This window comes from Taudactylus pleione, unplaced genomic scaffold, assembly GCF_031769625.1.
Source record: "Taudactylus pleione unplaced genomic scaffold, aTauple2 ptg000903l, whole genome shotgun sequence".
Taxonomy (NCBI): Eukaryota; Metazoa; Chordata; class Amphibia; order Anura; family Myobatrachidae; genus Taudactylus; species Taudactylus pleione.
Genome location: NW_028285304.1, coordinates 1,516,362 through 1,660,540, shown reverse-complemented (window position 1 = coordinate 1,660,540; position 144,179 = coordinate 1,516,362). Strand labels below are relative to the sequence as shown.

General features: G+C 46.1%; 2 protein-coding genes and 1 pseudogene across 3 annotated transcripts; 1 reads left to right on the top strand and 2 right to left on the bottom strand.

Moving 5' to 3' along the window:
* Nucleotides 1-1,285: 1,285 nt before the first annotated feature.
* LOC148473975 (E3 ubiquitin/ISG15 ligase TRIM25-like) lies at nt 1,286-2,364 on the bottom strand (annotated as a pseudogene).
* Nucleotides 2,365-75,786: 73,422 nt separating this feature from the next.
* PRDM4 (PR/SET domain 4) lies at nt 75,787-107,332 on the top strand. 2 transcript variants are annotated; one of them, XM_088459278.1, is made up of 11 exons: nt 75,787-75,875; nt 84,126-84,259; nt 84,461-84,646; nt 85,649-86,413; nt 91,354-91,503; nt 93,024-93,142; nt 94,210-94,295; nt 94,618-94,745; nt 96,852-97,175; nt 98,226-98,394; nt 105,018-107,332. In XM_088459278.1, the coding sequence occupies exons 2-11, from the start codon at nt 84,127-84,129 to the stop codon at nt 105,304-105,306; spliced, it is 2,349 nt and encodes a 782-aa protein (XP_088315404.1). In that variant the 5' UTR covers nt 75,787-75,875; nt 84,126; the 3' UTR covers nt 105,307-107,332. The 2 variants fall into 2 exon arrangements, with proteins under 2 accessions (XP_088315404.1, XP_088315403.1); XM_088459277.1 differs by having other exon boundaries at nt 75,806-75,891.
* A 2,677-nt stretch (nt 107,333-110,009) lies between these two features.
* AKR1B1 (aldo-keto reductase family 1 member B) lies at nt 110,010-141,241 on the bottom strand. The gene is made up of 10 exons (XM_088459293.1): nt 141,089-141,241; nt 126,291-126,458; nt 125,559-125,675; nt 121,669-121,746; nt 121,307-121,429; nt 120,645-120,751; nt 112,793-112,874; nt 111,962-112,045; nt 111,527-111,609; nt 110,010-110,480 (listed from the first exon to the last, which is right to left on the bottom strand). The coding sequence occupies exons 1-10, from the start codon at nt 141,158-141,160 to the stop codon at nt 110,438-110,440; spliced, it is 957 nt and encodes a 318-aa protein (XP_088315419.1). The 5' UTR covers nt 141,161-141,241; the 3' UTR covers nt 110,010-110,437.
* Nucleotides 141,242-144,179: the final 2,938 nt, after the last annotated feature.

Genomic DNA, 144,179 nt, shown 5'->3' with positions numbered 1-144,179 from the left:
ATGGCGACTGTTTGAGCCCTTTAGTCGCAGATGAAGCAATGTCTCAGAATGAGAAGATTGAACTTTCTGAGGATGACCTAAGTCTTTCCTGAATGAAGGAACCATTTCTGGAGGACTGTTCCCCAATGTCACATGTGTTGCGCTCAGGCTGCTATCAATGTTTGGGTCCTACTTATCTTTGTGGGTCTTTTTATTTTAACTCTGAAACAAGTGAAATCAAAACATTGATCTGGTCTAACAGGCACACACGTGCGGGAATTACTGAGAGGGGCCTCAGCCACATACAGGCCATAATGTAAAAAAAAAAATTAAAACAAGGAATATCTAAGGTGCCACTGATAAAGTATTACAGCAAACAAAGTAAACGGGTTAAAAAATTTTAATATTGGAAAGATTTTGTAAATGATGTACATAGTCCTATTTTCCATGCATGCAGGACTTGTAATTATATCCTGTGTATGACTGATCTTCTCTCCTGTCTATACTGACTACAGTGATAGGGTGCACGCCGGGTGATAGGCAGATATTGCAGCCAATCACAGATGTCAGTGAGTCAAAGGCTCAGAAATCCCACAGAGATGTATATTTATATATTAATAATGACATCATCTAACACATTAACACTAATACATTGACATGGGAACACATCCAATCACACTGGTTATACAGGTGGATGGGGCTCAGCTGTAGCTCCACCCACTGCTTAATTCTACTGGCAGAATATTCCCCCAGTCAGATTCCCCCTCCTGTGATGTCACCAGTCTCTGGGCAGATTTCTTATGGTAATTTCTCCCAGCTCCTGACTCCCCCAGATATAGTTATAGAACCTTCCCCTAAACATAATGCAGCATGAAGGGGCTCAGTGAAGGTGGCAGTGACTGTGTGTAAGTGTCTGATGGGGTCGCACAGAGAATAAAAGGACAGCTGTCCTGCCTCATAATCCAGGTATATCCTCACTCTGTCACAGGGGATATTGTTAGGTAACTGGATCTCGGTATTGTCATGTAGCACTGAGTACTGATTATTATCCCACCTCCACACACACCAGGATTTGTTATTATATCCAATGTATGACTGATCTCCACTCCTGTCTATACTGGGATAACACATCCCCACCCTCCAGTATTCTGATTTACTGACATCCACTTCCCAGTAATGTCGCCCTGAGGATAATCCCCTGGTACTTATTACCTGAGGATACTGAAATCTCTCTGGTGTTACTGGGTGATTCTGGTTTATCTGTGACCATGATGCAGTTTTCCTGTCACCAGATATCTGTATATTATTACCAGTTGTGGTTACATCCAGTAATAGGTCTGTAGGTTCCTGCACATAGATCCCTGTATTTATACCTGTTACTATATCAGATAATGTGTGTAATGTCCCTGAGATGAGACCCACATCCAGATCTCCTGCACCATGGACCTGGTTATCATGTCTCTCTGTGTCCTCAGTATCACACAAGTCACCTGTGTCTGGTTCCTGTAAGACAGTCACTGGTTCAGACATGTTACACAGCTCCTCAATGTGACGCATCTTCCTGGACAGCTCGTCCTTCTTTATTTCCAGCTGCTGGATCAGATCAGAGACTGAGAGTGAAATGCGCTGTTCCTGCCTGGAGATCTCACTCAGGACTCTCTTCTCCAGGTCTTCCAGCTGTCTCCTGATGTCTCTAAACAGGGCAGTGACTGTCTCTGTTACACCAGCTGCTTTTCCCTGATCTTCTCTCCTGCGCTCCTGCAGACTCTGGACTCTTTTCTCAGTCTCCTCTCTCTTTGTGGTCAGTTTCTGCAGAACATTTCTCAGCTTTTTCTTTTTCTTCTCAGAGGCCTCATCCAGTGACTCCATCTGATGTCCTCTGTGTTCCCCAATCAGACAGCAAGACACACAGATACAGGCAGCATCCTCAGTGCAGTAATACTCCAGGATCTTCTTATGGACAGAGCACTTTCTGTTCCCCAGGGAAGTGGTGGGATCAGATAAGACGTGTTCTGCTGACTTGCTGTGTACTCTCAGGTGATTATCACACAGAGAAGCCTCACAATGCAGACAGGATTTAGCTGCAGATACAGGAGAGTGAATACAGTAAGTGCAGAAGATCCCAGTCTCCTCTTGCTCTGGCCGAGTAGACAGGAAACTCCCCACTATGTTACACAGAATTATGTTCTGCATCAGTGCAGGACGCTCCTGACACTCTGCTCTGCATTCAGGGCAGGTATAAACTCCAGACCCCTCCTGTGTATAGAGCACATGATCAATACAGACCCGGCAGAAGTTGTGGCCACATCTCAGGGTTACAGGATCTGTATAAATGCTCAGGCAGATGGAACAGTCAAGTTCCTGTCTCAGATCAGCAGACGCCATCACTGGCAGCAGGAGAGAGAAAGGCTGAGTTAGAGTAAAGCTGGATACACACCTAGGAGATATATCTGCAGATGATGGTTGTTCATACACACTGAACAACCATCATATTCGCTCAGTTAGCCAGTTCCGCTGGCCGGGGGTTGCGCAGTATCCCCCTCCCTGTGGCTGTAAGTGTACGAGCAGTTTGGCTGATTGCCCGTACACACAGCACGATGGACAGATATGTCTGCAGATATATTTGCCATAAGCTCTGCAGCACAGCCGACATGATATATCTGTGAACAACATCGTTCACAGACATATCGTTGGTACACACTGGCCGATGGGCATACGATATATTGCCGATCAATTGATAGCCCAATATTTCTGCAAGTGTGTACCCAGCATTAGGGCCATAGGATATACTTATGATAATACTGTTACTTTCAAAATTATATTTATTGTGTCACTACTGATATGTAGCAGTTTTTCCCACACTAGAGATCTAAATTTTCTGGACATTAAATATTATTTGAGGGTGGTCCCTATAATCTAGTGAAAATCTTACCTAGTAAATGTTCCTTATGTCAAAAAAAGGTGGTGGAACATGGAGCTACTAGAGTCAGTACAACAGGCTAAATTGTAGGAAACAGGCAAAAAAAAAGACAGCTTACTCTTGTCACTGCACTCTAACCTTCTAATATAAATACAATACATTTTATTTACACCTGTTACTAACTCCTCCCACTACAAAGTGGGCAGGTACTTTGCTGCCACTGGAACCGCTTATTTCTGGGTATGTGTGGGTGCTGCTGCAGGGGCATTTCAACAAAGGAGGGGGCCCGTGTGCACTCTCTGTCTGGGACCCCTCCTCTCTCAGCACTTGTAAACTCTGGGCACTAGAATGTACCCGGAGTCTACAGCGCATGCGCAGGTTGCACTAGGGCTATTTCCCTAGTGCGTATGCACAGAACACTGGAAAAATGGCTGCGGCCCACCTCCTACAGGCTCTCCTCCTAGCACTGGAGCCCGCACGATCACTACACTCTATTCATCTTGGTCCCTCAAATTAATCTCACTTCCACGCTACAGCAACCCTGATAATCTCATTCACATCTCTCCCACACTTTATCCCTTTATCCTGTGCCCTCTGGAATGCCACATGAGTCTGTAATAAACTGGCCCCCACCCATGACCTTTTCATCTCCAACTCCATGTATCTCCTAGCCATTACTAAAACCTGGATTTCCTCCTCTGACACCACTTGCAGCTCTCTCCTCTGGGGGTCTCACCTCCCCCGCCCCCGCACTCCCATCCTTCTATCCCCCGGTTACTCATACCAACTCATACCCTTAGAACCATCCCTTACATTCTCTACATTTGAAGTTCTTGCTATACGCCTCTTCCAACCAGTACACCTCTGAGTAGCTGTCATTTACCGTCCCCCTGGCCCTTCCGCCAAGTTCCTTGACAACTTTGCTTCCTGGCTCTCTTACTTTCTCTCCTCAGACCTTCCCTCCATTATCCTAGGTGACTTCAATATTCCAATTGATATCCCCACAGAATCCTCTGCCTCCAAACTTCTCACCCTCACATCTTCATATGGCCTCTCCCAATGGACTTGCTCACCCTCCCATGCAGGGCCGGTGCAACGTTTCTCTGCACCCCTGCACCCTAGGCAAAACTTCTGCCTACTCCCTCCCCCCCCCCCCCCCACACACACACACACACACACATTTGAGCCCTTCAGGTGAAAGTGTGGAGGTGGCGTAGTAAACAAAGCCGCTATGTTAAATGGAGAAACACCCCCTCCTAAAAAAAATATTTTAAAAAACATTATGCGCGACATTTGCAGGTACACCCAGTCTCTAGTGTAGTCAGTGGACACAGGCAGGAAGGATAGATGGATAGATGACACATTTAAAACACTGGGCGTCCGCGCATGCACTGTGCATATGTTCTAGTGGTTGCCACCAGGGAACACAGATAAGACTTGCATGGCGATTTATGCAACTCTCATAGTCATTCCTGGGGGGTGATTGGGGGAGTGACTGTCATCGGTGGGCATGTTGGTGTCAGGGACAGCATTGACAGGCGCTGTTCCACTGACACCGGTGGCCATATACCATCGGACATTCTGAGCAACCATAGGGTCACTCTAATGTCAAATGGTGCGGCCAAAAACCTGCTCGAAAGTGCGAATTGTATGGCGGCAGGGCAAGATTAAGCCTTCCGGGGGCCCAGGGCACTTAAGATGGGGGGCTTTTCTGGCTGTGTTCTCTGTGTGTACGACTCTTCCCCCCCACATCAATGAGGCAGCACTGCAGGTTCTACCAGCACTGCAGGCGCATATTATATATATGGAGGGATTGTGATAATGAACAGGACTGATTATGTTAAAGAGGCTGTACGGCTCTTATCTGATCAAAAATCCTATAAACCTCTCCCATCCGACCCTAAAGAAAGCTTTGTAAATTCATTAAGAGAAACACTAGTAAAAGGTTTCCACAAGGGGATTTTAAGCAAGGATGAATACCAGTACATTTTGTTATCTAACCCAGTGATTCCCATATTCTACAACCTCCCTAAAGTTCATAAGGATTCAAGAAATCCACCAGCTAGACCCATTGTTGCGGGTATTGACTCTGTGACTTCACATGCATCAGAATACATTGAAGTTTTTTTTAAAAAATATGTAGTACAGCTGCAGTCTTATTTAAAAGATACTACAAGTGTCTTAAACTATATCCAAACATTATAATGGGAAAGTGATTTTTTTATGGGTCACTATTGATGTCAAATCACTTTACACATGCATAGAACATAATAAAGGCATAAGAGCTTGTAGAGATTTTTTAGAACAAGACCCAGAGATGTCCATACAACATAAAGACTTTATTTGTGATCTGATCTTATTTGTTTTAACGCACAATTATTTAAAATTTTTAGATCAATTTTATTTACAAACCTGTGGGACTGCTATGGGCACAGTTTTCATGCCCAGCTATGTGAATTTACTTATGGGTAACTGGCAGACAGATTGCATTTATGCTAACAATCCTTTTAAAGAGAACATCCATTTTTATAAACGTTATATTGACGATATTATCACTGTTTGGGAGGGAGATGAGAAGGTTTTAAAATAATTTTTTAATTATATTAATGTCAATGATTTTAATCTCACATTTACTTCCAATACACAGAAAAAGGAGATTGAATTTTTAGACATAGTTTTAGAAGGTAAAGGGAACAAAATTGAGACTAAGACATTTATTAAATCTGTCTATACTAACAGTTACCTTCATTATAAAAGTGGCCATGTCAAAAGATGGAAGGATAATATTCCCTACTCTCAGTTTCACCATATAAAGAGGAATTGTTCTGAAGCAGGAGTTTGTTCACAACAATTGGATATATATTCTGAGAGATTTCGGGAATTAAGTTATCCTGACAATCTAATCTCCGAAGCTAGAAATAAAACTGAGACACTCCAAAGAAAGGACCTCATGCAATATAAAGTAAAGGAAGAGAGAGGAGAAATGATTCCCTTTGTAACACATTACAACACTGATGATAAGAGAATCAAACAGGTGATGAATAAACACTGGGGGATTTTGAAACTGGATTCAGTTTTAAAGGATATTTTGCCAGAGAAACCTACAATCATATTTAAAAAAGCAAAAAATCTGAAAGATATCTTAGCCCCCAGTCTATTAAAAGAGAAGGACTGACAAAGTAACACTTTGATCAGGTGTGTGGGTTCGTTTAAATGTGGGAAATGCAACATGTGTAAATATGTCCACCCCAATAGGAAGACGTTCTCAAATTATAATGGTTCCAACACCTTTTCAATCAAACATTTTATGAATTGTAACACTTGCGCCGTGATTTATTTATTAGAGTGTACATGTGGTTTAAAATATGTTGGCAAGACGAAAAGAAATTTGAAACTTCGTATTCAAGAGCATGTGAGGAATATTAAGAATAAGGTTGAAAGTCATCTCAATCCAGAATTCCTCACATTCAAAGGAATTGAACTTGTCAGCTTAGGACTTAGGGGAGGTGATTTAGCCATTAAATTATCACAGAGAGAAATGTTTTGGATATTTGAGCTTAATACTATGTTGCCTAATGGCTTAAATGATTATTATGAAATAGCTCCATTTCTATAATGTGATTTTGATTCCTCACCCCCCCCTTTTTTAACCTTCTTAAACCTGTTTTAAAACCTGTTTTAATTGATTCCACTTTTATGTATTTTTTATAGTTTATTGCATCCCGTCATGTTTTTTATCTGTCCTATCCTTGCTAGATTCTTTTTAATTATGGGTTTCTTATTATTTATAGAGGTTTTTTAAAAGGTTTTTTTTTAATATATTTATTATTCTCTATACCTGTGGAAATTTGTTCTTATGTGATATATATCATTGTGTTTGTTGAGACCAAAAAGATGGTTGCCGGGTATATTTAGGTGTCATACCTGAAATGGAGGACGATGGTATTTGGTCGCCGACATGGGGCCGCTATACCAATAAAATGGCTGCCACAGGCACCACTCCGTGAAAAATGGCTGCCGCTATATGTTTTGTATGGCAGGGATGTTTCCACCTCACACAAGATGGCCACGTCTTTAGTAAGCATTAAGCCTCCACCAGTATGGCACCAGACCCGGAAGTGCGTAGTCGCACTTCTGGTATACAGAGTTTGTTTAAGCACACACTGTTCTCCACCAAGATGGCGCCGAACGCGGAAGTGAGTTGCCGCACTTCCGGTACACGGAGCGCTTTTAAGTGTAAAAAATCCAGTACTTAGAGCAAAAGGTGCATGCCGATTTGAGGTAGTGTGGTTTTCACACCACGTGTTCACTGTGCGAGTGTCAGTATAATGTGGACAATCTGATTCCTTAGTTGATGACACGGGTATATGACACCATTAAAATGGCCACCACGCAAAGAGCATGCGCAAACTGCGTTTTCAGCATTTTCAAAGGAAATTTTGGCACACCCCTATTAAGGGGTATATAAGGAGGCACTCCAAATTCTGGGCATCGCCCCTGAGGAAGTCCAAATAGGACGAAACGTGTTGGATCTGGTTCTCCTGTATCTCCAACAAAGTGGACTCTTTTCTGCTTAACTTTACCTAAGATAAGCAATTTTATTTAATCTTATTTATTTTATTCCTGTTATCAGTTTGTCTGTCCGTGTACATGTTTGTGGTTAATAAAACATTATTTATGGAGATCACTCTCCTTTTTATGGTTTGAGGCCTGGTATACCTGGTTTATGAAGTTGAGAGTGATCCTTTGAAACACGTGATACAGGAAGGAGTGATACCTCTATATGCACTTTATATTGCATTGTCTGGTACGCAGAATTATTTAAGTTTTTTAATCCACTATAATTACATAAGGAAATACTACACCATATTGTGTTTATGGGCTTGGTTGGAGCCCTCTCTTTCAAGGTCCATTTAAGAGGGTACCTTTCCTTGGATTGATATCCGTAATTTATTGGCACTGCTTGCTTCCCGACCATAGGAGTGTGACAAGATAAGATAAGCTTTTTGAAATTTATTTTTTGGTACGCACATTACTTAATTTGAGCACAGATTGCTTTACTTTAAATACTGCACTATTAGGCGCACGTCTTTTATTTTTCAACACATATACATATATATATATATATATGCAGTCAGGTGCATTTTGGCTTTGAAATTAAACAAACAAGATGTGCTTTAACTGCAGACTTTCAGATTTAATTTGAGGGTAATTACATCCAAATCAGGTGAACGCTGTAGGAATTACAACGGTTTCTACATGTGCCTCCCACTTTTTAAGGGGCCAAAAGTAATGGGACAAACTAAACAATCCTAAATCTACTTTGTTGCAAATCCTTTGCAGGCAATTTCAGCCTGAAGTTTGGAACGCATAGACATCACCAGATGCTGGGTTTCATCCCTGGTGATGCTCTGCCAGGCCTCTACTGCAAATGTCTTCAGTTCCTGCTTGTTCTTGGGGCATTTTCCCTTCAGTTTTGTCTTCATCAAGTGAAATGCATGCTCAATCGCATTCAGGTCAGGGGATTGACTTGGCCATTGCATAACATTCCACTTTTTAGCCTTACAAAACTCTTTGGTTGTTTTTGCAGTATGCTTCGGGTCATTGTCCATCTGCACTGTGAAGCGCCGTCCAATGAGTTCTGAAGCATTTGACTGAATATGAGCATATAATATTGCCTGAAACACTTCAGAATTTATTCTGCTGCTTTTGACAGCAGTCACATCATCAATAAATACAAGGGAACCAGTTCCATTGGCATCCATACATACCCATGCCATGACACTACCACCACCATGCTTCACTGATGTTTTGGATCATGAGCAGTTCCTTTCCTTCTCCATACTCTTCTCTTCCCATCACTCTGGTACAAGTTAATCTTTGTCTCATCTGTCCATAGGATGTTGTTCCAGAACTGTAATGGCTTTTTTAGATGTTGTTTGGCAAACTCTAATCTGGTCTTCCTGTTTTTAAAGCTCACCAATGGTTTACATCTTGTAGTGAACCCTCTATATTCACTCTTGTGAAGTCTTCTCTTGATTGTTGACTTTGACACATATACACCTACCTCCTGGAGAGTGTTCTTGATTTGGCCAACTGTTGTGAAGGGGTTTTTCTTCACCAGGGAAATAATTCTTGGTGTTGCTGAGCTCTCCAGTGCATTCTTTCTTTTCAAGAATGTTCCAAACAGTTGATTTGGCCACACCTAATGTTTTTGCTATCTCTCTGATGGGTTTGTTTTGATTTTTCAGCCTAATGATGGCTTGCTTCACTGATAGTGACAGCTCTTTGGATCTCATATTGAGAGTCGACAGCAACTGATTCCAAATGCAAATGTCACACCTAGAATCAACTCCAGACCTTTTATCTGCTTAATTGATAATGAAATAACGAGGGAATAGCCCACACCTGTCCATGAAATAGCTTTTGAGTTGATAGTCCCATTACTTTTGGTCCCTTAAAAAGTGGGAGGCACATATAGAAACCGTTGTAATTCCTACACCGTTCACCTGATTTTGATGTAATTACCCTCAAATTAAATCTGAAAGTCTGCAGTTAAAGCACATCTTGTTTGTTTCATTTCAAAGCCATTGTGGTGGTGAATAGAGGCCAAAATATGAACATTCTGTCAATGTCCCAATATTTATGCACCTGACTTCATATATATATATATATATATATATATATATATATATATATATATATATATATATATATATATATATAGATCAGGCAAATAGGCGGCACTCCAATTCTTGAAATAATAGAATAAGTTGTGTCTTTATTGCATCGACGTTTCGGGGACTGCTAACCCGTCATCTGAGCAGAGATTAGAAGCCACACAACAGTAGTCAAGGGCAACAGTAGATAAACTGTGACCATGTACAAGAACAATCGAGTGAATCATAGCCAACATATAAGCGTGACCATTGTGTGAACTCATTGTGCTGCTTACTCTCTTTAATGGCCCACTCCTTATACAATATATTTAATGATCTTCTCACCCCAATCAACTATGTATTAAATGAACCCCTTAACTCCCAGCCCTTAAATATTTAATGATCCCCCTTACCCATTATATATTTAATGACCCTCATCACCCCCAGCCATTTATATTGAATGATCCCCCTCACCCATTATATATTTAATGATCCCCCCTCACCCCAGCCATTTATATTTAATGATCCCATCACCCCCAGCCATTTATATTTTTAATGAACCCCCCTCACTCTCAGCCATTTTAAGATATATTTAATTATTCCCCCCTCCCATTTCCTACCAGTTTTTGCACTTACCTCAGTCCCAGGCTCCCAGCTGTCCGGCTGCAACAGAGTACACGGTCCTGCTCTGCAGCTCCTCATTGCCTTCATGATGCTTCATGATCTGTCATCCCCTGTAGCCCAGGTACTGCTCCGACTCGTCGTCACTGCCGGGGGAGAAAGCAAGGGAAGACCGAGTTACAGGTCGGGTGACAGCACTGCCAGAGACACCGCACTGGCCGGGGAGGGAACGTCTCCAGCCGGCAGCAGAGTGACGTCACCGTAACCAGACTAGGTGCTGCGAGCTACAGCTTTTCCTGTGGCTCTTGATCTAGCTGCATGAAGGGGGGAAGCTGTTAACTGGTGCCCACCGCTGGGTAAGCACTGCAGCCATCACCAGGTGTACTCAAATGGCTTCCGGCAGGGAGAGACAAGACCATGCCCACTGTAGAAGGCAGCCTCCGTGGGCCGCCCATCAGAGCCCGGTGCCCTTAGAAAGCTGCCTAAAGCTGCCTAATGGAAGTGCCAGCCCTGCTCCCATGTCAGTGGTATTCGCTTGACCTGGTCTTCACTCACCATTATGATATTTCTGATTACTCCAATCCCCATTCCCCCTCTCTGACCATCACCTTCTCTCTTTTAACCTATCCCTCTTTCCTTCCCCTCCTTTACCTCCTAAGGCCACCATCACTAAGCGTAACACTGAGGTTATCTTTTCTTACCTGCTTGACTCACTTCCTATCCTCTCTTTCATCTGCCCTGGACAAGCTTCTTCCCTATACAATACCTCCCTTACTTCTGCTCTTGACTCTGTTGCTCCGGCGATCACTACTCACCCTCGCAGATCTACACCTCAACCCTGCCATTCCAAATGCACTAGATATCTACAAAAGTGTTCCCTGCTCCTGACTTTGCTACCTAATTTACATCTGAAATTGATTCCATAGGTCAGGACATCATATCCAACCAGTCCCTCAGCTCTCCTCCTTATCCTGATCACCCCTCCCCATCCATTTTACCGACTCTGACATCCTTCTCCCCTGTATCTGGAGAGGAAGTCATGGCCCTTATCCGGTCCTCCCCCCCTTCCACCTCCCCATTTGACCCTATCCCCTCCCGCCTGCTCCCATCTTGGCCACCTCCTTAATCTCTCCCTCTCATTAGGCACTGTCCCTTCTGCATTCAAACATGCCCTTGTCCCCATTCTTATAAAAACCTACCCTTGATACTAACATTCTCTCTAACATTCTCTCCTCCCTTTTGCCTCCAAACTCCTTGAGTGTATTGTTTACAACCGCCTTACCACCTTTCTTTCCTCACACTCCTTCCTTGACCCTCTTCAGTCTGGCTTCCATTCTCTCTACTCCACAGAAACTGCCCTCACTAAATTCAGCAACGACCTCCTTGCTGCCAAATCCAAGGGCCACTATCTGCTCATTCTCCTTGACCTCTCTGCTGCTTTTGACACTGATATGTGACATGAAGAGAGCTCCTGCGTTAAATAATACATATATTTTAACCTTTTTAAATGCATAACACTCCGTGCCTAGTGTTCAGCACAAGGCCTAGCATTCCCAGGCACTGCAGCACGGTTGCAGTGCCCTACAACACAATATATTTTAAAACATTTTAATACAGTTTAGTTTATATTTTTACAGTTATTACACTATTCCCAGTGTCCAGCGCAGGGAATTTCACCCTTTCAGTGCTGACAGTACTGGGACCTACTTTCCCGGTCCCCAGCACTCTGCAGCACATACAGTGTCCAGCGATCAGTGCTGGGCTTTGTTACCACAGCCCTAAAGAGCTGGGGCACCAGGAACTAGGCTCCCAGTCTCTAGCATGGGGCACCCTATGTCCTGGCTGCAGCAGCTGTTTATTGACACTCCCCCAGTGCAGTACAGCCTCTTCTCGTCACTCTGGGAACATTCCTTTCCATTCCATAAGCACCTTAATGCCCCCAGTAGTAGTGTCCATTTTGCAGTGCCCGCTGTAGTAGTGCCCCTTATGCAATGTTCCCAGTAGCAGTGCCCAACGTAGTAGTGTCCCTTATATAGTGCCCCCAGTAGTGCATCCTTATTAGAGATGAGCGAGTTCAGATCTCAGAGATCCGAACCCACCCGAATTTCGGGGTTCCGGGGCGATCTGAGCAACCCTCGGATCTCCCTGACTGCCCCTGATCCCTCACCTGAGGAAAAACCTTACGACCCCACTATCGGGTCGTGAGGTTTGGTTTTGAGCTGCCTTAACGCTGATTGGCTGAGAGAGCTGTTTGTCACGGTTCTCAGCCAATCAGCATTAAGCCCATTGAAAATGCACAGAGAGAGAGAAAAAGAAGATTGCGCCCAACATCCCCCGCCGCCTGACACCGCCGGCACCCCCACTGCCGACACCGCCGGCACCCCTACTGGCAGCATCCCCCGTTGCCAACACCACAGATGCCGACACTCCTGCACTGCTGCCCCATGTACTGAGGACATCGTCAGCAACCCCCACACTGCCGACACTCCCACACTGATGACACCACCTGCACCCCTGCACTGCCGACACAGTCAGCAAACCTGCACTGAGGACACCACTGGCAACCCCGCTCTGCCGACACAGCCAGCAAACCTGCACTAAAGACACTGCTGACGCCCCCGCACTGCCATTCCATGTACTGAGGATACCGCCAGCAACCCCTGCACTGCCGACACAGCCAGCAAACCTGCACTAAAGACACCATTGGCACCTCCACACTGCCGACATCACTGGTACCCTTCACTGAGGACACTGCCAGCAACACAGCACTGCCATTACATGTACTGAGGACGCCGTCAGCAACCCCGCTCTGCCGACACTGCTGTCACAGTAAGTGTGCTATTGGTGTATCCAACCCACACTGTATAACGCACCGTATACATGTTGGAAATTAGAAGCTGAACTGCCACGTTAGTGCTGCCCACTGTGTCACTTAGCTTTGCCAGCAAACTAGCTGTATGAAACCTTTTGGCCTTAACTAGATGAAGCAAATAATATTGTGAGGTGGTCAAAATTGATTGGAAATGACTGGAAATAAATGTTATTGAGGTTAATTATGCTGTAGGAACAAAAACAGGCCCGTTTTATGTAATTTTAGCTGTTTTTATGGTTTTGTAAGAAAAAAATTCAGATCCAAAACCAAAACACGAAAACAAAACATGGAGGTGAGGTTTTGCAAAACCAATCCAGATCCAAAACCAGGGGGGATCCAGATCCAAAACACGAGGGTCGGCGCACATCTCTAATCCTTATACAGCGCCCCCAGTAGGGCCCCTTATACAGAGCCCACAGTAGTGGTCCCCCCTATGCAGTGCTCCCAGTAGTGCCCCTTATACAGTGCCCCCAGTAGTGGCCAAACGCCCGCCGCACAGTACACCGCGCCCAACGCCTGACCGGCGCTGGGAGCAGGTACTCTGTCCCAGCGCCGGCTACCCGCCGCTTCTTGGCTGCCGGGCGCCAAGCTCCGCTGAGCTTGCGCCCAGAGCCAAGCTTCTCCCGGCGCCAGAGTACCGCCGGCACTGGTGAAAGGGACCAGGCGGTCCCTTCACCAGGTGCCCGCGGTATCTGCACCGACGCTAGGGACATTACTGTCCCAGCGCCGGCAACGGATGTGTCCCGCAGAGGACACATCCCCCCTGCCTGCCCCTGCACCTCGGCTGATTCTGGGATCAAACACGTGATCCCAGCACAGCCTTCCACACCCCCAGTAGTGGTCCTCATTATGTAGTGCCCCTTATACAGTGCCCCCAGTAGTGGTCCTCATTATGTAGTGCCCCTTATACAGTGCCCCCAGTAGTGGTCCTCATTATGTAGTGCCCCTTATACAGTGCCCCCAGTAGTGGTCCTCATTATGTAGTGCCCCTTATACAGTGCCCCCAGTAGTGGTCCTCATTATGTAGTGCCCCTTATACAGTGCCCCCAGTAGTGGTCCTCATTATGTAGTGCCCCTTATACAGTGCCCCCAGTAGTGGTCCTCATTATGTAGTGCCCCTTATACAGTGCCCCCAGTAGTGGGCCTCATTATGTAGTGCCCCTTATACAGTGCCCCCAGTAGTGGTCCTCATTATGTAGTAACCCTTATACAGTGCCCCCAGTAGTGGGCCTCATTATGTAGTGCCCCTTATACAGTGCCCCCAGTAGTGGGCCTCATTATGTAGTGCCCCCAGTAGTGGTCCTCATTATGTAGTGCCCCTTATACAGTGCCCCCAGTAGTGGTCCTCATTATGTAGTGCCCCTTATACAGTGCCCCCAGTAGTGGTCCTCATTATGTAGTGCCCCTTATACAGTGCCCCCAGTAGTGGTCCTCATTATGTAGTGACCCTTATACAGTGCCCCCAGTAGTGGTCCTCATTATGTAGTGCCCCTTATACAGTGCCCCCAGTAGTGGTCCTCATTATGTAGTGCCCCTTATACAGTGCCCCCAGTAGTGGTCCTCATTATGTAGTGCCCCTTATACAGTGCCCCCAGTAGTGGTCCTCATTATGTAGTGCCCCTTATACAGTGCCCTCAGTAGTGGTCCTCATTATGTAGTGCCCCTTATACAGTGCCCCCAGTAGTGGTCCTCATTATGTAGTGCCCCTTATACAGTGCCCCCATTAGTGGTCCTCATTATGTAGTGCCCCTTATACAGTGCCCCCAGTAGTGGTCCTCATTATGTAGTAACCCTTATACAGTGCCCCCAGTAGTGGGCCTCATTATGTAGTGCCCCTTATACAGTGCCCCCAGTAGTGATCCTCATTATGTAGTAACCACTATACAGTGCCCCCAGTAGTGGTCCTCATTATGTAGTGCCCCTTATACAGTGCCCCCAGTAGTGGGCCTCATTATGTAGTGACCCTTATACAGTGCCCCCAGTAGTGGTCCTCATTATGTAGTGACCCTTATAGTGGTTCTCATTATGTAGTGCCCCTTATACAGTGCCCCCAGTAGTGGTCCTCATTATGTAGTGCCCCTTATACAGTGCCTTCAGTAGTGGTCCTCATTATGTAGTAACCCTTATACAGTGCCCCCAGTAGTGGGCCTCATTATGTAATGCCCCTTATACAGTGCCCCCAGTAGTGGGCCTCATTATGTAGTGCCCCTTATACAGTGCCCCCAGTAGTGGTCCTCATTATGTAGTGCCCCCAGTAGTGGTCCTCATTATGTAGTAACCCTTATACAGTGCCCCCAGTAGTGGGCCTCATTATGTAGTGCCCCTTATACAGTGCCCCCAGTAGTGGGCCTCATTATGTAGTGCCCCTTATACAGTGCCCCCAGTAGTGGGCCTCATTATGTAGTGCCCCTTATACAGTGCCCCCAGTAGTGGGCCTCATTATGTAGTGCCCCTTATACAGTGCCCCCAGTAGTGGGCCTCATTATGTAGTGCCCCTTATACAGTGCCCCCAGTAGTGGGCCTCATTATGTAGTGCCCCTTATACAGTGCCCCCAGTAGTGGTCCTCATTATGTAGTGCCCCTTATACAGTGCCCCCAGTAGTGGTCCTCATTATGTAGTGCCCCTTATACAGTGCCCCCAGTAGTGGTCCTCATTATGTAGTGCCCCTTATACAGTGCCCCCAGTAGTGGTCCTCATTATGTAGTGACCCTTATACAGTGCCCCCAGTAGTGGGCCTCATTATGTAGTGACCCTTATACAGTGCCCCCAGTAGTGGGCCTCATTATGTAGTGACCCTTATACAGTGCCCCCAGTAGTGGGCCTCATTATGTAGTGACCCTTATACAGTGCCCCCAGTAGTGGTCCTCATTATGTAGTGCCCCTTATGCAGTGCCCCCAGTAGTGGTCCTCATTATGTAGTGCCCCTTATGCAGTGCCCCCAGTAGTGGTCCTCATTATGTAGTGCCCCTTATGCAGTGCCCCCAGTAGTGGTCCTCATTATGTAGTGCCCCTTATACAGTGCCCCCAGTAGTGGTCCTCATTATGTAGTGCCCCTTATACAGTGCCCCCAGTAGTGGTCCTCATTATGTAGTGCCCCTTATACAGTGCCCCCAGTAGTGGGCCTCATTATGTAGTGACCCTTATACAGTGCCCCCAGTAGTGGTCCTCATTATGTAGTGACCCTTATAGTGGTTCTCATTATGTAGTGCCCCTTATACAGTGCCCCCAGTAGTGGTCCTCATTATGTAGTGCCCCTTATACAGTGCCTTCAGTAGTGGTCCTCATTATGTAGTAACCCTTATACAGTGCCCCCAGTAGTGGGCCTCATTATGTAATGCCCCTTATACAGTGCCCCCAGTAGTGGGCCTCATTATGTAGTGCCCCTTATACAGTGCCCCCAGTAGTGGTCCTCATTATGTAGTGCCCCCAGTAGTGGTCCTCATTATGTAGTAACCCTTATACAGTGCCCCCAGTAGTGGGCCTCATTATGTAGTGCCCCTTATACAGTGCCCCCAGTAGTGGGCCTCATTATGTAGTGCCCCTTATACAGTGCCCCCAGTAGTGGGCCTCATTATGTAGTGCCCCTTATACAGTGCCCCCAGTAGTGGGCCTCATTATGTAGTGCCCCTTATACAGTGCCCCCAGTAGTGGGCCTCATTATGTAGTGCCCCTTATACAGTGCCCCCAGTAGTGGGCCTCATTATGTAGTGCCCCTTATACAGTGCCCCCAGTAGTGGTCCTCATTATGTAGTGCCCCTTATACAGTGCCCCCAGTAGTGGTCCTCATTATGTAGTGCCCCTTATACAGTGCCCCCAGTAGTGGTCCTCATTATGTAGTGCCCCTTATACAGTGCCCCCAGTAGTGGTCCTCATTATGTAGTGACCCTTATACAGTGCCCCCAGTAGTGGGCCTCATTATGTAGTGACCCTTATACAGTGCCCCCAGTAGTGGGCCTCATTATGTAGTGACCCTTATACAGTGCCCCCAGTAGTGGGCCTCATTATGTAGTGACCCTTATACAGTGCCCCCAGTAGTGGTCCTCATTATGTAGTGCCCCTTATACAGTGCCCCCAGTAGTGGTCCTCATTATGTAGTGACCCTTATACAGTGCCCCCAGTAGTGGTCCTCATTATGTAGTGACCCTTATAGTGGTTCTCATTATGTTGTGCCCCTTATACAGTGCCCCCAGTAGTGGTCCTCATTATGTAGTGCTCCTTATACAGTGCCCCCAGTAGTGGTCCTCATTATGTAGTGCCCCTCATACAGTGCCCTCAGTAGTGGTCCTCATTATGTAGTGCCCCTTATACAGTGCCCCCAGTAGTGGTCCTCATTATGTAGTGCCCCTTATACAGTGCCCCCAGTAGTGGTCTTCATTATGTAGTGCCCCTTATACAGTGCCCCCAGTAGTGGGCCTCATTATGTAGTGCCCCTTATACAGTGCCCCCAGTAGTGGGCCTCATTATGTAGTGCCCCTTATACAGTGCCCCCAGTAGTGGGCCTCATTATGTAGTAACCCTTATACAGTGCCCCCAGTAGTGGGCCTCATTATGTAGTGCCCCTTATACAGTGCCCCCAGTAGTGGTCCTCATTATGTAGTGCCCCTTATACAGTGCCCCCAGTAGTGGTCCTCATTATGTAGTGCCCCTTATACAGTGCCCCCAGTAGTGGTCCTCATTATGTAGTGCCCCTTATACAGTGCCCCCAGTAGTGGTCCTCATTATGTAGTGACCCTTATACAGTGCCCCCAGTAGTGGTCCTCATTATGTAGTGCCCCTTATACAGTGCCCCCAGTAGTGGTCCTCATTATGTAGTGCCCCTTATACAGCGCCTCTAGTAGCGCCCCTTATACAGTGGCCCCAGTAGTGGTCCTCATTATGTAGTGCCCCTTACATATACACAGTCACAAACAACAACAAAAAAAGTGAATAAATAACACTTAGCTGAATCCCCGCACCTGCCGCCATCCGCTCCTCCTTCTCGGCACTATGGGAGAGGTGTCATGACGTCTCTCCCATCACCCACTGTGGGAGCCGGAAGGCAGAGCTCATTTGTGAGCTCCACAGTGGGTGCAGCAGCCAATGAGAGTCTGTCTGCCTCTCATTGGCTGCTAAAACAAACACACCGCCGGCAGTGTGTTTGTTTTAAAGTCACCTAGTATAACAAATGAACCTGAACCGCAGCTGGTGCCCCCCCCCCCCCCGGCAGTCCGATGGCACCCAGGGCACGGGACTAGGCCGACCCCCCCTAGTTACACCACTGGCTGGGAGCTCCGGATCGTCGTCCTCACTAAGGGGTACATTTGCTAAGAATCGTGTTTGGTCAAGATTGCAATCTCGGGTGTGTTTAGCTATTTATTACAACTCGCAAACTTACTAAAGGCAAACTCGGGTGAGAAATCATGAAACTCTCTGCAAAACGCAGATGAGAACACAAATAGAAAAAAATACACCATAGGCCAAACTCTCATGTACCTTCCATAGGAAACAATACAACACACAAATTTATCAAGAATCGAGTTGTGAAACTAGCATGAGAAATGACCAAATGCTCACCAAAATAGACTTGTCTAATAGACTACCTCCTGAGGTGAGTGTGTGCATGTGTTTGCTTTGCATGTGTTTCAAGTTGCAATTAGTGTGAACACAAAGATGATGCCTATTAAAGGGGATAAATGGGCTGCATTGTTTTGTGTGAAGCAAAAACTGCAGAACATACTACCAGTGCTATTCACTGTATGTGGCTGGGATTTCTGAGGCTCTACCACCAGGCTGGAAGGACCCTTAAGCAAGAAACTGAGCAAAAAATTATGTAATGCGTGTACCACAAAGGCTACACAGGCCACGTTTTTTCTAGGAGGCGTTTGAACCTGAACGCATGGGCCGATGGCGAGGTCATACAGATGTTCCAACTGAACCGTAACAACATATTCCATCTGTATGACCAAATAAAACTGGACCTAGACCCTGACACAGCACATTCCCGCTCTGTCTCAGGCCAGCATAAGCTTCTGGCTGTGCTGCACTTTCTGGCTACTTGTCATTTTCAGTTTGTGACCGGTAGAGTTTTCGGGATATCCCAGTCAACATTCTCATGGTACCTAATGGCGGCATTTCAGCCACTAATGGATATCTGCATCTGCTTCCCTAGCCAGGAGTCACAGTGGCATGAAGTCAGGGCAGATATTTTTAGAATTGCGGACATGCCGAATGTCCTGGCAGCCTTTCGTCCAAACAGCATGTGGTGGAATTTGATGACCTCCTTCACAAGGACCACGTTCTCCTCCACAGAAAATTCCGCACTGCACCTCATCACTGCTGCCTGTACTGCTCAATAGGGCTTCCAGAGTGGCAACCTCCTCTACCTCACTCTCTCCCTGTCTCTCCTGGACATATTCCTGTCCCCCTCCCTACACAAACACAAAACACACACAAAAAGACAAACCACACACACCTACACACACATGCACCTACACACACGACAAAAGAAAAAAACACAAAGATACAAAAATGAGACAAAAAGACAAGAAAATAAATAACCACAAAACTATTTCCAAATACCAAGCAGCAATCAATTCCAGTAGCCAAAAACTCTCCTACACCACTAAACACCCTCCTCACTGTCCCTCTGCAACATCCAACCAACAAAACCCTCAAAGATTGGGCTGTTTGAGGCATTTTTATATGCTTCAGCAGTGTGTATATGACGTGAATGGATCAATCAGAACATGTGTCTAGGGTGATGCATGCATTCTCCTGTGTGTTTTATAAACTTCCATTCTCACCCGTGTTTTGCCAAAAACTGGCACAAGAAAACTTGTTTGCCTTCACCATCGAAAAAAACACGATTTTGCTAAATTTACTTCTTGGTAAATTGCGAGTTTGGTCTGGGAACACTCACATGTTTGTGGAAACCTGTTCGAGTTTAATCTCGCCCAAACATGATTCTTAGTAAATGTACCCCTAAAGCTGCATACACACACAACGATTTTGTTACCAACGATTTTATGAACGATTTTCTGTCAGATTATCTGTCAGATTTTTTAAAGTGTAATGAACGATTTTTTGAACTACAAACGATTTTTGCATATTCCCTTAATGAAAATTGTTGAGTTGGTCAGTCTGACTAAACTACAAACTACAAACGTGAATGCGCATGAACGATAATCGTTCATCGTTTTAACTCAGAAAGTGAACGATTTTTTTCAACATTTGAACGATAAACGATATCATTAACGATAATCGTTCCAAAAATCGTTGTGTGTGTGTGTATGCAGCTTTAGTCTCAGAGTCCTAACTGCGGATGATGAGAGACGCCCAGTTTGGTGCACTTGTCACGCCGTCAGCCCCGTTCTGGCACCAGCCCCACCACTATGCAATGATGCAGTAATGCTAAGGACGTCGAGGTGTCAGACCCTTTTTACTACATACAGGAACCCCAGCACCCCTGATGCTGGCTCCGTCTACAACCCCACCCTATCCTTAACTCCCTAGGCAGTGGGCCTACCGCCAGCTACTGTACCTCTCCACTTCCAAATTACGCTGCGGCTACCACCCGCTCTCCCCGCATACCGCTGTATACCCACACTTCAGAGATGACACTAGAAGACTGGACGGTCCTGAGCGGAGACAGAGCACAGTGAGTCGGAGAACACCTGGGGGGTGTGATGTCCAGCAGTGACACTCTGGTGGGTTCGGTTAGTACATTGCCCTCACTGGCGGTGCCCCCCTCTGCTGGAACTGCCTTGGTTCGCAGGGCATATGCCCCCTGGTTACACCTCTGAGTGGATCACACTGGGCAGTAAGCGATGGTGACGCAGTGCCTTATCAGTATACCCAGCAGTGTCTGGCACAAGCTCCTCTTGGGAGACACTCATGGGCACGTTCTTACTATCTGGATGATGATAGATGAAGATGCCCTGTAATGGTGTGCATGTGCAGTAGCGCATTTGGGTCCAGTAGCGCACCTACATTACTATGGGGATGTGGCAGATACAAGGAGACTCACTGATCCATTCCACCCCATCCCCGCTTTATAGTTACCCCAGCCAGTTCCCAGCACAGAGTGGTCCTCCATCCTCACCGGCTGGTCTGTCCAGTTGCGGCATTGGAAGCCATTGATTGGCACATGGTGGAGACGGGTCAGACCATAGACCATTATCATATAGATGGTTACATAGAAAGTATGGATGTACCTTTTATATTGTTTCTGTCTCATTAGTGAATATGGATAACAGCTCCTAAACCAAAAGGAATATTATTTGATGGATTAGAATTGGCCAGGGATATTATACCTTGTCTCACACAGTGACGTATATGATCATCTGTATCTGATGTCTGACTGTTGTGTTATACATCTTAGTGGTCTATTTATCAAGCAGTGAAAAGTGTGAGGAAGTGGACCAGTGGAAAAGTTGCCCATAGCAACCAATCAGCTCCTACCTATTATTTTATAGACTCTACTTGATAAATGTTACTTGGAAGCTGATTGGTTGCTACGGGCAACTTCTCCACTGGTCCACTTCCCCACACTTTTCACTGCTTGATAAATAGACCCCTGAGTGTAATAAGAGATTAGAGCAGAGGTTTCCAAACGAGGTCCTCAAGGCACACTAACAGTCCAGGTTTTAAAGATACCCATGCTTGATCATAGGTGACTTAATTAGGACTTCAGTCAATTTGATTTAACCATCTGTGCTCAACCATGGATTTCTCTAAAACCTGCACTTTTGTGGAGCCTTGAGGCCCGCTTTTGGAAATTTCTGGATTAGAGTGTGAGATGCTGCTGGGCTTTGCTAGCAGTGACCACAAGAGGTCAGCAGAGTACATGCAGGAACAAAGCTGCTGCTATACACAGGGCATTAGATAACATTTGTTAATAGTAATATGGGGCCCTATTTACAACAATCCACATTTAAAATGCAGTTGTAGTGTGATATGCGACCCTTCCCCCTCACTTTCACTTACCTTGATCGGTGCTCCGGTGATGTCCTCTTGGTCTCTGGTCAACTGGTCTCCCAGCTCCTGCACTGTGACCCCAGTCAGCTGTTCTATGCAGCAGCTGATCAGGGTCTCAGTGCAGGAGCCAGGAGACCAGCTGATCAGAGTCCCAGAGGACATCACCAGAGCACCGATCACCGGTCCCTGGAATCAGGTGGGTTTTTTTACTTTTTTTTTTTTTTTTGCAGTGATCAGCTTGTGGTCTATTTAGAGTAAATCTGAGCAAATCACGTTTCCCATTACAATTACGGGAAATTAAATCTGCTTACTAATAATTAGGGGTGTGCACCGGCCACTTTTCGTGTTTTGTGTTTTGTGTTTTGGATCTGGATCTTTCTTCGTGTTTTGGATCTGGATTGGTGTTGCCAAAACCACCCTTCTGTGTTTTGGGTTCTAGGTTTTGTGTTTTGGATCTGTATTTTTTCTTAAAAAAGCATGAAAACAGCTAAAATCACAGAATTTATGGGTTTTTATGCTCCTATGCTATTATTAACCTCAATAACCTTCATTTGCACTCATTTCCAGTCTATTCTGAACACCTCACAATATTGTTTTTATGGCCAAAAGGTTGCACCAAGGTAGCTGGATGACTATGCTAAGCGACACGAGTGGGCGGCACAAACACGTGGCCCATCTAGGAGTGACACTGCAGTGGCAGACAGGATGGCAGTTAGAAAAACTAGGCCCCAAACTGTACATACTGCAAAGAAAAAAAAGAGGTGCAAGATGGAATTGTCCTTGGGCCCTCCCACCCACCCTTATGTTGTATAAATAGGACATGCACACTTTAGCAAACCAATCATTTTAGCGCCAGGGTCTGCCACATGACTGTGGCTGAAATGATTGGTTCGTTTGGGCCCCCACAAAACAAGCTGGCAATTAATGTGTCCCTGCACAAACTGGCTCTACGGAGGCAAGATGTCATCCGCATCCTCCTCATCCACCGATTCCTTGGATAAAACAGGAAAAAGGGATTTAGGTGTCCCTGGACTGCTTACGGTCTTACCCAAAGTTTCTGAAATTGACAGTAACTTTTTGTGAACGCGCTGCAGGTGACATATAAGGGAGGATGTTCCTAGGTGGTTAACGTCCCTACCCCTACTTAGTTCACCTTTACATATGGTACATATGCAAGACAGTTGTTGTCCGGATTTGGATAGAAATATTGCCAGACCAAAGAGGTGGAATGTTTGGTCTTCTGCCCAGGCATGACCGTGATGGGCTTTTTCATCCCACGGACAACAACTGTCTCCCCCGGAGCCTGATTTAAACAAACCACATCACCATCAGAATCCTCCTCGCCAACTTCCTCCTCAGCGCCAGCTACACCAGTATCCTCATCCTGTTGTACTTCAACAGTGACATCTTCAATGTGCATATCAGCAAGTGGACTGTGGGTGCTCCTTTCAGCACTTTAAGAGGGCGTGCATATGGTGGAAAGAGCCACCTCTTCCCGTCCAGTGCTGGGAAGGTCAGGCATCGCAACCGCCACCACACTTGGACTCTCCTTGGGGATTTGTGATATCTTCTTAGAACGCACAGTTCTTCGCTGTGCTTTTGCCAGCTTAACTCGTTTGATTTTCTTAGCAGGAGGAGGGCTTCCATCGTCATGTGAAGCTGAACCACTAGTCATGAACATAGGGAAAGACCTTAGCCGTTCCTTGCCACTCCGTGTCGTAAATGGCTTATTGGCAAGTTTACGTTTCTCTTCAGATGATTTAAATGTTTTTTTTAAGGTAATTTTCCTGAACTTTGTCATTTGGGATTGTATGTGCCCTCTACTATGACATTGGGCATCAGCCTTGGCAGACGACGTTGATGGCATGTTATCATCTATGTCATGACTAGTGGCAGCAGCTTCAGCACTAGGAGGAAGTGGTTCTTGATCTTTCCCTATTTTACTTTTATCGGAGAAAGTTTGGTCCTCCATTTATGTTATATTGATTTGATATATACGTGCGGCTAAGGCGCACACAAACACAGAAAATATTTTTTTATTTTTGCTGGAGAGTAGTGCACTTTGTGGGTTACAACACCCTTTAAGAAATGAGCCAGCCGGCTCTTTACTTATAGGACACAGGCGCACGCTTGGCACTACTTTGTTGATGCACGTGCAGCTACAGCACCCAAACACAACTCACAAACACAGAAAATATTTTTTTATTTTTTGTTTGGAGTGCCCTTTGGGGGTTACAGCACCCTTTAGCGGTCAATCCAGCCGGCTCTTTACTTATAGGACACAGGCGCACGCTTGGCACTACTTTGTTGATGAGTGAGTGGGGACTCACGATTTGGGCATTTATTACACGATCTGTCGTTCCGATGCATCAGAATTGGCCAGATCGTGTAAAAAATCGGTAAGTGTGTAGGCACTAGGGGTGTGCATCGGCCACTTTTCGTGTTTTGATTTTGGATCTGGATCTTTCTTCGTGTTTTGGATCTGGATTGGTTTTGCCAAAACCACCCTTCCGTGTTTTGGGTTCTGGGTTTTGTGTTTTGGATCTGTATTTTTTTGAAAAAAAGCATAAAAACAGCTAAAATCACAGAATTTGTAGGTTTTTCTGCTCCTATGCTATTATTAACCTCAATAACCTTAATTTCCACTCATTTCCAGTCTATTCTGAACACCTCACACCTCACAATAGTGTTTTTATGTCCAAAAGGTTGCACCGAGGTAGCTGGATGACTATGCTAAGCGACACGAGTGGGCGGCACAAACACGTGACCCATCTAGGCGTGATACTGCAGTGGCAGACAGGATGGCAGTTTGAAAAACTAGGCCCCAAACTGTACATAATGGAAAGAAAAAAAAGAGGTGCAAGATGGAATTGTCCTTGGGCCCTCCCACCCACCCTTATGTTGTATAAACAGGACATGCACACTTTAACAAACCAATCATTTCAGCGCCAGGGTCTGCCACACAACTGTGGCTGAAATGATTGGTTCGTTTGGGCCCCCACAAAACAAGCTGGCAATTAATCTGTCCCTGCACAAACTGGCTCTACGGAGGCAAGATGTCATCCTCATCCTCCTCATCCACCAATTCCTCACCCTCTTCAGTGTGTACATCCTCATCCTCACAGAGTATTAATTCGTCCCCGCTGGAATCCACAACCACAGGTCCCTCTGTACGTTCTGGAGGCTGGTCTCCCTGGAAGAGTTGATAATTCATTTTATGAACATCATCTTCTCCACATTTTGTGGAAGCAACCTCCTACACCTTTCGCTGACAAGGTTCCCGGCTGCACTAAACACTCTTTCGGAGTACACACTGGAGGGGGGCAACTCAGGTAAAATAGAGCCAGTTTGTACAGGGACCTCCAAATTGCTTCTTTTTCCTGCCAGTACAGGTACGGATTGTCTGACATGCCTGCTTGGATGCTGTCACCGATGTAATCCTTTAACAGACAGACCCACGCTTGTCGCTGCTGCTTTGAGGATGCAAGTGCAGCTACAGCCCACACAATTCACAAAGACAGAAAAAAAAAGAATATTTTTATTGTTTGTGTAGCACACTTTGAGGGTGTCACCACCCTTTAACAGACAGACACACGCTTGTCGCTGCTGCTTTGAAGATGCAAGTGCGGCTACATCGCACACAAGTCACAAACACATTAAAAAATAGTTTTTATTTTTTGGAGCACTTTGAGAGTTACACCACCCTTTAACAGACAGACGCACACTTGTCGCTGCTGCTTTGAGGATGCAAGTGCGGCTACAGCCCACACAATTCACAAAGACAGAGAAAAGAAGAAGAATATTTTTATTGTTTGTGTAGCACACTTTGAGGGTGTCACCACCCTTTAACAGACAGACACACGCTTGTCGCTGCTGCTTTGAGGATGCAAGTGCAGCTACAGCCCACACAATTCACAAAGACAGAAAAAAAAGAAGAATATTTTTATTGTTTGTGTAGCACACTTTGAGGGTGTCACCACCCTTTAACAGACAGATGCACGCTTGTCGCTGCTGCTTTAAGGGTGCAGGTGCGGCTACAGCCCACACATTTCACAAAGACCGGAAAAAAAAGAACAATATTTTTATTGTTTGTGTAGCACACTTTGAGGGTGTCACCACCCTTTAACAGACAGACGCACGCTTGTCGCTGCTGCTTTAAGGATGCAGGTGCGGCTACAGCCCACACATTTCACAAAGACCGGAAAAAAAAGAACAATATTTTTATTGTTTGTGTAGCACACTTTGAGGGTGTCACCACCCTTTAACAGACAGACGCACGCTTGTCGCTGCTGCTTTGAGGATGCAGGTGGAATCTAGACGGGATTTGGAACCGAGGACACACTACCTCCATCAATTGTCTAAATCCCACTGCACTAATGGCGGATACCGGATGCACGTCTAACACCAACATAGCAGTCAAGGCCTCAGTTATACGTTTTGCTTCAGGATGACTGCTGTCGTACTTCATCCTCATCGCTAGGGACTGTTGGAGGGTCAATTGTTTAGTAAAAGTAGTGATGTTCCTACTTCCTCTCTGGGATGATGAACAACTCCCAGCAGCAGCAACAGCACTAGGAGGAAGTGGTTCTTGATCTTTTCCTATTTTATTTTTATCGGAGAAAGTTTGGTCCTCCATTTATGTTATATTGATATATACGTGCGGCTAAAGCGCACACAAACACAGAAAATATTTTTTTATTTTTGCTGGAGAGTAGTGCACTTTGTGGGTTACACCACCCTTTAAGAAATGAGCCAGCCGGCTCTTTACTTATGGGACACAGGCGCACGCTTGGCACTACTTTGTTGATGCACGTGCGGCTACTGCGCACACAATTCACAAACACAGAAAATATATATTTTTTTGGTTTGGACTGGAGTGTACTTTGGGGGTTACAGCACCCTTTAACGGTCAAGCCAGCCGGCCCTTTACTTATGACACAGGCGCACGCTTGGCACTACTTTGTTGATGCACGTGCGGCTACTGCGCACACAATTCACAAACACAGAAAATATTTTTTTTTTTGGTTTGGACTGGAGTGTACTTTGGGGGTTACAGCACCCTTTAACGGTCAAGCCAGCCGGCCCTTTACTTATGACACAGGCGCACGCTTGGCACTACTTTGTTGATGCACGTGCGGCTACTGCGCACACAATTCACAAACACACAAAAAATATTATTTTTTTAGCACTTGGGGGGAGCACCCCTGATGGACAGAGCACCCCCTGGACAACACTACAGCACCCCTTTAGGACTGGGACACTGCACAGGACTTTGGAGTGGACACAGCCCCTATGGAGAACTGACTGCACAACACAGTCCAGCCAGCCCCTATGGACTTTGAAGTAGTGGACACAGCCCCTATTAACAACAGCAGCACAGCACAACACAGCCAGCCCCTATGGACTTTGAAGTAGTGGACAACAGCAGCACAGCGCAGCACAGCACAGCACAGCACAACACTACTCTGCACTACACTACACTACACTACACAGCCCAGCCAGCCCTAACTCCCACCCTCCCTCTTCACTGTCCACAGCCGAGTGAGAAAATGGCGCCAACGCGGGTACCTTATATAGGTTCCAAAACCTGCGAGACTCGGAAGGCGGGATGATGACGTTTTGCCTCGATTTCAGATCCGAGTCAGGCGGGAAAAGTCGAGCCTGACTTGGATCGGCCTCGGATCGGGGGGGTTCGGATTTCAGAAATCCCAACCCACTCACCCCTAGTAGGCACCTTTAGAGATGAAGATTGGATGGCCCTGGCTGAGAGTTAAGACATCCGCTATTCAATTTTTATTTATAATATCTTCCAAAAGCAAAATAGAAGAATCAAATCTATGCACATACAGCCACATGCACATAAAACTGTAACTGTCCTCCCCACCGCCAAAACTCGCTTTTTCTCTTTCCTTACACAAGAGATTTTTAAATAATGGCACACTGAGGATGCTAAAATTATAATCAACACTGTTTTTATTGTCCCCGATACATATTATGTCACATCGTAGTATCCCTGATACACATTGTGCCACATCATAGTTCCCCCTATACACATTATGCCTCATAGTTCCTCCTATACACATTATGCCACATCATAGTGCCTCCGATACACATCATGCCGCATCGTAGTGCCTCCGATACACATTATTCCACATCATAGTGCCTCCGATACACATTGTTCCACATCATAGTGCCTCTGTTACACATTGTTCCACATCATCATGCCTCCGATACACATTATGCTACATCATGGTCTCGCAGATACACATTATTCCACAACATAGTGCCCCCAATTCACTTTATATCACAATGCAGTACCCCTAATACACATTATATACACATTATACACAAAAATATACTGGTAGGTTAATTGGCTGCCAACACAAATTAACCCTAGTGTGTATGTGTGTGTGTGAGCATGTGGTAGGGAATATAGAGTGTAAGCTCCACTGGGGCAGGGACTGCTGTGAATGGTAAGATTCTCTCTGTAAATATGTGTGCGCTATATAAATAACTGGTACTAATAATAATAAATTATGCCAGATCATGGTGTGAGAGATACACATTATGCCACATTGAAAAAAAGAAGTCACTTTATCAGGGGATTTGCTGTATCAGTCCAAGTTAGAACCCTCATCAACACACATAGCTGTTGTGGAAATGCATATCACAACAGTTGTTCAGGGCATCAGTTGGAATGCCAGCATGTGGCACACATCAGCCACTGACATGCGGAGAGTGGGTTGTGGAGGATACAAGTTTAAAGTTTACTGAAGTATGTGCACCTGAGGGTACTGCACTCCTCACACTTTAAGTCCATGACAGATTTGAAATGTCCCCCATGTCCTTGAAGTTGCTTTTTTACTGAGGTGAGCCGGGTGATGCTGCTTCTCCGCACCGGCGACAGTGAAACAGGCAGAGCGCCCAAAAACATTCACCACTGGGGAGCAAATGAGAAGTACAAAGGGGAATGACAAAGCAGGCTTGCCAGGGCTGCTTTACAGAGTCTGGGGGGCAAGCTGGGGGAATTCAATAGTCTCCCATTCCCACTGAATATGGCAAGGGGCAGCAATTATTGGTCCAACAGGCTTGCCCCCGCTCTGTGTTAGTGGGACCTATTGGGGGTCATCCTGGCAGCACAGCACCATTCCTCACCAGTGACCTGCTGTCGCAACAGGAGACGGCTGAACCAAAGTGGGGCAACTCATCTGCATCTGGATACCTGCCGAAACTGTGTAAATTACATGATATTGCGCATAACTGTGAAAAAATAATATATATATATATATATATATATACACACACACTCGTCTGCTAAACTAGCACCCCGCTGTGTGATGTGCTCGGCCACAAATATATTATATTTTTTCGTAAGGAGGTCTGACCACACCTCCCTGAGCTGGCCATGCCCCCACCCAGTACTGAGCCCTGGCAGAGCTGTTGATGGACCTGGTGGGTGGACATAATGAAATGATCACTCCATCATGCCCCCACTGTCCACTTCTGCCACCCCACGACACCTGCCTTGCACTGACCTGTGAGAAGGATCTTTGCATTTCCCCTGCTGCAGGCAGCTCGGCCTAGTCTGCATCTCTACAGGAAGAGCTCTCTCACTTTGCAAAGTTGCTGAGGGTCAATGGGCGGAGCTTCGGGCATCTGTGGGCGGAGCTTCGGGTGGCTGGGGGCGGAGCTACGTGCACTCGGCGTGACAGGGACATTGATGAGCAGGGGGAATAGGTGTGCTTCTGGTGGGTGGGGGAAAATTTGCGCACCAATGAGCAGGCAAAGCTAATGTGCAGGGCTTCTGTTAGAGCAGCTCAAGTAAATGTTCGTTGTTTTGGGCACCCGTCGGGATGGGCGGAGCTTGTGAATTGTCCAGGGCTGAATAGGCTGGTGATCTCCTGATGTCCGCACTCCGCTGGTTTTGACAGAAAAAAAATATTTTCACTCAGCACTTTCTGCTTTGGAATGGATGCTGTGGGCCTATTTTGATTGGGGGCCTGGAGCTGTAGCTCCATCAGCCCCATTGTTAATCCGGTCCTGTAAACCCCTAAGGCTTAGTACCTAGACCCCAAGATGGTATAACTGGTTTTATGTTTAATAAATATTTTAAAATGATTAATGATGGCCTTTCGGCGTATTATGTCTGGGTGATTTCCTGGTGTGAAGGTGTATTCCAGTACGATCCCAAGGAAGGATTGGTGATTCAGAGAGTTACATTATTGCTATCCGTCCATTATTGGTAGCCATCCATCCATTGAAAAATTCCAAGGAAAACTCCAGGAAAGTTTTCACATTCACTTCTATCATCCATCCGGGACTGATCCATTATCAGAAAAGTGTTTACTCTAAGGACTGAATAATCATTTATTGTGTATTCTTTGTATTACCTACATACAGTGTGAGTGTGTACATATATATATATATATATATATATATATTTATTGTCGAAGCTGGATAATTGGCCGAGACAAGATCAGTATAAAATTGAATCGCAGCGATGCCATCTTGCGACTGGCCGCAAGACGCCATCTTGGAAATGAGATCGCAAGGCGCCATTTTGCGAATGGCCGCCCAAGCACCATTTTAGATAAACTCACACATAAGTACATATGGCGATATTACTATTAACACCATGCGATTGCATCTTTCACCATTTCTCATATACACATTAATACGCACAATTGCGCTGTTAACTAGTCGCATATTAGCGAATGCATCTGTTTAATAGCTAAATGCGCACGCCTCTGTCCCAAGCTAACTAGCGTCTTTATATCAAACCCCACATACTCACAATTACATACTCACATAAAAGGTTTAATAAGCTCTAAGGTATAAGATTTAAGTTTGTTCATTTAGTGTAAATGCTATGAAATAAAGATTATTTGGTAACTAAGGTTTTATACATGCTAAGTAAGCCGTGTTTGGTATTGTACTGATGCTTACTCTTTCAACAGAATTCCGGTATTATCGGTGTGGAGATCGCATCATGCATTCTCAACTTATGGACCGCAGAGACTTCAAGCAACAAAATGTATATTATATGAACAACTGTTAGGATGTTGCATGGGGAGGGAAGCCAGAGACCCTCAGTTGTTGGAGGCTGAGTTGTGTTTATTTGAATCAGCCTGTTAAAAGCTCTGTAACAGATGCATCCTCCATGGGAACCAATGGCATCAGCAACAAACTTCTCTGTTGTTCTGTCTATTCCTGGGGGGTATAAACATGTGTGCTCAAACACTGGGATTTTAGTCTTCGTGCTGAATGCTGATTGACGAGGGGTTTCTTGCTGATACCTAACATCTGGTCCGGAAGCGCTGCGTATGTATACTGTACTTGGGTCTGTATAATTCCTTTGCGCCGAATTGTGTCTGGATCAATAGCGTGTAACAGACTGTACTTTTACTTGAATAATACTTTGTGCTTTGGAACCACATGTTCTAAGTCTGGAGTCTCTATTTCGTGTATGACTGCGTACGCAAATTAGCGTCATCTTTAGAGGTTTATAGGTAGGATATTAGAAGGTATAGGCAGGGGTATATAGAGGTTCAATTCAGTATCATTAATATATATATATATGTATATATATACAATTACACGTACTGTATATACACTCAAACATTGATACACATATGTACACACTAACACATTCATATACATATACACACACTAACATATACATACACAAATACACACACTAACACATACATACACACTAATAGATTCATACACATATACACACACTAACACATACACACTAACACATTCATACACACACTAACACATACACATATATACACACACTAACACATACATACATATACACACACTAACATATACATACACAAATACACACACTAACACATACATACACACTAATAGATTCATACACATATACACACACTAACACATACATACACACTAACACATTCATACACACACTAACACATACACATATATACATAATATTCACATATCCTCATTCTTATTTAAATGAAATGATCTTCTGACCGATGACCTCGGTCTTACGTCACCACTCCAAGGATTCCTGGTCACCATCAGTAACCACCTGTTACTAACTCCTCCCACTGCATAGTGGGCGGGTACTTTGCTGCCACTGGAACTGCTTACTCCTGTGTGCTGCTGCAACACTTCCTGGGTAGTGATGGCTAATTCTTACAGGTCACTTACTCTGCACCAGTCTGCAGGGGTAGCTGGCAGAGGACTTGAGTGGTCACTCCTCTGTGCCTGAGCCCACCTGGACAGATAACCGCATACTTGCCGACAATCTGGCTGCCCCTTCCGGGAGGGAGCAGCTGGATCGGCATGACTGGGGGGGCGGGCCAGCAAACAGGGGCGGGGCCAGCCAGTCGATGAGTGTTTGAGGGTGGGGCGGGGGGCGGAGCCAAGCAATCACGTCATTTTGGCACCGCCCCCGCTACACACTGCCGGTATTACAGGCAGTGTGAAGCAGGGGGCGGGGCCAAAATGACGCGATTCCACGTGAATCACGTCACCGCCGTCCCCCACTGCGGGGGCTTTACATGTAAGTGCTGGGGGATAGGAGGGGTCGCCGGCAGCCGGGAGGATTGCCTGCCTTCCCGGGAGGTCGGGAGCGGCACCCGATTTTCGGGAGGCTCCTGACCAAATCGGGAGGGTAGGCAAGTATGGATAACCGACGCCCAAGTGACAGCACGTCTGGAGTTGGGGGATAATACCATTCAAAACTTAAGGTGGGTACACATTAGACGATTAGCAAACGATCCGATATCGTTAACGATTTCCTTTGAACCTCCCGGAACTTCTGTACCCATGATATAGTGCATACACACTGCCCAATTTTTCCCAACGATCAAACGATATATCGTTCGTTGTGAATGATTTCCAAATCATCAGATCACTAACGATATACTGTATATCGTTTGATGTCCCCAGACATGATGAACATCTTTAAGATTTCTTAAAATGTAAATAATAGGCTGTACTAACTGCAGGGTATAAAAAGCAGGCGCCATTTTAGCTCTGTGACTAATGAGGCTTGCTGTATACCTGCTCAGCGCTGTACATTGCTATTGTGCTCGGCTTTGTTTTGCCTGGCTTAACAAAGGTTGTCTATGCTGCATTCTGTAGTGATGGATATTATAGCGTGATGGTAGCGTGTGCTGAGGTTGTGGTGATAGCCGAAGAGGAGAGGGCCCAGCGGAGAAGGAGGCTGAGATCATGCTGGACGAAGGAGTGGCTGCTGCAGAGGGATCCTCGCTCTCACATGCCGCTGTTGACCATCGAAACTTCCTGCACATGGATGGCGCCACCTTCCAGGAGTTGCTGCATCTGGTGACTCCCTACATCCAGAGGTGGAATAGGAAGTTGTGGAGGGCCATCTCTGCTGAGGAGAGGCTGGTGGCTACCCTGACGTTCCTGGCTACAGGAAGATCGCTTGCTGACCTAAAGTTTGGCTCCCTCATCTCCCCTCAAGCCTTGGGCCTCATCATACCGGAGACCTGCAAAGCGATTGTTACCGTGCTGAAGTACCAATACTGTAAGGTAAGAAAAATCCACACAATTTTTATGTCTTGTGCAAAAAAATATTTTTTTATGAATAAAGTACGAACTTTTCACCCTAAGCATGGCGGCATTTTATTTTTTTATGTAACAAAATGTATAAAACTATATATATTAAATAAAATACAGCTTTAAACTCTTAAATATTATCTTTCAAACTATGATCCCATTAAAAAAAATGGGCCTAAAAATGTATAACCATTTTAAACAACTTTTAACAAGTTTATCAATAGAGATGAGCGGGTCCAGTTCCCTGAGAACCGGACCCACCCGAACTTCGGGGATCCGGGGCTATCCGAGGCGCCCCTTGGATCTCTGTTACTGCCCCGGATCCCTAATCTGTCGGATCTCTAGGTTTTGCCTCGAGCGGCCATTTTTAAAAATGTCTTTGCCTTCAATGGGCAAAGCACTGATTGGCTGACAGAGCCGTCTGTCATGGCTCTCAGCCAATCAGCGTTAAGTCCATTGAATGCAGGGAAAAAATAAGATGGTGCTGGTTCCTGCAGCCCGGCACCCCCCGCTGCCGACACACCTGCTACCGGCACCCCTTGCTGCCAGCACACCAGCTGTTGGCACCCCCACTGCTGACACCGCCGGCAGCCCCGCTGCTGACACTACTGGCTCCCCCGTGCTGCCGACACTGCCGGCACCCTGCATTGAGAACACCCCTGCACTGCCGACACAGTCAGCAAACCTGCACTGAGGACACGGCTGGCACCCCGCTCTGCCGACACCACTGGTACCCTGCACTGACGACACTGCCAGCACTCCCACACTGCCATTCCATGTACTGAGGATACCGTCAGCAACTCCTGCACTACCAACACAACCAGCAAACCTGCACTGAAGACACAGCTGGTACCCATGCTCTGCTGACACCGCCGGTACCCTGCACTGAGGACACTGCCAGCACCGCAGCACTGCCATTCCATGTACTGAGAACACCGTCCGCAACCCCCGCACTGCCGACACAGCCAGCAAACCTGCACTGAAGACACCACTGGCACTGCCGACACCACCGGTACCCTGCATTGAGGACACTGCCAATATCGCAGCACTGCCATTCCATGTACTGAGGACACCGTCAGCAACCCCGCTCTGCCTACACAGTAAGTGCACTATTGGTGTATCCAACCCACACTGTATAACACACTGTATCCATGTTGGAAATTGGAAGCTGAACTGCCACATGTTAGTGCCACCCACTGTGTCGCTTAGCTTAGTCAGCCAGCTAGCTGGATGCAACCTTTTGGCCTTAACAAGATGAAAAAAATTATATTGTGAGGTGGTCAAAATTGATTGAAAATGACTGAAAATAAATGTTATTGAGGTTAATAATACTGTAGGAACAAAAACAGGCCCATTTTATGTGATTTTAGCTGTTTTTATGATATTTTAAGAAAAAATCCAGATCCAAAACCGAAAAACAAAACACCAAGGAAAAAAATCCAAAACCAGATCAGATCCAAAACACAGGGGAGATCCAGATCCAAAACCAAAACATGAGGGTCGGCGCACATCTCTATTTATCAACAAGTTTTATCAGTCCCAATAACTACAGTATAATGCTCTCTGATATATGGTGCTGGTCACGCAGATTGAAATAGTTTGTACATTTCGGGCTCACTTCTTGCAGCATCAGTTAATTGACTTAGGCCCTCATTCAGAGCCGTACGCTCTGAGCAGAGCGCACGCTCTGAATGAGGGCCGCCCTCCATAAAAATGGAGCGTCCTCCTGGACGCTCGTATAGCTGTGGGTCACCACCCACAGCCTATACGAGCGTGCAGTTTGATGGCCGCGATGGTCTTGACCATCGCGACCATCGAAACTGCGAGCCAGAGCCTGCGGTTGAAGTTTTCAACCGCAAGCCCCGGAGTAATTTTGGCTCTATCAGAGCCAAAATCACTCCCACTGACATCACTAGTGATGTCAGTGGGCCGGCTTCTGACGGGAGGCTTTCCCGTGGGAACGCCCCCGTCAGGGAGGCACGCCCCCGGCACGCCCACCAAAGGGGGCGTGCTGTCAATCAACATTGACAGCACGCCCCCTTTGATCAGACACAACGAGCGAAGGACTTTCCTTCGCTCGTCGCGTCTGGCGCATGCGCACGACGGAGCTCCCTCCGTCGTGCGCATGCTCAGTGCAGAACATCGACCCACTTGCGAGCGGACAGCCGCTCGCGAGTGGATCTGAATCAGGGCCTTAGTTCAATCTGTTGAGGAAGCCCCATATATTATACAGTAGCTATTGGGAATGATAAAACTTTTTGATAATAATTGGGTTTCAAAAAATTATTTTTTTTTAAATTTTTTACATATAAAAAAAAACAAGGAGGATACTCCTCTGCCTCCAAAAAGGCACTATAAATGCCAGTAGTAGAAGTGGATGTATAGGAGGCTGGGGGAGGATGGTTTGATGGGGTAGGGGCCATAATTCTAGCGGGAGGGGCTGGTGCTGGGTGCTGAGTCTTGTAATGCTACTTTCCTCTGTAAGTTTGTCAGTTTGCCTAAAATCAAGCTCATACATCAGCCTTTCACAATGGATTCGTTGTTCCAGTTTCATTATACGTATTGAGCTTCCTATATTTGAGGCCAGTGTATCGATGTGGTCTGGTGGTTTCTGCAAAACAGTTTCTGAATTTTTCAGAAACTGTTTTGCTGCACTACTCTGGGACTGTGGTTTTGCAATCCTGCGCTGTCTTTTGGGGGTAGTGGATTAGAGGATTTCCCCTTGCTCTCTAAAATGGCACTCAGATCTTGGGCGGGATCCATTTCCAGGTCTTGGGTGGGAGTCTGTTGAATAAGTGATTAACATAAAGATCATGTTTTAACCAATTTCTTTTTGTTTTTAGTTCCCAACAATCGTGGATGAATGGAAAACCATTGCTGATGAATTTGAACAGCGGTGGAACTTCCATTTGCCAACACTGGATCCTATTAATATAATAGGTTCTTCAGTATAGTCCTCATGGCATTTATTTTTATGGATGTTGGCAAGAATGGCCGTGCTTCGGATGGACAGCATTCTACGTGAGGCTCAACTCCAAATCCATTAACTTGTCATCTGTGGAGGAAACCAAGCACGGCATACATTTTGTGTTTGTGGCAGACGAGGCCTTCACACTACACAAGCAAATTATGAAGCCATATGCGCAAATGGGTCCAACAAAGGAAAAGCGGACATACAATTGCAGGAAAATGCCTTTGGCATCCTGAGTAATCGATTCCACATCATCCACATGGCCATCAATTTACGAGTGGACAAGATCGACTGGGTTGTCTTGACATGCTGTGTCATACATAATTTTCTAAAGCGGAAAACCACCCATCAAAGAACAACAGGCACAGCTATGCGAGATGAGCCAGAACAGTCAGAGGACATGCTTCGATGGTCGTATGTTGCAGCATCACGGGTTCCTGAAACCAGCACCGCACGCGTAAAACAGGTCAGGGAGCAATACCTGGCCTATATTAATGGAGTGGGGGCAATGCCATGGCAGGAAGACTGTATCAAATAAAGTAGAGTGGACAATTGGGGCTTTTGAGGACTTTTAACACATATCCATGCTTGATGTTTCCCCCAAATTTTCAAGTTCCTCAATGGGCTCGTGCTCCACTATCAAGCACTAGGATGGTCATGGAGGTTCCTTGTCCAAGATGAAGAGGTTATACTACCATTGGTTTGGGTGGCACAGATATGCTTGAAAGTTTGTGAACTCTTCAGAATTTTCTATATTTCTGCTGAAATTTGGCCTAAATCTACCTCAGATTTTCTTACAAGTCCTAAAAGTAGATAAAGAGAACCAAATCAAACAAATGAGACAAAAACTGAGAAAAATTATCCAATATCACATATCTGTGAGTGGCAAAAGTATGTGAACCTTTGCTTTCAGTATCTGTTATGACTGCCTTGTGCAACAATAACTGCTTCTAAACATTTCTGGTAATTGTTGATTAGTCCTGAACATCGGCTTGGGGGAATTTTACCCCATTCCTCCATACAAAACAGCTTCAACTCTGTTCTGTTGGTGGGTTTCCTCCCACGAACTGCTCGTTTCAGGTCCTTCCACAACATTTTGATTGGATTAATTGTAATTGTAATTGTTGATTAGTCCTGAACATCGGCTTGGGGAATTTTACCCCATTCCTCCATACAAAACAGCTTCAACTCTGTTCTGTTGGTGGGTTTCCTCCCACGAACTGCTCGCTTCAGGTCCTTCCACAACATTTTGATTGGATTAATTGTAATTGTAATTGTTGATTAGTCCTGAACATCGGCTTGGGGGAATTTTACCCCATTCCTCCATACAAAACAGCTTCAACTCTGTTCTGTTGGTGGGTTTCCTCCCATGAACTGCTCGCTTCAGGTCCTTCCACAACATTTTGATTGGATTAAAGTCAGGACTTTGACTTGGCCATTCCAAAACGTAAAATGTATTCTTTTTTAACCAGTCTTTGGTCGAATTACTTGTGTGCTTTGGGTTGTTATCTTGCTGCATGACCCACAACCTCTCGAGATGCAGCTAATGGACAGATGTCTTGATATTTTCCTTTAGAATATTCTGGTATAATTCAGAATTCATTGTCCCATTAATGATGGCAAGTCGTCTTGGGTCAGATGCAAGCAATGCTACCACCACCACCATGTTTCATAGATGGTATGAGGTTTTTATGCTGGAATGCAGTGTTTTCCTTTCTCCAAACATAACTCTTCTCATTTAAACCAAAAAGCTCTATTTTCGACTCATCTGTCCACAAAACATTGTTCCAATAGTCTTCTGGCTTGTACAGGTGATCTTTAGCAAACTGCAGACGGGCAGCAATGTTCTTTTTGGAGAGCAGTGGCTTTATCCTTGCAATCCTCCCATGCACACCATTGCTGTTCAGTGTCCTCCTGATGGTGGACTCATGAACATTAACATTAGCTAATGTGAGAAAGGCCTTCAGTTACTTAGAGGTTACCTTGGGTTCCTTTGTGACCTTGCAAACTATTAGATGCCTTGGTCTTGGCGTGATCTTTGTTGGTTGACCACTACTGGGGAGGGTAATAATGGTCTGGAATTTCCTCTATTTTTAGACAATCTGTCTGACTGTTGATTGGTGGAGTCCAAACTCTTTAGAGATGGTTTTGTAACCTTTTCCAACCTGATGAGCATCAACAACTCTTCTTCTGAGGTCCTCAGAAATCTCCTTTGTTCGTGGTATGATACACTTCCACAAACGTGTTGTGAACATCAGACTTTGATTGATCCCTGTTCTTTTAAAAAGAGAGGTTGTCCACTCACACCTGATTGTCATCCCATAGATTGAAAATACCTGACTCTAATTTCACCTTCAAAATATGTGCTAAGCCTAAAGGTTCACATACTTTTGCCATTCACAGATATGTGATATTAGATAATTTTCCTCAAAAAAAAAATGAACATGTCTAATTTATTTTGTCTCATTTGTTTGATTTTGTTCTCTTTATCTACTTAAGACTACAGATGTGCGGATTCAGTATTAGTCGGATTTACTCAGATATTTACTCGGATAAGTTCTGTCGAAGCCGGATAATTGGCTAAGACAGGATCGGTTTAAAATTAAATCTGCACAACGCCATTTTGCGAATGGCAATGAGACGCCATTTTACGACTGTACGTCCAGCGCCATTTTAGTGAATCTCGCCCATTATAAGTACATACGGCAATGCTATTATTTAGCGTTGTGTGATTCCCACACAATAGGTAGAAGTTAAAAGTCCTCACCACATAAATACAGACAGTCACTAAAACATAGAAAATGATCAACCCTGCAAAACACGTATCATGGTGCACTCCACAATCACATAGTCGCACAGCGCTAACTAGCGTCTTTTCACAATTCCCCAACACTGACACACTGCACACTTACATGAAAGGTTCCCTAGTATTAAAGTGTAATATCCAAGGTTTTATTCAGTATTATTAATGTTGTGAAATAAATGTAATATGATATCTAAGGTTTAGTACATGGTAAGCAGGCCGTGTTTGGTGTTGTACTGATCCACTCTGTCTTTGCAGATTTCCGGTACCATCGGTGAGAAGATCGCAACATGTGTCTACAAACTGTGAACTATAGAGAGTTAAACATTAAAATGTACTCTGTAATGTAGCCAACTTAGATTTATTATGCAGCGGGAAAAGGACACAAAGAGCTGTTGGAGGCTGGATTGTGTCCATATGAATTGACCTATGAACTGTACTGTAACAGAAGAAGAAGGAAGAAGAACCAATGGAATCATGCCAAACTATTCTATTGTATTGCCTATCTCTGTAAGAGTATATATGTGGGCTCTCTAAACCTGGATGCTCAGTCTGCTGCTTTGCTGTTTGACAGAGGTTTCTATTTGATGCCGGTATCTGGTCCAGAGCGCGTGCGTATGTAACAACTGTACCTTGGGTCTCTATGATTTATTTGCGCTAATTGTACTTAGATCACAGCGTTTAACCATCTGTATTTTATATTGAATAATAACTTTTGTGCTTTGGAACCACGCTCAGAGTCTGAAAGTATTTATTTCTTGTGCAACTCATAACGCTAAATAGCGACAATTTTAGAAGGTATAGGCGGGATTGTATAGAGGTTTTAAATAGATATCGATAGTTCGGATCAGAAAAACTGCATTTTATTGGATATCGGCTATCACGTGTTTTGGATAGCCAATAAAATGAATCCAAAATAATCCGAACTTGCGATAATTTTGATGAAAAGAACCGAGTAAAACCGAACCCGCACATCTCTACTTAAGACTTGTGTGGAAATCTGAGGTAATTTAAGGCCAAATTTCAGCAGAAATATAGAAAATTCTGAAGAGTTCACAAATTTACAAGCACCACTGTATGTCTTCTGCCCCCACTCCGGAAGACTTGGATTCCTGGCTTTTCTTGTGCTCCTTGACAAACACTGTCCGCAGATTGTGAATCTTCTTGTGAACCCAGGGAATGGAGGCTTCTGTATGGTGGTTTTGCTACAGTCCACAAGTTCCTGAAGGGCTGTGTTTTTCTTTTTTTTTCCAAAGTAATTTTTTACTGAAACACTGCACATATTCACAATCAAAAATGTCAAAAACAACAGTACATTCAGTATGATGACATTCGGTTCATAATACATATATATGGTATTTTCGATGTAATCATAAAATATTGAGATCACATTCATCAGTTAACTGCATTATTCAATTAAATGCTTCGTAATGATAATTAGTACAATGTGTTGGGCTGTGTTTTTCTTTTCTTTATTGTGATAATCCTTGCATTGGACCTTCCACAAACATTCTTTTTCTCTGAAGATTTCAATGAATCCTGTTAGGAACTCACGTTCTCTTTCCATTTTTATATCTATCACAAAAGAATACAATAAATTTTAATATTTACAGAAACTCATTACAAAAATGAAGTGACTTAAATAAAACTCGGACTACAAACAGCTAGTTAAGGGGTAGCCAGTTCATTGGACACTTCGTGTAGCCCACAATCAATGGTCGCCCTTTTATTGTTATTCATTTTTTTAAATTTTAATGCTGTAGCTATGTATTTTTAAAGGTGTTTAGGTAATGTTTTTTTTTTTCTTTTTACTAAAGTTTAAAATTGTTGACCTGTGTGTCCACATTTTTAATAGGGTTAAATAGCATTTTAATGAGTTGGTAATTTAATTATTTTAATAGAGCCAAAATATTTGTTATAAAAAAAAAAAAACCACAGTGACCATTGTGTGAATGAAACGTATTACTCTATTTTACACAAGGTTCAGTAGGGCGTAATAAATACTTATGCATATGTTTACATAAAACATTGGTGGTCTGCACTTTTTTACCCAAAGTAAATTAGGGGTACAAGTGTGTAAATTACATACCAGAGACAAAGGGGTAAATTTAATAAAGAGAGAGTTTTTAGAAGTGGAGATATTGCCCATAGCAACCAATCAGATTTGTCGTAGCTGGATAATTGGCTGAGACAAGATCAGCTTAAAATGAGATCGCAAGACGCCATTTTGCGAATGGCCGCCCAAGCGCCATTTTAGGTAAACTCACACTTAAGTACATATGGCGATATTACTACTAGCATCATGCGATTGCATCTTTCACCATTTCTCATACACACATTAATACGCACAATTGCGCTGTTAACTAGTCGCATATTAGCGAATCCATAAGATCCTGTATGAAAACGCTGTTTATTAGCTTCATGCGCACACATCTGTCCCAGGTTAACTAGCGTCTTTATATCACACCCCGCATACCGCATACTCACACATTACATATTCATATAAAAGGTTTAATAAGCTTTAAGGTATAAGATTTAAGTATGTTCATTTATTATAATTGCTGTGAAATAAAGATTATTTGGTAACTAAGGTTTTATATGTGATAAGTAAGTCATGTTTGGTATTGTACTGATGCGTTCTCTTTCAACAGTATTCCGGTATCATCGGTGTGGAGATCGCATCATGCATTCTCAACTTATGGACCGCAGAGACTTCAAGCAACAAAATGTACATATTATGAACAACTGTTAGGATGTTGTATGAGGCGGGAAACTAGAGCCCACCAGTTGTTAGAGGCTGGTTTGTGTCTATTTTGAATCAACCTGTTAAATGCTCTGTAACAGATGCATCCCCCTTGGGAACCAATGGCATCAGCAACAAACTTCTCTATTGTGTTGTCTATTTCTGGGGGGTATAAATATGTGTGCTGCAACCCTGGGTCTTAGTCTTCTTGCTGAATTCTGATTGACGAGGGGTTTCTTGCTGATGCCTACATCTGGTCCAGAAGCGCTGCGTATGTATAACTGTACTTGGGTCTGAATAATTCCTTTGCGCTGAATTGTATTTGGATCAATAGCGTGTAACTGACTGTACTTTTACTTGAATAATTCTTTGTGCTTTGGAACCACAAGTTCTAGATCTGAAGTCTTTATTTACTGTATGACTGCGTACGCAAATTAGCGTCATCCTTAGAAGGTATAGGCAGGATATTAGAAGGTATAGGAAGGAGTGTATAGAGATTCAAATTCAGTATCGTTAGACTCTACTTAACATTTATCTAGCACCTTCTAGAAGATAATAGCTAGAATCTGATTGGGTGCTATGGGCAACATCTCCACTTCTAAAAATTCTCACTTTAGTAAATTTACCCCATAAATGTATTTGATAGTTGAGATTCAACTGGTGGGCCGGAAAGCCAGATAAGAACTGCAAAATTGTAAAGAATAATGGGTGTGTTACAATACATTAACAACACAGGGTAAAAAAGGTATTAAGTCAGTTTATTGATGGTAAAATATGTTATTTTTAATTTACAATATCCATTTATTGTTCAGTGGGAAATTATATGCATTGTTGGTGTATAGTTTTTAAAATAAAAGTATATAAGGGTGTATAAGTGGACATAACATACCTGTGACATGGTATCTTTGATTCTGAATAGAGACAGATGCATATACAGCTCCATTCATGGATCTGTGTGTGAAAAAAAAGCTTTGTAGGGGATAAAATTTTGCACAACCAGCACTGGGCTCAGCTAAGCCAGTCCTTCTTGTGAAAATACGGGGGACAAAAGACGTAGGGTTCCCCCATATTTTGCACAACCAGCACTGGACTCAATGAGCCGGGCCTGGTTTGCGAAATACGGGGGACAAAATGGGAAGGGGGTCTCCCGTATTTCACATAACTAGTACCGAACTCTTTCTAGCTTGCGGGTAATGCCACAGCCAGGGAAACTCTTTCACCAGGTCCCCTGGCCAAAGCATTACCACTAGTCAGCCCATGCTGGGGAGGTGGGGAACCACTCTCCGGGGCACCCCAGGCCTGGGCTGATAGCCCGGGGCTATCCCCGGCACCCCAGGGAGCCAAGTGGATTTTGTATAGTGCAGTGCAAAGATAGTTGAGATAATATTGTCTTTTGCAGGTGTACTACAGCAGGCATCCCCTGCATGTGCATGCTGGTACTTGTAGAACCACAAGTACCAGCATGCAGGGCATTACGGGCCCAGTAGTACCTGTAGTTCAGCTGCAAAGTAAATATTCAAAGAAAGACAGGACACACAGACCATGACAGTAAAGTTTTATTATACACATACATATACACTCACATTCACACTCGCACTGACATTCACACATACCTAGTTTACCTGTAGCCAATCATGTCCCCTTCTCCAGTAGAAATCCACGACACCTGTAAAAAAAAATTCCATACTCTCCCATACCTTGCGTTGATCACGTCGACTTCTCCAGGTAGGCATCCAACGTCTTCGTAAAAAAAAAACCTGACAAATGACCCACGGACATAAGTACCATCCTCAAGGACAGCACTCCCCGAATGACATCTCTCCACGCAGGGGCGTATCTATAATAGGTGCAGGTTGTGCGGTGTACATGGGCCCCAGGTCGGGGAGGGCCCACAACGCACACCCTGCACCCAAATTTTCTAATACATACTTCTCAGAGATCCCGCATTGGGTGTTTTAGCCCTGCACAAAATGCCCGAAAATGTCCACTGCCGCCATTTTCCCAGCATTTTGCATATGCGCAGTGAGGAAACCACCAGGATAGTGGCGGCCGCGCCATCTTCCCGGCAACCTAGTGCCCAGAGTCTACTACTGCTGTGGTCAGCCATCAGTCTGCCGCCGACCGTCGGGGAGAGACTAGGCGGCCCTGGACGGGGAAAGCACACGGCCCCCTCCTCTCTTAATATGCCCCTGTCTCAATGATATTTCTCTATAGAAATGCCAGGCTGAACGTTCATTGGCTCTTTCAGCCAATGTGCGGTTTCCACCATTTACTTCAATGGTGGGAACCGCTCATTTCCTGAGAGAGAGGCGGTGGCTCAACCCTGGCATTTCTATAGAGAGATGTCATTTGAGGAGTACTTAAATACTTGAGGATGGTACTTATGTCCGTAGGTCGAGATTTGTTGTTTTTTTATTAAGAAGACATTGGATGCCTACATGGAGAAGTGATCAACACTAGGTATAGGCGAGTATGGAATTTTGTTTTACAGGTATCCGTGGATTTCTACATGGACAAGTGGAAGTGATTGGCTACAGGGATACTAGGTGAGTATGTGTGATTGTGTGTGAGTGTGCATGTATGTGTGTAATAAAAACTTTACTGTCACGGTGTGTGTCTTGTGTTTATTTTAATATTTATTTTGGGTGAACTACTGGTAGCAGCAGGCCCGTAATGCCCCGCATGATGGTACTTGTGGTTCTCCAAGTACCAGCATGTGGGGGTGGCTTGCTGGGACCTGTAGCCTCCTGCAACAGACAATGTTACTTCATCTAATTTTACACCACACATCACACTATCAACTTGGCCCCTACCGCCCCCTGGGGTGCCGGGGATAGGCCCGGACTATCAGCCCAGGCCTGGTTCATTTTACCCTACTGGTGAGGAGTTATCGCCATTGTAATCCCACTTCCCCAGGGATCCCCGGCTTGGGCTGACTAGCATTCAGGGGTAGTGGCATTACCCCCCCTCTTGCTAGAAAGAGTTCGGTGCTGGTTATGGAAAAGACAGGGGACCCCTACGAATTCCCCCCCCCCGTATTTCCAAAACCAGGACCGGCTCACAGAACCCAGTGCTGGTTGTGCAAAATACGGGGTTACCCTATGTCTTTTGTCCCACATATTTCCACAACCAGGACTGGCTCAGTTGAGTCCAGTGCTGGTTGTGCAAAATACAGGTGACCCCTATGTCTTTTGTCCCCCGTGTTTTCACAACCAGCACTGGCTCACTGAAAAGTCTGGTGCTGGTTGAGCTTTGAGTGGGGGGCCCCACATCATTTAAAAAAAAAAACTTTTTTACAAATATAACAGGTTAGCTTAATACACATTGGGGGATCAGCAATGACTGGATTATTTAATATTTACCTCTATTATAAGATTAAATCTGATTCGGGATGTTGCTGCTGCAATGCTGCTCGATCCTTCGCGATGCTGGAATACCAAGTAGGGGAGTGTCCTTGGAATGCCAGTCAAGAGACGCCCTATCATTCGTCGTTCGGTAGTGCGTACACACTGCATGAAAATCCATGAATTATTAACGAGATTGACAAATGTAGGGAAGATCAGAAGATACGACCAACGACTGGCGGGAGCACGCATCGTCATCTCAAGTGCACACACTGGATGATATGAGCGATTTGTTGCTCCGATGCATCGGAAAATGTCAAAATCGCTCCCGATATCATCTAGTGTGTAAGGGTCTTTACTTCCAGGATTCTGCTAAGGGACCTTGCATCCCTCTCTGGCTGAATTTGACCTGCAGGGACAAGCAGACAAGATCCCAAGGCAGAAGACTCCTGGCCACCGATTGGGAACTCTTGAGCTGGTTGTGCTGGCCAACTATCAATGCATCTGCTCATAACACTTTGCTGTAGGAGTCTGCATGCGAGGACATTCTGTTACCAATGAAGAGGGTTCCTGATCCCCTGGATCTCCAGGAAAACAGGTAAGTGCATTTTATTACTTTAAATAATACAAACATTTTACCTTTTTAACACTAAGGGGTCTATTCAGTATCACTTCGTTTCTACAAAAGTGCTGGGGCGCCAGGAACTAGGCTCCCGGTCCCCAGCATGGGGCTCTCTATGTCCTGGCTGCAGCAGCTGTTTATTTATACTCCCCCAGTGCAGTGTCGCCGCAGCTACCAGACATGGTCCGTGCTGTGGCATACCTGGCCCACTCTCTGCACTGGCTCCCTGTCCCCAATTGCCCCTCCTTGCAGCGGCTTCCTGACACCCTGTAGTGCTCGGGCCCCAGTGGGTCCGCACTTCTTGCTTTTTTATTTTAAGAAGACCGTGGATGCCTACAGGAAACGACCATGGGGTAGGTGAGTATGTTTTTTTTTTTTTTTACAGGTACCGATCTGGATTCTACTGGAGAAAGGGACAGACCGGCGTTAGGGACAGGGTAAGTATGTAGTGTGAGTGCAGGTAAGCGTGATTTAGTGAGTATGTGTAATAATATATGACAACATTTGGTGTGTGTCTTGTCTGTTTTTTTAATATTCCTTTTGCAGGTGAACTAGAGGTACCAGCGGGCCCTTAATGCCCCGAATGCTGGTACTTGTGGTTCTCCAAGTAACAGCATGCAGGGAAGGCTTGCTGGGACCTTTAGTTCTCCTGTAAAAGACAATATTATTTTAACTATTTTTTACACTATAAACTCGGCACCCACCACCCAGAGGTGCCGGGGATTGCCCAGGGCTATCAGCCCCAGTCTGGGGTGCCCCGGAGAGGGGGTCCCCAACTCGCCTGGCTTTGCTGACTAGCGTGGGGTGATGAATGCTTTGGCTGGGGGACCCCGTGAAGCGGCATTACACCCCAGCTAGAAAGTGCCTGGTGCTGGTTGTGGATAATACGGGGGACCTCTACTAATTTTGTTAACGTATTGCCACAACCAGCACCGGCGCACTGAGTCTGGTTGTTGAAAATACGGGGGACCCCTACATCTTTTTTCCCCTGTGTTTTCACAACCAGGACTGGCTCGCACAGCCCGGTGCTGGTTGTGCTTTTAGGGGTGGACCCCACATTGCTTTTTTTTAATTTGAACACTTTTATAGCTTTTACACACAGAATCCAGCACTATACTCTACTGTATTGGCTGTGCTGTATCCAGAGTCACAAGTGGGTGACTGTGCTGTTACTGTGCTGTGTATAAGGGGCACACTCAGGGGCGCCAAGAGGGTGGGGGAGCGAGTACTATTTACCCGGGCTTCCTGAGGGGCCTGGCGGGGGCCTGGCTCCGGTGCCGCCCCCCTCCCTTCTCTCTCCCTCACAGCAGCCCAGCACACAGCGTGTGCTGAGCTGCAGTGGTACTGTGGGAGACACAGTCTCCTATGCCTGTTGGGGGGAGCGATCACACTGATCGTGCCCCCCCCCTGTCTTTGCACCAGGCTGAGGGGCTCACAGCGCCCCCCTCCCCAGCAGCACTGCTAAAGTGTTTTTTTTTCTCAAGGGGGGTGGCCACGCCTCCCGTGATTAGGACACGCCCCCTCTGTACCTGGGCCCGGCAGGGCTCTCTACGACCCTGGGCACACTGTACGCTGATGTATGCTGCGCTATACTCTGCTGATTAAAGTGCCTGTGTCGACTCACAAGTGGCTCTGCTGTTAAAGTGACTGTGTATATAGGGCACACTACACGCTGATGTATGCTACGCTATACTCTGCACACTACACGCTGATGTATGCTACGCTATACTCTGCACACTACACGCTGATGTATGCTACGCTATACTCTGCACACTACACGCTGATGTATGCTACGCTATACTCTGCACACTACACGCTGATGTATGCTACGCTATACTCTGCACACTACACGCTGATGTATGCTACACTATACTCTGCTAATTAAAGTGTTTGTGTGTACATGGCATGCTGATGTACACTATTCTGAGCTGTACTCAACCCATCTGGTCTTGTGTAAAAAAAAAGTTAAACAATATATTTTTTTGGAGATGTACCCCACTGTGTATACAAGCACTGTGACTACTTGGTCCGTAGCCCATACTTGCCGTTGTTAAATTTGTAAATAAACCTTTTAATACATTCCTGCCTATAAACCTCTAAGATTCACCTGCCTAGAACCTCTAAGACAAAACCTGCCTATAAACCTCTAAGATTCACCTGCCTAGAACCTCTAAGACAAAACCTGCCTATAAACCTCTAAACACAATGCTAATTGCGTACGCAGTATGACCGCAAATAAAGACAGGAGTGGAATCTGTGGTTCCAACGCACAAGTATTATTCAGGTAAAAGTACAGTCAGTTACACGCAATCTATACATACATAATTTAGGCGTAAAAGGAAATAATACAGACCAAGTACGGTTATACATACGCTGCGCCTCTGGACCCAGAGATAGACTTCTGACTAGATATCCTCAGTTCACCCAAAATTCAGCATGAACTGCCAAACCAGTGTTTGGACACATGTATTTATTCCCCCCCAGACTGAAACAGGACAAAGGGGAAACTTCCTGCTGATCTCATTGGTTCCCAGAGGAGGAGCATATGTAACGACACATTTAACAGGTTGTTTCAAATAGACTTTTCCTGCCTCTAACAGCCGGAGTCTTTCTGGTAACGCCTCCTGTAACATTCCATCAACTAAAACATTTTGTTGCTTATAAGTTCTGCGATCTGTAACTTGAGTTTGCATGATGCGATCTCTCCACCGATAACACCGGGATTCTGTAAAAAGCGTACGCATCATAACGAGACCAAACATACCTTGCTTATCATGTATAATACCTTAGATATCAAAAACCTCTATTTCTTAGCATGTAAACTAACTTAACCAACTTGAATCATACAATTTGATGCTAATGGAACTTTATGTGCGAATATGTAGTGTGTGGGTATTCGGGGTTTGGTAAGGACGCTAGTTATTAATGGGTGAGATTTAAGTGCATAATCTCTCATACACGAAGTGAACATCCAGCAGTGTGGATGGCTGAGAGTTGTAATTCTACATGCCCTCTGTCAGCAGGCCCCCACCTGCTGTGTTCAAAGGAAAACAAAACCTCTTTTGTTCTCACAGACTCTTGTGTGAAGTGCAAATGTATTATCACCTCAAACTTTTTGGGATTTGGAGCCATCTTGTCTAGGATTCAGGCAAATCCAATTGTGTAGATATTATATTACAATTGCCACAACTATACTTTATCTGCATCCAGGGATTCCCAATTTGTATGTAAAAATACCCATTGTCTCTTCTTATTTACTTCTACTCAGACAGCTGGTTTTTCCCGTTGCCCTTGGTAGGTAAACAAAAACATTGCCATCTGTTCTTAGCTCCTGGGTTATAACTTGAATTAATGCTGACCACACAAAATGGTGTCTTGCGATCTCATTTCCAACATGGAGTCTTGCGGCCATTCGCAAGATGGCGTCGCTGCGATTAAATTTTAAACTGAACTTGTCTCACTCAATTATTCAGCTTCGACACCGACAATCAGCTCCCTCCTTCCGGGAGGGAGCTGATTGGCGGCTAACAGCGGGGGGCGTGTCTGGACAGTTATGACACGTTGGGGGCGGAGCCGGGGGGCCGCGCGATCGCGTCATCGTGGCCCCATCCCTTTTTCACAATTCAGTTATTTGCAGGGGCGGGGCCACGATGACGCGATTCAGCGGGGATTTCTAGTTTATTCTGGGGGCATGTCAGGAGGGTTGGTGGATGCCGGGAAGCTTGCCTGCCTTTCCGGGGGGCCGGGAGCGGCAGCCGATATTCAGGAGGCTCCCGGCCAAATCGGGAGGGTAGGCAAGTCTGCCATAGCCCACTGTGTATACAATCACTGTGACTCTGTCGGCTGTACCCCACTGTGTATACAAGCACTGTGACTCCTTGGGCCATACCCCACTGTGTATACAAGCACTGTGACTCCTTGGGCTGTACCCCACTGTGTATACAAGCACTGTGACTCCTTGGGCCATACCCCACTGTGTATACAAGCACTGTGACTCCTTGGGCCGTACCCCACTGTGTATACAAGCACTGTGACTCCTTGGGCCATATCCCACTGTATACAAGCACTGTAACTCCTTGGGCCATACTCCACTGTGTATACAAGCACTGTGACTCTGCTGGCCGTACCCCACTGTGTATACAAGCACTGTGACTCCTTGGGCCATACCCCACTGTGTATACAAGTACTGTGACTCCTTGGGCCATACTCGACTGTGTATACAAGCACTGTGACTCCTTGGGCCGTACCCCTCTGTGTATACAAGCACTGTGACTCCTTGGGCCATACCCCTCTGTGTATACAAGCACTGTGACTCTGCTGGCCATACTCCACTGTGTGTACAAGCACTGTGACTCTGCTGGCCATACCCCATTGTGTATACAAGTACTGTGACTCTGCTGGCAGTACCCCAATGCGTGGATGGGAGGGCCCAAGGACAATTCAATCTCACACTACCTTTCATTTCTGCCACTGCTGTGTGGCAATGTTTCATAGGTGTACTTTAAACTGCGGTGTCTGTGCCGCTGCTCTGTCACTTAGAAGTCTAGTTACTAAGGGGAGAAAAGAGGGAAAAATGCTAAGGACAGAGAAAACCCCTGTACATACCGATTCTCCGTATGTACTAAAGGGATTTTCTCTGCCAGCAGCCTGCCAGTGCTAAGTGCAGGCTACAATATCACACTGCACCTGGGGCACTTAGCGCTGCCATAAACACCTATGGCAGCGCTAAGTGTCCCAGGTATTACTAAGAGGAGATGTCACTTACCGACCGCTGACTTCTCCAGCGCTGATATCGCCTCCTGCAGCTGCCGGTATCTGCTTCTCCTCACTGGAGAAGCAGGACTTGAGCTGTGTCAGGTTGGCCGTTTTTTCATAAAGTTTGTTGGAAAAAAAAAAGTCGCTGCTGGTGCTGCCGCCGGCCGGAGACTGTAGATGGTGGGTAACACAGGGCTGTAGGGGAAGGGAGCCGCAGCTGTTACCGCCGAGGGGGTGACTTAATGTTCACCCTCCTCGGCTGGTCTATTTTTAGTAACTGCTGCGTTAGCCAGCTCCTGCTTCACAGCGGTAGCAGGCGAAGCTGGAGTGGCATTAACGCAGAGTATTAGTAAATAGATCCCATAGTAACCAGCCAGCTCACTGCAGCCTTTGGCCAATAATGGTGAAAACAATATTATAAGCTGTGAGGTGGTCTAAATTGACTGGAAATGACTGGTCATTAATGTTATTGAGGTTAATAATATTCAAGGAACAAAAAAAGCCCAAATTATGTGATTTTAGCTTTTTTTTGTAAATTTTTGTAAAAAATCCAAATCCAAAACCAAAACCAGTCACGGCGGTTTGACAAAACCAAATCCAAAGCCAGACGACGAATCAGAGCCAAATCCAAATCCAGCAAAAATGGTTCGGCGCACATTTCTACCTATTACATCTGCGAGTTGCGGGACAAATTTGCACCTTCAAAATGTGCGAGAAGGTGCGAGTTTGTACTCGCGCATTAACTCCCACCCTATTACATTCCACCCATTGTGTTTGAGTTATATATATATATGTACAGGGGTTAAAGTGGGCAGGAACGAGGCGGAACTGCGTTCCGTCACTTATTTTAGGAGACGGAACCAGTTCCGCCTCCTCCGACCCACCTAACCTCGGCGCCGCAGGGAGACTGAATTTGCCGGGCGCCCGCTGAGATTTTCTTACCAGCGGGCACCCGGCTCTCTCCTCGCAGCGCCAGCAGCCACTGGAGGCTGGAGCTCACTCATGAGCTCCAGCTTCCTGTTCACGCTGAGTGCAGTGCACTATGGGAGAGACATCATAACGTCTCTCCCATAGTTCAGAGGAGCAGCTCAGCGGACCAGGCGACTGCAGTGGATGCGGGAGCGGGACTTAAGGTAAGTATTAGGTTTTATTTCTTTTTTTTTTTTTTTATCGGCTTCACAATATGGGGCTGGGGGGCATTACTCAGGGGGCACAACTACAGGGGACATTACTCTCAGGGGGCACAACTACAGGGGGCATTACTTAGGGTGGCACAACTACAGGGGGCATTACTTAGGGGGCACAACTACAGGGGGCATTACTTAGGGGGCACAACTACAGGGGGCATTACTCAGGGGGCATTACTTAGGGGGCACAACTACAGGGGGCATTACTCAGGGGGCACAACTTCAGGGGGCACTACTACTGGGGTCATTACTAAGGGGGCACAACTACAGGGGGCATTAGGGTACACAACTACAGGGGGCATTACTTAGGGGGCACTACTACTGGGGGCACATTACTCAGGGGCACAATTACAGGGGCACTACTATTGGGGGCATTACTATGGGGGCATTACTACAAGGGGCACCACTCCTGGGGGCACTGCATAAGGGGCACCACTCCTGGGGGCACTGAACAAGGGGCACTACCACTACTGTGGGCTCTGCATAAAGGGCACCACTACTGGAGGCACTGAATAAGGAGCACTGCATAAGGAGCACCACTACTAGGGGCACTGTATAAGGGGCACCACTACTGAGGGCACTGTATAAGGGACACTATCACTATGGGCACTGCATAAAGGGCACTACCACTACTGGGGGCACTGCATAAGGGGCACTACCACTACTGGGACCACTGCCAGTGGCAAACGCAGGATTTCTAGGGGGGGGTTTCCAAATGCTTGATTTTAGAGTGAGTGTGGTCAGTCCATGAAGAGGGTAGAATTAGCACTTAACCAGCTTTAATATGCATCATACAAAGTATATTGTGTGTCATAATTCCAGCATATATAGGACCAGCGATCACTGTAAGCCATTAAATGCGGCAGTAGGCCCATCCTGCCTGAGCTGAATGTATTTATGTTAGATGTGGGCACCATTCCAGGGCATGGGAGCAAGTCCGGGAGTCTGGAAGCAGCAGCAGAACCTAGCACTGCCCTGGATGTATATGTACATATTGGGCTCTATAGCAGCACATCCCTAACAGTGAATGTTTTTCAGATCTCCTAGTTGGTGCACAGGTTATTTATTACTGACTGATACATGTTAAAAGATCCACAAGGTGGTGCTAATTATTTCATTTGTGGTACTGAGAAGAAAATGCAGCACTAGTAAAATTCTATTACATTACTATTTCTATTGTGGTCATGGTGTGGGCTGGGGAGGGGGGTTTCCAGGCAGACGGAAACCCCCCCTGCATTTGCCTATGACTGCAAAAGGGGCACTACCACTACTGGGGGCACTGCATAAGGGGCACCACTACTGTGGGCACTACATAATGGGCACCACTACTGGGGGGACTGCATCAGGGGCACCACTACAATGGGCATTGCATTTGTATAAGGGGCACTACTGCTGTGGGCATTGTATAAAGGGCACTACTACTGTGGGCATTGTGTATAAGGGGCACAAATGTGGGCATTGTGTAAAAAGGGCACTGCTGTGTGTCATACATGAATAAGGGCCACTACTATGTGGTGTCATGTGAATCGGGTGAATCAAGATTGTACTACTGAGTGGTGTAATTTGAATTGGGAATACAATTGTGTGACCACGCACATTTATTTTGTGGCCACGCCCCTTTCTTTTGGTAGCCACACCCGTTTTTTCGCCGCGCGCCTACGGCACGCATTGTCATTTTTTGGGAGAGAAGGAGGGTGAGTTTCCCCAATTCTCAAGGACCACTTTAAGCACTGTATATATATATATACTATATAATACTGTAAGCATTCCGGTCACATATTAATACTTTCGGGGTAAATTTATTAATCAGCAGCTTTTGCAGATTTAAAGCGGCAATCATGTTAAAAGCAAAACATACTGTTTTTCATCTTGGTATTTTGTTTAAAATGGCCCATCTATAGAAAACACAGGTCCTGGAAATTACACCATCAATGAACAATTGTCAACAACATTACACAGACCACACTGACATTTTTAATTAATATTTTATATAATTATTGTTATTTTTAATTCTCTACGCTGCTCCAAAGGATCCTTTTTTAACGTGACATTGCGCGCCCTTCTCCAAATGATCTTATCTGCGCCCTGGGATCCTACTTCCCACCGCTCTTATATATCTGGAAATTGGTACAGTTTAGTGGGTCTCAGTTAAATGTTATCCGCAAAGAGGGTGTGGGGGACTGTCACAGAGTCCCGGGGTTCCGCATTCCCTCCTCGGAGGGGATGTACCATGTGTAATAGTATCTGAAATGGAACCAGTATGTTCCAGCGGAGATGCTAGGGCCTCCAGGTCGAGTAACCCCTGCAGTCGCTTGATGTATCCAATAGCTGCCCGGAGAGTCTCCACTTTGCTCAGGCGCTTCTCAGCCAGGTCCTGGGGAAGGTGCTGCCTGAGCCGGGCATAGCCCTCGTTGACAAACCTCACTCGTTGCCTCTCCCTTTCATTCCTCTTACGGATAAATGACGGCTCCGAAGAATAGTCGCAAAGACCCAGGTGGCCTTGGAGAGGCAAGCATGAGAAATGGGCAGAGTACCTGGTGTCATAGCACGACGCAGACTCTAAGTGGAACGAGACCCCATATGGGTCGCTCAATGGCGCTTCATGGTGGTTTAAACAAAGACCCCATGGTATGGTCAATGAATGCAATGATGTCCTATTAAAATACATATCTTGTTTACCGCTGTTCATCATTTTCTAAATGACCAACAAATGAGTCCAACGTAATTGGCCAACGTCTTTATTCACAATCGGCCTTCTTGTCTCCCCCCAAACAAGGGGTTTGACCGGTCATGCGGAAGGGGGAAGCTGCAGATGGACATAGAAGAGGACCTAGGGATGGGTGAGGAGATCCACCACCGACTTTTCTACCACGTCTTATCGGATGCCACCCAGCTTGTGTACGAAATCCCTAGACATCTTCGTTATCCCAGGGCTTCTTGGCAGCCCTGTTAATCCTCTGTGATGTTTTCATTCACAGCGATGAAGAGGGAGAGATTGGGAGAGGAGAGCATGGAGAAGGGAGGGAGATTGCTCTTCTTAGATGGTTCCTGTAACTCCTCACGCTGAAAAGAAAAACATAAACAGATTGAGAATTCCTCGTAGTCTGCAGCTGTGTTTGATGTAGGTCCCACTGAAAGATTGGCAGATTGCACCGTTAGTGTGTCATATCAAGGTGAGAACACGGCACCTTCAAAGGCATCAAAGATCTCCCTCCTTTAACCCATCACTGCCGGAGTAACTGCAAAGAGTACGTGGTGTGCACAGGCAAAGCTCCCACCTGGTCCCCCCATCATTGTCACTTATAGTAACCTCGTATTCCTATTTATACTATTCTATTTTGTCATTAAGGATCGCAACTGCAACAGCGCTCGCAGTTGGACGATTGTTGCGTACTACGCATTGCGTATGCATTGCAGTGCGCATGCCTGAAGACACCACGGCGATCGCGGAGGTCACTGATTGACCGGCATTGAGCGTTTGGGGGTGGGGACAGGGGGGGGTGGTCGGAGAAATGCAGGCGTGCCTGTCCGTTTGAACGCCGTTGCATGGGCGTGCATAAATTAGTTACTGCAACGGCATACGCAGCTTGTGTACTACTTACTGCGTACTAAGAGGTTAGTAATTTCTAAGTGAGGTCAGGGCTGCTGTCATTCTGCGTGAAGGGCCGATAGTACTCGATGTTACCGATGTTTATGGAGGTTTGCAAGGTGTTACTGATGTGAGATAGTGGTAGTGGGAGGCAGTGGGCGTCTCTATGCTGGCGTGCACCGGCAGTGCAATAGCAATCATTGGTATATTTTTGCAGCAGTCCTGCGTGCGATTACGGAGCTGCGATCGCAATAGCGATCCTTACTGAATCAGACCCAATGTCTACTTTGTGGAGCTAAAGCAATACATGCATGCTTGCAAAACGGATAAAAATAAAAATGATGTATTAAATTGAATATAAAACTCCTCTGCTATTTTTTTTACTTGTGTATTCCACATTCAGATGCCTTGTATGTGCCCTCCTGCATTTTTTATCTAGACTTGGCTGCATTGGTCTATCTTCTGTGCCTTACAGCCATGTCTTTATATCAGGCAGAGCTGGTTATTTTTACTTCCCTGGGAAACACAGCTCTCTTTGGATATGGTTGTATCTAATGCAGAGAGCACTGGAGAGCTAGGTCGTATCCCAGTGCAATGAAGATGAACCAACCTGCCTGATGATTTATAACTGTGACTGAAATGCACAGAAGGAAGCCAGAAAACCACACAATATATTTAATAAAAGTCTCATTTACAGTGCAAAATGAAGGAAGGCAGTACTTTTAATCCATTTTATCTACAAATGATTCTTGTGCTAGGCTCCCATGTTTCTTAGAGGGGTTGTAGTCTTATCAGAGCAAACAAGACTGGGTGACCTCACCCAGGAACAACACTTATTAGGCACGATCAGAAGATCTCACCTTAATCTCCAATCCCATCTTTATTATTTTCTAGCAGATCTAAGAACTGATAAAATGACATGCCTGCGCGGGTCATGTATTGTTTACGTCTACGCTGAGATGATAATTAATTTGGATAATGTGCTCAGTTCGCACTCACTGGCGCTGGTAAGATTAGGGCATCTGTTGGGTTCTCGATGCCAGGTGATGAGAGATGAAAGAAACATCAAAGTGATGTCCCTGTTACATTTGTGCATAACGTGTACAAGTCAGCAGCTATTTTGTGTGGACATTTTGTACAAAAATTCCAATTCATCCTGATTGTGTCACAGCTCAGCCCTAATGTCCTGTCAGTCTTCACTGAGCTACAGGAAGTAGATACTGTTGAGGGGAAATCTATCAAACCTTCCAAATAGGAAACGTTGGGGGTGTTTCCCATAGCATCCAATCAGATTGTAGCAGTCATTTAGTACAGTCTACAAAATGACAGCAAAATGATAGCTAGAATCTGATTGGTTGTTCGGGCAACACTCATAGGGCTGTAGTGTAACATGAGCGATCGGAAGGGATGAGGGGCAAAATTTACTAAGCGGCGGGTTCTAAACCCCGGCAGTTTGGCGGTGAGTTCTTTTCTGTTCTAAATCCCAGGGGTTTGGTGGCGGTTTTGCAACGGTTTCTAAATGACCGCCTTGTTCTATTCTATTCTAAAATGTGTTTTGGCTGCGGTTTGGTGGCAGTTTTGCTATCTGCATATTTACTAAGGCCAAAACCGCTGCAAAACTGCCGTCAAAACACATTTTAGAATAGAATAGAACAGGGCTGTCATTTAGAAACCACTGCAAAACCACCACCAAACCCCCGGGGTCTAGAACAGAATAGAACCCGCCATCAAACTGCCGGGTTTAGAACCCGCCGCTTAGTAAATGTTGCCTGAGATATCATAGAGTGAGATTGAGCGGCTGTGTTAGATTCTTGTAAAATGGTGAGAACGGTGCTAAGATGACAATTAATTGTTTTCTAGCATTCGCAACAGTATTGTATCCTATGTTTGAAAATATAAAATATAATAAAATCTTTTTTTTTCATGATGGTGCGCCTTTTTTTTTCATGATGGTGCGCCTTTTTTAGTGGAATAACTACCCCCCACCCTAAAAAAAAAGAATAAAATAATGAAAACTCTCATTTCAAAACTTCACATGACAGGCAAGGCAGCTATCTGATAAATTGTATATGTTACAATGATGGGCTTATTAGCGTTCCCGCTAGGCTGTTTTAGCGGGGCGCCGCACCCTGCCCTATTTCTGAAGGGCAGAGAGCACCCTGCCCTCCAGCGCGGCGCCCCACTGAGACAGCCTGCAGGTTCTGTCTCCACCCGCGGGTTACAGTGTCCCGCGGGTGGTCAAAACGGCGACGCAGCATCCATTCACTGTGACCGCAGCGCTTGGGGGCTGCCAGGCATGTCCGTAATTGCCGGGCACGCCTGCAGGAGTGACGAAAAGGGGACGCGTCATAAAGACACCCCCCCTTTTCTTTGGCCATGCCCCCTATTCGGGCACGCGCGTGCAGAAGTGCCCTAGCTCTGGGTCCGGCGCCCTGCCTGCTGCCGGACCTAGAGTGAACACTTGGCTAATAGTATAATATTTTGCATGTACTACTTACAAATGTGTCCTGCTACATCTTTGCTGTGTACGCAGCAAATCGCGCAATGCATGGCGCCAGGCGTGCGCCTGTGAGTGGATACGCGCACTGCGATCGCACTCGCGCCTCCATAGTGTAGCATGGTGCAATTGCAATGTGCGCCATGGTGTAACGTAGCCTATGCTGATGTGGGTAATAGCATGGCGCGATGCGTGCGCACATTTGTAGCGCGTTCGGCAAAGAGGACACATCTGTACACTGCACAGGGCTGCGGGAGATGTGGGCACGTTGTAGATGAATAATAATAGTGGAAATAAATGAACGACGTGATCTCAGCTTTCGTAGATGGAATTACTGTATGTCAAAGGCACAATATAGGTACGTCCTACGAATATATAGACTGTGTAGTGCAGCTTTGGTTCATTTTGGGGGCGTGGGTCCCCCTGGATTGCTTTGGTTGATCTGCTTCAGGGCACCGCATTATAACACATTTTTCTTTTATAACACATTTTAACCCTTCATTGTTTATTATATATGTACTTCACTTTTTTACTTTCATTCTATTTCTATTACCTTTACACTTCACTTTTCTTATTAGAGCGGTGCCCTGGGGTGGCTAGGCTGAGCTGATTTGGGGGTGTCCTGCGCTCTGGATTTGAACCCTAGTATGTTAGGGACCTACCCTACAGAGGTTACCCGGATGTGGTGGGTAGGCCCATAACCTTGGCCATGATTATGCTAAAAACCTCTATTTACTGCAAAATTTATTTATTTATATATAATCAGCTAATTTGGAGTTGTGCACTTGTATTTCTTCTTTTTGTGTATATGTGTGTATGGTCTCTACAGGTAGCACCTCCTATTATATATATATATGTTTAGGGTTTGTAGTCTGAGTCCCATTTTTCATGTATGTGGAGGTGTAACTGATGTGGGACAGGTATGTGGAGGTGTAAATGATGTGGGACAGGTATGTGGAGGTGTAAATGATGTAGGACAGGTATGTGGAGGTGTAAATGATGCGGGACATATATGTAGAGAGGTGTAAATGATGTGGGACATGTATGTGGAGGTGTAAATGATGTGGGACAGGTATGTGGAGGTGTAAATGATGTGGGACAGGTATGTGGAGGTGTAAATGATGTGGGACAGGTATGTGGAGGTGTAAATGATGTGGGACAGGTATGTGGAGGTGTAAATGATGGGGGACAGGTAGGTGGAGGTGTAAATGATGGGGGACAGGTATGTGGAGGTGTAAATGATGGGGGACAGGTAGGTGGAGGTGTAAATGATGGGGGACAGGTATGTGGAGGTGTAAATGATGGGGGACAGGTAGGTGGAGGTGTAAATGATATTGGACAGGTATGTGGAGGTGTAAATGATATTGGACAGGTATGTGGAGGTGTAAATGATGTGGCACAGGTATGTGGAGGTGTAAATGATGAGGTACAGTATGCGGAGGTGTAAATGATGAGGGACAGGTATGTGGAGGTGTAAATGATGAGGTACAGTATGCGGAGGTGTAAATGATGAGGGACAGGTATGTGGAGGTGTAAATGATGAGGGACAGGTATGTGGAAGTGTAAATGATGTAGGACAGGTATGTGGAGATGTAAATGATGTGGGACATGTATGTGGAGGTGTAAATTATATGGGAATGTATGTGGAGGTGTAAATGATGTAGGACATGTATGTGGAGGTGTAAATGATGAGGGACAGGTATGTGGAAGTGTAAATGATGAGGGACAGGTATGTGGAGGTGTAAATGATGAGGGACAGGTATGTGGAGGTGTAAATTATATGGGAAAGTATGTGGAGGTGTAAATGATGTGGGACAGGTATATGGAGGTGTAAATTATATGGGAAAGTATGTGGAGGTGTTGGAAAGGGGGTTCTGAACTTGCAGAAATGTTTTTTTTTCCCAACATTGAATGTATAGACTTAAAAATCACTGTGGAGACATTTCAATGTCTTCCAAATTAATCACATCACTTGTATTTGCTGATATACACCTGCTGGCTGTCATTTTACCATCAATTATACAAGTTATAAAAATCAACCATTTGACACCATTTATCTCCAATACTTTGCTTATGGCCACTAACAGCCTCCTACACTGTCCTCCTGTCCTAATTCCCATCATTTGGGGTTTGGGATGACTTCCCCACTCTTTCATGCCCATCACATTTGTCGCACACTGCAGAATTAAAGTACGACATTGCCGCAATGCCTGTGATTTGCTGCTTCTAATTGAATGGGGCAGGTATCGGGAGTACGGACTACGCGTGACGAAATGAAAATATTCTGCAAAGCGAGCATTAATGTAATGTAGTTCTCCACACTACAGAACTCGCTGCTAATGGATATCGCCCTACGTGGAGGATAGTTACAATAATGGAGTAATTATGATGATTTATATATATATCGCTGTACAGGTAGTGTCACATATTTCACTATGACCCATTCCAGCACCAAGCCACCCACAGGCTCCTATATTTAAACCAACATTATAGAGAAACATTAGTTATTTTAAAAACAATTACGGTTATTTGCTAACAATGTGCAGTAACCCATAGTAACCATCTCTCATTTAGCTTTTATTGGTTAAGGTCCAGTAACGGTCACAGCCCACGGACTGATCCTGCCACTCAGAGTCCAGTCTGCCCACCCTCGGACCAAGCAAATGGATCATTCCAACATCACCGGCCAATCAGGCTCATCTTCCGGCCGCAGGGAACAACAACGCCAGATGTTTATTACTAATATTATTAATATAGGGCATCATAGTTGTCTTCAGACCACACATTTGTAATCACAGACCTTTCACATCCTTCTGCTCAGTGGTCATTAGGAAAGCTTATGTACTATAAGGTTTAATGCACCCTTACTGTATAGATTATTAGAAGCCACCTTGGATTTTCAAGACCTATTGGAATGCACTTGGCCTTTATACGGTGAAAATAACGACTTGGTCGCTTTTAATGTCCACAGGTGTCCATGATATAGGGGTCTATTTACTAAGCAGTGTTAGGAGACAGAGTGGAAAGTGATAAGAAAGTGATAAGGTGCCAGCCAATCAGCTCCCAACTGTCATCTCACAGGCTGTTTGAAAATTGACAGTTGGGAGCTGATTGGCTGGCACCTTATCACTTTTCACTCTGTCTCCTAACACTGCTTAGTAAATAGATACCTAACTATTGTACAAAGTTCTCTACTTGTCTTACGCTGAATAAAGGTAACGCATATTACATTAGTATAAGACGTGGGCTTACCTCAGAGGACTCACTGGAGTTTTGTCCCAGTCTACCGGCCGCTCTCTACACTGTGAATATCCCCTCCTGCGTGTTCGGGACATGTAGAATGAGATGGTGACAGCCTCGGTGTTGTGTTTTATAGCCTCGGGCAATCTTTCAGTGTGTGAGAAACCAGCGGCATGTGGGTATTTTGGTCTGGGAATAACTACTGTACATCAAAAGCTTATTCCTGAATCCTGGAGATGCCTTTCCCCAGCGCTCATGGTGCCCGCCCCACCAGACAGAGGTGTTTTCAGACCATTCTCTTTTTAGCTGCTGAAATCTCTCTCTTAATGGTGGGCCATCTCAAATTACAGGACAAGGTGTCTGAGAGATATTTTTAATGCATTAAAGGATTACACACATCCGCTTTATGTTAAATATCTTTATCCCGACTGGCGTGTGTATGGTTGAAAACTCAAAGGAAATTTATAAAGGAACAAAGCCGTGTGTTACTCAGTGGCGTGATATGATGTGGGATTTATGTAATGAACAGATTAGACAATTTTGGAAATAAGGTTTTGCAGATTTCTGCCGAGTCAGACAAGTTAATTTCGATTCCTTGTTCCAAATGTGTTTGTTGATAAAAGCAAGGAGCATATTTATTGATCAAATTTTGCAGGAAATCCCCTGAAAACCGACGTTTTCGCAGACACCTGCAAATTGTTAGCATCACGAGTATTACAGGGGATTCCGCAACAGATACTGGGGCTGCTATATTGTAAAAACTAACTTTGCATTTCTTGAGCTTGGTCCAGGTAGCTAACACTCCCACGCAATAGCCCCTCGTGCATGCATGGTATGACATCAGGGGTCCCGCAGGACATAGTGATCGTCAGCGATTGCTTTAATTTACACATCGCAGATACAGGTTCTTATCGGAGCCCCTGTCTCTGGATGTGATTCATAATACACCCGGGCGTTACCGAATTTATTATTGCTGCGATTAGCGGAGATAAGAAATTCTAATTATGGGGTCTTAAACCCAATGATTCATAAATGGGTCCCCAAGTGTTTTAACATATTCCATGATGGGTTAGTTACTATGTAGCATAAAAAGGAGTACATGTCCGAGGCGAGGGAGACGAACCTGAAAAAATAAGGTGACACTCAGTAGAGGTCATTTATAACGTGTAAAACACCTGCGCCTCAGTCACATAGGCACTTGGGCTAATGAAGCGAGATCAGCCACAGTTTGCATAGACAGGCGGAAGGATATGGGTGAGTGAAAGCGTTCCCGGCAAAGTGACAGTAAAGTGCACCGGCGGTCTCCATATTGGGGACACGTTACAGAAATTAGATTTCCTATCATGGAGCAAGATCATTATATTCACAATACAAACACGCAGTATTACCACAAAATAAATAATATAGTCCCAGTATCTCTTCACTCTCTTTAATTAGGACATAAATTAGACCAGTGGTTCTCAAACTCTGTCCTCAGGTCCTCACACAGTTCACTTTTTGCAGGTCACCCAGCAGGTGCACAGGTGTGTTCATTACTCACTGACACATTTTAAAAGATCCACAGGTGGAGTTAACTTGTTCACTAGTAATTCTGTGAGGAGACCTGGAAAACATGCACTGTTTGGGGTCCTGAGGACCGAGTTTGAGAACCTGTGAATTAGACAAAACTGAGCAGTAGTTTAGGAGATGATCAGAAAGGTTGGGACAGTTGCACTTGGGCATGTCAGGGGAGTTGATGTCCTCTCTGTATAACTAGCCACTCTTCTAGGCTGCGGAGACATCTGCAGACACTGCGAGGGTAGGCGTCCTGAGCTGTTCTATAAGTGATGTTGGTGACTGTCATTAAACATTATCCTTAGACTACCTCCTCTTAATACAATTACCTATACAAAGTAGGGGTGAGCGGGTTCGGATTTCTGAAATCCGAACCCCCCCGAGCCCCCCCGATCCGAGTCCGATCCGAGTCAGGCTCGACTTTTCCCGCCTGACTCGGATCTGAAATCGAGGCAAAACGTCATCATCCCGCCTTCCGAGTCTCGCGGGTTTTGGATCCTATATAAGGTACCCGCGTCGGCGCCATTTTCTCACTCGGCTGTGGACAGTGAAGAGGGAGGGTGGGAGTTAGGGCTGTGTAGTGTAGTGTAGTGTAGTGTAGTGTAGTGTAGTGTAGTGCTGCTGTTGTCCACTACTTCAAAGTCCATAGGGGCTGGCTGTGTTGTGCTGTGCTGCTGTTGTTAATAGGGGCTGTGTCCACTACTTCAAAGTCCATAGGGGCTGGCTGGACTGTGTTGTGCAGTCAGTTCTCCATAGGGGCTGTGTCCACTCCAAAGTCCTGTGCAGTGTCCCAGTCCTAAAGGAGTGCTGTAGTGTTGTCCAGGGGGTGCTCTGTCCATCAGGGGTGCTCCCCCCAAGTGCTAAAAAAATTATATATTTTCTGTGTTTGTGAATTGTGTGTGCAGTAGCCGCACGTGCATCAACAAAGTAGTGCCAAGCGTGCGCCTGTGTCATAAGTAAAGGGCCGGCTGGCTTGACCGTTAAAGGGTGCTGTAACCCCCGAAAGTACACTCCAGTCCAAACCAAAAAAAAATTATTTTCTGTGTTTGTGAATTGTGTGCGCAGTAGCCGCACGTGCATCAACAAAGTAGTGCCAAGCGTGCACCTGTGTCATAAGTAAAGGGCCGGCTGGCTTGACCGTTAAGGGTGCTGTAACCCCCGAAAGTACACTCCAGTCCAAACCAAGAAAAAAATTATTTTCTGTGTTTGTGAATTGTGTGCGCAGTAGCCGCACGTGCATCAACAAAGTAGTGCCAAGCGTGCGCCTGTGTCATAAGTAAAGGGCCGGCTGGCTTGACCGTTAAAGGGTGCTGTAACCCCCAAAGTACACTCCAGTCCAAACCAAAAAAAAATTATTTTCTGTGTTTGTGAATTGTGTGCGCAGTAGCCGCACGTGCATCAACAAAGTAGTGCCAAGCGTGCGCCTGTGTCATAAGTAAAGGGCCGGCTGGCTTGACCGTTAAAGGGTGCTGTAACCCCCGAAAGTACACTCCAGTCCAAACCAAAAAAAAATTATTTTCTGTGTTTGTGAATTGTGTGCGCAGTAGCCGCACGTGCATCAACAAAGTAGTGCCAAGCGTGCGCCTGTGTCATAAGTAAAGGGCCGGCTGGCTTGACCGTTAAGGGTGCTGTAACCCCCGAGAGTACACTCCAGTCCAAACCAAAAAAAAAATTATTTTCTGTGTTTGTGAATTGTGTGCGCAGTAGCCGCACGTGCATCAACAAAGTAGTGCCAAGCGTGCGCCTGTGTCATAAGTAAAGGGCCGGCTGGCTTGACCGTTAAGGGTGCTGTAACCCCCGAAAGTACACTCCAGTCCAAACCAAAAAAAAAATTATTTTCTGTGTTTGTGAATTGTGTGCGCAGTAGCCGCACGTGCATCAACAAAGTAGTGCCAAGCGTGCGCCTGTGTCATAAGTAAAGGGCCGGCTGGCTTGACCGTTAAAGGGTGCTGTAACCCCCAAAGTACACTCCAGTCCAAACCAAAAAAAAAATTATTTTCTGTGTTTGTGAATTGTGTGCGCAGTAGCCGCACGTGCATCAACAAAGTAGTGCCAAGCGTGCGCCTGTGTCATAAGTAAAGGGCCGGCTGGCTTGACCGTTAAAGGGTGCTGTAACCCCCGAAAGTACACTCCAGTCCAAACCAAAAAAAAAATTTTTTCTGTGTTTGTGAATTGTGTGCGCAGTAGCCGCACGTGCATCAACAAAGTAGTGCCAAGCATGCGCCTGTGTCATAAGTAAAGGGCCGGCTGGCTTGACCGTTAAGGGTGCTGTAACCCCCGAAAGTACACTCCAGTCCAAACCAAAAAATTTTTTTTTTCTGTGTTTGTGAATTGTGTGCGCAGTAGCCGCACGTGCATCAACAAAGTAGTGCCAAGCGTGCGCCTGTGTCATAAGTAAAGGGCCGGCTGGCTTGACCGTTAAAGGGTGCTGTAACCCCCGAAAGTACACTCCAGTCCAAACCAAAAAAAAATTATTTTCTGTGTTTGTGAATTGTGTGCGCAGTAGCCGCACGTGCATCAACAAAGTAGTGCCAAGCGTGCGCCTGTGTCATAAGTAAAGGGCCGGCTGGCTTGACCGTTAAGGGTGCTGTAACCCCCGAGAGTACACTCCAGTCCAAACCCAAAAAAAAATTATTTTCTGTGTTTGTGAATTGTGTGCGCAGTAGCCGCACGTGCATCAACAAAGTAGTGCCAAGCGTGCGCCTGTGTCATAAGTAAAGGGCCGGCTGGCTTGACCGTTAAGGGTGCTGTAACCCCCGAAAGTACACTCCAGTCCAAACCAAAAAAAAAATTATTTTCTGTGTTTGTGAATTGTGTGCGCAGTAGCCGCATGTGCATCAACAAAGTAGTGCCAAGCGTGCGCCTGTGTCATAAGTAAAGGGCCGGCTGGCTTGACCGTTAAAGGGTGCTGTAACCCCCGAAAGTACACTCCAGTCCAAACCAAAAAAAAAATTATTTTCTGTGTTTGTGAATTGTGTACGCAGTAGCCGCACGTGCATCAACAAAGTAGTGCCAAGCGTGCGCCTGTGTCATAAGTAAAGGGCCGGCTGGCTTGACCGTTAAGGGTGCTGTAACCCCCGAAAGTACACTCCAGTCCAAACCAAAAAAAAATTATTTTCTGTGTTTGTGAATTGTGTGCGCAGTAGCCGCACGTGCATCAACAAAGTAGTGCCAAGCGTGCGCCTGTGTCATAAGTAAAGGGCCGGCTGGCTTGACCGTTAAAGGGTGCTGTAACCCCCAAAGTACACTCTAGTCCAAACCAAAAAAAAAATTATTTTCTGTGTTTGTGAATTGTGTGCGCAGTAGCCGCACGTGCATCAACAAAGTAGTGCCAAGCGTGCGCCTGTGTCATAAGTAAAGGGCCGGCTGGCTTGACCGTTAAAGGGTGCTGTAATCCCCGAAAGTACACTCCAGTCCAAACCAAAAAAAAATTATTTTCTGTGTTTGTGAATTGTGTGCGCAGTAGCTGCACGTGCATCAACAAAGTAGTGCCAAGCGTGCGCCTGTGTCATAAGTAAAGGGCCGGCTGGCTTGACCGTTAAGGGTGCTGTAACCCCCGAGAGTACACTCCAGTCCAAACCAAAAAAAAAATTATTTTCTGTGTTTGTGAATTGTGTGCGCAGTAGCCACACGTGCATCAACAAAGTAGTGCCAAGAGTGCGCCTGTGTCATAAGTAAAGGGCCGGCTGGCTTGACCGTTAAAGGGTGCTGTAACCCCCAAAGTACACTCCAGTCCAAACCAAAAAAAAAATTATTTTCTGTGTTTAGCCGCACGTATATATCAAATCGATATAACATAAATGGAGGACCAAACTTTCTCCGATAAAAATAAAATAGAGAAAGATCAAGAACCACTTCCTCCTAGTGCTGAAGCTGCTGCCACTAGTCATGACATAGACGATAACATGCCATCAACGTCGTCTGCCAAGGCCGATGCCCAATGTCATAGTAGAGGGCACATACAATCCCAAATGGCAAAGTTCAGGAAAATGACCTTGAAAAAGACATTTAAATCAGCTGAAGAGAAACGTAAACTTGCCAATATGCCATTTACGACACGGAGTGGCAAGGAACGGCTAAGGTCGATCCCTAGTATGTTCATGACTAGTGGTTCAGCTTCACATGACGATGGAAGCCCTCCTCCCACTAAAAAAATCAAAAGAGTTAAGCTGGCAAAAGCACAGCGAAGAACTGTGCTTTCTAAGAAGATATCACAAATCCCCAAGGAGAGTCCAAGTGTGGTGGTGGTTGCGATGCCTGACCTTCCCAGCACTGAACGGGAAGAGGTGGCTCTTTCCACCATTTGCACGCCCCCTGCAAGTGCTGAAAGGAGCACCCACAGTCCACTTGCTGATATGCAAATTGAAGATGTCACTGTTGAAGTACAACAGGATGAGGATACTGGTGTAGCTGGCGCTGAGGAGGAAGTTGGCGAGGAGGATTCTGATGGTGATGTGGTTTGTTTAAATCAGGCTCCGGGGGAGACAGTTGTTGTCCGTGGGATGAAAAAGCCCATCACGGTCATGCCTGGGCAGAAGACCAAACATTCCACCTCTTTGGTCTGGCAATATTTCTATCCAAATCCGGACAACAACTGTCTTGCCATATGTACCATATGTAAAGGTGAAATAAGTAGGGGTAGGGACGTCAACCACCTAGGAACATCCTCCCTTATACGGCACCTGCAGCGCGTTCATAAAAAGTTACTGTCAAGTTCAGAAACTTTGGCTAAGACCGTAAGCAGTCCAGGGACACCTAAATCCCGTTGTCCTGTTGTATCCAAGCGCCTGCAAACCACACCGTCAACTCCCTCCTCGTCAATTTCCTCCTTAGTCAGGATCGGAAGTAGTCCTGCAGGCCATGTCACTGGCATGACTGACTCTCCTATCTGGGATTCCTCTGGAGGATCCTGCATTGCTACGCCTACTGCTGCCGCTGCTGCTGTTGCTGCTGCTGGGAGTCGTTCATCATCCCAGAGAGGAAGTAGGAACACCACTACTTTTACTAAACAATTGACCCTCCAACAGTCCTTAGCGAGGAGGATGAAGTACGACAGCAGTCATCCTGAAGCAAAACGTATAACTGAGGCCTTGACTGCTATGTTGGTGTTAGACGTGCGTCCGGTATCCGCCATTAGTGCAGTGGGATTTAGACAATTGATGGAGGTAGTGTGTCCCCGGTTCCAAATCCCGTCTAGATTCCACTTCACTAGGCAGGCGATACCGAGACTGTACAGAAACGTCAGAAAAAGTGTCCTCAGTGTCCTGAAAAATGCCGTTGTACACAATGTCCACTTAACCACGGACATGTGGACAAGTGGAACAGGGCAGACTAAGGACTATATGACTGTGACAGCCCACTGGGTAGATGTATCACCTTACGCAGCAACAGCAGCAGCGTCACCAGTAGCAGCATCTCAGAAACGCCAGCTCGTTACAAGGCAGGCTACGCTGTGTATCACCGGTTTCAGTAAGAGGCACACCGCCGACAACCTCTTAGAGAAACTGAGGGAAATCATCGCCCAGTGGCTTACCCCACTTAGACTCTCCTGGGGATTTGTGATATCTGACAACGCCACCAATATTGTGCGGGCATTACATCTGGGCAAATTCCAGCACGTCCCATGTTTTGCTCACACAATAAACTTGGTGGTGCAGAATTTTCTGAAAAGCGACAGGGGCGTGCAGGAGACGCTTTGGGTGGCCCGAAAAATTTCTGGCCACTTTCGCCATTCAGCGACTGCGTGCCGAAGACTGGAGCGCCAGCAAACACTCTTGAACCTGCCCCGCCATCACCTGAAGCAAGAGGTTGTGACGCGGTGGAACTCAACCCTCTATATGCTTCAGAGGATGGAGGAGCAGCAAAAGGCCATACAAGCCTATACATCCACCTATGACATAGGCAAAGGAGGGGGTATGCACCTGACTCAAGCGCAGTGGAGAATGATTTCCGTGTTGTGCAAGGTTCTCCAGCCCTTCGAACTTGCCACACGTGAAGTCAGTTCAGACACAGCCAGCTTGAGTCAGGTCATTCCCCTCATCAGGCTTTTGCAGAAGCAGCTGGAGAAAGTGAAGGAGGAGCTAAGACGGAGCGATTCCGCTCGGCATGTGGGACTTGTGGATGAAGCCCTTCATTCGCTTTGCCAGGATTCCAGGGTGGTCAATCTGTTGAAATCAGACCACTACATTTTGGCCACCGTGCTTGATCCTAGGTTTAAAGCCTATGTGGTGTCTCTCTTTCCGGCCGACACAAGCCTGCAGAGGTGCAAAGACCTGCTGGTGAACACACTGTCAGCTGAAGCGGAACGTGACACGTCAACGGCTCCTTCTTCATTTTCTCCCGCAACTGGGGCTGCCAGGAAAAAACTTAGGTATCCTAAGCAACCCGCTGGCGGTGATGCAGGGCAGGCAGGACCAAGTTTGGACATCTGGTCCAGACTGAAGGACCTGGCAACAATTTCTGACATGTCTACTGTCACTGCATATGATACTGTCACCATTGACAGAATGGTGGAGGATTACATCGGTGACAGCATCCAAGTAGGCATGTCAGACAGTCCATACCTGTACTGGCAGGAAAAAGAGGCAATTTGGAGGCCCCTGTACAAGCTGGATCTATTTTACCTGAGTTGCCCCCCCTCCAGTGTGTACTCCGAAAGAGTGTTTAGTGCAGCCGGGAACCTTGTCAGCGAAAGGCGTAGGAGGTTGCTTCCACAGAATGTGGAGAAGATGATGTTCATCAAAATGAATTATCAGCTCTTCCAGGGAGACCAGCCTCCAGAAGGTACAGAGGGACCTGTGGTGGTGGATTCAAGTGGGGACGAGTTAATACTTTGTGAGGATGAGGATGTACACACTGAAGAGGGTGAGGAATCGGTGGATGAGGAGGATGAGGATGACATCTTGCCTCCGTAGAGCCAGTTTGTGCAGGGACACATTAATTGCCAGCTTGTTTTGTGGGGGCCCAAACGAACCAATCATTTCAGCCACAGTTGTGTGGCAGACCCTGGCGCTGAAATGATTGATTTGTTAAAGTGTGCATGTCCTGTTTATACAACATAAGGGTGGGTGGGAGGGCCCAAGGACAATTCCATCTTGCACTTCTTTTTTTTCTTTGCATTATGTACAGTTTGGGGCCTAGTTTTTCTAACTGCCATCCTGTCTGCCACTGCAGTGTCACTCCTAGATGGGTCACGTGTTTGTGCCGCCCACTCGTGTCGCTTAGCATAGTCATCCAGCTACCTCGGTGCAACCTTTTGGACATGAAAACACTATTGTGAGGTGTGAGGTGTTCAGAATAGACTGGAAATGAGTGGAAATTAAGGTTATTGAGGTTAATAATAGCATAGGAGCAGAGAAACCAACAAATTCTGTGATTTTAGCTGTTTTTATGCTTTTTAAAAAAAAAATACAGATCCAAAACGCAAAACCCAGAACCCAAAACACGGAAGGGTGGTTTTGGCAAAACCAATCCAGATCCAAAACACGAAGAAAGATCCAGATCCAAAACCAAAACACAAAACACGAAAAGTGGCCGGTGCACACCCCTAATACAAAGCCACTGACACCACAGCATATTGTGTTAGCTCTACGCGTTTTGAAAACTGATGCGTGGCATGCTGTATTTATAATGATATAGCTGTAGAGCTGTATGGGGGTACTTATCAATGGAGCAATCCATTATTGTTCCGGTGCGGGGCAGCTGCTCCGACAAGCAGCTGTCTCCGCGATTAGCAGCGCAGCTTCAAAAGTAAAAACGTTACTTACCTGTCCCCATCGCCGGCTTCTGTGTATGTATGACCTGAGGTCACGCATTGGCAAAGCCGCCAGGGAGTCAGCGAGGAGACGGCAGTAGGAACCACTCGGATCCCTGTGCGCATCCCCGGCACACTGAAGATGGCGTTTGTTCTCACAGGCAAACTCAGTTTTCGGAGTTTGCTGAATATCAAGTGATCCTATCAGACCCCTGATAATGAATAGCACGTTATCTTAAATATGAGGAAAAGCTAGGTTAACGGGCCATTTAAGTTGTGATGAATAGGCCCCTAAGAAAGAAAGTAGAATACCTAAGGCGATATCACATACGAGTTAAAGCTGGGTTGCCCAATTAAGGCTTTTCTGACAACCTTAATAATCTCTATTGTAGTGGATAAATATTTTTTAAAGTATTCAGCCAGCGAGATATAGTTTTGACATAAATCCGCCGCTCCTCACATAGATATATTTAAACAAGTTAGAAAAGGGACCAAGAGAAAGTCTGACACGAGGAGCATGGAAGCACTCTAATGTGACTGCTGTCTATAGGAATCAGTGAGAGTCCCAATATGTGTGAGAATCAGCTCTTCAGCTTATAGCTCTTTTCCACCAAAAACCCGGGTCCGACCTGGGTGTTCAGACATGGTTCCAACCCAGGTCAGACCCTGTTTACACAGCACCATCGATCTGGGTTATTCTCATGTCAGCAGGGCCGACGAGAGCCGGGCCCAGGTGACAGGGGGCGTGACCTAATTGTGGGAGGCGTGGCCACGTCCCCTTAGAAAAAAATTATCGCTGCGCGCTGGGGAGGGGAGCGCTGTGTGCCCTTCAGCCCGATGCACAGCCAATGGGGGGGGGGGCGAGTGATTGCTCCCCCCATAGGCATAGGAGACTGCTCCGGCTGCTGCTTTAGCAGCCACGAGCACTCTCCCAGTGCAGCCCAGCACATGGCAGCGTGTGCTGGGCTGCTTTGACTTAAGAGGGAGGGGAGTGGTGCCACCGACCCTGGCCCCGCCGGGCACCTGCAGCAAGCTCGGGTAATTTGTACCCACTATCCTCCCCCCCCCGCTCTCGGCGCCCCTGCAGGTCAGCCCCGTTCACACTGAACCGGGGTCTGCCCTGCTAGACTTACAAGTTCATAAAAAGTGGGAGGTGACTGCTCCACAACCACCAATCAGCTCATTTAGGCATGACCCAGGTCGGATAACCAGGGTTGCGCTGTTTACACTGGACCATTACCCAGGTCCATCCCTGGTAGCGACCCAAATTATTTTTCAGGGACCCTTTTATACCTATATTCCGAGTCGGACATGGAGGTTCCAATCCAGGTCAGACCCAGGATATTCCCGAGTCGGTGACGTTCACACCGGAACCGGGTCTGAGGTGACCCGGCTCTTCCAGCGTTGAAGTGGACGCTTGGAGATGACATCATCTCCAAGCACCACTGAAGCCAGCCAATTGGCCAGCAAGGGGCGCGATCCATGTCATCCCCGAATTAAACCCTGCAAGTTACCTGGGTTGGATTGCCGGGTCACTTGACCCGGGAATCCAACCCTGTCCCCTTTTACACCAAGGAGCTTCCCGGGTTACCTCTGCAATAACACGGGTTTTAGCTCTGGTGTAAAAGGGGTATAACACTGGCCTGCGACCCGCGTAGACCCAGCAATAACTCAGGTTTTTGCTTTGGTGCAAAACGGGTAAAAGTGTAAGAATAAATTCTGTGGTGAAAACTGCTTGTCAGAGAGCTTACAATCTAGAGTAATGAGTTGACAAACAATTTAGTGCAACAAAATGGTTTGTACTGGGGAAGAGAAGGGTCAGAAAGCTGGAAATAAAATCAGTTTTCCTCATTTTATCTAAATAAGATGACCTGGCACCCATCCACCTAATCAGAGGTAACTGTGCGTAACTGCACCTGCAACACATCTTAACTAGCTCTGTCTCAAGATGACGATAATGGATTAAAAACCATAAAAAAATACTGTAGTCATTGAATAAAGCATTTTATTTTCATTTAAACTTGTTTTTTTTTTTACTTTAAAAGACTAAAAAATAGCTGTATTAACATTCCAAGCCCTATCACTTATTAAAACAAAATAAATGTAATATTATACGATTTTTTCTTTTGCACGTTAACAGTAGCAGTTTGGTGATAGGAAGAGCTTCAATGAGGAATCCGTGTCCAGCAGTGTTTTAAAACCCCATTAGCACGTACACTAACGGGGTATTTCCCATAATGTAACACAATTATACTATTAGCCAATATTATTAAAGTGTTAGGTTCCGTTATGTCGCGTTGGATACAGGAGGAATAGAGACAAATTATACAAGTGGATGGGGGCAGAGGGGGGGGGGGTCCGAGGGGCAAACATAAGAAAACAGAGTGGGTGGGGGGTTGGGGGAACTGAGTTACACATAGGGAGACAGAAACAAAGGGGGCACACGCACACATGGGAAGACAGACACGGGGTAGGGGCTGCAGAGGCACACTTGGGGAGACAGAGACACGGTGTAGGGGGCAAAAGGACACATGGGGAGAGAGTAAGGGGAGCAGAGGCACACATGGGGAGAGAGTAAGGGGGGCAGAGGCACACATGGGGAGAGAGAGACATGGGGTGGAGGCTGCAGAGGCACACTTTGGAAGATAGAGACATGGGGGGCAGAGGCACACACGGAGAGAGTAAGCAGGGCAGAGGCACACATGGGGAGAGAGAGAGACATGGGGGGAAGAGGCATACATGGGGTGAGAGATACATGGGGTGGGAGGTCAGAGGCACACACATGGGGAGTGAGTAAGCAGGGCAGAGGCACACATGGGGAGAGAGAGACATAGGGGGGAAGATGCATACATGGGGAGAGAGACATGGGGTGGGAGGTCAGAGGCACACACATGGGGAGAGAGGAACAAGGGGGGGCAGAGACACACATGGGTAGAGACACATGGGGAGAGACATGGGGTGGGAGGTCAGAGGCACACACATGGGGAGAGAGAAACAAGGGGGGCAGAGACACACATGGGTAGAGACATGGGGTGGGAGGGCAGAGGCACACATGGGGAGAGAGACATGGGGTGGGAGGTCAGAGGCACACACATGGGGAGAGAGAAACAAGGGGGGCAGAGGCACACATGGGGAGAGAGACATGGGGTGGGAGGGCAGAGGCACACATGGGGAGAGAGACATGGGGTGGAAGGCCAGAGGCACACACATGGGGAGAGAGAAACAAGGGGGACAGAGACACATATGGGTAGAGACATGGGGTGGGAGGGCAGGGGCACACATGGGGAGAGAGACATGGGGTGGGAGGGCGGAGGCACACACATGGGGAGAGAGAAACAAGGGGGACAGAGACACACATGGGTAGAAACACATGGGGAGAGAGACATGGGGTGGGAGGTCAGAGGCACACACATGGGGAGGGAGAAACAAGGGGGGCAGAGACACACATGGGTAGAGACATGGGGTGGGAGGGCAGAGGCACACATGGGGAGAGAGACATGGGGTGGGAGGTCAGAGGCACACACATGGGGAGAGAGAAACAAGGGGGGCAGAGGCACACATGGGGAGAGAGACATGGGGTGGGAGGGCAGAGGCACACATGGGGAGAGAGACATGGGGTGGAAGGCCAGAGGCACACACATGGGGAGAGAGAAACAAGGGGGACAGAGACACATATGGGTAGAGACATGGGGTGGGAGGGCAGAGGCACACATGGGGAGAGAGACATGGGGTGGGAGGGCGGAGGCACACACATGGGGAGAGAGAAACAAGGGGGACAGAGACACACATGGGTAGAAACACATGGGGAGAGAGACATGGGGTGGGAGGGCTGAGGCACACATGGGGAAAGAGAAACAAGGGGGGCATAGACACACATGGGTAGAGACATGGGGTGGGAGGGCAGAGGCACACATGGGGAGAGAGACATGGGGTGGGAGGTCAGAGGCACACACATGGGGAGAGAGAAACAAGGGGGACAGAGGCACAGATGGGGAGAGAGAAACAAGGGGGACAGAGGCACACAAATGAGTCAGAAGGGAAGGCATAGCAGAAGCAAACATGAGAATACAGGGGGGCTGTAGACTAGAGGCACATTTGAGCAGACAGAGACACAGGGGAGGGGGGGATGAGGTACACCTGGGGAGAAGGAGGTACACATGGGGTATGAGACTCAGGGAGAGGGATAGGTGGAGGTACCCCGTATGCGCATAAGAAAAAGGCTACAGGTGCACCATCGGCCCCCCCGACGGGTAAGGGGATGGGAGGAGCTACAGAATAAGGGCGGGACCCGTCACCCGAGGACCGATAATAAGTGAGAGCAGCAGCCTCCAGTCACCATGGTAACGCCAGGGATGCCAGTGACCCTGACCTGCTGGCCGAGACGCGATTGGTCCCGTTCCCCCGGCGTGACGTCGCTTCCGTGTGCGCCATCTTGGGAGTGGAGGCGGAGAGAGAGAGAAGACTGGAGAGAGCGCCGGCCCTGCGGGAGAGGGGTGTGAGTGAGAGAGTCCGTTCCTGCAGCCATGGCTCTCCTCCTCCTCCCGTGTGTCCGCCTCACTCCGGGTACATGGGCGGTGGGTGCGGCGCCACGGCTCTTCTAGAACTACAAGTCCCAGCATGCCTAGCCGGCCAGAGGCGGGGAGAAAGTGGCCTGTGGCAGACCAGTGACAGGTAGGTAAGTGGCTGTATAGAGGACTGTTGTGTGTCCATGCTTTGAATGTGAGGGTTACAGCTATACCCAGGACTGGCAATGTGAGTACTCTGACACTGGGGGTCCCTTCTATTGCTGTCAGTGGATGATCAGCACCTCTGGTCCCTACACATTATATATACTGTCTTTATTCCATCCTCCCCATCAGTACAATACGTGTTTGTCTGACAGGGGATGTATCCATGTTCTGTGTGTGAGGGATAGAGCTATACCCAGGACTGGCAATGTGAGTACTCTTGACACTGGGGGTCCCTTCTATTGCTGTCAGTGGATGATCAGCTCCTCTGGTCCCTACACATTATATATACTGCCTTATGTATTGCGCCCGCCTGTACAAGACGTGTATGTCTGACAGGTGATACGTCCATGTTCTGTATGTGAGTGATGTTTATCTTGCAGCAGCTGCGCTGTCGCCAATTTCTTCCACAACAAATAAAATGGAGGCTCGTCGTCCGCGGCGTCTGCCTGTCCACCCAGGAGCAAGATCTATCTAAGAATGTAACCGGCAGCAACGACAAACTGACGCAGGTACCTTTCAGCTTATGTACGTAAATAAATGCCCCCAAAGGTGAGTGCATTGCCTACGTTACCGGACCTAAACCTGCATCCTCCCCAGCCCAGAATTGCTACTTAGGTCTTTATGTCATTACTTTTTAAAATATATAAAGATGCGAGTCCCAAGATTCTAGTAAAGTAGCCACCTATAATATAACAAGGGACACGAATAGTATACCCCCCAAATGGTCACCTCCGGTCAGCCATGGAGTGCGTCTCATACATTGGTGATGATTACGTTTTCAAACTGACGTCATCTGGTTAAAGCCCGTCTCTCAGTTCCAGATCTTGTAAATTGTAATTATATTTGTTTAAGCGTGATCATGTGACCTCTGATTTGTATGATCTCCTCTGTGTCATTCATATATTAGAAGCTTGGTATTGCTGTTTGGGTGCAGCTATTATGAATTTGGGGTAAGGGTATCCTGGCGTTGGTCCTTTTGTTTCCTCTCTGAGTGGGGGTGAGCACAGCGAGATGCTTTGGGAGATGTGGGCGCTGTATTATTCAGTCTGCCGCTGATCTCTATTTTACCAGCTTTCTCAGTGCATACTGAGCACAGGGCACACAGAGAATAAGAGAAGTGACGTGTATGGTGTAGTCAGTGCATACTGAGCACAGGGCACACAGAGAATAAGAGAAGTGACGTGTATGGTGCAGTCAGTGCATACTGAGCACAGGGCACACAGAGAATAAAAGAAGTGACGTGTATGGTGCAGTCAGTGCATACTGAGCACAGGGCACACAGAGAATAAGAGTAGCGACGTGTATGGTGCAGTCAGTACATACTGAGCACAGGGCACACAGAGAATAAGAGAAGTGACATGTATGGTGCATACTGAGCACAGGGCACACAGAGAATAAGAGAAGTGACGTGTATGGTGCAGTCAGTGCATATTGAGCACAGGGCACACAGAGAATAAGAGAAGTGACGTGTATGGTGCAGTCAGTACATACTGAGCACAGGGCACACAGAGAATAAGAGAAGCGACGTGTATCGTGCAGTCAGTGCATACTGAGCACAGGGCACACAGAATAAGAGAAGCGACGTGTATGGTGCATACTGAGCACAGGGCACACAGAAAATAAGAGAAGTGACGTGTATGGTGCATACTGAGCACAGGGCACAGAGAATAAGAGAAGCGACGTGTATGGTGCAGTCAGTGCATACTGAGCACAGGGCACACAGCGAATAAGAGAAGCGGCGTGTATGGTGCAGTCAGTGCATACTGAGCACAGGGTACACAGAGAATAAGAGAAGCGACGTGTATGGTGCATACTGAGCACAGGGCACACAGAGAATAAGAGAAGTGACGTGTATGGTGCAGTCAGTGCATACTGAGCACAGGGCACACAGAATAAGAGAAGCGACGTGTATGGTGCAGTCAGTACATACTGAGCACAGGGCACACAGAGAATAAGAGAAGCGACGTGTATGGGGCAGTCAGTGCATACTGAGCACAGGGCACACAGAGAATAAGAGAAGCGACGTGTATGGTGCATACTGAGCACAGGGCACACAGAGAATAAGAGAAGTGACGTGTATGGTGCAGTCAGTGCATACTGAGCACAGGGCACACAGAGAATAAGAGAAGCGACATGTATGGTGCAGTCAGTGCATACTGAGCACAGGGCACACAGAGAATAAGAGAAGCGACATGTATGGTGCAGTCAGTACATACTGAGCACAGGGCACACAGAGAATAAGAGAAGCGGCATGTATGGTGCAGTCAGTGCATACTGAGCACAGGGCACACAGAGAATAAGAGAAGCGGCATGTATGGTGCATACTGAGCACGGCACACAGAGAATAAGAGAAGCGACATGTATGGTGCATACTGAGCACAGGGCACACAGAGAATAAGAGAAGCGGCATGTATGGTGCAGTCAGTGCATACTGAGCACAGGGCACACAGAGAATAAGAGAAGTGACGTGTATGGTGCAGTCAGTGCATACTGAGCACAGGGCACACAGAGAATAAGAGAAGTGACATGTATGGTGCAGTCAGTGCATACTGCGCACAGGGCACACAGAGAATAAGAGAAGTGACGTGTATGGTGCAGTCAGTGCATACTGAGCACAGGGCACACAGAGAATAAGAGAAGTGACATGTATGGTGCAGTCAGTGCATACTGAGCACAGGGCACACAGAGAATAAGAGAAGTGACGTGTATGGTGCAGTCAGTGCATACTGAGCACAGGGCACACAGAGAATAAGAGAAGTGACGTGTATGGTGCAGTCAGTGCATACTGAGCACAGGGCACACAGAGAATAAGAGAAGTGACATGTATGGTGCAGTCAGTGCATACTGAGCACAGGGCACACAGAGAATAAGAGAAGTGACGTGTATGGTGCAGTCAGTGCATACTGAGCACAGGGCACACAGAGAATAAGAGAAGCGACGAGTATGGTGCAGTCAGTGCATACTGAGCACAGGGCACACAGAGAATAAGTGAAGTGACGTGTATGGTGCATACTGAGCACAGGGCACACAGAATAAGAGAAGTGACGTGTATGGTGCATACTGAGCACAGGGCACACAGAATAAGTGAAGTGACGTGTATGGTGCATACTGAGCACAGGGCACACAGAATAAGAGAAGTGACGTGTATGGTGCAGTCAGTACATACTGCGCACAGGGCACACAGAGAATAAGAGAAGTGACGTGTATGGTGCAGTCAGTGCATACTGAGCACAGGGCACACAGAGAATAAGAGAAGCGACATGTATGGTGCATACTGAGCACAGGGCACACAGAGAATAAGAGAAGCGACGTGTATGGTGCAGTCAGTGCATACTGAGCACAGGGCACACAGAGAATAAGAGAAGTACCGTGTATGGTGCAGTCAATGCATACTGAGCACAGGGCACACAGAGAATAAGAGAAGTGACGTGTATGGTGCAGTCAGTGCATACTGAGCACAGGGCACACAGAGAATAAGAGAAGTGACATGTATGGTGCAGTCAGTGCATACTGAGCACAGGGCACACAGAGAATTAGAGAAGTGACATGTATGGTGCATACTGAGCACAGGGCACACAGAGAATAAGAGAAGTGATATGTATGGTGCAGTCTGTACATACTGAGCACAGGGCACACAGAATAAGATAAGTGACGTGTATGGTGCATACTGAGCACAGGGCACACAGAATAAGAGAAGTGACGTGTATGGTGCATACTGAGCACAGGGCACACAGAATAAGAGAAGTGACGTGTATGGTGCATACTGAGCACAGGGCACACAGAATAAGAGAAGTGACGTGTATGGTGCATACTGAGCACAGGGCACACGGAGAATAAGAGAAGTGACGTGTATGGTGCATACTGAACACAGGGCACACAGAATAAGAGAAGTGACGTGTATGGTGCATACTGAGCACAGGGCACACAGAGAATAAGAGAAGTGACGTGTATGGTGCAGTCAGTACATACTGAGCACAGGGCACACAGAGAATAAGAGAAGCGACGTGTATGGTGCAGTCAGTACATACTGAGCACAGGGCACACAGAGAATAAGAGAAGCGACGTGTATGGTGCAGTCAGTGCATACTGAGCACAGGGCACACAGAGAATAAGAGAAGCGACATGTATGGTACATACTGAGCACGGGGCACACAGAGAATAAGTGAAGTGACGTGTATGGTGCATATTGAGCACAGGGCACACAGAGAATAAGAGAAGCGACATGTATGGTGCATACTGAGCACAGGGCACACAGAGAATAAGAGAAGTGACGTGTATGGTGCAGTCAGTACATACTGAGCACAGGGCACACAGAGAATAAGAGATGCGACATGTATGGTGCAGTCAGTACATACTGAGCACAGGGCACACAGAGCATAAGAGAAGTGACGTGTATGGTGCAGTCAGTGCATACTGAGCACAGGGCACACAGAGAATAAGAGAAGCGACGTGTATGGTGCAGTCAGTGCATACTGAGCACAGGGCACACAGAGAATAAGAGAAGCGACATGTATGGTGCATATTGAGCACAGGGCACACAGAGAATAAGAGAAGTGACGTGTATGGTGCAGTCAGTGCATACTGAGCACAGGGCACACAGAGAATAAGAGAAGTGACATGTATGGTGCAGTCAGTACATACTGAGCACAGGGCACACAGAGAATAAGATAAGCGACATGTATGGTGCAGTCAGTGAATACTGAGCACAGGGCACACAGAGAATAAGAGAAGTGACGTGTATGGTGCAGTCAGTGAATACTGAGCACAGGGCACACAGAGAATAAGAGAAGTGACGTGTATGGTGCATACTGAGCACAGGGCACACAGAATAAGAGAAGTGACGTGTATGGTGCAGTCAGTACATACTGAGCACAGGGCACACAGAGAATAAGAGAAGCGACATGTATGGTGCATACTGAGCACAGGGCACACAGAGAATAAGTGAAGTGACGTGTATGGTGCATATTGAGCACAGGGCACACAGAGAATAAGAGAAGCGACGTGTATGGTGCAGTCAGTACATACTGAGCACAGGGCACACAGAGAATAAGAGATGCGACATGTATGGTGCATACTGAGCACAGGGCACACACAGAGAATAAGAGAAGCGACATGTATGGTGCAGTCAGTGCATACTGAGCACAGGGCACACAGAGCATAAGAGAAGTGACGTGTATGGTGCATACTGAGCACAGGGCACACAGAGAATAAGAGAAGCGACGTGTATGGTGCAGTCAGTACATACTGAGCACAGTGCACACAGAATAAGAGAAGCGACATGTATGGTGCAGTCAGTACATACTGAGCACAGGGCACACAGAATAAGAGAAGTGACGTGTATGGTGCAGTCAGTACATACTGAGCACAGGGCACACAGAGAATAAGAGAAGCGACATGTATGGTGCATACTGAGCACAGGGCACACAGAGAATAAGTGAAGTGACGTGTATGGTGCATATTGAGCACAGGGCACACAGAGAATAAGAGAAGCGACGTGTATGGTGCAGTCAGTACATACTGAGCACAGGGCACACAGAGAATAAGAGATGCGACATGTATGGTGCACACTGAGCACAGGGCACACACAGAGAATAAGAGAAGCGACATGTATGGTGCATCAGTGCATACTGAGCACAGGGCACACAGAGCATAAGAGAAGTGACGTGTATGGTGCATACTGAGCACAGGGCACACAGAGAATAAGAGAAGCGACGTGTATGGTGCAGTCAGTACATACTGAGCACAGTGCACACAGAATAAGAGAAGCGACATGTATGGTGCAGTCAGTACATACTGAGCACAGGGCACACAGAGAATAAGAGAAGTGACATGTATGGTGCAGTCAGTGCATACTGAGCACAGGGCACACACAGAGAATAAGAGAAGTGACATGTATGGTGCAGTCAGTGCATACTGAGCACAGGGCACACAGAGAATAAGAGAAGCGACATGTATGGTGCATATTGAGCACAGGGCACACAGAGAATAAGAGAAGTGACGTGTATGGTGCAGTCAGTGCATATTGAGCACAGGGCACACAGAGAATAAGAGAAGTGACGTGTATGGTGCATACTGAGCACAGGGCACACAGAGAATAAGAGAAGTGACGTGTATGGTGCTATCAGTGCATACTGAGCACAGGGCACACAGAGAATAAGAGAAGTGACGTGTATGGTGCAGTCAGTACATACTGAGCACAGGGCACACAGAATAAGAGAAGTGACGTGTATGGTGCAGTCAGTGCATACTGAGCACAGGGCACACAGAGAATAAGAGAAGTGACGTGTATGGTGCAGTCAGTACATACTGAGCACAGGGCACACAGAGAATAAGAGAAGTGATATGTATGGTGCAGTCAGTACATACTGAGCACAGGGCACACAGAGAATAAGAGAAGCGACGTGTATGGTGCAGTCAGTACATACTGAGCACAGGGCACACAGAGAATAAGAGAAGTGACATGTATGGTGCATACTGAGCACAGGGCACACACAGAGAATAAGAGAAGTGACATGTATGGTGCAGTCAGTGCATACTGAGCACAGGGCACACAGAGAATAAGATAAGCGACGTGTATGGTGCATACTGAGCACAGGGCACACAGAGAATAAGATAAGCGACGTGTATGGTGCAGTCAGTGCATACTGAGCACAGGGCACACAGAGAATAAGAGAAGCGACGTGTATGGTGCATACTGAGCACAGGGCACACAGAGAATAAGATAAGCGACGTGTATGGTGCAGTCAGTGCATACTGAGCACAGGGCACACAGAGAATAAGAGAAGCGACGTGTATGGTGCATACTGAGCACAGGGCACACAGAGAATAAGAGAAGCGACTTGTATGGTGCAGTCAGTGCATACTGAGCACAGGGCACACAGAGAATAAGAGAAGCGACATGTATGGTGCAGTCAGTGCATACTGAGCACAGGGCACACAGAGAATAAGAGAAGCGACGTGTATGGTGCATACTGAGCACAGGGCACACAGAGAATAAGAGAAGCGACGTGTATGGTGCATACTGAGCACAGGGCACACAGAGAATAAGAGAAGCGACGTGTATGGTGCATACTGAGCACAGGGCACACATAGAATAAGAGAAGTGACGTGTATGGTCCATACTGAGCACAGGGCACACAGAGAATAAGAGAAGTGACGTGTATGGTGCATACTGAGCACAGGGCACACATAGAATAAGAGAAGTGACGTGTATGGTGCAGTCAGTGCATACTGAGCACAGGGCACACAGAGAATAAGAGAAGTGACGTGTATGGTGCAGTCAGTACATACTGAGCACAGAGAATAAGAGAAGCGACGTGTATGGTGCATACTGAGCACAGGGCACACAGAGAATAAGAGAAGCGACATGTATGGTGCATACTGAGCACAGGGCACACAGAGAATAAGAGAAGCGACATGTATGGTGCAGTCAGTGCTGGAGAAAATGTTCCATCATGTACTGACCTCGTGTTTACTGGAGAGATCAGAGGTCTTTATGATTATAATGCTGATGTATACAGGGATATGCAACCATAGTACAACCAAAGCACATGTGCCACGGTATGTAAGGCATATATATTTTCGGTAATACGGGTGTATTTTATTTACTCCAGCAGCTACAACGCTATACAAAGCAGCAGTTCCATGAACATTTTTGTTTTTATATGTTTCTCCTATATAAATCACTGTGATAGGCTATAAAGAGAATACTGGTAATTTACTTTTTTTTTTTTTTTCAGGCTGCTCTTCATTTTTAATTCTGCGCTATGTCATGTTACAAGCATAGAAACTGCAGCCACATTATGATGTATTGTGCAGAAAGGCTTTGGAACGCCCCTCTAAGCTTTATCTGCTTCCCATCCCAGTCTGCCATTGAAAGACATACTGGGGGCAGGAAGACTGTCTTTGTGTCACTGGTAGCCTATATTGTAGCCCTCCCCCCCGAGAGATTTTGAAAAGGAGATAATGAAAATGGATAGCTATGGAATGACTTTTGGATGCATTCTAAACACACTAATACCCCTTTTACACCTAAATTTTGGGTTTGACCTGGAGTTGGAACAGGGTTAAAATCTGGATCAGACCTGGAATTAAGCCGGTGCCGACCCAGGATATTCCCGAGTCGGCGCCGTTCACACCAGAGCCAGGTCTGCATAGACCCGGCTTTTTCGGCGTTGAAGTGGACGCTTGGAGATGACGTCATCTCCAAGCACCACCGAAGCCGGACCAATCGGCTGGCATGCGGCACGCTCCAGGTCATCGTGACCTGGAGCGCGCCGTTCACACTGCAGGGTTTCACGAGTTACTCCCGTGTTCAACCCTGCAAGTTATCTGGGTTGGATTGCCGGGTCACCAACCCTCTCCCCTTTTACACCAAGGAGCTGCCTGGGTTACCCCTGCAATAACTCGGGTTTTAGCTCCGGTGTAAAAGGGGTATTTAGTTTGCTCATTAAAGGAAAAATAAAATCCCAGGTGGGATTGACTGCTTAAATATAGGACCATTGATCTGTATGACAAACTGTTTTCTGAGATGCTATACTAAACTGCTGGACACTGTATATCTCTCTGTAACAAGAGTAGTCAATAAAATCACATGAAAGTAAGATGTGTAACTATTTAAAAACATGGAGGAAATATTCACAGTAATTCAAATATGAATAGCTGAGATGCCATTGGTAATTAGAGCCCCCTTCCTGTCTAGTTGTGTGTGCGAGCTGGCAGTTGGGTACAGTAATATTGTGTTTATTTCCGTGTTGCAGGATGAATGAGTTGAATCTTAGCGTTGTGGGTATGGACCAGCTGACTGCTTCCTCCGTTGCCAACGCTCTGCCGGTCTCGGCGAGTCACCTTGGTCTCACGGCCTCTCCTCCCCACAATTCCCTCACCGCGCCAGGTAAGCATTGCCTAGTGAGTATATGTAGATTTTGGAAAGTAAGATATACACAAGTCTGCCCTGTTCAAACTTGCCTGCGCTGATGAAGGGGAACTGGATAAGCCGGAATAATCACCATTATAGAAGGGAATTCGGCATAAAGCTTTGTCATTCAATCTGATGTACTATTTTATTTTGTCTCTTTCCCCTGTGTGTACATAGGTCTACCTGTGGCTATTCCTAACCTCGGGCCATCTCTGAGTTCGCTTCCTTCTGCCCTCTCCGTCATGCTTCCAATGGGACTTGGGGATCGGGGTGTAATGTGCGGCCTGCCGGAGAGGAATTACACGCTGCCGCCGCCGCCGTACCCGCACCTGGAAAGTAGCTACTTCCGGCACATACTGCCTGGTACTGTCCGCTTATTAAGGGCCTCTGTCATTATTTACGTTCAGGTTCTGACTTGAGTTACAACTTGCAGCAAGTTAGTTAGATACTGAATGGTTGGCTCCCGGGCAGGTTAGTAGTAGCTGTATCTTGGCTTTTAGTCCCTCGCCTGACGTGCTCTACATTATAATGTCCAGCAGCTTACACTGTGTCCTGTGCTCAACAAAGAATGTACCTTGTGGCTGGCAAGTGGTTTGTAATATTTGCTTTTTTAGCATCTTGATGTTATTTGCTACTATCCATTTCTTCTATTCCTTTTTTTTGTTCCTTTTTGCTCTTAATGGCTACTTTCTACCTGTGGCGATTCAGTTCAGTGCGATGTTGAATAGCGCCGGGAATGAGCTATGCAATTGACTGCGCTGTTAACCCCCGACTAGAGGATTTCTGCGCGCAGACTCCTGAGGTGCTTGCAGAAATCCGACTAATATGGTGCCGCAGTGCTGTTTATGGGCTTAGCGCGTGCGCTAACAGCATTGCGGCCGGCACTTAAGTTGCAGAATGCAGGTTATCGCGACTAAACACCCGGCTTAAGGCGCCCTAACCTGCTTCTCCCGCCTTAAGTGCAGTGCGCAATGGGGGCAATTAAATAGCTCCAGGAACTCATTCCCAGCGCTATTCAACATCGTATTTTAATTGAATCGCCCCCATTGTGTCCTACTATGGGCCTTGTACGTGGGAATTGATATCCTGCAAAGTGGTTCAACCCGCAGAATAGTATAGACTTGCTAAGTGGTGCTGTTACCCATAGCAACCAATCAGATTCTTGCTATCAAATCTCTGTTGCATCCTTGAAAAATGATAGGCAGAACCTGATTGGTTATTATGGGCAACAGCCCCAATTTTAATTTTTAAAAGCTTTTAGTAAATCTACCCCAATGTCTAATTTCGCGACAGTTTAATAGGCTTCAGCGTAGTCTTTGGTACTCTGCAGTGACTGAATATATTCTATTTCTCACTTTGTTCCAGGAATCTTATCCTATCTAGCAGACCGGCCGCCCCCTCAGTACATACACCCCAGTTCATTGAATGTAGACGGTAATGGTGGTCTTCCTGTTCCCAGCAATACTTCTCCTCTGGACCATTACCAGTCGGGGGGCTCAGTGGGACTGGAGACTGGAATAGTGTCCCTGGACTCTGGGTCAGTTGGAGGACATGCTGGCCAGCGTTTACATCCCAGCGATGGCCATGAGGTGGTGCTGGACGCAGGGATCAGCATGGATAATGTTTCCCGGGTGAACAGTCCTATAACAACTGACCGCATCACGGAGGAGCTGACCATAGAAGGGGTGACCGGGGAGCACGCCCAGATCTCCAGTGTGTCACGGTCCCACGAGTCTCTGACGGTGGACGCCAACCTACCTCCCGACGCCGTGGGCCTCCCCCTGCACAGCGGATCACTGGAGCTTCCCGTCGTCATGGAGACGGAACATCACATGGACGCTCGGTCCGGCATCTCGGAAAGCTCTCTCAGCGACGCCATCCACACGGTGGCTTTGAGCAGTAACTCCGTTAGCGTGGCGCTCTCTACCTCCCACCAGCTCTCGTCGCTCACCTCAGTATCTCTGCACGGGGCTGGGATCAGCTTGGAGCCTGTCACGGTGTCTTCTATAACGCAGGAGGTGTCGCTGGCAGGCGGGCATGTCGTTGACGGGAATCTGACGTTCGTCCCATCCTCGCTGCAGATAGACTCCAATTCCGATAAGGAAAATATGGCCACTCTGTTTACAATCTGTGAGTGGCTTTCCCGTGTAACATGCTGACCTTAATGATGGGTTTGTTGGGCTGAGTTGCTGACCGAGCAGGGAAAAAAGCGGTCTATGTGCTAAGCCTTGGGGAGAGAGAAAGTACCAACCAATCAGATTCTAACTGTTATGTTACAGGCTGTGTTTGTACTATGACAGCTAGGAGCTGATTGGTTGGTACTTTATCACTCTCCAATCTTTGATACATGTCCCCCTATGCCTGATTCTGAGACCCATGCAATCCGCCTGCAGTGCAGATGATCCCGTAGTTGAGCATTTGTTTTTGCAACTGTTCATGTGCAAAAATGTTTTAATAGTCTTATGGCGCATGCGTTACACAGTGTACACAGAACTGCGCTGTAGCGATCGGGACAGAATGTATCAGAAAAGTGATGGACGGTGACTGTGCGGTGGCTGTTTTGCACACAAAAATGGTCCGTTCCGTGGGCATGGGTGTGCTATGGGTGTGTCAGTGTAAGTGGGTGCATTCCAAGGTGCACAGCTGCAGGCATAGGAGGCCGTGGGCAGAGAGAGAAACTGCCATAGGGTTTGTGGAAGTTCCGATGGTGGCATATTAGGGACGCTCTAATCTGTATTACTGCGTGTATGGGCGATAAAAGTGGGCATCTCAGTCCTTGCACACTTGGACATACGGCAAGGTAAGAAGTTTGTAGTTACATTGGCAGATGGGGCACCGTTAATAACAGCTGCTGCCTGCGCTTCTGTATGCAACTCGGAATAAGGCCCAATGGCGTGTATACGATGATCACATTGCAGAGTCTGTCAGTGTCTTTTTTTATTTATTTTTTTTACATTTAAAATTCTAGCAGTACAAGCACCGTGGTATTATTTATGGTGGCACCGGGGAAGGTATTTGGATGGTAGATAGACAGAACATAGAGAGTCAATAGGTGGACACCAGATGCTCCGCAGGCAATGAGTTGACAGGGACAAAAGGTCAACCGTTAAATGGTCGACAGGTTCATACATTCGACACATGGTTTTCCATGATTTTTAGCTTTAAGGTTTGAGTTAGGCACTTGGTAAGGATTTGGCTGCGGATGGGGGCGGTTAGGGTTAGGCTGGTGATGGGGGCAGTTAGGATTAGGCTGGTGATGGGGGCAGTTAGGGTTAGGCTGGTGATGGGGGTGGTTAGGGTTAGGCTGGTGATGGGGGCAGTTAGGATTAGGCTGGTGATGGGGGCAGTTAGGGTTAGGCTGGTGATGGGGGCGGTTAGGATTAGGCCGGTGATGGGGGCAGTTAGGGTTAGGCTGGTGATGAGGGTGGTTAGGGTTAGGCTGCGGGAAGAGGACGGTTAGGGTTAGGCTGCGGGAAGAGGACGTTAAGGTGCATACACACGTAACGATTTTTGTAACCAACTATTTTTTGAAGTGTAATAAACTATTTTTTTAAACGATTTTAACAATGAAGAACTCCTTTCCTTAATGAAAATCGTCATGTAGGACAGTCAGAAGGGGCGATGAACGAAAACTACCAATTACAAACGGGAGCGCGCATTGGTAGTTTTCGTTCACAGTTATAACTCTCGAACTGGACGATTTTTTGAACGACTTAACGACAAATCATTTACAAAATCGTTGTGTGTACGCACCTTGAGGGTTAGGCTGCGGATGGGAAGGGTTAGGGTTAGGCTGCGGATGGGGAGGGTTAGGGTTAGGCTGCGGAAGGGGCGGTTAGGGTGCGGATGGGGAGGGTTAGGCTGCGAATGGGGTAGGAGAGGGTTAGGCTGCGGATGGGGAGGGTTAGGCTGCGGATGGGGAGGGTTAGGCTGCAGAAGGGGCAGTTAGGGTTAGGCTGCGGAAGGGGCGGTTAGGGTGCGGATGGGGAGGGTTAGGCTGCGAATGGGGTAGGAGAGGGTTAGGCTGCGGATGGGGAGGGTTAGGCTGCGGATGGGGAGGGTTAGGCTGCGGAAGGGGCGGTTAGGGTTAGGCTGCAGAAGGGGCAGTTAGGGTTAGGCTGCGGATGGGGAGGGTTAGGCTGCGGAAGGGGTGGTTAAGGTTAGGCTGCGGATGGGGAGGGTTAGGCTGCGGATGGGGAGGGTTAGGCTGCGGATGGGGAGGGTTAGGCTGCGGATGGGGAGGGTTAGGCTGCGGATGGGGAGGGTTAGGCTGCGGATGGGGTGGGTTAGGCTGCGGAAAGGGTGGTTAAGGTTAGGCTGCGGATGGGGAGGGTTAGGCTGCGGATGGGGAGGGTTAGGCTGCGGATGGGGAGGGTTAGGCTGGGGATGGGGAGGGTTAGGCTGCGGAAGGGGTGGTTAGGGTTAGGCACCAGGGGGAGGGTTAGGGTTAAAATAACTTTTAAAAAATTGCCAACTTTTTTGTGTAGACCATGTACGTGTTGACCTTTTGACTCTGTCGACCTAAGCCCTTGTCGACCATTTAACTGTCAAAATTTTGACCCTGTCAACCTATTTACTGTCTACCTTCTGGTGTCTATCAATCCACACCCGTTTGGAAAAGGATAAAGGGCCGTATTCAATTAGACGCGAAAAACAGAGATCCGCAAAAAAAGTATAACCGATTGTGACCTTTCGCCAGTTGGAAACTTATCTCCGTATTCAATTTCAAATGCTTTTTGCGTACGCGGAAAGTCAATGCACTGTAATAGGCGGAAAAGATTTGTCTCTGAATAGCAGGAGAAAAGTGCGTTTTTATTATTTTGGGGTGTAAAGGTGGGGAAACCTCTCAGAACCCTTAGGACAGACCCCCAAAGGATAAACTACGTAAAAATAACCCCCCCCCAAAAAAGTACATTTATTTTGGGGGCGAAAAAGTACAAAGTGGGGGGTACAATCATAAAAACTAGTGTAATAGACTTTTAGGGGGTCTGCAGGTATGGGGTGAGGTGTTTTATCGATTGCAGGAGAGTTTTTTACGTTTTTGAAAACTTCACTTTAGCAACTTTAAAATCTGCTTGCCCCATATTCAGGTACCCCAAATGTGCCAGGACTACTTATTTTCACCCAAAAAGTACTGCTTTATGCCATTCTTCACCACTAGTGCAAAGACGCTAATTAGAGGCAATTGTACCAACCTAAGTACCCCAAACAGTTAAATTAGGGCTAATCTGGCACTACTACATTGATCCCCAATGTTTCTGCATCTTTTTGGGGGGTTCAGGCTGATTTCCCCGATTCTGACACCACTTTCCGTTTGTTCTGACTTCATGTCGTCGTCTTTGCGTCTTTTGGAAGAACTGCGTATAGCGGGGACGCGCACGATCAGTTTCCGCGGCCAAAAGATGCGATGTAGGCGAAAAGTCCGGCAGGTGGAACTTTATCGCGGGTCCGAAACTAATTTGAATACCGCCCATAGTCGTGAAAGAGAGGAAGTGGATGCCTACAATTAGTGAAACCGTGTAGTGGGGCTGGTACATCCTGGATGACTGTCCTGCAGAATGAATGCCGTTATAAACAAATTCCTCCTTCTATAGCACATTACTAATGGGTGTTTTAGGTCTATTTAAACCAGGGACGTTAGGCTGGTGTTTGGAGGCTGCATGTAGCCCTCTCCTTTTTTAGTTTTTATATTGAAGATCTAAAACGAGAGAAACAATTACCTGGCGCCAATTAAACTTTCAGTGTAACCTCCTGTTTGCCTGCTGCTTCCAATAATAATGGAGGCCCCCTACCCCCACATAAAAAATGTATATACCAATAAAGACATAAGGAAGCGCTGGCAAACAGTAAAATATATGTATTTATTTCCTTTTAAAAATCACTTAATGAATTACTACCAAGACATCAGCTGGCAACCTCCACCAATCACAAAACCATAAAAATATAATTTATTGTAACAATGAAAGTGCTTCTATACTTTGTTTTACATCTTAAAAGCTATAAATGGTATAAAAACGTGTGTAATAAGGGGGTGTCCAGTAAGTTTACGTAAAGACATAATTTAACATACGGCTCTATTTGAACACCCGAATGGCCTAATTTTAATTTATTTTCATTGTTACAATAAATTATATTTTTATTGTTTTGTGATTGGTGTAGTTTGCCAGCTGATGTCTTGGTAGTACAGGTTGAGTCTCCCATATCCAAATATTCCGAAATACGGAATATTTTTAGCATGACTGAGAAAGTGAAACCTTTGCTTTCTGATGGTTCAGTGTACACAAACTTTGTTTAAAGCACAACATTATTAAAATACAGTATAAAATAAGCTTCAGGCTCTGTGTATAAATTGTATATGAAACCTAAATGAATTTCATGTATATACACAAACTTTTTTTTATGCACAAAATTATTAAAAATATTGTATCAAATGACCTGCAGGCTGTGTGTATAAGGTGTATATAATACATAAATGCATTCTGTGTGTATAGTTGGGTCCCATTCTCAAGATATCTCATGATACGCAATTATTACAAAATACGGAATATTCCAATATCCAAAATACCCCTGGTCCCAAGCATTTTGGATATGGGAGACTCAACCTGTAATTCTTTAAGTGATTTTTAAATGGAAATAAATACATATATTTTACTGTTTGCCAGCACTTCCTTATTTCTTTATAGTTTTCTATTGGTTTATATTAGTTCTACAGTCCTGGCCTTTGCTGACCATAAGCTGCCATGATGATTTCTGTCAGAGTGGACGGCATTCTGCATTAGCATTTATTACTTCTCACCACTGAGCCTGTGTAGTGCTCCTACTGTAGATATGGACGGGAGATGTAGCTTGGGCTTTTACAGAAATATGGCAATGTTCAGCGAGCACCTGCGTGAGCAACTTTTAAGGCTGATAATATACAAGTGAGTGTAGCACACCTCAATCTAAAATAGGACAATAATTATTAATTAAACTGGTCGGAATTATTTCTCTGCACAGAAGGATCAATCCTTGTGGACTGTGAAGAGTCTCCAGTATCTGTCTATGTAATATTGTCACCTCCTTGCTTGCAGGGTGTACGCTGTGTAACCAGGCGTATCCGTCTGACTGCCCCGAGCACGGGCCCGTTACCTTCATCCCAGACAGCCCCATCGAGAGCAGGGCCCGCCTGTCCCTTCCCAAGCAGCTGGTCCTGCGGCAGTCTGTGACCGGAGCCGATGTGGGTAAGATGTACCAGGGCATCAGATTTTACTTCTCCAGACGTTTCTTGGTGACATATAAAAATGTCCAGTTCTGGCTAATTGTTAGAGTAGCAGTCTGTAATGTGTGGTGTTGATTATATAGCAAAATACGTCCATTTTAGTGGCTTGGCTAATAATAATTAGGAGGGATGTGAGCAGAAACAAAAGTGCTTTTTCGGGGCCCAGCAAGCAGGGAGGCAGGTGGTGGTCGGGGAGCAGTGAGGAGGGAGGCAGGTGGTGGTCGGGGAGGAGGGAGGCAGGTGGTGGTCGGGGAGCAGTGAGGAGGGAGGCAGGTGGTGGTCGGGGAGGAGGGAGGCAGGTGGTGGTCGGGGAGGAGGGAGGCAGGTGGTGGTCGGGGAGGAGGGAGGCAGGTGGTGGTCGAGGGGGCAGCGAGGAGGGAGGCAGGTGGTGGTCGGGGAGGAGGGAGGCAGGTGGTGGTCGAGGGGGCAGCGAGGAGGGAGGCAGGTGGTGGTCGGGGAGGAGGGAGCAGGTGGTGGGGGGGGGAGCAGGGAGGCAGGTGGTCGGGGAGCATGGAGGCAGGTGGTGGTCGGGGAGGAGGGAGGCAGGTGGTGGTCGGGGAGCGGGGAGGAGGGAGGCAGGTGGTGGTCGGGGAGGAGGGAGGCAGGTGGTGGTCGAGGGGGCAGCGAGGAGGGAGGCAGGTGGTGGTCGGGGAGGAGGGAGCAGGTGGTGGGGGGGGGGGAGCAGGGAGGCAGGTGGTCGGGGAGCATGGAGGCAGGTGGTGGTCGGGGAGCAGCGAGGAGGGAGGCAGGTGGTGGTCGGGGAGCAGCGAGGAGGGAGGCAGGTGGTGGTCGGGGAGCAGCGAGGAGGGAGGCAGGTGGTGGTCGGGGAGCAGCGAGGAGGGAGGCAGGTGGTGGTCGGGGAGCAGCGAGGAGGGAGGCAGGTGGTGGTCGGGGAGCAGCGAGGAGGGAGGCAGGTGGTGGTCGGGGAGCAGCGAGGAGGGAGGCAGGTGGTGGTCGGGGAGCAGCGAGGAGGGAGGCAGGTGGTGGTCGGGGAGCAGCGAGGAGGGAGGCAGGTGGTGGTTGGGGAGGAGGGAGGCAGGTGGTGGTCGGGGAGCAGCGAGGAGGGAGGCAGGTGGTGGTCGGGGAGCAGCGAGGAGGGAGGCAGGTGGTGGTGGGGGGGAGCAGCGAGGAGGGAGGCAGGTGGTGGTGGGGGGGAGCAGCGAGGAGGGAGGCAGGTGGTGGTTGGGGAGGAGGGAGGCAGGTGGTGGTCGGGGAGCAGCGAGGAGGGAGGCAGGTGGTGGTCGGGGAGCAGTCGTGTACAATCACTGATAGATCTTACTGCTCCAGGTCACGGGTTATATTTTTCGTTGGCTAGATACACTCGGAGAGCTTAGGTAACCATACCTGAATGGGAAGAGTCTACTCTGTACAGTCAGTGTATATGTACAGCCAATTAAAAATATCCTTTTAAGTCCATGAGGGGTAGTAATAGAATGTGCTTGGTAAGTTACCCACAGTCCCACCCGGGTGTCATTATTTCAGGTGTGTGTGCACAGGAGGATATCTCCGTTAGAACCTGCTTTGGACCATTAATAGGACAAGAGAGTCAGACCCTGGAAGTTGCCGGCTGGACAGATAAATCTGCCAACCACATCTGGAAGGTGCGTCCTGCTGATCAGCGCTGCGCGTACCCGTTGTTGTTAGGGAGGGGCCTTCTCTGCGCTGTGGGGTTCTTTTTGCTAAATAATTGCAGCCTGAATCTCTTATTGGTGCTACTATGCTGTCCCACTCTTTATAGATACAAGAATGATGCCGTTTTTTAATCTGCATTAATATAGGACAAGAACGTCAATTCTCATTGTCCTTTAATGAAGAATGTGAGATGTTATTCTGTACAGTACATGATATTCTCTGCTCTAGAGCAGCCAGTTAGCTCTCCCATTGGGAGACAAGTGACGGCTTCACATACTGACACCTACAGGTCACCTTGTTACCTGCAGACCACTGAAGACCGCTCACATAGAATGTTACAGTCCCTCGTCACTCTCACATTCCTGCCTCTCTAAGTCAGTGGTGTCAAACTCTGGCCCTCCAGCTGCTGTATATCCCAGCATGCCCTGCCACAATTTTAGCATGCCCTAATAGCAAAACTCTGGCAGTGCATTCTGGGATGTGTAGTTCCACTGCAGTTGAAGAGCCCGAGTTTGACACCACTGCTCTAAGTTATGGAGATACCTTTATTGCACAAAACCATTTGGCCAGTAAATTAGTAAAACCTGTTTTTTTTGTTTTTTTTTTTCCTTTTTTATATTCAACCATATGATCTAAATGGCCGAGCTTGGACCAACTCTCATCCAAATGTCCCCGACAATCTTTCTACTTTAAATGCATTACTTAATTTCTCCGTTCAAATTGGAGAACAACAATGTAATTCCCGTCAGTAACCCCTGGTTAGATCTCCGGAAATGTGAGGTACCCCCGATCTCTGTCCCTGTTGCTTCTAATGACGTGGACGTTGCGCCTCCTTATTTAGATGTCGTACCAATGATGCATATTAAGAAGAGGTCTATATGTAAACTGTTGCAATAAAAGCAAACTTAAGAGTTAACCAAAGCTCCCATAACGATGTGAGAGTTTAGTGACTTGGTTACAAGTTGTAGTTTGCTGTATTGGATACAGAGGGTTTAAATAAGTTTTTTTTTTTTTTTTTTTTTGTGATTTATCTCAGATTTACAGCAACAACGTGATGGAATTCTGCATTATAACCACAGACGAGAACGAATGTAACTGGATGATGTTCGTCCGTAAGGCCAGGTAGGTAGATATTACGGGGAGCAAAATGATTTATTAGACCTTTTTTGTTTGGTTTTGACTTCCAAGTATTGAAGAGGGTCGTCCACGTTTGGGGGGAGTCACTATCCCGGGACCCTTGCCGTTGTATTAATGGGAAATAAACGTCTCCTACATGACAATTATGAATTGTTGCTGATGGCAACCAATAACAATGTAAAATCAGACATTGGTTGCTATGGGCAACACCACCTTGTCACCGGTTTTTATAGCCCTCTCCCTGTGTTGGCGGTTTGCCTCTAACCTTATGCACGTCCCATCCAGTGACCCTTTGTACGTGTTTTAGGAACCCGGAGGAGCAGAATTTGGTGGCTTACCCTCACGATGGGAAGATCTATTTCTACACCACACAGGACATCCCGGCACAGGAGGAGCTGCTGTTCTATTACAGCCGGGACTATGCTGTGCAGATGGGTAATAACCTCCTATATCTGTGTTTGTGTGTACACGCGTGTGCTGGGGACCTTTCACGGTGCCGGTGTTAAGCCTGTGCAAAACCTGATGCACATACAGGATATTTCAGTAACCAGGTGCAATGAGCCTAAATGCGTTGTAGCCTACAGCAATCGCTCTGATGATTTTATTGCGAAGAGAAAATAAAGTTATAATCTGGTTGCTATGGGTTAGTGCATGTTAACTATTAAATAAATCCAGTGACGTCGGGGATTGCTCTTCTTGGGGTATTGCAGCTTTATTTTATAGTGCTAAGAGCCCCCTGAGACAGATCGTGGTTATAGGCCAAATTACGTTACTAACAAGACTGATCAGAGTCCGATCGGTCCTATGAGATTTGGGAAGTGGCCGCTGATGTTGCGATGTGGGTTGATCAACTCCACGATGGGATCATACTTCATCAGGTATGCCGGCACTCTGGGTTGAAAATTATTTATTTATATAGCGTCATTTTTACGTTTCTCTTTATCACATTCCCCTCCATTACCAATGTGTGGACAGGGCAGGACGGTTTGACACACAAATGCAGACACTAGTACGAGGCATTGTCATGGATGGGTCGGCCTGGCCTGCACAGCCAGATTGATTGATCTTGGATAGACATGTGTTGTCCAGCAGTCACTGCAGCCTGTATATAGCGATCTCTCCCATATCCCATCAGCTACACCAGTGATTACAGGGAACATGTTATCATGGCCAGCAGTCACTGCAGCCTGTACTGTATATAGCGATCTCTCCCATATCCCATCAGCTACACCAGTGATTACAGGGAACATGTTATCATGGCCAGCAGTCACTGCAGCCTGTATATAGCGATCTCTCCCATATCCCATCAGCTACACCAGTGATTACAGGGAACATGTTATCATGGCCAGCAGTCACTGCAGCCTGTATATAGCGATATCTCCCATATCCCATCAGCTACACCAGTGATTACAGGGAACATGTTATCATGGCCAGCAGTCACTGCAGCCTGTACTGTATATAGCGATCTCTCCCATATCCCATCAGCTACACCAGTGATTACAGGGAACATGTTATCATGGCCAGCAGTCACTGCAGCCTGTATATAGCGATCTCTCCCATATCCCATCAGCTACACCAGTGATTACAGGGAACATGTTATCATGGCCAGCAGTCACTGCAGCCTGTATATAGCGATCTCTCCCATATCCCATCAGCTACACCAGTGATTACAGGGAACATGATATCATGGCCAGCAATCGTGCTGCAAATCTGTAATGAAAGTGCCATTGGCTGGATGATTTAACAAGTAATTGTAATTAAACCACATCTAATGACTGGAATCACGTTACCGGCTCTGAAGATGTGTTTGCATACAGGGACTGACTGTATAACTGCCTTTCTTAGCCCCTGTTGTCTCAGAGAGAGGACACAAATATACTGTTTGCTTACAGCCACTTCCCATTACAAATGATGCCACACAGCAGACTTTAGACACCTGGGATGGGGAGGACTGTAAAGCATCTGTTGATGATGTACAGCTCACTGTCCACATGTATATCTTTCTGATATGCTTCAGGTGTGGACACAAGTCAGACTGCCACATCTTAGAGCCAGCAGGATCACTGATCACTTAGGGACCGTACTTAATGGCTTTTTTAAATGTGGTCTTTGTCTGTTTTAACCTGATGATAAAATGCGTGGAAGCAGGGAACGAGTTTACTCGCACTGTTTTTCTTGGGTAGCGTTTTATAGAACTCTTTTCAGAACTCTTATTGTTCCAGTTTTTGCATTTGCCACATTGACATGCATCATCCTACCATGATCTCTAAGACACTAGTGATAACGCACATGAAACGCGTTAGCACTAGAGTTAAATGTAAGCAAAACACTCCTGAGGTCTGTTCCTTAGAGGAGGCAAGAAAGATGAGTACATTTTGGTATAAATCTAAATGAGTACCGATAAGGGAGATGGTATATAATATCTCCTGGGCTTTGATATATAATCCCTCTCCATATAGGACAGGATGACACGGAGGTTATATTATAATGTAGCCGGCAACTTTTCTTCTCATAAACGCCGAGTCGTTTGGTTGTCCGTAGGGTTACCTGAGCAGCCCGAGGTGCTGCTGTGTCACTGTGGGAAGGAATGCTCGTCCTACATCGAGTTCAAGTCTCACCTGAGCAGCCACGTGAACAGCCACCTCCCCAGCGAGTCCCTGAGCAGCGAGGACACCGGCCCAGGCCTGACCCCCAGCAAAGAACGCAAGTGGAAGTGTACCGTGTGCGCTCGCTGCTTCTCCTCCTTCTCTAAACTCAATGTACATTACATGGGACATATGGGCATGAAGCCCCACAAGTGTGAGTTCTGCAGCAAAGCATTCAGCGACCCGAGCAACCTGCGCACGCACCTCCGGATACACACAGGTAAGCCCCGCCTACTGCGCTTTCAGTGCACCTGCTATTTATAGATTGGATCCAGTACTCCTAACCGCCTCTTGTACAATCCTCCAGATTAAAGGTGCCCACACACATACCGATCTGCCCACGATCAGCCGATGTGTACGATTTGTGTACGATTTCCCTTGAAACTCTCGACGGCAGCTCAGCACACGATCTGCACACGATTTGGTGTCCAATCTTCAAACGATCTCTCCTGCATCCAGACTGTCACAGTGCATCGCCTCCTAGATTGTCAAATCTGCCCTACTGCACGGCAGATCTGAAGATGCGATGTGCGACCAGCGGGGACGCGTATCGCATCGTGATCGTGAGTGGGGACTCACGATTTCCTCACGATTTGGCATATTTTACACGATCTGTCGTTCCATTGCGTCGGAATCGGCCAGATCGTGTAAAATATCGCTATGTGTGTGGGCACCTTGATTGAGCGTAAAAGAGCCTAATGACTTTGTTTTAAAGTACGAAGTAAACCAGATTATTCCTGTCTTTTGAGAGGGCTAGCCTCCAAGGCGAGGAAGCATTGGACTATTTTATTTTTTTTGTGGAATTGGGTCTATTAGAGACACTATTCAATTATAGATTAATTGTAATATTTAATGGGAAAGTCCTATCTTCAACGCCATTGCATCCAGACCCCTCCCCCACCCCAACACACTGGACCATGCAGCTTGCCCACTGCAGGAGCTGTCTGTCACCCACAGATGCTGACCTCTGTAGACCAGCTGCAGTAAGAAGAGATTACCTGGAACACTGGCTGCCTGTCCAGCCTCTTGAATGCAAAACCTGTACATACTAAATACTATCCCCTCCCACTTCTTTTTCTGCTCAGTGTCTGAGGTCTCCAAATCATTGCTGCAAATTATTTCTGCTGTCAGTTTTGCTATCTTCAAAGAAAGGGGGAGGGTGGGGTGGGGGTCAGATGTATGATACCCCAGGTAGTGATTGATACATTCAGAGGCTACAAATGCCAAATTGTCCTTTTAATGCTTCTTATGTGACCTCCCCCCAACACAGGGCAGAAGAATCACCGCTGCGGACTCTGCGATAAATCCTTCACACAGAAAGCGCACTTGGCCTCCCACATGGTGGTCCACACGGGCGAGAAGAATTTAAAATGTGACTTCTGTGAGAAGATGTTCATGAGGAGGCAGGATCTGAAGCAGCACATACTCACTCACACGCGGTGAGTAACCGGTCACACGTGTGGTCTAATGCTGGTCCCGAGGGCTTCCGTGGCGATGAGCACATAGATTAATGTCTGACTTATTGCGCATAGCTCTTCCCAGCTAACGTTACTGTGTTTGCATTTATTACTTTCAGGGAAAAGTTGGTATTTCCCCCCAAAATTTAAAAAAGTAATATTGAATGAATGAATTTTGCCTGGATGATGTCACACGAGCAGTTCTAATGGCATTTGAAACCTTTTATTAAAAGATTTAATGGGACTAATTGCATATAATATGGCCTTTTTAAAGTATAAAAATAATTGCTAATCAATAACCAATGCATGTCTACAGCCGTCATCAGAGAGGTGATAGAGGTGACATTTGGAAACTTGCAGGTGGAGTTTTGGGCCAGCTGTACAACAGCTCAAGCTTCGCAGGGAAAAGTACTTCAAATATGTCTTCATTTTTCCTGTACCTGACACTCGCGATTCAATAGCTGCCGAAGAACAGTTACTTATTAGAACTTTTTTTTTTTGTAAATATCGATGAATTTTTCTGGTTATTTGAGAAACCAGCTTGTGTGACACCAACCTCACCTGTCAGTTTTGTAATTGTTCGGATAGCTACAGGCCCATGTAGCAGAGGTACATCTTGGCTAGGTCTAGCCACACGTATTGTCATCGGTTTATTGTGCCAAATCGCCACTGACTTGTTATTACTCCAACCACGTCACTGGGCTCCGGCTTGTGCTGTACTTAGCAAAACATAATCATGCCGCACCATTACCCACTCCCAGCGTCCCTACAGGCGTGTGTCATCCCTACTACAGAATACCGATAAGGCATCAACTAATATACATGGCTGGTATCGATGCCTGCATACCTGTAGTCTGGACACAGCAAAGACAGACCGTTAGCGAGGTTGAAGATAGCTGAAGCATTTCCTGTGCAATTGCAGTTAATAGCTGTCACCAGAAGAGGGCAGCACTGCAACTACAGCCCCGCGGAATGTTGACCTAACGGTTGCGGAAGTCGTGTATCAAACCCGTCAACAATGACCATAGTGCTTTTTATATAGGTCAGTTAACCCTGAGATGACCTCTATTATCTGATAATAGGATAGAATGTAACGTTATAATTTCACCGTAGGCGATACATTATGCCTTTTGTAAGACCTAGGGGGGGCGGTTCAGGACAGAACAACGTGCAGCTAAACATCACCGCACATTACGGTAGCTCAACATCGCAGCCATTGCATTTGCTGGAATCTCCCCCTGTTTGCTGTGTGACAAAGAAATTAGTAAGAAAAAATGAAAGTTATGGTAAGAACTTACCTTTTGTTAACTCTTTCTTCAAAGTCCATAGGGTCCACAGGGAGACCTTGGGGGGTATATCTGGATCCCGGGCACTACGCAGTTAAAAGCTTTGCTCCCAGGATGCACTGGTCCATCCTCCCTGTACCCAGCCCCCGAGGCACTTCAGTTGTTAAGTAGCCAAAGACTGGAGGAGGAAAAAGAGAGAGAAGGAAGACTGGAGCACTCAAGAATCACACTCACAGAGAAGGAGACGGGAAACCGGTGACCAGTAACACAGCCCATATGAAGCCAGGTGCGTCAGGACGGGTGCCCTGTGGACTTCGAAGAAAGAGTTAGCAAAGGTAAGCTCTTACCATAACTCATTTTCTTCTTCAAGGTCCATAGGCTCCACAGGGAAACCTTGGTGATGTCCCAAAGCAGTCCTTTTAAGGGGGGGGACGCTCCTGCGAGGAGAGGAGAATCCGGTGCCCAAAGGAAGCATCCTGAGAGGCGAAGGTATCAAATGCATAGACCCTTAGAAAGGTCTGAATGGAAGACCACGTGGCCACCTTACAAAGCTGAACAGCCAAGGCTCCGCTGCGAGCTGCCCACGAGGGGCCCACAGACCGAGTAGTAACAGAAGCTGGAACCGCCAAGTCTGCCTGTGTGTAAGCCTCTGATATAGTCATACGAAGCCATCTGGCCAATGTTTGTTTATTGGCTAGCCATCCTTTCTTGTGAAATCCATAGAGCACAAATAAGCAGCCCGATTTCCGAAAGGAACTGGTCTGGTCCACATAAATCCGGACCGCACAGACCACATCCAATAAGGCCTCACCTGCCGAGAGGTCAGGTGACTGTAAGGCCAGTACAATAATTTCCTGATTAATATGGAAATTAGAAACCACTTTAGAAAGAAACTTGGGGCGAGTGCGAAGCACAGCCCTGTCCAAGTGAAATATCAGAAAGGGGGGGACGACAGGAGAGTACCCCCAATTCTGACACCCTCCTGGCAGAAGCAATAGCCAGGAGAAAGAGAGTCTTAGCTGTTTACCACTTGAGAGCCACCAAATCTAGTGGTTCAAATGGAGGGCCATAAGAACAACCGCCAAATCCCAAGGAGCCACTGGGTGGACAAAAGGGAGATGAATCTGGAGAACACCTTGTAGAAAGGTGTGGATATCCGGGAGTGGAGCTATCCTTTGTTGGAACCACACTAACAGGGCGGAGGCATGTACTTTCAACGAGGCCAGGCGAAGGCCCAGGTCCAATCCCACTTGAAGGAATGACAGAATCCTGGAAATACGAAACACCTGAGGGTCGTAATCCTGAAAGCGACACCACTGGAAATATGTATGCCACACCCTGTGGTATATCCTGGCCGAAGCAGGTTTACGCGCTCGGAGCATCGCGCCAATGACTGAGCTAGAGAATCCCTTGGACCTTTAGGATGGATGTCTCGAGAGCCATGCCGTCAAAGACAGCCGATCCAGGTCCAGGTAAAGGCAAGGACCCTGAGGCAACAGGTCCGGTCGTTGAGGCAACATGAATGGAGTGTCGATGGAGAGACTCCGAAGATCTGAGTACCAATGACATTTGGGCCAGGCTGGAGCCACCAGCAGGACTGTGGAAAGAGGTACGCAAACTGGAAGGTCCACCTTACAGACAGAGCGTCCACCAAGCTTGCTTCGGCATCCCTTGTTCTGGACCCGTACACTGGTAAGCATCCTGAATGTCCAGGGATACCATGTAATCCCAGGTTCCATAGCCAGTATGATGGAGCGTAAAGTTTCCATCCTGAACTTGGGCACCCTGAGGAACTTGTTCAGAGATTTGAGGTTAGGCCAATGAGACCCATTTGGCTTCTGAACTAGAAACAGAGTAGAATAATAACCAGTCCCTCTTTGAGATAGTGGAACTGGTACAATTACCCCTGCTTTCAGCAAGGACTCTATGGCTTCCTGGATCTGTAAGGCCCTGTTTCTTGTCGGAAGAAGGGCTTGCACAGAAAAACTGGTGGGGACGTCTTCGCTGGAATGAGAGAGCGTACCTATGAGAGACCACTTCTTTTACCCAAGCATCCTTGGTGGTTTGACACCGCCACTGGGTGAACTGAAGAAGTTTGCCTCCCACTCTGGGATCCCCCAGAGGGAGGCCCGTCCCATCAGGCTGAGGGTTTATCCTCTTGACTTGGAAGCGGGCCTGTTTCTTAGGCTTGGTGGTTGTTTTGGTTGCTGATTGTCTAGGGAAAGACTGTCTTTTGGATTTTTCTTGAGGACGAAAGGAAGAGGTTCTAGCCTTGGAAGGTGCAGATGCTGATTTAGATTTTGCCAGTGTGTCTACAATTTTGTCCAGGTCCGGGCCAACCAATATGTTGCCATTGCAGGGCAAAGCCTCCAGACCGTTTTTAGAGTCAGCATCTGACCTCCAGGAGCGCAGCCACAGGGAGCGGTGAGCCGACACTGCCGCGGCCCAGACTCTGGAGGTCAGTAGACTGGCATCCAAAGCAGCCGCATCTCTAATGTGGCCCACCAAAGACCTCAGAGTCTCAGGAGTCTCCTTGGGGAAAGTGTCCTCCAGAACATTTGTCCAACCTTCTATTGCCTTAGCCACCCATGAGATGGCCATGAACGGATGGGCAACCGCTCCTGAGAGAGAGTAAATCGATTTTAGGCATGTCTCCACCTTTCTATCTGTAGAATACTTCAAGGAAGAAATGGAAGGCATGGGTAGCGTGGTACTTTTTATTAAGCGAGTAACGGGAGAATCCACCGCAGGAGGCGATTCCCACTTCTTACAGTGCCCCTCAGGGAATGGATAACATAAGGCCAAACACTTTTGCGGCTGATACCTCTCACCAGGCCTCTGCCATTTGGTCTACCAGCTGGTCAGAGAGAGGAAAAACTGCCGAAGTCACCTTTACCTGTTTAAAGTGAGGGTATTTGGATTTAGGGGAAGGTTCGTCATCTTCTTCTATATCTAGTATGGCTCGGACCACCCGCACCAAAGCTGGAATATTAATACTTTATTTAGGCTCCAGTGTAGAGGAAATCGGAATCAGATGCATCATCCAACGAAACCTCTGTATTTGATAGTTGTGTAGACTGGGATGACAATACAGGGCGTTTAGATGCCGTCTTAGGTCTTTTATTCTGTAACATGGTCTGAAAGGCCATAGAGGAAGCTGCCAAACTCTGAACTGAACTAGATAAAACATCCACCCAGGGTGGCTGCACAGCTTGAGGAAGTCCCTGGAAGGGAACAACAGACTGTTGTGATACCGAAGGGGATGGCATATATGCAGTAATCCCTGGTAGGGAGTTACAGACTGTGGTACAGGAGTAGACTGCAAACAATGCGGGATACCCTAAGAGGGAAGGATGGTTTGTTGAGGTAACCCCATATGAAGCAAAACAGCCGGGACTGCCAGGTGCCCAAGGGGGATAGGGTCCCATTGTTGGGGGGGGGGGGGTTTGAGGGGCCAGGCAACTGATAGCACATTACCCATTCTGAGATAAATCCTCCTTACTCACCCCTGCAGCACACAGCCTGCAGGATAGCAGTGTGGGTGCAGCATTGTGCTCAACCTCCTGGATGGAGATTTATATATATGGATATATATTTATATATATATATATATATATATATATATATATATATATATATATATATATATATAAATAATGTGTGTGTGTGTGTCAGGTGCAGAAATATTGGGACATTGACAGAATTTTCATATTTTGGCCTCTATTCACCACCACAATGGCTTTGAAATGAAACAAACAAGATGTGCTTTAACTGCAGACTTTCAGATTTAATTTGAGGGTAATTACATCCAAATCAGGTGAACGGTGTAGGAATTACAACGGTCTCTATATGTGCCTCCCACTTTTTAAGGGGCCAAAAGTAATGGGACAAAGTAAACAATCCTAAAGCTGCATACACACACAACGATTTTTTTGAACGATTATCGTTTAACAAAATCGTTCACTTTCTGAGCCAAACGTTGAACGATTATCGTTCATGCGCGTTCACGTTTGTAGTTCAGTCAGACTTGTCATCTGAACGATTTTCATTAAGGGAATATGCAAAAATCGTTTGTAGTTCAAAAAAATCGTTCATTACACTTTAAAAAAATCTGACAGAAAATCGTTGGTAATAAAATCGTTGTGTGTGTATGCAGCTTAATGGAGCGTACACACGGTCAGATTTGTCAGACTTGTCAGATGAACGATTGAACGATTTGACCAAAGTTTTGAACGATTTTTGACTGCATTAAAATGAATGGAATCGTCCAAGTCTGACTGCAAACCCATCAGATGTCAGATATCGTTATCTGACAAACGGGAACGCGCATCGTTGATCGTCCGTCGTTCAGGCATGTCAGATATGAACGATTTTCCTTCAGATATGAACGACTGAACGATTTTTAAATCGTTATCGTCCATATCTGAAGAAAAAATCTGATCGTGTGTATGCACCATAAATCTAACTTTCACTTTTAATACTTTGTTTGTTCGGTTTATTGTGCCAAATCGCCACTGACTTGTGTTATTACTCCAACCACGTTACTGGGCTGCGGCTTGTACTGTACTTGGCAGAACATAATCATGCCGCGCCATTACCCACTCCCAGCGTCCCTACAGGCGTGTGTCATCCCAACTACAGAATACCGATAAGGCATCAACTAATATACATGGCTGGTATCGATGCCTGCATACCTGTAGTCTGGACACAGCAGAGACAGACCGTTAGCGAGATTGAAGGTAGCTGAAGCATTTCCTGTGCAATTGCAGTTATTAGCTGCCACCAGAAGAGGGCAGCACTGCAACTACAGCCCTGTTGACATTATGATTGTGGCAGTCGTATATCACACCCGTCACCAATGACCATAGTGCTTTTTATATAAGTCACTGATAAAAGGATTGAATATTATTTTACAGTAGGAGATATATTATGCCTTTGTAAGACACAGAGGGGGGGGGGATTCAGGACAAAACTACATCCAACTAAACGTCACCGCACATTACGGTAACTCAACATCGCCCCCTATTTGCTGTGAGACAAAGAAATTAGTAAGAAAAATGCGTTCTAGCTTTGAATGCAGAGGTATTTAGTCACTGGGCCTGATCAGTCCATTGCGTCACGTCCTGTCGGGGATGAAGCTTGTCCTGAAATTAAAGCAATTTTCCGTCTTTGTGAAATGACAGAAATGTTAAAAAAAAAAAAAAGTTTTATATAAATTCCACCTCTCTCTGTTTTGACCTTTTCACATTCCGTACATTAGTGTTTTACGTTCTGCTTCATATATTAAACACGTTTTTTTTTCCCCTCCTCCCCAAACAGAGAGCGACAGATAAAATGCCCGAAATGTGACAAACACTTCTGCAGAACCAACCATCTCAAAAAACACCTCAACTCTCACGAAGGGAAGAGGGACTTTGTGTGCGAGAAGTGCTCCAAGGCTTTCCTCACCAAGTACCACCTCACCCGCCACCTGAAGATCTGCAAAGGTCCCAGCACGGCGCCCCTCACCGACCAGGATGAGGAAGAGGAGGACTCTGAGGAGGAAGAGTTACTGAGTGCAGACTGCAATGTGTTTAGCACAGACGGACAGCTTTCATCGCACACGTGACATCAGGGGGCGCTAACGCTATTTATTTTATTTATTGTGTGCACCCGTCTTGTGCAACAACCAAAACAGGGTAAAGCTCTTGATCACACGGAGGATCACAACCATGGACTTCTAACGCTGGTCGCCATCCTTTTCTATAAGGGGCCTCAGGTGTTAGACCTGTGTACATACTGAGGAAACTCTATAAATAAAGACCATGACAAATCTGGGACTTTCTTTTGGAGAGCTGAGGGCTTTTTTTTTTTTTTTTGCAGGTGCTCCTCATGTTTTTTTCTCTGCACTTTATGGTAATAGCTTTCATTTAACCAACTTAGGCCCTCATTCAGAGCCACTCGCTATTTGCGGTCGTTCGTTCTAAAACCGTTCGCTGTTTGCGGTCTGTTCACGCCTCTATGTCTGAACGAGCGAACAAAACTTGTGTTCGTTTTTTGGAAAAATACGCCCCCTGGCCGCTCGCATCCTACGTCATGTCCACTATTTATTAGATTAATCGAGTACATCGACAAGGGTATGAACTGCTCGCTATTCTTGGGGTTGGTGTTTGCTACCACAATTTTGTGAGCAGTTCTGACTATAAAATAACCCAGTGACGCTGCTGTATTAATTATGCACACCCATAAAACGCCCGTTTTGACCTTTAAGCACGCCTGCGTTCTGATTTCCACTCCCCATTTTCAAGCACCTTCCCCTGTTACCACCCACATACGCCTCTTTCTGTCATTCAAAATAGCAGGCATTCGCTATTTAGCGAGCACATGAATTTCGGCCGCACTGACTGGTTAGCGCATGCGTATAACGATCCGTACGCATGCGCAGTTGGGCTAACATCGCTCGGAACGAACGAGCGGCCGCTTACGAGCGGCTCTGAATCAGGCCCTTAGTCAGTACTTTAGAATATATAGGGCTAGATCCACCCATGGCAGCATTGGTGTGTTTGCAGGGCTGGACAACTCATAGCCAAATGGAATGGCCAAGCATTGTGAATGCACATAGAGCTAGATCCAGCAGTAGCCCAGAGTTTCCCAAACTCTGCCGTAGATGTATCCACTGTCGATATAGGGAAATGGTATCTGCGCATGTTGTGTGCCGATACCGATGCTCCCCATGTATTATTGCGGGATGAGGCAGTAATTGACATGTGCCCGTGTCATTATCGGCACTGCTATCTACAAGGCAGTGCGCCGATATTTTGTAGGGCAATGTATGAACGGTCAGTGCCCTATTACCACAGCAGGGACAGCGCAGTCACTGCTGCCGGCTTCAGGGGGCTGTACGTGGGATCTCGCGATGCTTGTGAGGTTCTGCCCAGTGGAGCCGGCCGGGAAGGGAGACACAGCGCATTAACACTAGGCTGATACGCTGCGTACTCAGGCAGGGATCGTCGGAGGGGGGAGCTTTTACTGCCCCGCTCTGGCAGACGAGATGTTAATACATCTCATCTGTGCCCCATCCTGCTTCACCTTGGTAAAGAGGCAAAGTAGGAAGAGTTATAGTGGCCCCCTACAGGCCAGGTTTTAAGAATATCCATGCTTGAGCACAGGTAACTTAATTTGTACCTCATAACTAAAAATGGCCTGGATATTCTTTAAAACCTGGACTATTGGGGTGCCTTGAGGACTGAGCTTGGGAAACCCTGGTGTAAGGACACAGGAGAAGATGAGAGACTTTAGAGCTCATTAATAAAGGGAATGGGATGGTAAATGGTTAATTTGGCAATAAAGGCCCCTTAGGAGGTCACCTAATTAATACATTTTATAGTAAGGACCTTGTAGAGGACAAGGGGTCGTGGGTTGCAGATGGAAGGCATTCTTTACTGTAAGAGCGGTGAAGGTGCAGATTCCTTGTGTCCTGGTTGCAAAAATCACTGACAACTTAATGATTGAGTGGATTTCTTTCTTTCATGTAATGGTAGATCAATACAAAACAGTGGCTGCTTAATGGTATTTCACAGGTGCTTGTAAGGGGAGGGGTTTACTCTGCAACCCAGCCCCCCAGACCCAGAGTAGGTGCTATTATCATGTATCGTTAGGGGTGCTGGCCTGGCACTTAACCATATATTTGCAAATGTATGAAACAATTACCTCTGTTATGTAGTATTCAAGTTTGTCTGCTGTTTTTTTGCAGTGTGCTGGGGGGAAACCCTTTTTTTCTTTCCCTGTAGTATGTAATGGTAGATGTAACTATATTTCGCAGAGGATATTACGGGAGGAATGTGTTCGGGCGGGAAGGAATACACCTCTCCTCTCCCCCATGTCAGACTGACGTGGGAGCAGACATATTTTTTTTTTTGGGGGGGGGGGGGGGGGGAGGCTTACTTCAGATCAGTGTTTCTCCAACATGGTCCTCATCTCATGGTATCCTAACAGTGCATGTTTTCCAGATAATCTAGCTGGAGCACAGGTGTTACTAATTACTCCTGGGGATACCTTGAAAACATGTACTGTCAGGCATCCATGAGTACCAGGTTTGAGAAACACTGCTTTAGATAAAATCAGGTCCATCTCTTAGTTTTATTTATTTTTTATCAATTTGGAAGATGGCATTTTGGAAAGTTCCACCATTAAGGTGCAGATTGGTAGAATCAGGAATTGTTGCATCTACCACTTGGAATCCTCTAAAAATTGCAGAACTCCCCCTTTGTACAATAGCACCACATATGACCACTGTACTTCCCTATAGTCACCAGCAGAGGGCGTAGTGAGATACATTAAGGTCACTTAAAAAATCCACATAAAACTTTTTGCTTTCTGTGAAGTTTTGTGGAAGGTTGTGACTATGAATGAAGAATTCATGGCTCCGGACTGTATACAGGACCAGGCTGGCAGGATGCTGACCTCCAATGCATGCCAACGTGTTCCATAATTGATCAATGGTGACATCCTACTGGACAAGTGTGTTCCTGAAATCCAGGTGCACAGAGGCACTAGTACCTGGTTTCATTTGGGGTGCTGCCGCCCTATAGATTAGCTCAGCATATTAGGAAGCAGCTACAGCCCCATTCCCTACATCCCAGGGCCCACCGGAGGCATCTTGGGATGAAGAGTTGGGTGGGGAATGTTCTAAACAGGAGCAAAGGGATAGGAGTAGACTATTGAATGGGCGACTAATCCCTACTGCCAGGCCCGTGAGCTGCTGAGAGGAGCCGATGGGGCTGCCTGACAGATGTGAAACTGAACTCCAGCCAGGAAGTGAGAGCTGTATACGGGGCTGTTAGTGTCACACGGCTTCCATACATCACTGTATATTCATAATCCAATACAGATCGGCAAATTGTCCTCACATTGCACCGTGTCAATGATATAGCTCTATGGACAGACAGGTCAGTGCTATAGTTGCCCATGGATCAGAAAGTCAGTCCCTTGTGTAGTTACACAGGGACCCCTATGCACCCCCTCAGTTCTGACCGGTGGTGATGCTGCTGGTACAGAGGGATTTACCAGTGCATCCACGTCATGCTCAGCTGGTTTTTCCACCATCACAGCCGCACTGGAGTAAATACACAATTAACATGTAAAGATCCATCAGGCTTAGGCTACACCCGGCCCAGTGCCATCTCCATTACTATGCTGCCACTGGGAAGCTTGTAGAATACTGTGAAGGAATCGGTCATACAGGTGGTCAGTGTACACTGCTCAATTTACACAGCGGTCTACTCTTCCAAATGTTATTTTTGTCATTGCAGAGAAGTGTTGACAAGTGGTTAAAATAAAGCTCCATCACCTGATCGTCACCCGTTCACTTCCTCATTTATCATAATGCATAATGTTCTCAAACTCGGTCCTCAGGACCCCAAACAGGTCATGTTTTCCAGGTCTCCTCACAGAATCACAAGTGAGATAATTAGCTCCACCTGTGGATTCTTTTAAAATGTGCGAGTGAGTAATGACTGCACCAGCTGGGTGACCTGGAAAACGTGAGCTGTGTGGGGTCCTGAGGGCCAAGTTTGAGAACCACTCATTATGGGATCTATTTTATTAGCTTTTCACTTGTGCCCATTAAGGAGTCCTTGTGTACGGAGCCTTATAGCTTCCTGCAGGGGACTGGTCATAGTGCATATTCTATCACACCATCTAGCCAACCAGAGGAGTGTCAGATGGGCACTATAACCACTAGCATTCATTCACTCACTGCTTTATCAATGACAAGGGAACGCTGATCCCATCTCACAGGAGGGATTCAATTGCAGTATAGACTATTCTATGACACTTACTCCAACTCTTCAATGGTGGTATAGGCCTCCTTTGGCACTTCAGCTGCTGTGGAACTACACATCCCAGCATGACGTGACTTAGTTTTGCGGTTAGGGCAGCATTTTTCAACCAGTGTGCCATGAGCGGTTGTCAAGTGTACCGTGGCGGTCAGCTCAGCACAGTTGTACTGTAGTGTGTTTTATTCTTGAGGAGGCCAATGTGTGTGTATATATATTTTTTTATTTATTTTTTTTATGTGGAAGCCAACGTGTTTTTTAATTTGTCGTCACGCATGCCGCATCGCCGGTTAGTGTGTTTGCAATATTAAAATCTTATGTAGTGTGTCTTGAGATGAAAATCATGGTGTTAGGGCATGCTGGGATGTGTAGCATGAATATTCAGTAGCCACAGGTACCCAGATTAGTGCTGAAGTCGAATTTCTGCCCCCATAGGGGCAGACGTGACAGGACTTGCTGCTCATATCCACGACCAATTGGCACAATTACAAACAAACACGTTTCAAAACTGGTTTATTGTACGTATATAGAAAAGGCAAAAAACAACTCCACTGTTTGAACAGAAGAAAATACTGTAAGTGCTTAAAATCGGCAGGAGGTTAACACTGGAGTGTCCCACGGATTCTACAATATTCCACTACAAATACAAAATGATCCTTCAAGTGCAGACAGAATGAGGTCAGTGTGTTTTATACCAGGGCTGTAAGACGCAGACAGAGGAAAGGATGGGAGTTACTTAGGGGGGCGGCTGGCCATTCTGCAGTAAGGCACTTTCTAAACCCTTCTGCCAGAGGTTATACCCTCCTACCTGTATGACACTGAACCGTAAGATTTATAAGGTATAGAACAATCCAAAGCTAATAGAACACACTGTCAAAAGCACAAAATGACAGAACAAGCGTCTCAAACAGGCGACGGCCCAGCTCAGAACTCTGCGTTGAACGGATAATCCTTGTGCTTTATGGCTCTGCAGATGGATAAAAAATAAAATGGAAATGTAGTTTTATGAGGCGGTCATCATGTCATATCCATCCTAACCTACCCCTCCCAGTAATCACAACCTCATGTAGTAGAATGGTTTAACATTACTCCATGTCTAATTCAGTTTTTATGGGTAAATAGTTATTAATGATCCAGCAAAATGTGATCTTTAAAGTCTCCATTGCAAACTAATTTCAGACTGTGCCAACACTACATGGGTGTGAGTATGTAGAGTCCGCTGTAATTAGTGTGCTTGGCTATTTCAGCCACAAAGCTCCATAGGCAAACATTAGCATGTCCCGTACCAAAGAGCACAACATGGCACTGCCACAGGTGCCACCTTTCCAACAAGTCAGGCTGCCCAGTTTCAAGGATCGGGGTTTCCGCAGCTGTATTAAAGGTTCAGATCATTATGCGTAATGGCGGACATCAGCAGGACAGGCATAAAGCACAGCACCCTTCTACTCTGCAGACGCACAATCCCCACCTTGTGCGTCACCATCTGGCAGTCCAACAAGACTGGGTTTGGTAGAAGCCGGGACGTTTCCTGCCCCTATGCATAGGTCTGGGTCGTTCTCCATGGTTAGGCCTGGGGCCCTTAGTGCCAGTATCTGAACACTACAGCATACAGAGTTTAGAGAACAGCATTGCGGAGGCCCATCCCCGTAACAGCATGACAATGCACCATGCTACGACCATGAAAACATGGCTTGCTAAGTTGTGTGGAAGAACTGCACAGACCCCCTGACCTCAGCCGCATCAGTCACCTTTGGGACAAACTTGAAACGCAGACTGGGAGCCCGGCCTCATCCAATAGCCTTCAAACAAGAGGAGGCTGTACTAGCAGTAGAGGATGGGGACCAACTTCATATTACTGACCATGGCTTTAAAATAAGCTATTCAACAAGTACATATGGGTGGGAAGTTTGGGTGTCCACATACAATACAGGGCTAAAAGCATCTGCTGACTAACACAATAGAGAGGAGAATCGGATCTGCTCAGCAATCAATCGGCCCCAAGTTTATACTTACGAGGATAATGCACAGACCCGCCAGCCCCGGTCGAAGCTGGAGATATCCTTCATTTCATCTGGGGACAGCTCGAAGTCAAACACCTGCACATCAGACAATACAGACGTCAGTGACCCAGCCGATGGCACAATAAGATGCTGCGGCCCAGCCAGCATATCCCACCCCCACCTGCACATCACAGACAATACAGACGTCAGTGCCAGATCAGTGACCCAGCCCATGGTACAATAACATACTGCAGGGTGAGTGCGGCCCAGCCAGCGTATCCCACCCCCACCTGCACATCACAGACAATACAGACGTCAGTGCCAGATCAGTGACCCAGCCCATGGTACAATAACATGGTACAATAACATACTGCAGGGTGAGTGCGGCCCAGCCAGCGTATCCCACCGGTGTATCACCGCAATACAAGACACCATTGTCACACTGTACCTGAAAGTTCTCTTCAATGCGCTCAGGGGTCACAGATTTTGGGATGACGACGTTGTTCCTCTGGATATGGTAGCGGATTAGGACCTGTAGCGGTATATTAAGAACTATAGTAAGTACCGGATATCTGTAATAAGACTTTCCAACTTCATTTCTAGGTAAGCCCTTCAGTACACAGCGCAGGATTACATTCATGGCATAGCTCCCCCAATACCAATGCTGCACCGTGTTTGGCAGCCTAATATTAGGTCACCGCACTTGTACATAAGTAAATTGTTCCAACACGCAGCTGCGCATATCACGGATAACTGCAGGAGCGCAACAGCGCTTACTTTGCTGCAGACAGTTACGTGCGTATGAGATAATATGCGAGGTTCCCATCATGATGCTCTGCGGGTACACGTCCCCACTCTGTCATGGCGGCACATTGCCAGCATGGCACATAATGGACTTTTGTTAAAAAAAAAAAAAAAAACACCCAACACATGGGAAAGAGAAGAACTACGGGAGGTATGACAGATGATCGCACTCTCTGGGTTATCGCAGCGTATGGCCCCAAGGTGACAACATGTCCAATAATACCGCTATGGGTGGGAAGCAGATCATTATGTATAATATGGATACTGCTGTAAGATAGCCACCAGCCTGTGTTCCGTCATCATCTGACCCCAGGGGTATTGGAAACAATATGGCCGATCGGCCCAAAAACCACACATTCAGGCAGGACACGTGCGGCTAATTTAGATGCTATGCCCCTATGGCTCAGGCTGATGCGGGAGGAGCGGCCAGTGTGGTTTCTATAGAGCAGATGTAAGTGTCCCAGGTTGCACTCACCTGGGCGGCCTTCTTTTTGTGTTTGGAAGCGATGGCTTTGATTTTCTCATCCTCTAGAAGGGAGGGATCTTCTGGCTTAGCCCTAATAAACATGGAAAAAATTAAAAGACAAAAATTTAAGAAGTTATATATTGGACAATTACATCTATAGATCTGCATATTTAATTTACTGTATTTATTTTTAAACTTCACTCTGACACAGAAGAGGAGGAAAGAGCCCAGCAATAAAGGATAACCAACTGCAGTGAGAGACTAAGCTGGCTGCTACCATAATGGCCACTGGAGTCATAGGTAAGCGTTAGGCATACTCTCAATCAGTGAATGCATGCCAAACAAACCGGGTGGAATAACCACTTGCCTGGCGTTTGCAGCCACGCTGTGCGTAGATAGTTGCAAACAAAACGACAAAGTCAGAAATGCACATTGGGCAGCTGCCAGGTTATCTTCCAGCAGCCGCCATTAGCAGAAGGATCTCCCGGACCCTCTGTATCCCTGCTACCTCCCCCAGTGTCTTGTGTTGCCGATCAAGAAAGCCCAACAGAACCCCCCCACCAGGTAGCTGCAGAGAAGAGCAGCCGCTGGGGAAATCAAATTTGCGAAGTCCAATAGATCAATGACCGAAAAAAAAAAAAAAAAAAAAAGCTAATGGTCATTTTATTGGTTTAACAAAAATAAAAATATATAATTATATATAAAAAAAATATTTTTTATTATTTTAAATTATTATTAGGTCAAGAACATTTTTTTTTTGTTTGTTCTTTTTTTTTTTTTTTTTTTTTTAATATACTTTTTTATTAACTTTCAAAGTAAAGAACACAATATGTATTACACAAAAAGATTAGCATTAAGCATTTCCAATATCAATTGATAAACTAAGCAAATTTCTAGATAATACTTAAAATAGATCTCTTTAAGCCACATATATGATTCAAAATAGAGAATAGGTATATTAACATTATATAGAACATCTTGACCATTACCTTGGTCCAAAATATTAGGTAACCTAAACGTTATCAGTATTCAGTTAGGCATTAATGTTATTATCTAGAATAATTTAACGCTAGATTATTTGGAATATCAATATATATCAATGATCTAACACACTACATAAAAGAAAAGACATGACACATGAGGGAGAAGAGGGGAGGGAGGGGAATAAAAATAGCATTGTCAGTTATTAAAATCTGTATTGAAGTAGACTTCCTTATCTAATAAGTAATTCTTCAGATTTAAGAGATCTAAGTATGGTTGGATTAAGTAAGAGGAATTAGAAGATAGAAGATAGCTTATCTATATATTTCGTATCTTAAGAGGAAGCTATATTTCTAAGCAAAAACCAATCTGTGTTCTCGAATAATTTGATAATCTGATCTTGTGTCGAGCTTTCAAGAGTATTAATGTAGGACTCCCATTTATTGTAAAATCTTTCCACTCCTTTATTTATGTCCGGCAAGGTTGATCGCCTGTCATAATACATTAGTTGTAACAACTTTTGCTTAACTTCTCTAAGAGAGGGCGAAGATCTACTAATCCAGTGTATTAATATTACTTTCTTCGCTATCGTAATTATACATATGAGTAGTGGGAGAATATTATTTTTATGAGGTCCTAAATCCCACTCTTCAAAATTAGCACATATACAAGCCACTAATTTAGGTACCAGGTTGAGTGTAAATAAGGTATTTATCATTTGAGTAATTTTGTTCCAAAATGTCTTAATTATACCACATTCCCATATACAATGGATAAAGGTAGCTTCCGTTATATGGCATTTAGGACAATTTCCAGTCTCTGATGCTACCATGTGTTTGCGCTGTGCTGGAGAGATATATGCCCTGTGAATCGTGCGCATATGTACTTCTTGAAGATATGATGACTGCAATTTTCTTAATATAAAGTCAGTATGACCAGTTAAATCATCAAGAGATGAGATAGTTGGAGCATCCTTCCGCCAAGTATTATACAGTGAGACCCACTGGACAGCAGAGTGATCATTTACTAAATGTTTATATAACATTTTTATTTTAAATGGTATTCTACATATCAATTTGAACAACTGTTGAAGAGGTGTAGATTTTCTATTTTCTTCAGTTATCACTGTGAGTGATCTGATGAAGTGTCTAGTTTGCAAATACATAAAGAAATTTTGTTTTGGCAATTTAAATTTCTGTTGCAATTCCCTAAATGACAATAAAGAACCCCCAGGATCGAAAACTTTGGAAATGTTAGAAAGACCTTTTTCCTTCCATTGAAGATAATTAGCATTAGACAAGGAAGGAGGAAAAGCTGGGTTGCCCCATAAAGGTATATAATCAGTATATTGAAATTGACTTCTTAGTCTCTTATTAATAGATATCCAAGAAAAGTAGGTGTCTTTAAAAAGTATATTGTTTAATATATGGAAAGGAATATCTTTACATTTAGAGTGTAATAACGCTCCAGGAGAATAAGGTAAAAATAATTCTTCATCAATTTGTTTATCGGTGTATGTGCCTCTTTCTAATAACCAATCATTTATATATCGGAAAAATATCGAGAGAGAATAGTTCTTTAGATCTGGAAGACCAAATCCACCCTTATCGTTAGTAGTAAACATTTTTGGTTTCGCTATTCTTGGGCGCTTACCTTGCCATATAAAGTAATTGAAAGTTTTAGATAAAGTTTTAATATCTTTTTGGGTAAGACCACTCGGTAACATCTGCATTAGATAAAATATTTTTGGGAAAATTATAGTTTTTATAACTGCTAATCTACCTAATAGGGATAAAGGTAAAGATTTCCAATTATCTATTAATGATTTTATTTTGTTTATCATTGGAGTGTAATTGGCAATATACAGCTTTTGTAGATCTGAGGTAATATGAACTCCTAAATATTTAAGAGTAGTTGAGATCCCATTAAAAGATTTCAAAATGGGCAGAGTTTCAAAATATGTTTTTGGACCACTAGTTGGCATTACTTCGGACTTATCCAGATTCACCTTATACCCTGATATGTGACCAAAGGATTGTATAATATCCATCACTTTTTGAAATGAGGTATGAGGATTTGTGACAAAGAGTACCATATCATCCGCAAAAAGTGCGATCTTTAGGATGACTTTACCGATTGCTATTCCCTCTACCTGTGGAGATGTTCTCAAGGCTATAGCCAATGGTTCAACCGCTATTGCGAAGAGGAGCGGAGAAAGAGGGCAGCCTTGTCTTGTTCCTCTTTGAATTTCAAACGGTAATGAAATATATCCATTGCATGACACTTGTGAAAGTGGTTTCGTGTATAATGTTATCAAAATATTGATGAAAGATGCTGAGAAGCCAAATTTACTCAAAGTTGAATAAAGATGTTTCCATATCACGAGGTCAAATGCCTTCTCAGCATCAAATGATACTACCATGCTAGGAGTAAGGGACTGAGGTATTAAGGTGTTGCACAGCCGCCAAGACCCTCCTGACATTTACCACAGAATGTCGTCCTGATATAAATCCTGATTGATCTGTATGTATGATTTGTGGGAGTATATTCTTTAATCGTTCTGCAATAATTTTCGTTAGAATCTTATAGTCAACATTGAGTAAAGATATCGGCCTGTAAGAACTTGAAAGTGATAAATCTTTCTTGGGTTTGGGAATAACTATAATGATTGCAGAATTAAAGTAAGCAGGGATAGAGTTAGTAGTGATAATGTGGTTATAAAAGGATACTAAATGATCTCCAATCTGTGGAAGTAGGATTTTAGAAAATTCAGTTGATAGACCATCCGGGCCAGGGGCTTTAGAGGATTTCAACTGTTGTATAACCCCAGTGACCTCTTTTAATGTAATAGGTTCTACTATTGTATCGGCCAAGTCTTTAGTGATCTGCGGAAACAAAAGATCCTCCCAACCAATAAATTCACTATCTTTAGATTCTAATGTGGTAGTATTATTTGAGTAAAGTGTAGCATAAAAAGTTTTCATCACTTCTGTGATTTCATTACTAGAGGTAGTCAGAGATCCATCTGACATACGCAGTGGGTGAACTACCATTGGCTTCCTCGTTCCCTGTAATAGGTTAGTTAATAGTTTTCCAGACTTATTGCCAAATTTGTGAAATTTATAGTTGATTAGAAACAGATATCTGTCTCCTTTATTTTTCATATATTCCTCAAAATGTGTTTTGGCTTCATTATATATTAATTTAGAAGGGGGAGTTGGATTAGATTTGTATGTCTGATATGCATTAGTGAGTTTAGTCTGTACATCTGAGTATGCATTAGCAATCCGTTTATTTTCAGCTGAAGTATAAGAAATAATATGTCCTCGTAGGACCGATTTTGCTGCTTGCCAAAATAATGAAGGATTCAATTCTGCATGGGAAAGGTTATTATGTTTATAATCCATCTAAGCCGAGATCAGCTTATTTCGAAAAGTGATTGATTGTGAAAGATATGTAGGGAATCTCCAATTACGATATAGTCCTCTATCTGTTTTTGTCTGAATAGATATCGATACCAATGCGTGGTCGGATAATACTATAGATTCGATGTTTGTTTCTATGACTTGTGGAAAAAGAGAGTTAGAAAGTAAAATATAATCTATTCGTGATAATGTATGATGAGCAGCTGAAAGACAGGTGAAATCTTTTTCAGTAGGATTAATTGCTCTCCATACATCAATTAGTTGTAGCCTGGAAGCTAGTTCTGGAACTCCCAACTTGGGTAATGAAATTGGAGAATATGTATTATGTGAGCGATCTAAAATTGGAGATGATATGAGATTAAAATCTCCACAAAGTATCAGTGATTTTGGAGAATATAATAATAACTTAGTAAGTATGTATTGAAAAAAAGATTTCTTATAAATATTTGGGGCATATATATTGCAAAGGATATATGTGATTTCATTTAGACAAATTTCAGCCATAATATATCGGCCTTCAGGATCTATGTTCACCGAAATTACTGAGAAAGGAATAGATTTTTTGGCTAAGATAACTACACCTCTTGATTTAGAATTAAATGGAGCAGCTGCAACTAATGTCCAATTTAGCATTTGTAATTTCTTAGTCTCTTCTGCTGTCAAATGAGTCTCCTGAAGGCAAGCAATATCTATTTTTTGTTTAGAAAGATACATGAGAATTTTACGTCGCTTCATGGGTGAATTAATTCCTCCTACATTCCAAGTTCCAATTTTTAACGTCATGTTATCTCTAAGTAGGTAGACAATGTAAGTCTATAACAAAAAGGTTTATAATCAAGTATACGCATATTAATTATGAATCGGGGAGGAAGAAACACAAGGGAGGACGTACAAATAGACAGAGACAAGGGAACAAAAAGGCACATTGTATTCCAGAAAATTGCTGAAATATTAGTTATTTCCTTAAACCACAATATGCAAGATAGAATTTGTAGTATTAATTCCACAATCAGTACTTTAGTTAGTTAATAGGACTCAACAGAGCCCCGTGCCATAACCTACATAAATTCAAATTACATAAGAATATTAATTAGAATATATATCTCTAATTTACCTTTAAATATGTGACAATTAGTAACAATATGTGCAAGTTATATATCAATTCTCATAACAATAAAGAATATATGTTATTCTAATTTCTTTCAACTAATTCTAGTAACATACATGAATTAAGTGGCTAGATTTTCATAACCACACTTATTCAAACCTTGCAAAACCAGATTCTTCAAATTGTTCAAAATGAACAAATTTTAAACAAGATATTCTCTAATAGAATATCAATGTGTTTCAGGAGGAGAGTCAGAGATATCTTGTGCATTAGCGTCCTTTTCTTCATCAAGATAAGCCATAGCGTCAGGAGGATTAGTGAAATCTTTGTAGGTGGATCCTTCAAACAATCTTAGTCTAGCTGGATAAACAAGAGCAAACTTGCGCTTGTCTGCAACCAGTCTGGAACAGATTGGAGAAAAAGCCTTTCTGGCTCTGGAGAGTTCTACTGAATAGTCCTGGAATAGGAAAAGTTTCTTGTTTTCCCAAATTATAGGCATAGTTTTCTTCTTAGATGCCGTCCAAAACGCTTGCTTGTGTAGATAATTGAGACATCGAAACAAAACCACTCTTGGACGGGATGTAGAAGAACTAGGATTATGACCTAGTCTATGAACTCTTTCTACAACTAAATCACGGCATTCCTCTTCAATTTCTAGTATCATTGGCAAAGTGTTGCGAACAAAATGTGATAATTCTGAGCCTTTAATGGATTCTGGTAGACCAACCAATCTAATATTGTTTCGACGAGACCTGTTCTCCAAATCGTCTATTTTATTCCAGAGATGGTAGTTGTCTTGTTCTAATTTTTTAACTGTGTGTTTCAGTTGGGAAACATCTTGAAAATTTTCACTAACTCTTTGTTCCGTCGCAGTAACTCTGTAACTTAGGTCTTTCAATTGTGAGGTAATATCGGATACTGCCTGTGATAGAAGTGGGCCCATGGTCAATTTTATAGCTTCTACAACATCATTGTAGGTAATAGGGGTGTCTGATATTATGCGGTTTTGCTTGGATGATAGTGAATCTTGCGGAAGTATTGGTTTTTTAGCTGCTGGTAATGCAGAGTCAGCATTGCTTCCCGACGACATGTTCGTCTCAGCTCTCCGTTTCTCTTGTCTCTGCTGTTGTGGTTTCAGCGGTGTTGAAGTTTGGAAATATTTTTCCATAGGAATTGAATATACAATAATACTTAATATTCTTCCTTTTATTGATTATTATTTATTAGGAATGTGGTATAGCAACGGTGCTCTGTGAAAGAGGTAATTACTACATCTAAACTGGTCTCAAATCACACTGAATGAGTGAAATATTAATACCACATGAATATTAAAGGAAGTATTAATAGAGTAAGTAAATGCTTTGGGACCAGCCCAGCATTAACTTTACTATAAGTGAATGATGAATGTCTTTAAATATCCATTGGCAATGGGGGGGGAAATAAGTTGTTATTAATTCTTCTGAGTCAGGATGTGTCCCCAAATGAAGGCTCTTAATAGTGAGGTTTTGTTCTTAAAATGGCGGGCGTCTGTATTGAAAGTCACTGAAAATAAACATCTATAGCAGTCTTGCTGTAGATCTAACCTCAAGTCACCTTTGCCAACCAGGATACCCCTTTATGTACTCACAAGTCCCCGCTTCGGGTGTCTTCAGGCTAGGAAGAAAATCGGCAGCGCTGTGCACTTCCAAACAGCCGCGCTCACCACAGCCGGAAATCGAGTCCGCGGCTTCTGTCTCTGCACAAGGCCTCTATTGATCGCGGCAATCAAGTGTCGCGGGGAGTGGATCCGACCCCTCCACGTTCTACTGAGGATATACCCGGTCCAGTATCAACAAGGTATGGCTAGTCAGACGTCTCCGGATCTCCGGTAAAGCTTTAGTTATCGGGAGAGCTCAGAAGCGTGCGTCCAGTCAGGCTCACATCCAAGCCACGCCCCCCTTGTTTGTTCTTTTTAAAATAAAAATAGTGTTTGAGAAGTAAAAAAAAAAAAAAATAATATGTCCTTGACCTAATCCAATCACAAGAAAGAAAAAATAAACAAAATTTAAAAAAAAAAAAAAAGTTTTGGGGAAAAAAAAAAGATTGTCAGTTAAGTCTCTTTACTTCCCCCTATTGCATGATGAGGGCTTCACCAAACTACCTACGGTATGAAAATAAATAAAAAAAACAAACACAGCCAGAACAGATGTAGCCTAACAAAAGCACAAAACTACTAAACTGCGATGACCACTAGGGGGCACTGCAGACACACAAAAAGTACTATGGGATCTTACATAAACATAAGCTATAGAAAACTTGGCACACCTATAAATCCATCAGTCATTCTTAGAAGTTATTTCAGACTCACCAAGGTCGATCTGGGGAACCCAGGGGACTGTAAGCAGTCACCACGATGCCCTTTGACTGGCAATAATCAATTAATTTGTTCTGAGTCAAATAAGGATGGCACTCAATCTGTAATAGAAATAAAAGTCAGCCACCATTAATGGATTTTGTTGGAGAGATACCACCTGATATAGACCCCGGCTGAAGAGCACACAAACAAAGCAATACAGTAAGTAAAAGCTGCAGGGGGTAAGTAGGGATTGGACATCGGAAGAAAATAAATTGAAACGCAATGTTTAGTTAACATTTGATGCCATGGAAAGGTGAGCAGCCGTGTACATGCAGCTCTGAGACCGGATGCAGTAACCGAGCATTCGCTCATCTAAATTCTGTTACAGCTTCAATAGGGACTTCCCGTATGTCTATTTTCCCCCAGGTACTCCCAGCAGGTAGGGGTGAAGCCAATCACCCCTGACACAAATTCTATGGCAATTAAACATTTGGGGTTGGGTGGAGACAGACAAAAAATAAAAATCACAAAATAGACTGTAAAAACGTTGACATTGGAACCAAAACATCAATGTTCTGATGTTTTGACATTCGATTCCCATCTCTAAACGTTTAAGTATCAGACAGTTTTCCTTTGCAATATTAATAAGGCAGACATTAGAGGAGGCCACTTACCTGATTGACAGCCGGTTTGTACTTTAGACCTGGCTTTTTCAGAAGTTCCTCAATCTGGCAGTGGTTAAAGTTTGAGACACCGATGGCTTTCACCAGCCCAGCATCGACAAGTTCCTCCATACCCTGATATCATATTAATACATACATTATATAAAATCACACATGACTTAATTGGAGAACCCCTTTAAATTATTAAGCCACTAGGTTAGCATTGTGACGTGCCCAATTACACAGGACTGCAGAATGCAATGTTACACCTGTATCACATAATAGACAAGCCTACAAGGTGCCTTTATTTAGATCAGTCTGTAGCCACCTGGGACTGGAGAATGACCACAGCCCAATGCCATAGCTGTACCTACCTCCCACGTTTCCAAAAAGTGCGTGTCACTTTCTAGCACCATCCCCTGCTCATCAATGGGGAAAAACGCATCTCCAGCCTGCAAAGTACAAAGCAAAGGCTTCAACTTCTAATTTAAATGGACATTACAGGTAAAACCACAGCACTCCCATGCTGGAGAGGATTGATGGCGAGATGCTGTTCAATCTGGTGTATAGCGATCAGTGTGCCGCCTGCGTGATCTGGGTATGGTGCCCAGAGAGCACTGGGTCCCACCGATTCATGGCACTCACCTAATGCACATTAATTGGAAGTTACAGTTCACAATTTTAATCCTCCTGTAGTTGCTTAACAAGCGTAAACCCAGTAATACATTTTATACTTCATCACAGTCCGTAGTCAGTCACTGGGAGAACACTTATGGAAAATTCAGACCCAGAACTGGTGCCAAGACACGTGCAAGGTATGGCGGACGGACAGGTCCCTGCATTTTTCCTTCTTCATTTTCTCACTTCAAACAGTGACAGGAAATCCCAGAGATTATGATGAGCAAAATATAAAAAACAATGCATTACAAGTTCAGTCAAAAAGTAAAACCTGTAAAGCTGGATACACACTAGGACAACGGATCAAACATCCGGCCGATCCGCCATCCTATCCGATGATTGGCGAGAGCACACACATTTGTCAGTCATGAAACGTCAGGCCGGCGATTGATATCACAACTGGACGGGCGTTTACATTTGCCCGCCCAGTTGGGATGTTAGATGTCAGTCACCGGCGGCCTGCGCAGCAAGGAGTATGTGTGGTCGGCTGACCTCCCGTACACAGCGCGATGCACTGATCTACAGATGTGCCCAGCTAGTTTGTTGCTCCATACAGCCATGTAGCGTGCCATGCATCTCGTGCCACACAATGTTTAACTGGAAAAAAAAGTCATATCGTGTAATAAAACTTTGTCCACCAGGTGTCGCTTTTCCTAAACTACACAGCGCATGCGTCAGATTTCCAATGCATTTTCTGTATCACCGCCCGATGATTGACTGACAGAAGCTATGATTCGGTATACTGTAGTACAGCATTATGGTCATGGAATCTGTGCTGTAGAAGAATGTGTAAAAGTATTAAATAACAGTACAGTGTGTGAAACCTGTACTTGGGACAAAAATATATATTTATATTTTTTTGTCTCATGGGCTCAGACAGGGGTCACAGGCACGCACAGGTTTCACTGAGACGTGATGAATGTGTTTACATGTACTATACTAATATGGCATGACTCGGTAGCGTGAGTGTCTTTTATGCAACTTTTTACCTTCAAATGCGTCTGAATCATACAGCGAATTGATAATACAAGCAGCTTCTGCTGATTAAAATGATATGCAGCATGCCTATATTCTGTGAGCCAGTGTGGGTGTATCTGCACGTGAAACGCTACATTACACTAACAGCGACTGTAACACTAATGTAGTGATTTGCTTGAAGATACACCCGCACTGGCTCACAGAACATAGGCATACTGCATATCATTTTAATCAGCAGAAGCTGCTTGTGCCAATAAGACATTTTAAAAGGTAAAAAAGATGCACAAAAAGACACTCGGCGCTACAGGGGGCCCGATTCTGACCCGCTCACGAGAGCTGAGCGCTCACTAGCGGGTCGATGGTGCACAAGTGCGCATGACGGAGGGAGCTCCGTCGTGCGCATGCGCGAGACCCGGCGAGCGACAGTCGCTCGGGGTCTCGCACCAAAGGGGGCGCGCTGTCGATGGGGAGTGACAGCATGCCCCCTTTGGTGGGCGTGCCAGGGGCGTGGCTGCCAGACAGAGGCGTCTGGGAACGCCTACCGTCTGGGTCCGGCCCCACTGACATCACTAGTGATGTCAGTGGGAGTGATTTTGGCTCTGATAGGGCCAAAATCACTCCAGGGCTTGCAGCAGCGAAACCCTACCGCAGGGTCTCGTCGCAAGCCCGATGGTCGCGATGGTCTTGACCATCGCGACCATCTTTTTGGCCGCTCGCATATGCTGTGGGTGGTCACCCACAGCTATGCCCGCTCCAATGTTAGGTAGGAGGGCCCTGACTCAGAGCGAACGCTCTGGTCAGAGCTTCCGGCTCTGAATCAGGCCCAGAGTCACACTCCTGCGCTATGTGTGGAGCAACTTGTAGCGCACGGAGAATAGATGTATGTGGACACATCTCTATTACTGTGCTGCAAAGTACCTGTCCCCAAAAGTGACCCTACAGTAGATGCATATTACTGTCCAGTCCCAATAAAGAAGCCGTACAGTAGCTAACATTGACCAGAAGATGCACACTAAGCATAACAATGACAGAGCAACTGAAGTTCAGTTATTTGAAGGAACTCTACTGCACTCTAAGGATTTCTCTCAACATCCCACCGCAGTACAAATTTCAGTGGAGCACTCGCCACCTAGAGGTTAAGCAGTGTATTACATGCCATGGTAGCGTTCCCACTAGATTCTTTCAGTGGGGCGCCGCGCCCTGCCCTATTTCTGAAGCACCCTGCACTCCAGCGCAGCACCCCGCTGAGACAGCCTGTGGGTCGCAGTGTCCCGCCGGTGGCCAAAACAGCGGCGCAGCAGTCACCGCCGGTGAACTGTTGCCGGGCGCATGCGCCCGGCATCCATTCACAGTGACCGCAGCGCTTGGGGGCTGCCCGGCATGTCTGTAAGGGCCGGGTACGCCCCCAGGAGTGACGAAAAGGGGACTCGTAATAAAGACACACCCCTTTTCTTTGGTCACACCCCTTTTGGGCCGAAGTGCTTCATCTCTAGGTCCGGCGCCCCGCCTGCTGCCGGACCTAGAGTGAACACTACCATGGCTTATCTTTCGTTGTAGAATACCACAGTACAGCCATCACGTAACGTTCCATGGCGTGACACAGGAGGCCTGAATGGCGCGCTATGAGCAACAAAGTAGCTGGGCCCAACTGTATATGCCATCAGCTGTGCTGCACAGCCGACACGATAGGTCTGTGAAAGTTGCTCAGACATATCGTCTATACACAACCACCGACGCATACACGATATATCGCCCGTTCTATTGAACAGCTGATATGTCAGCCAGTGTGTACCTAGCATAAGACACTTATGTTCTGAATTCCTGAGTGCATTCTAGCAATGTGATATTTATCAAACTAATTTGTAACTGTCGTTATCACGCTGGTGTTCTGGTTATTAAACAACCGTAGGAGTCGCTGCAAATCTAACATCCATAAAGTCTTAAACATTTGGCATTTGTTAGTAATTAGATTAGGAGTCAAGTCACCGCTCACCATGCAGACAGCAGGAATGTTTGTTCAGCCCACAAATGGATGACCGGTCCATTGTAGAAGCCACATTCCCAGTTGCACAGCACGATTTGCCTGTGCGCCCCTCACTGAGGCCACCTGGTGCTGCATATTTTTGTATTACTTTAAAAAAAGGGGCAACAGACATGAGGAAGGCGGCTTCTCCGTCATTCCCCACAAACCCGCTAAAGATTTAAACCGGGACTGCGAGGTGAACGAGGGGGCGCCCGGGAAAACTGCTGCGCAGATCTGCCTGCAATGGCCCAGTAAGGATCTCTCATTGTCACCCTGCCTGGTAACGCTTTACAGACAATATGTGATCGTGACTCGCTGACAATTAGCTATGACAACTGCAACAATCTCAATTGTTTACGACATTTCCATAATGTTTTAAAATGATACAGTCCCGTTCAAAAAGTATGGATAGGATTTATTATATATATATATATATATATATATATATATATATATTTTTTTTTTTTTTAAAGGGATTCAGCATTACATTAAGGTCTAGATAAAGACCGCACAGTGCGATTACTGCAGAGGATACATAAAGAGTCAGCAGGAATGGCAGAAAGCAGGCAGTTGTATCGGGATTACCTTAAATCCTGTTGGCCAGTGGATTAGGTAGAGATCCAAGTAATCCAGTTTCAGAGCATCGAGAGACTTTTGGCAGGCTCCCTTCACCAAAGACTTCTTGTGATTGGTCGACCACAGCTGCAAAAAAAAAAAAAAAAAAAAATCAAAGCGTCACGTCACTAAATCTACCGATCACTTTTTTTTTACATTTTAATACTGCAATAAAAACAAAAATATCTACATCGCTAAGAGGTCCCTCCCTACAGAAATATATCGCCTATTCAGCGTACGCTCAATATGCAGGCCGTATGTAGTCTCCGTCTTTGAAGAAAGCACTGAAGAGGTTTTTGGGCTACACTGTTCAAGCTGCGGCCATATGACGCAGCTTTGGGGGCGATGTGGATAGAGATAGAATGAGAATGACAATTACTCGTTAGTAAACTCTGCAGGCAAGTTCCCATACACCGGGAGATCCGGCCACTTGGTCAGACTGCAGAGAGGCCTGGCCGTACACTCACATCTCTGACCAAGTGGCTGAATTACCCTGGGCTTGGGCACCTTGTGTCCTTTTATAGAGCTTATTGGACTCTGGGATGCCATTTGCTTTGATGGATTATGGCCGCATTCACAAGCAGATGTGGTAAGCGTCAGAGCGCATCCACCATCTGCGCCAGCAGGCGTACGATGGTCACACACTACCGTAGTGATGAAATCAGTTGATGTGGGACTTCTGTTGTGGCCTCCGCCTCTTACCTTGCTGGTGACGAATATGTCCTCCCTCTTCACCGCACCTTCCTTGATCTTTTTCTGAATTCCCTCTCCAACCTCCGCCTCGTTCTGATACACAAAGGCGCAGTCTATGTGCCTGTATCCCACATCCAAAGCCTTCTCCACAGCCGCTGTCACTTTGCCTGGCTCCGACTGAAAAGACAACACAACAGGTTATTCTCTAGGAGTGCGGTACAGCAGAACGCGCTCAGTCATAGGCAGGTAAGATGAAACATTACATAATAGACTCTAAAAGTACAAAGAAAGCGAAGAAGCACCATAAAGAGAACATTAACATATCAAAGTTTCCATGACTTGCTAAAGCCAGGATCCAAGTCTGCTGTGCAGATCGGAGTAACCGATTGCTCTTGGTTGTCAATTCTCTGAGCAGCTTTACATTGTGTTGTACATGGGACGAATCGCTGCAGTTTTGGTCCATTTTCCAGTAAACCTACGTCATTACCAGTTATGTGATAGAGAATGGACCAGCGGGCAGACTAAATGGCCCAAGTGGGTCTTATCGGCCGTTAAATTCTATGTTTCTGCGACTTTCAGCCATGTACAATATGGGTTATGGTAACAATAACCAGACACAATGATGCTCGTGGGCCCCTTCAAGAGGCTTCCGCTCCACAGTACAGGAAATGGTACGTAAAGGTTCCTCTCACACAAACGGTCTCGATTTTTATAATGAACGCCCGATATTTGACATGTGAATTAGAAAATTAGAATATGCTGGCGCAATATGGGGGCAAATTAAATTCACAATGAACACACTGCGTCGCACTCCATAGAAGTGTGCAGAAAAACACGCAAATCCATGTCAAGGCCGATTGTGCTACCGGACATTGCTGCAATTACAGTCAGTAATTGAATTCCCCCCCAATAAATAATAAAAAGGAGATAGATATAAATTTATAAATCAAAATTGCTTATTTTTAGTAAGCAAAAAGCATTTTTCATACTTGTAATGGGAAATGTGATCTGCCCGAGTGCTAAAAATAAATTGTGAAAAAATACCGGAGAAAGCCCTGTGAGGATAACGCCATCACCGTATACGCAGGCCGATAACATCGCCGCTTGTACATGGCATCAGTGTGAATCAGGCCCCAAGTTTTGGAAAATGGGAAAAAAGTGGGGGCCTGGTAATTTGGGGGGGGGGGGGGCGCGCCTATATGTGGGACAGGTGTTTTTGGGATTGCAGGAGGCTGCAGTCGGTGTATTTTAGATTTTTAAATATTCATTTTATAGACATCAAAATATACTAGTACCCATTTACATGTACCCCAAATTTAACCTCGGTACTTTTTTCCCCCAAAACACAGGGTTTTTTTAATCATTTTTTCACACATCTAAAAAAAAAAAAAAAATATGCATATAACAGCCCTTTGCAACAAAATAAGTTCAAATACTTTTATTAGGGCTACTACTACTGTTCTATATTGATTCCTAGGGATTGGTCAAGTTTCCCTACAACCTCCAACACCCCATGACCAGAACCAAACATTACGCATGTGTCTTGCAGCATTTCCCATCTCAGATTGGTCAGAGCTCAAAAATATTCTTGGGTGAACAATCCATAGAGCTCCCCCAATACATTGTAGCGGATGTAACATTTATTCATTGAAAATAAAAGTTTCCAAAAAGATCTATATATTCCCTATCACACACACACACATCCAGCTAACCTACCATGTTTTTGGAGTGTGGGTAGAATCCGGAGTACCCAGATGAAACTCACGCAAACACGGGGAGTACATACAAACTCCACACGGGGCCTTGGTGGAAATCAAACCCAAGACCTCAGTGTTGCGAGGCAGTAATGCTAACCATTACACCAGCCGTGCTGTAGTACACTGATGTGTACAGCGACAGCATTCACAAGCACCTATTGTGTAGGCCAGTGTATCCCCAACTCCAGTCCTCAGGGACCCCTAACAGCACATGTTTTACAGATCTCCTTGTTGGCATAGAGGCAAATTAATTACTGGCTGACACATTTTAAAAAAAGATCCACAAGGGGTGCTACTTATTGCACTGAGGAGATCTGGAAACCATGCACTGTTAGGAGTCCCTGAGGACTGGCGTTAAGAAACACTGGTATAGGCAAACTTGACAATACCTTATATAAAGTGCTGCCCTTCTGCAGGTGTACTGTACACTGATAACTATACATATCCTGTGGCAAGAGACCTGACGAGAGCACGCCCTGTGATTGGGAACGGCTACACCCATACTTAACAAGTTACAACTATTCAAGCATAGATCTTATACCTTTAGGCATCATTGGCACACTCAGCTGGTATCACACTCCTGTCAGTGCGTGCCCGTTACATATCACTAACAGTCTGTCCCGTTTAAGACACACACACGCACACGGGAATTACTTAAAGTAACACTGCCTGCATGTATGAGGTGGTGATAGACAGAAGACAATCACATGTGAGGTGCAACTGTACCAGATAATACATATCACACACACCTGAGATGTATATAAACCGCTGTGTACAGTGACCACACTCATGCGGCAGAGACACAAGCACCCGCTACTGTTTAGGTAAACCTTATACTTATATTATGCTTCATCTAAATGTAGCCAGAAGGGGTCCACGGCACCTTATAGACTAAGTACAAAGTCACTTACAGTACAGGACATGGCTTATACACAATGATCATAGGGAGGAGAGGATAGTATAAGTGAGGGAAGGAATAGTACATGAGGGCAGAGGGCCCTGCTCGTGACAGCTTACAGACTCCGCACTCCCAATCCTTCCCTAGAATAGATGGCCGGGCATACTGCGACTTTTAGTTCCACAACAGAGTCAGCGGTTACCCACCTCTGGCAAAGACAAAGCTCCTCAAGTTTTTAACATAGAGGTGTCCTCACTCGTCTTTGCTGTAGTGGCGCCAAATAGCCCCTCATGGCGTGCCTGGTCCCGCCAGACTTTGATAGCGTTAGGAGTCATTTCTACGTCTTTTTTTGCCGAAAAGGAGTCTAAAGCTGGGAACACACTGACAGATAAATTGGCCGATCAATTGATCGGCCAATGTATCTGCTGCCCGTCAGGCAGTGTGTACCAGTAGCGTTCCCGCTAGACTGTTTTAGCGGGGCGCGGCGCCCTGCCCTCTTTCTGGAAGGCAAAAAGCGCCCTGCCCTCCAGAAGGAGGGCAAAAAGCGCCCTGCCCTAACAGCCTGCGGGAGCTGTCTTCACCCACGGGTCGCAGTGTCCCGCGGGTGAAGAAATGTGCGGTGACCCAGTTACCGCTGGAGAACAGACGATGGGGGCATGCACCCAGCATCTATTCTCCCTGTCTGCAGGGCTTGGGGGCTGCCCGGCGTGTCCGTAAGTGCCGGGCACGCCCCCAAGAGTGACGAAAAGGGGACGCGTCTTATAGACACGCCCCCTTTTCGATGACCACCCCCCCTTCACTGTCGCGGCGCCCTGCCTCGCGCCGGAGCTAGAGTGAACACTATACCAGCGATATGTCAGTGGACGTCAGCGTTCACAGACATACCCGCATTGGCTGTGCTGCACAGTCGATGGACAAATAGGTCTGCAGACCACCCGTACACACAGCAGCAGCCGCGAGGAGGGGGCAGGACACGCCCCCTGGTCACCGGGACCTGCGGGCAGCCACAGATTATGGTTGTTCTGAGTGCTCGAACTACCATCATCTGCAGATATATCTGTTTAGTGTGTACCCACCTTAAAAAAAGGTGGGTACACACCTAGCATATTTATCAGCAGATCGAGTGATCTGCAAATATATCTCATATACACTGACAACCATCTTCCAGGCAGCTGTGGGTCCCACTGCCCGGGAGGCGTGTCGCCCCCCCCCCCCCCCCCGCGGCTTCCCCTGCTGATCGCCCGTACACACTTGCCGATGGACACAGCTGCAGATATAGCTGTCCATTGGCCGTGCAGCACAGCCGGGGCGATCTGTCTGTGTACGACGTATTTAGACACATCGCTGGTACACACTGGCTGACAGGCACCATATATATTGGCTGATCAATTGATCGGCCAATCGATCTGTCAGTGTGTTCCCAGCTCTAGTCGCAGTGCGATGCAACAAGGACGCACCAGGAGACAGACGATTAATTCGATGGGTGACACTTGTATATCTGTGACGTGACTGAGTCTCTCAATCAGCGTGCAGAGTGCTACCACGCAGCGGCCTCTTACCACCCCAAGTTCAGTTTACAGACTCCGCCGCACTCAGATATACAAGTGTCGCATATCAAATCAGCAGTGTCGCCCGATGCGTCCTTGTCACATCGCACTGCGACTTCGACGCATTTTTTTGACACAAAAAAAAAAAAAGCCGCCTTGCGCTAGTAGTCTCATGGGACCAGGCGGCTCATTCACGCCAGGCAAGTCGCGCTGCATGGTGTATGGAGGCTATATGAGACATCTGTATACAAAGCACACTGAAAGGATGTTTGAAATATTTAAATACACATAACTGCAGCAAGCAAAAGATAGAAATAATAGAAAGGTCATTAGAGCCCAACAGGGGACTTGTAGTAAGAGTCTCAGTATTTACCACACTTCCCCTTCAGTGACTTTTTGGTTATTATACACAACACACTACCATCATATTAATGTCATGCCACCAGTTGCTGAATATGTGGACTGGAATCAGGGCTGTGTAATACATCTCTATGTCCTCAGGACCCCAAACATCTCATGTTTTCTAGGCCACCTGTGCATCTTTAAAATGTGATCGATATAATACACCTGTGCACCTGCTGGGTGACCTGGAAAACATGACCTGTTTGGGGTCCTGAGGACGGAGTTTGACAGCCATTGCTGTAAGTAAACAGCTGTAAAGCTCGATACACATTAGCAGATATGTAGACGAAATGTCGTCCCATCCAGCGGATCGGGCCGACACATCGTCAACATCGGCTAGTGTGTACTCACTACTAACGACCAAGTGCGCTGGTGTTTGATCTTCAGTCGCATCGTCAGGTCAGCCTTACATGCAGCCCAATCTGACAATGCGACCTACAACCCCTTGTAACGAGATGCGGCTGGTGCCGACTTATCGGGAGCTCGGGCACCGGATCGTGTAATGTGTACGGGCCGTGCGATACGTTGGTGCGGACTTATCGGGAGCTCGAGCACCGTATAGTGTAAGGTGTACCAGCCGCGTGATATGTTGGGCCATCATATCGGTGCGGTCGTCCAGTCGCATCGCTGGGTACACACATGGTTAAGTGTATACCCAGCTTTAGTCCTCTGCACTAGTATAAGGACCTCAACGAGATTTGGGTCAATTCAATGTAGTGCCATGTTAGTCTGCGCACATATCAGCTGTTTACCGTAGGCCGTGCACCACTATGGAGGTACACCGCCAGCGCGGCCACTGCATCAAGAATCATCCCTTACATGGTGCACCTACGCAAGTCCTTAAAACAAAAACATCCTTCCCAGGATGCACTGGTCTCCTACGCCGATTAGAATAACCTAAAAAAGCGCGACGTTCCGCTCTACAAAATCATGATCTAACACAGTTTATGCAAGTACAGAGTCAGCTGCGCCAGTACGAAGTTACCATATCTCCTAATTTTCTGCCCACTAAAGATGTACAGTACGTCCGGCCAGGGAGCCAGATAGGCTTTTCAGAATTCAGGTATACACATTTATTTTTTACAATAAAATAATAAAAAAAAAAAAAAAAAGATACAACCACTCTCGGTATATGCAGAAAGGAAGAAGAGACCAGTGTTTGCTCGGGCTGACTTATCGAGTTATAAAGCGATAACATTTAAAGTAAATAATTGCTTTGGTTAAATCATCCGGTTCCCTTCTCAGAGTGTATTATTATTACACCACACTTGCCGGATAACTCAGTTACAGCATGCAGAAAATTTACAATCATTGCTTACAGGCGCTGTGACAGCCAGCGGGACATCCAAGTCTGCAACTGATGAATAAGCTTCAAAGACTTTTGTACTGTATATAATTACATTAGTTATCTGTGACAAATCAGAGCGTAAAGACAAAATGAACCCAGTAAGTCATTCAACAGGGGAAACAAGCATTTTCGTTGTTCCTCTCCCCCTATAAATCTGAAGGGAATACAAGTTTTGCAGACAGGGCTGTAATGCCACGTGAAGCATTTCAGCCAGTGTCAGCATTGTAACTTACATCGTAATGCGTCATGTTTAAAGTTATAATGAAGAAACCGTTAATGCAGACTTTCCTGTAATGTTATGTAAAGCATTTATCTATTGGAAACAGTAAATATGGCCTTTACATACATGAAGGGGGAGGGACCATTACCGGCAACATGCCGCCGTGCATAGACTATGTTCTGCTGCACACATTGGCCAGTTACAGCACAGGTGACATTGCAAGTTCTGCCTCACCCCTAGTCACAGTGTGCAGGAAGCCGGCAATGTGGAAGGACGAGAGGCGCCATTCCTAAATGGCACATCGCATTTAACTGAATGAGTGTTGGAAGGATAAAATATACCCAGGATTTTACTTAAGCCTAAGCAGAAGGCAATAAGGCATAGGTCAATTTGGTCACTTCAAATTGTCGCAATATGCACAAATACATCTGCAGCAAGATAGGGGTGTCACAAAGTGACACAAAGTATAGGGATTTAGCCTGCAGGATATCCCCTCATCCAAATGGGGCATTTCTAACTTTGCTCGTGTTGTATTAGCCTTGTATGTATTTAATGTCTATTGTACAGTTCTTAGTATCAGTGACTACAACCGCTCCTGGTGACATTTGTTTGTGTACTGTAACATGCTCCCTGGACATTCATCTAAGATATCCCACCAAGTTGTTTCCATCTTTGGCAGATATGCTGGAGCCTCTAGAGACAGTACCTGCTAAGTGCCAGATTTGGATGTGGACTACAGTACTGTCCATCGTAAGAAAGTATAGCGTGAAAGCAGCAGCCCCAATATATACCTTTTCTGTGGCTAGAAGACTTCGGTCACCAATAGAGCAGAGGACGGAATTGCAAAGCCGCACACAAGCAGTTTTGCAAATCAGTCCTTACAAACATGCAAATGCAGCAGGCGGTTTATGATACCCTCTGTCGCAGTGCTGGGATCGCAATTGCAACCGGTGGACAGCCACGGGCAGCTGATCAGCATATGAGGCCAGGAAACTGCAGATCATGGCTGCCTTGCCACTCCCTGAACGCTGCCCGCCCCCGCAGCACTCAGTAAATGCCTCTGCCAATCAGGCGGAGGCATAGCAGGGCATGCGTGCAATCACGCAGGACCCATTCTTAGCATTCCCGCTAGGCTGTTTCAGCAGGGCGCCGTGCCCTGCCCTATTTCTGAAGGGCAGAAAGCACCCTGCTCTCCAGCGCGGCGCCACGCTGAACCCCCCCATCCCCCACCACCAGCTAACAGTACCCGCTTACCTTCATTCGGGAGGGCGGGCGTCAGGATTACGGCGTCTCTGGCTAAAGATAGGAGTCAGCATTTAGATGCCCATCTTTAGTACAGAGTCGGGCTTCCAGCGTCGGGTTTCCGACTTGCGGCATTCTGGACGCCGGTAAACGAACTGCATCCCGCTCAGCACATCAGCTTCCTCACCTGACTGGATGGACGAAATCCTTTTATTGGTTTCCATGTCAGTCTACGATTCTTAAGCTGGGTACACTGAGCGATGTGTACCCAGCCGATATGTCGGCCCGACATATCAGATCCTGGGTACACGTCAGAACGAGGAAATGGACGGAATAATACCTTGTTCTGTCCTTCATTCCCTGCAATGGGGCCACTTGCGATATCGTCCGGTTGGACGTGCAGCAAGGCCGATCCAGACGATGTCACAAGCGGCCACAGGAGCCCGTATATTGGCCGTACGCAGTGAGGCCGATACGGCGTTTCAATTCGGCCGAAAACGACATATCGTGCCGACATCATATCAGTGTGTACCCAGCTTTAGAGACAATCTCTAATGCACCAGCTTCATCCAATCGTCTCTTCACCATCTGATGAAATCATCATTAGTGTACAGTATATGGGTGGTTAGGAGGTGCCCATGCTAGACAGACATCCAATGGACTGGACAGATTCTAGTCACCCACATATACTAGTGTGTGCGTGTGGTTAGTGCTAGGAGAGCCACAGAAGCATGACCTGCCCCATATAGGGAGACACAATCTACTGGACACCACTACAGCCTGAGATTAGCTGTCACACAGCCAGACATGATAAAGTACCAATGTAAACTCACTGGCCCCTAATAGCCATTTAATTTATGTCACAGTCACAAGGTAGTAAGTGGGGCAGAAAATATTTAATGCTTCATTTTCAAACACTTTACAGACGCCAGAATCAAACAGCTGCTGCCGTGTCCTCATAAACAAGGCGACAACCCAGTTATGTAACAGGAAACGTCATACGCTCCATATTTATTGCACAGATTACAGAAAAAAAAAAAAAAAACTTGTACGTATATAACATCTCCTGCTACACCTACAGCAATGACACCTATAGCTATTCCCACATCCTCTCATGTATCACTGCTAAGTGTATGTATAACATCTCCTGCTACACCTACAGCAATGACACCTATAGCTATTCCCACGTCCTCTCATGTATCACTGCTAAGTGTATGTATAACATCTCCTGCTACACCTACAGCAATGACACCTATAGCTATTCCCACGTCCTCTCATGTATCACTGCTGGGTGTATGTATAACAAATCCCGCTACACCTACAGCAATGACACCTATAGCCATTCCCACGTCCTCTCATGTATCACTGCTGGGTGTATGTATAACATATCATGCTACACCTACAGCAATGACCCCTATAGCTATTCCCACGTCCTCTCATGTATCACTGCTGGGTGTATGTATAACATCTCCTGCTACACCTACAGCAATGACCCCTATAGCTATTCCCACGTCCTCTCATGTATCACTGCTGGGTGTATGTATAACATATCCTGCTACACATACAGCAATGACCCCTATAGCTATTCCCACATCCTCTCATGTATCACTGCTGGGTGTATGTATAACATATCCTGCTACACCTACAGCAATGACCCCTATAGCCATTCCCACGTCCTCATGTATCACTGCTGGGTGTATGTATAACATATCCTGCTACACCTACAGCAATGACCCCTATAGCTGATCCCATGTATCACTGCTGGGTGTATGTATAAACAAACGCCAGATATGACAGCACCATTTGACGTTATTAACACTCGAAGACAAAAAAAAAAAAAGTCAGCAAGAATACAGGAATATTTGAAGAAGATGCAGCAAAGCACCAAGGAAAAAAATACATCTTTTTGCAAGATAAACCAAACCCAATCTATCACCTGTCCAGCCAGCAAGTTCCCGATGCCTGGATCTGAAATATTAGGAGAGATGCTGAACATACAAGAAGGGCAGCAGCCTAATAACATAGGTTATACAATATACAGAATATTACTACAACAGGAGTCAGGGCCTGAATCAGACCTGCTCGCAAGCGGGTCGATGTTTGGCCACTGCGCATGCCGGAGCCGGCTCCGAAGTGCGCATGCGCAAGACCCGGCTAGCGACGGGCGCTCCGTCACTCACCAAAAGGGGGCGGCTGTCGATGTTAATAGACAGCTTGCCCCGTTTTGGAGGTGGGCAAGGGGGTTGGCTGGCCAGTGATGTCAGTGGTGAGCTTCCGGCTCTATTAAGAGCCAGAAGCTCACCCACAGCTATGCACCAAAAGAAAATAAAAAATAAATAAAAAACACACGCCCTGATTCAGAGCGAGCGCTCTTTCAGAACGTCCGGCTCTGAATCAGGCCCTCAGTCCGGGCCCTGGGCGGTGAGGACGATGTAAGTGCCTCCAGAAATAAAGTGCAATGCTCCTGGAACAGGCACAGCTATTGGTGGGGGGGGGGGGGGGCTTAGCCAGGGCCTGGTGCATGCCCATAGACCACAGAGGCTGGGGACTCGCACACCATGGCAGGCCACTAGATGGGCAGCAAACAAAGAGCATGGGCTCCATTAGATGTCAGGGTAAGGAAGTGGATCCCACCCATAGCAATACGTATACTGTGCGCTTCTATAGCAACAAGCTGTAGAGAGCAGTGATCTGTTTTGTTTCTTCCTGTCAGATAAGTCTCATGTGTTAAACCATGACTGCACTGAATCACGCTAACACGTGGCAAATGTACACGGCACTGCACGCACATCTGATAAAGGAGGCAGGACTGGAACCACGGTTTATAACCTGGATGTCATATTAGGTGCTGAGTGACAATGACGGAAACAGCAGCCTTACAAGGGTGGTAATATGGTCACAGGGGAAGGAAACATGCGGAACTACACATACCAGCATGCCCTGCTACAGTTTGGCTGGTAAGGCATGAATTAGCATATAGTACCCATGACCACAAGTTGTCCCTAAATGCTAATGGCCACACATGCTTTTTACTAGTGTATATGAGACAGACAAACAATTAAATTACCAAATTTGCCAGGTAAGGAGTTACCACAGAATAGAAATGGCGGCCCCCAAAGAGTACGTCACATGTAATAATGATTATTGTAGGGTGTGACATGTAGTAATGCAAACTGTGGATGGGGGGTGCGAAGCAGGAAAGATAAAAAAAAAAAAAAAAAATTGTACGAGTGTGCCACAAAAGTTTACATGTAATGGGGGGCACGGAGTGGGAAGTTACGTGGATGGAGCGTGGGCAGTTACACATAGGCAGGGGTGGGAGGTTACGTGGATTGAGTGTGGGAGGTTAAGCCTAGGCCCAGGGAGGTTACGTGGAGGGAGCGTGGGAGGTTAAGCATAGGCAGAGGTGGGAGGTTACATGGATGGAGCGTGGGAGGTTACGTGGATGGAGCGTGGGCAGTTACACATAGGCAGGGGTGGGGGGTTACGTGGATGGAGCGTGGGCAGTTACACATAGGCAGGGGTGGGAGGTTACGTGGATGGAGTGTGGGAGGTTAAGCCTAGGCAGGTTACATGGAGGGAGCGTGGGAGGTCAAGCATAGGCAGGGGTGGGAGGTTACGTGGATGGAGCATGGGCAGTTACACATAGGCCAGGGAGGTTACGTGGAGGAAGCGTGGGAGGTTAAGCATAGGCAGGGGTGGGAGGTTTACGTGGATGGAGCGTGGGAGGTTAAGCCTGGGCAGGGATGGGAGGTTAAGCCTGGGCAGGGATGGGAGGTTACTTGGATGGAGTGTGGGCAGTTACACACAGGCAGGGGTGGGAAGTTACATGGATGGAGTGTGGGCAGTTACACATAGGCAGGGGTGGGAGGTTACATGGATTGTGTATATGGAATATAAAGGAATATGAGATAATGTGTAGGTGACATGCATGGTGTATGGGGGACAGAAGGGTGTGAGATAATGTAGAGGGGATATAAACACTGTATATGGGATATAGAATTAAATATAATTTATAGGTAAAACATGCATTGTATATATATATATGGGATATAGAGGAATATGTGAGAATGTATAAGGGATATATGCATTGTGTATACAGATGATTGAGAATATATAGGATAGCATAGTATGTGAGATATTGTATAGGGAATATTTGCATTGAATAATGAGAGATGGTAAGAACTTACCTTTGCCCTCTCTTTCTTCGAAGTCCATAGGGTCCACAAGGAGATCTTGGGGTATAGGTGATGGCAAGGACATCCCGGCAACACGTAGTTAATTTTTCACTCCCAGGATGCACTGGGCCTCTTCCTATACCCCACCCAGCGGGCCAGAGGCACCTCAGTTCATAACAACCCAAAAGGAGGATAAAAGAAGAAAGTCTGGAAAACTCAAGAATCACATAAACACTTAGGAGATGGAAAAACCGGTGACCAGAGCGAAGCCCATCTGAAGCCAGGTGAGTCAGGGTGGGTGCCCTGTGGACTTCGAAGACAGATAACAGAGGTAAGTTCTCATATCTCATTTTCTTCTTCAGGGTCCATAGGCTCCACAGGGAGACCTTGGGGATGTCCCAAAGCAGTCCTTTTAAGGGTGGGAACGCTCCTGTGCGGAGAGGAGAATCCGCCGCCCAAAGGAAGCATCCTGAGAGGCAAAAGGTATCAAAAGCATAGGGCCAACACTCTGGAAATCCAAAATGTCTGGGGGTTCATAACCTCTGGGATAACACCATTGGAAATACGTATGCCACACTCTGTGGTAAACCCAGGCAGAGGCTGGTTCCACGTTCTGATCATAGCATCTACAAACAGAGCTAGAAAAAAAAAAAAAAAAAGAAAAACTTGCATTGCTGAGTGGATTGATACTCTGCGACTGCGGAGGCATCTGCGTACTCGCGTCTGCAAAGTGGAGATCTTTTCTGCGGTCAGAAAGATTCTCTACTGTTGGGAATCCAACAGAGCTCCCAGATTAAGCATCCTCTGGGATGGAGTCAAGGAGGACTAATGGTGCATACACACGGTCAGATTTTTCCTTCAGATATGAACGATAACGATTTAAAAATCGTTCAGTCGTTCATATCTGAAGGAAAATCGTTCATATCTGACATGCCTGAACGATGGACGATCAACGATGCGCGTTCCCGATGTTCAGATAACGATTTCTGACATCTGATGTGTTTGCAGTCAGACTTGGACGATTCCATTCATTTTAATGCAGTCAAAAATCGTTCAAAACTTTGGTAAAATCGTTCAAATCGTTCAATCGTTCATCTGACAAGTCTGACAAATCTGACCGTGTGTATGCTCCATTAGTCCAATTGATCAGCCACCCGTGAGTCTGAAGCACAGAAATAGTCAGCTGTAGATGGTGGTGAAGTACTTCTGGAGACCCTGTCAACAATTTGAGGTCATCCAGGTAAGGTAACAGTTGACGCCCCTGATGCCGTAGATGGGCTGCCATGACAGCCATAACCTTGGTAAATACTAGAGTAGCTGTAGAGAGAAAACGGCAGAGCCCGAAACTGGAAATGTTGTTGCTGTATAGCAAAACAGAGGAAACGCTTGAGAGATGAAGCAATTGGAATATGCAGGTATGCATCCTGAATATCCAGCGATACCATAAAATCCCCCGGTTCCATAGCCAGTATAATTGAGCATAGGGTTTCCATCCTGAACAGAGGTACGCTGAGGAATCTGTTCAAGGACTTGAGATTGAGGATAGGCCAATAGGATCCGTTTGGTTTCTGAATTAGAAAGATTGGAGTAATAACCCATTCCTCTCTGAGGCACTGGGACAGGGACTACAACTCCTGCTTGAAGCAAGGATTGAATGGCTTTCTGGATTTGTAATGCCTTGTCTGTCTGACAGAGGGCCTGTGCAGAATTGATGGGGAGGCCTTCTGCGGAAGGCCAGGGGGTACCAGTGAGAAACCACTTCTCTTACCCAAGTGTCTGTGGTGGTCTGACACCAGCACTGGGATCCCCTAAGTGAAAGGCACGTCCCGTCAGGCTGAAGACTTGTCATCGGACTCGGCCGCCGGACGTCTGGTACTCCAGGCCTGCTTCTTGGGCTTGGTAGTCTTTTTGAGGGCTGACTGCCTAGGAAAGGGCTGACCCTTAGGCTTACCTTGGGGCCGAAAGGAGGTGGTCCAAGATCCTGAAGTAGATGCCGAAGGCAGACTTAGCTGCTGCCAATGTATCCACAATCTTGTCCAGGTCAGCACCAAACAACAAGAGATATGGTAAGAACTTAGCTTTGTTCTCTGTTTCTACGAAGTCCATAGGGTCCACAGGGTTGACCTTGGGGGATAGCTTGGATCTGGATCCATGGGCACCATACAGTTAAAGCTTTAGCTCCCAGGATGCACTTGGGTCCATCCTCCTCTATACCCAAGTTCCACGAAGCCACAAAGGGAGGCTGGATTCTAAGAACACCTTGGAAAAAGGTGTGAACGTCAGGCAGTGTAGCGATTCTACGTTGGAACCACACAGAGAGCCGATACATGAACCTTCAGGGAAGCAAGACGTAAGCCCAGGTCAAGACCTGACTGCAAAAATGCCAAAATCCTAGAAACCCTGAACATCTGAGGATCAAAGTTTCTAGACTCACACCACTGAAAGTAAGTGTGCCACACTCTGTGGTAAATCCGTGCAGATGCAGGCTTACGCGCCCTCAGCATGGTACTGACAGAGCTTGAAAAGCCGCGGGACCTTAAGACGGCTGTCTCAAGAGCCAGAGAGAGATAATGTATGGGGGATATAGGTATGGCATATAGGGGATATACAAGAGTGAGAATGTATGGGGATATAGGTATGGCATATAGGGGATATAGGAGAGAGCTAATATATGGAGTATATATGTATGGCATATAGGGGATATAGGAGAGAGATAATGTATCAGGGATATAGGTATGGCATATAGGGGATATAGGAGAGAGATAATGTATGGATGATATATGTATGGCACAGGGGATATAGGAGAGAGAATATATGGGGGATATATGTATGGTGTATAGGGGATATAGGAGAGATAATGTATGGAGATATATGTATGATGTATAGGGATATAGGGGAGAGATAATGTATGGGGGATATAGGAGTGAAAATTTATGGGGGATATATGTATGGTGTATAGGGGATATAGGAGAGATAATGTATGGGGATATATGTATGGTGTATAGGAGAGAATGCATGGGGGATATAGGTATGGTGTATAGGGGATATAGTGGAGAGAATACATAGGGATACATAATGGAGATAAGAGGATATTGTATGGGGGATATATGTATAGGGGTTTAAGGAGTGAGATAACGTATAGAGGATATATGTATGGTATATAGGGGATCATAGAGGGCCTTGCGATAGAACTATAGGACGTGGTAGTGTCTCACCTTCCATGTCCCCAGGCCCAGGATTGGCATCTTAGCCCCGGTAGAGAGCACGGCGCACTCCGGTCCCTTCATATCTGCAGCCGCCCGGTCAGTCAGTGACAGTGTGAGTGTGTGACTGACTCCCGCCCGCCAGCGCTGCACGCAGCACACGGGCGCTATAGGGCAGCCAGGGGGGTGTGGCAGCACGCTGATTGGTGGATGTGTGCCGGAGGCTGGACATTAACCCTTCCAGCGCGGCCACACTAACAGGTCCGGGGGAGGCAGAGTGGTGCTATCACTGTGTGTGCTGAGAGCGCTGCTGCTGCTGCTGCTGAGCGGGGAGGGCCCGACCGGGAGCTGCTGCTGCTGGTGCTGGGTGACCTGCAGCTCTCATAGGAGTCTAGTTATTAATATTTGCGGCATATCCGCAATTATGAAGTATCCCCGAGCTGTAACAAGGAGGCCCCTCCTCCGTTACTGGCAGCATTTGCAGCCCCCTTAGGTTTGTATGGGAGCTGCTGTGCTGCCAGATATACCAGGCCCCCCTATGGACTCTGGGCCTGATTCACTATGGATCGCATTTATGCTTATACGCACGCACCGCAGTGGCTAATATCAGTGGTGCTATTTAAATGTGTGCCCTATAGGCCTGATCCAGCAAGGAACGCAGTTGCTAATATGTACGTAATCGGCCGATTGTCTCGTTCTGCGTATGCTTTGCAGTGCGCAAAGTGGTCACTGCGATTGGGACTGACTACGCAGACCCACCGCAGAGTGATTGACAGGGAGTTCCGTTTGTGGGTGGTGACGGGGGGTGGTCAGGGAAATGCAGGCGTGCCAGGGTGTTTCAACGCCGATGCATGGGTGTGCATAAATTATCCACTGTGACGGCATACGCAGCTTCAGTCCCCATAGCGTGCACTGAGGTTAGCAATTCCTGAGTAAGGTCTGACCTAGTGCAAGTGTGCGTGAGGCTGCGATGGTACCGATGTGTCCTAAGGTTTCGCTAATCCGTAAAGTATTACGGATGTGTGTAAGGTAAGGTGGGCGTCCCAATGCAGTGCTGCGGCAGCATAGCGATTGCAATGGATTAGCATACGATCGCAGTGAGACTGCGTTGCGTTATCGCAATTACATCTGCGATCCTTACTGAATCAGGCCCTATAATTACAAATCAAGATTTCTTTCGGGAGTGGGTGGCGCCGAATGACCGGGAGGCTCACGAAAATCAGGTGCTATATTATACCAGAGCTCTATTTACCTAAAGACTTTGGACCTCATTCAGAGCCGCTCGCTATTTGCGGTCGTTCGTTTTAAAAATAGGGGTGGCTATTCAAATGAACCGTTCGCACTTTGCGCTCTGTTCACGCCTCTAAGTCTGAATGAGCGAGCAAAACTTGTGGTTGAAATTTTGAAAAATCCGCCCCCTTGCCGCTCGCACCATACGTCATGTCCACTATTTATTAGATTAATCGAGTACATCGTACAGCGTATGAGCTGCTCGCTATTCTTGTGGTTGGTTTTGGCTATTTTGCGAGCAGTTCTGACTTTAAAAAAACCAAGTGACGTGGTCGATGACGCTGCTGTATTAATTATGCACTCCCTTAAAACACCCGTTTTGACCTTTAAGCACGCCTGCGTTCTGATCTCCACTCCCCGTTTTCAAGCACCTTCCCCTGTTACCACCCACATACGCCTCATCCTGTCACTCAAAGTAGCAGGCATTCGCTATTTAGCGAACAAACGATTTTCGGCCGCACTGACTGGTTCGCGCATGCGTATTACAAACCGTACGCATGCGCAGATGTGCGAACACAGGAGGAAATTAAGTAAATTCATTTTAAATCCCTTTATTTGCATTAATAAAGTCTGAGGCAGTATAACGGCAAAGTTCTCTGTCAAACCAAATTGTTTTAGGCTGAAATGAGACCTGTGAGATTGCATGATTAAGGAGTAGGGGGACTGATTCAGAGCTGTTCGCTAATGCCGCCGCTGCGAATGTGTACGCAAATACGATGCGAAAATATGCATATGCCGCAGCCGCGCGTGAGATGTACTGAGGGGCCCACCAGCGGCTTTACAAATCCAAGCATCTGCGTAAAATGTCACAGCATCTGCATACAAAGACCCAGCGTTAGTCGCAGATCATACAATTGTTGGAGTCCTGAGTGAGCCTATTGTCCTGCAGAATGGCAGTGGGAACTGAGGCGTAGGAGCCATATTTTTTGCGTAAGGGATGGCAAACAGATTGTGTGACACACCCCCAAAACAGACGCCATGCGCCTGCGCTCCTTGCCGCCACTCCCCGTTACCTCCCCCAAACGCTCCCTGACTGTCAATCACACTGCGAATAAATACTCGCTGCAAGTGACTACGGTAATGTACCTTGACGAGTGCGCAGTGCGACTCAAACGCATGCGCAGATGACCGATAATCGCTCAACTGCAAAAACATCGGCAGGGAGATAAAATTATATTAAACTCTAGAAGCGTAATTCTATTACATGCTCACACATGATGCTCCTATCGTCATTACAAATGTTGCGTACAAAGGCCGTGATTCAGAGCCGGACGCTCTGACAGAGCGCTCGCTCTGAATCAGGGCCGTCCTGCTTAATTTTTAGAGCGGCCTCCTGGCCGCTCGCATAGCTGTGGGTGATCACCCACAGCTATAGCGAGCGGCCAAAAAGATGGTCGGACCATCGGGCTTGCGACGAGACCCTTGTTGTAGGGTCTCGTTGCCGCAAGCCCTGGAGTGCTTTCGGCTCTATCAGAGCCGAGAGCACTCCCACTGACATCACTTGTGATGTCAGTGGGGCCTGCACCAGACGGTAGGCGTTCCCATTGGAACGCTTCCGTCTGGGCAGACGCCCACCAAAGGGGGCGTGCTGTCACTCACCATCGACAGCACGCCCCCTTTGTAGCGAGACCCATAGCGACGGCTTGGCCATCACTATCCGGGTCTCACGCATGCGCACGACGGAGCCGGCTCCCTTGTGCGCATGCTCAATGGGCCAACATCGACCCGCTTGCGAGCGCTCAGCGCTCGCGAGCGGGTCTGAATTAGGACCAAAGACTCAATCGCGACAGGATTTGCGTCCTTCTCTGAATCA

Coding starts and splice junctions, on each gene's coding strand:
- PRDM4 (XM_088459277.1), top strand. Junction 84,260..84,460: donor CAATTCCCTCACCGCGCCAG/GTAAGCATTGCC, acceptor GTGTGTACATAG/GTCTACCTGTGGCTATTCCT. Junction 94,746..96,851: donor GGACTATGCTGTGCAGATGG/GTAATAACCTCC, acceptor GGTTGTCCGTAG/GGTTACCTGAGCAGCCCGAG.
- AKR1B1 (XM_088459293.1), bottom strand. CDS start 141,160: ATGAAGGGACCGGAGTGCGCCGTGCTCTCTACCGGGGCTAAGATGCCA. Junction 112,875..120,644: donor GGTTCCCCAGATCGACCTTG/GTGAGTCTGAAA, acceptor CATGTTTATTAG/GGCTAAGCCAGAAGATCCCT. Junction 110,481..111,526: donor CGGGTCTGTGCATTATCCTC/GTAAGTATAAAC, acceptor ATCCATCTGCAG/AGCCATAAAGCACAAGGATT.